Source organism: Syzygium oleosum, unplaced genomic scaffold, assembly GCF_021117445.2.
Source record: "Syzygium oleosum isolate NSW1041296 unplaced genomic scaffold, Sole_v2.1 Sole_v2.38, whole genome shotgun sequence".
Classification (NCBI taxonomy): Eukaryota; Viridiplantae; Streptophyta; class Magnoliopsida; order Myrtales; family Myrtaceae; genus Syzygium; species Syzygium oleosum.
The window spans coordinates 1,628,931-1,739,567 of record NW_026607522.1 but is presented as its reverse complement, the minus strand read 5'-3'; the positions used below and the strand labels follow the sequence as shown (position 1 = coordinate 1,739,567).

At 39.3% G+C, this 110,637-nt stretch overlaps 8 protein-coding genes and 2 pseudogenes across 8 annotated transcripts; 7 read left to right on the top strand and 3 right to left on the bottom strand.

The window, feature by feature from the left end:
* The first annotated feature begins 14,055 nt into the window (after positions 1–14,055).
* Positions 14,056–18,865, top strand: LOC130135888 (uncharacterized protein At5g19025-like). Its single transcript, XM_056305713.1, has 2 exons — positions 14,056–14,774; positions 18,362–18,865. Exons 1-2 carry the CDS (start codon positions 14,095–14,097, stop codon positions 18,405–18,407), a joined length of 726 nt encoding a protein of 241 aa, XP_056161688.1. The 5' UTR covers positions 14,056–14,094; the 3' UTR covers positions 18,408–18,865.
* A 6,452-nt stretch (positions 18,866–25,317) lies between these two features.
* Positions 25,318–28,591, top strand: LOC130135885 (pentatricopeptide repeat-containing protein At5g19020, mitochondrial-like). The gene has a single exon (XM_056305711.1). The coding sequence runs from the start codon at positions 25,351–25,353 to the stop codon at positions 27,454–27,456; it is 2,106 nt and encodes a 701-aa protein (XP_056161686.1). The 5' UTR covers positions 25,318–25,350; the 3' UTR covers positions 27,457–28,591.
* Positions 28,592–30,326: 1,735 nt separating this feature from the next.
* On the top strand, positions 30,327–31,414 carry LOC130135891 (uncharacterized). The gene has a single exon (XM_056305715.1). It carries the CDS (start codon positions 30,408–30,410, stop codon positions 31,050–31,052), a length of 645 nt encoding a protein of 214 aa, XP_056161690.1. The 5' UTR covers positions 30,327–30,407; the 3' UTR covers positions 31,053–31,414.
* A 207-nt stretch (positions 31,415–31,621) lies between these two features.
* LOC115693437 (uncharacterized protein At4g13200, chloroplastic-like) lies at positions 31,622–32,982 on the top strand (annotated as a pseudogene).
* A 1,196-nt stretch (positions 32,983–34,178) lies between these two features.
* LOC130135886 (ribonucleoside-diphosphate reductase small chain A-like) lies at positions 34,179–38,276 on the bottom strand. Its single transcript, XM_056305712.1, has 9 exons — positions 37,882–38,276; positions 36,708–36,868; positions 36,274–36,322; positions 36,059–36,185; positions 35,803–35,868; positions 35,548–35,664; positions 35,277–35,439; positions 35,112–35,182; positions 34,179–34,500 (listed from the first exon to the last, which is right to left on the bottom strand). Exons 1-9 carry the CDS (start codon positions 38,036–38,038, stop codon positions 34,386–34,388), a joined length of 1,026 nt encoding a protein of 341 aa, XP_056161687.1. The 5' UTR covers positions 38,039–38,276; the 3' UTR covers positions 34,179–34,385.
* A 2,275-nt stretch (positions 38,277–40,551) lies between these two features.
* On the top strand, positions 40,552–49,668 carry LOC115693434 (endo-1,3;1,4-beta-D-glucanase-like). The gene is made up of 7 exons (XM_030620426.2): positions 40,552–40,780; positions 41,271–41,292; positions 41,466–41,592; positions 47,988–48,078; positions 48,208–48,297; positions 48,715–48,815; positions 49,378–49,668. Exons 1-7 carry the CDS (start codon positions 40,633–40,635, stop codon positions 49,507–49,509), a joined length of 711 nt encoding a protein of 236 aa, XP_030476286.1. The 5' UTR covers positions 40,552–40,632; the 3' UTR covers positions 49,510–49,668.
* Positions 49,669–56,584: 6,916 nt separating this feature from the next.
* LOC130135841 (endo-1,3;1,4-beta-D-glucanase-like) lies at positions 56,585–61,493 on the top strand. Its single transcript, XM_056305642.1, has 7 exons — positions 56,585–56,753; positions 57,235–57,255; positions 57,401–57,528; positions 59,894–59,984; positions 60,119–60,208; positions 60,643–60,743; positions 61,338–61,493. Exons 1-7 carry the CDS (start codon positions 56,606–56,608, stop codon positions 61,491–61,493), a joined length of 735 nt encoding a protein of 244 aa, XP_056161617.1. The 5' UTR covers positions 56,585–56,605.
* Positions 61,494–73,235: 11,742 nt separating this feature from the next.
* On the bottom strand, positions 73,236–76,106 carry LOC130135887 (glutamine synthetase leaf isozyme, chloroplastic-like; annotated as a pseudogene).
* Positions 76,106–83,924, bottom strand: LOC130135892 (putative disease resistance protein RGA4). The gene is made up of 5 exons (XM_056305716.1): positions 83,837–83,924; positions 78,746–81,280; positions 78,390–78,529; positions 77,533–77,993; positions 76,106–76,303 (listed from the first exon to the last, which is right to left on the bottom strand). The coding sequence occupies exons 2-4, from the start codon at positions 81,159–81,161 to the stop codon at positions 77,535–77,537; spliced, it is 3,015 nt and encodes a 1,004-aa protein (XP_056161691.1). The 5' UTR covers positions 81,162–81,280; positions 83,837–83,924; the 3' UTR covers positions 76,106–76,303; positions 77,533–77,534.
* Positions 83,925–91,625: 7,701 nt separating this feature from the next.
* On the top strand, positions 91,626–96,242 carry LOC115693436 (endo-1,3;1,4-beta-D-glucanase-like). Its single transcript, XM_030620428.2, has 7 exons — positions 91,626–91,892; positions 92,387–92,408; positions 92,593–92,719; positions 94,554–94,644; positions 94,774–94,863; positions 95,302–95,402; positions 95,945–96,242. The coding sequence occupies exons 1-7, from the start codon at positions 91,745–91,747 to the stop codon at positions 96,083–96,085; spliced, it is 720 nt and encodes a 239-aa protein (XP_030476288.1). The 5' UTR covers positions 91,626–91,744; the 3' UTR covers positions 96,086–96,242.
* The last annotated feature ends 14,395 nt before the right edge of the window (positions 96,243–110,637 follow it).

Sequence of the window (110,637 nt, the reverse complement as noted above, 5' to 3'; positions counted from 1 at the left end):
GGGTAAAACATAAAACTGGCACATCAGTCAACTGCCACGTGTCATTTCAAAGCAATTTAACAGTAAAATTTAACGGAAACAAATAAAGGGTAAAATTGTTACCGGTATATCAGTTTGGGGCTTTTGGCGGTCAAAAAATTAGTTTGGGATAAAATTTATCACACGTGTACCGGTTTGAGGTTTTTCATGGTGTTAACCCTTAAAAATTATCACAAAATTTAAATTTGATCATCACCTCTTTCTCTGAACCGAAGATCCATGGTTGGTAAAAATAGGCACTCTTCATATGAATGATTTGACAATAGAGAAAATTCTATATATAAAAGATACCGGTGACAAAAATTATACGAAAAAATGAAATCTGTGTAATCGTAAATAATTATTTTTTAAACATTTGATACCAAAATATGCGCACCTGGAATTTAAAATTGTTATCATTCATTAATGCCCCTAATTAAACATTAACGTAATTGTTAAGTCTGGATTGTTATGTCGCCAGTTGCTATTGCTTTAGAAATTCCATTCCATCTGTTCTTGCATATATACTTTGCTTGACATGAGAGCAAGAGATGAGAATCAATTGCTGGGGAAGCAAGTGTTAGCTTGGCCAGCTTTGGCTTTACGCATCGCATTTTCAAGACATAAATTAGGGGGAGAGCAAACAGAATATATATATGAAAGAGCTTTGCATCTTTATGAGTACACCACTGCTTCTGTCTCGCTTTTCATTCTTGGTTGAGGCAGACTTCTACTGTCCCTCCCGTGCCCTTAAATGCTGAAAGATTTTCGTGTTGGTAAAAGTTTTACTGTTGCTGGTAATTTTCGAATACTGTTGGTTAAAAAAATATCAGCGTTTAATTGCCTGTCACTTGTCGGTTCACCCCTTAATAAATTACCGATATTATCAAGATTTTACCAATGCCCAAACAAAGTAGTGAATCATCTGACTCCTCTGAAATTCTACAAGTATCATTAGTAATTTACCGACATTATAGTAAATCTACTAATGTTCCACAAAATTAGTAACTCGCCATATTTTTCTTGTAGCCCTTGCCTCCTCTCTCTCTCTCTCTCTCTCTCTCTCTCTCTCTCTCTCTCTCTCTCTCTCTTTTGTGTCTCCTATTGACCTTATTTTTTTTTTTAGTTTTAAAAAAATTGTATTAAAATCGGATTTGACCAAAAAGACGTCATTTTAGCTTTATGTTTCACGTGATCAGCACGTAGGAAATAAAAAAATATTTTAAAAAATTACGTCACCATTTTCCATTAGCCAAAAACGACTGAGTTAATTGAAGGACTTGATTGCACCAATTTGACAAGTTTTAGGACTTGCTTGCACTTTTGTAAGTTTTATAACTCAATTGTACTTTCAGTGTACTTATCCCAAATTAGTAAGCCATCAACTTCTTCAAATTTTACAAACGTGGTTCATAATATACTAAAAATGTAAGGAATTTGTTAGAAAATTCAATCTAAAAGTTTAAGTGGATAAGTGAAAGGAACTCACATGTATATAAATAACACATAAGACTCATTGTCAAGTAATGTGAGATAATATTTTAACGGAATTAACCTATAATTTAGTGAATTACCACCTTCATCGAAATTTCACAACGACCTACTCGGGAGAGCCAAAACCTGAATAGAGCCTGAAACCAGAAGCATCAGAAGTAGAGAGGAGGTTCCGCTCCTCGACGGTGAGTTCAGCGACCAGTGTTGAATTGATGACCGGATTTTGCATGTACTGGACCATCTCCTCGTACCACGACCTACTCGGCAAAAGTTTGTGAGACCACTACCGCAGCTGTTTTAAACTTAAGCTATGAGATGAACGCATAGTTTAATAGTTAGATATATTAACACTAAACCGCACGTGTGGAATGGACTTTGACCTAAAATTAAAGCGTGCAAATATATAATTAAAGAGGCAAATAGAGACTTGAAATATCATAACTCAGGAACACCTGCTCTAAAATCACGTGAGTTGGGATCGTGATTTTGTTGCCATGATCAAAACACATAATTATATAGAAAATTTCACAATTCTTTTTTCTGCTTTATTCTTATCTTACTATAAAGTGCACATACATGTACTGGTCCAGAGTAAGCGTGTGTCCTCAGCCGAGCGTTTGTGAGTTGTGTGAGGGAGAGAGCCCCCTCTTCGGTTCAAATGAGGTGGCCGGGCTATGGGCTTTGATGGGCCGGGTCCAACTCTCAAACTTCATGGGCTTCATGAATTGGATTTAATGAATCGAAGTTTGATTGGGCCTGATTTTAATCTATTATTTTTTATTTGTGATCAATTTTTTTCATTTTTTATTTTATTTTTTATAAATGCATACTAGACTTGCCAGCAAAATTCAAGTGTCAACATACATAACTTAGCATTAGTGTTATTGCTAATTATCTGTTCTGTTGTTGAACAAAACAGTTAAATTAGTGTGAGGAGGGGATGAATAGAAAAGCACCCGAGTAACTTTCCATTCTGCAGAAGCAAAATAGTGATCAATAGTATTGCCGAATTGCTGTTTTTGTGTTTGTACTGCACTTTGCATGTTAATGAGAATATTTCTTTGCCTCACAAAGAAAATAGAATTGCCAAGTTCCACGGAACAACTCGCGCGACCCCGAGGATTGCGGTCTATTTTATAATTCCCAAAGTTCTCTTAATAAGACATTGGAAGATATGAAACTAACCGGTGGATATCATGTTTTACTGAATTAGAAGTCAAACTGCCTTTTATTCAAACCAAAGTTGAACATGCCAAATGGAATGTGTTCAGCATATGAGGACACTGAATGTTTGGATGATTTGTGCTGAAATACCAAAGTAACTGATAATTCAAATACAAGAAGATGTCCATGATGCTAAAGGGTAAAGGTGAACTCAAGTGGCCACAACATTGAGACTACTTGTGAATGCAGGATGAAACCAATGTAAAGGAGACAAGGTCAAAGCTTGGACACCTAATTTTCTCTCCCTCTGGGAAAAGGGATTCATAGTCTCTCCGCTTATAGGACCTCACCAATTTGATTAATGCAGTTGGCCTTTCTTAACCAGCAGCTCAATTTTAGATCTTCAATGCTAGCTTCTGAGTAGCAAGAGCTTCAGCCTCAAGGGTGGGGCTCCCATAAAATTGTAGTTTTAGCAAGTAATGAGGTCATGACGTGTGGGTCCATGTTTGAGGCGGGACGCCTATCTTCCAAGTAACATGTGTATCATTTTAAGCCATTAACTGACTGAGTAATGAAGATGAACTTTCTATGTTTTATCAATATTAAGAAATAATGAAGCATTCCAGAAAGCTTTTTGAGGCACATAAAGAACTGAGATGTCCAAGTCTTAACTTCAATATAAGTTCCATAAATATTGGATTAGTAAGGACTGATATGAAGATTTACATTTGTTTAGGAAGCAAAACTAAGGGAATGCTTTATGGGTGTTAACAGTTAAAATTTATTTCATAGTAACGATCATAGAATCAATTGAGCCCTAAAAGAACAATAAGTACTTTCTATGTACTATTTTTTATGGTAGCATTTCTTGAATTATCCACGAAAGTTAAGGGTCTCCGATTGATACTCAGATAGAGCACAAAAGGGAAAACATATGGCCATTGTTATATTACCTTTTCCTTTCTTCTTAGTGTCACGGCCCACGCGGATTAAGCAACCGCGATTGGCAACTACCTGCACAATGGAATTCAAGTAATTCAGGCATCACAAAAAAAAAATGAGCTCAATTTTAATGGGAAAATATCGAATTTGACTAGCAGCTGGTATGCTTCTTCTGAGCATTACCAAGGAAATGTGTCGATGTTGGCTGTTTCATGCTTTCCTGCTAGCCTTCTCTCATTTCCTTCTCCATAGGAGCTAATGTGCTTCTAGTGGTGAAAATTTTTAAAAATAAATTATTCATTTTTCACGAAACAAACGGAACCTAAATTCATGTATATTTTCCCAAGATAACCGGGACCAATTGCACCGAAGTGGGACCCATAAATAATGTGAATACTTCAAGAGTTATCTTAGTTTTAGGATTTTGAGAGTTGTTTTCTTATGTTTAGCAGCATCACTCCATAAATAGAGGTGCAATCTCATTTGTACGACCTAGTCTTGCATTTGAATATACAGGAAAAATTCCAAATAAAGATCCGAAGTGCTCTCATTTTCTCAAATAGGGGCCTGAAGTGAACCATGTGTCAAACAAGGACCCGAAGTGCCATCATTTTCTCAAATAATGGCCTAAAGTGAACTTTATCTCAAATAAGGATCTGAAGTGGCTATCTCAGTTTCAAAAAAGGGCATCACCTCACTAGAGTCAAGGGCTTTTTCGTCTTTTAATTTTTTTTCTTTTTTTTTTCCTTTACAGTTTTTTTCCATAAAAAATAAACTCAAAAATGAAAAAAAGAGTTAAAGTTTCAAAAAAAAAAAAAAAACAAGGAGGAGGCTAGCCCCGCCGGTGGCCATCGATCCATCGTTGGCGACGATGGCCGGCGGAATCGTCGAAGCCTCAACGAGGGTCGGTGACCCTCGCCAGCCAGAGGCGAGGGCCAGCAGGCCCTCACCAGCCAGAGTTGGGAGAGGGTCGCCGCCCTCTCCTGGCTCTGTGAGGGCCAATAGCCCTCACCTCTGGTCGGCGAGGGTCACTGACCCTCACTGAGGCACTAGTGACCCCATCGACCATCGCTGCCGCCCCACTGGCGATGGGACGCTGGCCACAGGCGAGGAGGGCTGGCTGCCAACCTTGCCCCCTGTTTTTCTTTTTTCTTTTTTACTTTTTTTTAAATTTTAAATCTAATTTAACTAAATTTTATGTTAAAATTATTTTTGGACGAAAATGCCCTTGGTCGGCCTAAAAATTTGGCCGGTCGACGAGGTGAGGCCTCTATTTGAAAATGTTATAGCCACATCAGGTTCTTATTTGAAAACATAAGTCCACTTCATACCATTATTTGACACAAAATCCACTTCATGCCCTTATTTGAGAAAATGAGAGCACTTCGGATTCTTATTTAAAATTTTTCCGAATATAAGTGAGAGTTTCCTTAAGTGAGCAAATTTCTTACTTTTTTTCTTTAACGAATAAGTCATTTGTCCTTGGCCGGTGGATTTCCTTTAGGCCTTGGCAGTGAACTTTTCCTATCTCGAAATTCTTTATCCTTGGCCGGTGGTGTTCCCTTAAGCTTTGGTGGTGATCATTATCTATAAGAAAATCCTATTGTCACTCAAGACACATTCCCCACCGGGTACACGTTACCACAAGTGTTTTTAACTAAAGAAATAGGATTTACTAATCGGTATTTGGAACATTTTTGTAAAGCAATTTGAAATAAACTAAATTTTGAGAGAGAGAGAGAGAGAGTAGCGAAGGCACGGCAAGGCTAAGCACTTCGAGGCGGGCCGTGCCATGACCAGATTTCTGTTAGTGGTCTGCCCTAAGAATCAATCAAGGTTGATACTCTAATATTAGTTGTGGATTAGGTTGTGTCGGAAAACCGATCTTCACTATACTTAGGTAGTCATAATGTATTGCTAGAGACCGCTTATGACTTGTGGGCCAAAAGAGTTTTGGGCACACTTGCTAATGTTTAGTGAACCTACTGGTGGTCGCACACAATAGCGAACGGACTTAATATTGTCTATGCGCCTTGATCTACTTAAGAAGTAGATTTTAATTTATTCTCCTATTTAAATTATCTATGCGGTCGTACGCGTTATGAGATAACGATTAAACGTACGATTGAATGGTGGACGGTTTGGCGGGCCCAAATAGCCCGGCCCACTCCTTTTAATTCCGCTAGATAATGAGGCTGTATAAATAGATAGAGAATCGTTTCCTGCTAGGGTTTTTCGATAGAGTATCGAAAATCAAAAGGCGTTCAAGAAGAGGAACTTCAAGATCTTTTGCTAGCACGTGGATCGTTGGAGAATTCCGTTCGTGTGTGTGGATACCGGTAGAGGCGCAACGCTTGGGGCGCTCATCCAGACACAATCAGTTGCTGATTTATCTTCGATCTGCAAAAGGTACATACCGAAATTCCTTTTTGATTTCAATATACACATGGATCCTGTCTAGGGTTCTATATTCCGCTGCGTTGTTTTTCGTTGTTGAACCCTACAATTTCTGCATACGCTAATCATTCCAAATTTCTCCATACACTGATCCCAACAAATTACAGAATGGTTAACTTGGTTTTGAACTACCAACATCGGGTTGTAGTTTGTTTTCTAGCAGGATTACAACGGACCAAAAGTAGCCAACTTGACCAAAATTGTTCTTGGCAGGCCGCGTGGTTCACAAAGGCCCAAATCAGAGAATATTTCAGCCCAAATCAGGCAATGGAGACTTTCTTTCCTTATTCTTCTTGAGACAAACTATTTAATTATTCCTAGACTATGACATTTTTGTCCATTTAAGTCAATCACAACATATCAACTATCCCATTATTATGCATCGCACGTGGGTTTACTTGGACAAACAAGAACACCGTGCTCCATCAATAATTTAAGTTTCCCTTCTTCAGGAAAGTTGAAGTGTTTCAAATACAGAATTTTCTCTTTGCCCAAAAGATGCAAAACTTGACTCGAAATGACACAATTTGTATAACTGTCTCAGAATTACCATATCGAGTTACTTGAGTTTCAAATTTCCAACCCCTTTCAAATTTTTCACCCCAATACGGAGAAAATTTATTATATGACCAATATACGGCATAATAGTGAGGTTGTAATGTAATCAACCAATTACCATTATCCAAGTGATTTAAATCATATCCTATATGATGCCATATATGTATGCATATCACTTTTAATAAGTTGGTTGCATCTCATGTCTCTATCACGTGGCGCATCCGTTGTATAAAATGCTATAAAATGTTCGATCTGAGGCGTAATTATATCATCCATCCGTAGCAGCAATAGATGAAACCTAATCTTTTGATTTCATGCTACGAAAATGTTCGATTTAAGTCATCACTATTCAATCCACCCACGACGGTAACAAATGGAACTTTATTCCTTCGATTTCACCTCATCCACGATTCCCAGTCGAGCAAGTGTCGTTCAAATTTACAAAATCTTTCTGTTTTTACCAAATTTTCTCCAAGACGTTTTCCTTGGTCAACTGAAAAATAATAAGCCAACACCCACAGAAAGCCTGACCAATTGGCTGTGATGGGCTTAATATAATATATGGTCCCATAGGGTGACGGAGGACGACCATGACATTCGAATCTTTTGACTTCAGATGTTTTCATATAGAGGCTTGCGTGACCTTTTCAATCTGTAAAAGCCAAGGGACGACTCTTTGCCTCTCTCTTTTGGGGAGGCGAAGCAAAACGGCTGCGATGACAAACATAGGCATTTACATGGTAGAAGCGTTGGCATTAGAAGTGGAAGGGTTGCGATAATGTAAAGAAAAGTGTTGAGTAAGCACATATTATCATCTAGTATAATTTATGTAATTCAATAGTTAACATATCGAAATCAAAATGCGGATATAATGGAATTTTGTAATTGAATCGCATGTCATTATATTGCAAATCTCCAATGCCAGCATCTTACATTAACTAGTCAACTCGCTCCCTTTGCAAGAATTACGACAACAACCAAATTCATTTAATTGGCATAACTTTTTAAGTAATTTGATTAACCAAAAACTACTATAGTAGTCATTAGACTATTAGGCTGCGTTTGGTCGTCCGGATTTCTAAACAGGATAGAACTGGATAGGATAGGATAAGAAATCTTGGGATTTCTTCATATCCTATCCACTGTTTGGTGGACTACAGATTTAAAGTCGGATAGGATAAATTTTTTTTTTTTTTTTGCTATTCACGGGTCCGGAGGAGTAGGTGAAGGAAAAAAAGCAGAGAAATTTTTTTGGTGAAAGCGCACAAGGTGTGGGGATGAAGATGACGGCGAGTGGAGCGTAGGGTTTCTCGAAAAATAGACATTAGAAATCCTATCCAGGTCTATCCCACCCCCCCGGTCGGATTTTTTTATCCGGGCTATATCCGGTCTATATCCGACCTTATCCTATCCTGGACCACCACCAAACACAGGATAGGATAAAACATATCCTATCCTGGCTTTTATCCGGTCGACCAAACGCAGCCTTATAGTAGTCTGTCCAGCTGCTCTTGCTGAAATCATTACTGTTCATTCTCCCGTGCTACGTCTACCAATACCTTTAACTTGACCTAATCTTGGATCCAGAAACCTGTTAGACCCGCCCGAGCCCGCCGGCCCAAAGCACATTCTCGACCAACTTGGGTAAGAGTGTTCTCTCTTTGGCCTAGGTCCGCCCACATAAGCCTGGTTAAGCCTGCCTCAATCTAAACATTTTATGAAGAAATATAGTATCTTATTATATCATGAGTGATCTGAACAGGATTTTTAGACTCAACATGAGAGTCGATCATCTATAGATCGGCTATACTTTTAACACCATACGGTATTATATATAGAAGCAATTCGAGGTCCAAGGACATACAATTGCAAATGTCTAATCTTAATTTCTGCGGTTAGCTAGGCAAAACGTAAAAGGTAAAAGCAACTCCAAATAGACTGTTAAATATTTATTCTCGATTGAAGTAGTAAGATAAGGTGTGATGTTTATGAATGGAGATAGGACAAGGCGATCGCAATGTTTTGCGGAATAAGTGCACTGGAAGTTTTAAAACTTATCATGAAAGTGCAATTGAGTAATAAAACTTTCAAAAATTGCATTTAAGTCCTAAAACTTGCCAAATTGGTGTAATCAAGTTCTTCCTAAACTCCATCCAACTTAGCTAATGGAAAATGCTGACGTGGCTTTTTTATTATTATTTTCTCTATCCTATGTGGTGACAACTTGGCTAAAACATGAAACATGAGGCTAAGACAATGTCGTTTTGGTCAAAATCTAATTTTCTAATACAAATTTTATTTAAATTAAATTAAAAAAATAAGCTAAATTTAAAAAATACAAAAAAAAAGAAAAAGAAAAGGAAAGAAGAAGCAGAAGCCCTTGTTGCCGCCGCCGCCGCTCCACCATCGTCAGGAAGGGCCGGCAAAGGTGGGGGAATGGTCGGCGAGGGTCGCTAGCCCGGCGAGGGTCGCTAGCCCGATAAGGGCATCAGCAGCGAGGGCCCTCACTTGCTTCTTCCTTTTTTTTCTTTCTTTTTTTAATTTTTTAAAATTTTGCCTATTTTCGATATAATTTATATAAAATTTGTAATAAAAAATCAGATTTTGATCAAAACGACATCGTTTTATCCACGTCAGCTCCACGTCGGATAGAGAAAAAAAAAAAGCCACGTCGGCATTTTCTATTAGCCAAATTAGATGGGGTGGAATGACTTGATTGCATCAATTTTATAAGTTTTAGGATTTTTATACTTTTGGAAAATTTTATGACTTAATTATACTTTCGTGATAAGTTTTAGTCCTTTCAATACGTTTATCCCGTGCTTTATTTAGATGTCATATACGACTCTAAATTGCAAATTGATTCAAGTAGCAAAACTTTTGGCATTTGGGGACACGTCCTCTTGGGATGCGGAATCGGGGATTCGAAACTAACCTCTAGAAATTGGGATTAAGTCTGTTGGGGAAAATCGGTACAAAAGTAAAAAACCTTTTCACATACATATGACTTTTTACCCTCTTTTATAAAAAAAATTAATACCACGAAAAATTCCAAATCGGTATACTTATGACATGTTCATCTCAAATTTAATTTTTTATCATGAAAAACTCTAAATTGATAAATCTGTGACAATTTTACCCTCCGTTAGTTTCCGTCAAATTTTACTGTCACACGTGGCAGTTGACGGATGTACCAGTTTGGGGTTTTACCCTTCATTTGTCACTAGTGTATCAGTTTATGATTTTTTGTGATATTATTTTAATTTAACAGAGGGTAAATTTATCACAACTATACCAATTTAGGTTTTTTTGTAGTTAAAAAATTAGTTTAGGGTAAAATTGTCACATATATACCAGTTTACGGTTTGGGGTTTTTCGCGGTATTAACCATTTATAATATCACTAGTTTACACACATAATTTGATTTTACACACCAATTCACTAGTGAAGGACAATAATGATTACAGTTACGAGGGGTGATCAATATTAGGGTAAGTCAATTCCCATCCTGGTATCAAAATTCGGACAAAACAGGGTCGATTCCTAACTCTACAACCGCTAATACTCCCATCATCTCGTCATGAAGGCTTATAGCCTGTTTGATACAGCAGCAACTGTGCTGGAACTATGCTGTAGCTGTGTTTTGTCGAAACACGTGTGTCCGGTATGACGTATTTTAAAAGTGTTGTGTTATGGTTATAAATACTTAATGAGTTTGACAAAAATCGATGCAAGATTGTTGTGGCTATCGAAATGATGAAAAAACACCAATGACATTATTGGACTAGAATTAATGTGCCATTCTTAATTTACTTTTATAATACCAGAATTATAATGATGGCTATAACATATATATCCATATAATTACAATAATAACATGAAAGTGTCATTATCATTACTGCAACTAATATTATTGTTATTATTTTTGTCATTATCATTTTATATGCCATTATTATCATGATTTTTATTTTTTTATTGCAAAAACTAATCATAGAAATGTTATTATTTATTACACTTCAAAGCTACTAAAAGTAATTTTGTGGAAACTGTTGCGAAAATACTAGAACTGCGAAAAACCTGTAGTGGTAAGTTTTTTGGCCAAATGCCTTAAAAACCGAAGTACTCTCTATTTCACAGTCCTAAATTTTTGTAGATGTCTGCAATTCCATTCCCCTCTCTCCCTCCATACCCATTTAAATTTTTTTTTTGGGAAAATACATCAAACCTTTCTCAAGTTTTACAATTTTACCACTTTGAATCCTCTATTTTAAGAAAAACTTCTTCATATTTTTTTGGGCAAAATATCATTTTTAAAAAGACCAAACTACCCTCATGTGCAAAGCTAACCTCCAAAACCTTCCCCAAAATCCTAACTCCCAATCACCAACAGAACCCTAATTTTCTCTACCACTAGGGGTGTCAAACGAGTGGGTCAGGTTGAGTTTGGGTGGGGTCGAATATGGAAACCGACCCATTTGGACCCATATTTATGTAGTACAAATATAGCGATCCAAACCCAACCCGTATTGCTAAAAGACTTTAATATTAAATCCAATTTAGAAAAACTTGTTTCTTATAATTTTTTAAAAATATATATTGCTAAAACACTGTGAATAATTTTTATAATTTAAAAAAATCTGATTTTTATTTTATTTTATATGTTATATGTTATATTTTTTATTTTTCTATTTTTAATACTGCGTCCAGCGACAACCAACAACCAGCGACGAGGGACAACCGACAACCGATCGGAGATCGAAGACCTGTGACCGGGCGGCAACCCTTGTTGGATTTCCTAGAAAAAAAAAGGAAAAGAAAGAAAAAAGAAAAAATTTATGAAAAATCAGAAAATTAAAAAGAATTAAAAAAAATGACTTGTCCATTTATGACTCACTCACACTTATTAAATAACTAACCCATTTATGATTCATTTAAGTTATTAATTGATTCATTTATGACCCACTTAAACTTGTCATTAAAACTTAAGACAAGTTTTTGGCCGCCGTAGTTAGTCACCCTGGCCTGCAGTTAGTCGCTTCTGACTGCCGTACACAGCTCAATGAAGCAAAAGGTGATTGTTATGAAATTAGAATATTATTTAGATGACATACAAAGGTTTACGACTAACAATCATAAATTCGTAGATACAAGTAACATATTGTAAAATCGATTTTTTTTTACTAATGACTATATACGAAGGTTTAAAACGATTTACTGTAATCAAAAACCGAATGTCGTAATATTAATTTTACTTTTTTCGGACTTCGGCTGTCTAACACATAGCATGTCGGATACCCGAAATAGCTATGGAAGGGTACATTTTTATGGACGTGCATCACTTCATGACTATGAATGTCCGAAGCCTACCTTAGCATGTCGTGTTTTAATTACAGAAATTTCAATAAAATTTCTATGACATCGTGTCTCACCTAAAATAATTGTGTCATAAATTTTATGAAAAATATATATTGTAACTCAATGTTCATGCCAACTGCCACAAGTAGGTATATTTAAACACGTTAATATATACACATTAACAAATTGGTGAATACATTTACGTAAGATTTTTTTTATTTAAATATGATTAATTTTTCGTACAATGTAAAATAAATTTTTATGCTAAAATAAGACTTCAATTTGAAATAACATAATTATGAGACAAAAAGTTTTACAACATTTTTTATAATGTTATTTCATACTAAAATACTTTGTGATATGATCGCAAAAATGATTAAAAGAAGAAAATGCCAGTTGCGTCAATGGCGGAAACGGTACGTTATTGAACCATAGAAACTCCCGCTCCTTTCTCCCCCTTCCCCTCCCATTTTAGAGGGCTGATGCTAACGCGGCATTGATGTGACACTATTTCAATGCTACATCGGCGCCACTTGTCTTTTCTTTTCTTTCGTCAGATGAGCGGAGCATGTCGGCGGTTCCTCGGCAAATGAGAAAAACGGTTACAGCGACCTCAATCGAGAGTAAATCAGACTTCGATGCACGCGGCGACTAAAGGCGAAACGACAAAATGAAATGGAAAAAAAGGAGGTTCACAAAAGGTTGTGAAATCTCCGAAACACAAACCAAACGAAAAACGATGCTACTAAGCCCTTGAAGAAAGGAATATTTCCACCCTAGTCCTTTACTCTCCTCCAACTCCACCTCATTAAAACCATCATTAACTACAAATTAACCCATAACAAAAAGGGAAGAATGCCCAAAGGACAAGCAAAATAAATAATTGTAAACGAGCCCCTAGAAAAAAGCAAAATACTAAGTCCGTCTCCCCGCCCGCCCCGCGGCGATGCTACTCAGTCCTTGAAGAAAGAGATATTTGCACTCTAGTCCCTAACTCCCCCTCCAACTCCATCTTATTAAAGACATCATTAAGTACTCATTCATTAACCCATGAGAAAAAAACAAGGAGAGAAAGCCCAAAGGACAAGCAAACAAAGAATTTATAAAACAGGCCCCTAAAAAAGGCAAAATGCTAACTCCTTCCCCCACGCTCCCCCCGCGGCGCGTGGCCCTCACGCACCGGTCCTTTTGCGCTTTTTTTTCTTCCCCAGATTCCACTCCAACGCCCCCCACAAGAAAGGCCCAGTGCTGCACTAACACCTCAATAATAAATAAATACATAAGTAAATAAATCGGCGAAGGGATAATGATATAAATGGTCCTGATCTTTAGTCTATTATGTAATGCGATTCATGAACTTTAACCTAATGTGCAATGTGATTCCTGAACTTTTGAAACATGTTAAAAAATGTTCGATGTTATTCTCGAACTTAAATTAATGGAAAGACAACATTAAATATTTTCATATAGTTCATGGACCAGTTTGAATATGTACCTAAATTTCATAGACCATATTAAACAAATTAGAAATTCAGATTTTAATGTTAATTGTTATCCTTGAACTTAAATTAATAGAAGAACAACATTGTAGTTTGAACATGTACCTAAAATTCATAGGTCAATAGTCATGCGGCCTTGCTGGTAGGGAGTGAGGATGCTAGTATCACAAGTGCGAGGTTCGACTCCCGCCTACAAGAGGTAGAGCAAAAGTTAGAAAAGTGAGGAGAGTTAGAGATAGGATTGATTAAAAAAGGACTAGTTTTTTTTTTGGTTGAAAGACTAGTTTGAACGTGTACTTAAAGTTCAATAATCATGTTAAATAAATTAAAAGCATACTGGACATTTGGCTAAAGTTTAGGATCATATTGAAAGTTGAACAAAAGTTTATAGATCATATTGAACAAATTAAAAGTTCAGGGATCGCATTACATATTAAATCAAAATTCGAAGACCATCCGGATCATTTTTCCGTCAAAGAAAATTAATTTAAAAAAGGAAAAAAAAAACAAAAGCAAAAACAAAATATTGCCTTCTGTGTCTCTCTTAAACATGCACCATCTCCTCCTCTCCTCCGCTTCTCCTCTTTCTTCACAAGCACCCACTGCCATGCCTTCACTCAACCCCTCCAAGCCCAACCACCACCACCACCACCACAAATCGCCGAGCCCCGGCGGCGGCGGCGGCGGCGGCCTCTCCGGCGGCGGCGGCCACCACCACCACCAGCAGCACAACGCCTCCTCCTCCTCCCTCTGCACCCACTCCCCCTCAGCCACCCTCGACCTCCTCATCCTCGTCCTGGTCCTCTTCTCCGGCGCCTTCCTCGTCTCCTCCTACTTCTCCTACATCTTCAACTCCCTCTCCCTCCTCCTCGCCCACCCCGCCGCCGCCACCGCCACCATCCACCTCCGCCTCGATCTCCCCGTCGTCCCCTACGCCCTCGGCTTCGCCGCCTTCTTCGTCGCCGCCGTCGCCCTCCTCGAGTGCTTCTGCGGCGCCCGGTCCCGCCGCTGCGACCGCCAAGGCTGCAAGGGCCTCAAGAAGGCCATGGAGTTCGATTTGCAGCTCCAGACGGAGGAGTGCGTGAGATCGGGCTCCTCCAAGGAGATCGACCGCCTCCCTTGGAAGGGCGTTACCCAGTCGAACCCTGATTACGAGTGCCTCCGCGCCGAGCTCCGCAAGATGGCCCCTCCCAACGGCCGCGCCGTCCTGCTCTTCCGGGCACGCTGCGGCTGCCCCGTCGCCAAGCTCGAGGGCTGGGGGCCCAAGAAGGGCCGGCGGCACAAGAAGTGAGTACCCTTCTGGGGATAATTGTTTTCAATTTGCTGCCAATTGGAATGCTCGATTACTGATCGGTGGGAGTGGGAGTGGATGTTTGGGTATTGATTGGTTGTTCGATTTGTTTGGGTTGCAATTTAGGGTTCTTCACAGCGATTCAATTTGTGCAAAAACTGGGTTTCTAGGTCAATGCCACGCTTGGCATCTCCATGACCTTTGAACCAGTGGCTCATCTATTCATCGTCCTCTTCAAATGCGTGCTTTGTCAAGTTTTGTTTTTTCATTTGTTTGATCATTTTCTGCGTAGCTGCTTATGATTCTGATTGCTTTTTTTTTTCGTTTGTGATACGAGTGGAGTTGGAAGAGAGATGATAATCCCTGTTTGGCTGGGTCTTTGCTCATTCATTAGGCATTCGTGCCGTTTATCAGTAAAATATTGATATGGGTGATTTTCAGTGAAAGTTTGCTGTTGAGCGTTTGCACCGTTGCCTAGAGTGTCAATTGGGTAAATTCTAGGTAGTAGATTGATTCTACTGGTCTGCTCTGTTCTGCAGAGGCAACTGCTGATTTGTTGCCAAATATTGTGAATTCGTACATCAATAAGCTGCTTCTTGTTCAAGGATTGCCCAGTAACTCATCTGCAATTTTAGGGCGCATATATTAATGTTTAGCGCCCATGCCCTTGGTTGCTTGTGCTCTTGGTTACCTTTGATAATTAAAGCAAACCCATTTTTTTTTTTCAATTGAATTCTCTGTGTTGATATCTTACGTCTCCCAATATATATGCAGCTTCTTGTGAGTTTAGTGGAACTTTTGAGTAGTTGAAAGTATTCATAGTAACTAAGTATTTAGAAACCTTTTATGTGGGAACAATGTTATGCCAAATTAGAAGGTTGTGTAATTTTCACATGAGGAGTGCTCTTGCTTAGGAGTTATGGTGCATTCATATCTGGGTCTATTGATACCATGATGCGATCTAATCAGTAGTTGGTTTGGTTGAATAAACCATCTCTCGTATGACACGACAAGAACTCATTATTCTTGTGCAATTGTGTTCTGACTTGCTCTTCCATATTTCATTTGTTCTGTTTGGTGGTGGTGGTTATATATATTTTTTTTTGTTGGGATTGATTTATACTTCTCTTTAGCTATTCACTATCTCTTGCATGTCTCTTCAGAGACGTGATCAAAAAACATATCTCCCTTGTATAGTTTAGAATCTCAATTTCTTGAACCACTTTCTTTGATCCTAGAAGGGGCAAACAAGCCTAGATATTTAACTTCCCTAGAGGCCACCAGCCAAGGCCAAAAGAAAAAAATCATAATGACCCAAAGGTGCATGTTTCTTTCAAGACAAAAAAAAAGGGGTTCGTCTCCTTAGATGGTATTTTGAATGTGTCTTTGTTAAAGCAGTTGGAAGGAGACTCCTGAGGCATATACAATGCACTAAGAAGATGGGTAGTTGATTTTTCTGTAAGTTTGAGAGGATTTTTATTTCTTTTGTCCCCTGGACAACTTAAGATACCCATATGGCTTGATGCTATAGCTTGTTTGGGTACAAACTATAGGCTAATTTCAAGACATAGAGGATGCTGTATGGTGGGGGTGTTTCCTTTTGATCGAGGAGTCTTGACTGATAAATGGAATATGTATTTAGAGGTATCTGCAATTTTAAGAAATGTCTGCTGGATGAAGGATACCTGGACCCTGGATTTCTGGGACAAATAGGTTGAGCTTGGGAACGTTGGACGTCTTATGTTTAAATTATTGTAGGGTTAGGCAATATTAAACAGGTTTCTTGAAATCAAATGTCATCTTTTAGTTATTTTTAGGACAATAACATACTAATGAGCTTGATTCACGACTGAAAGATCACATTACATACTAAAAACAGTATAAGACGTCTACATACTTATCTATAGTTTAGACTGATTTTAGTATTCCAAAAGGCCGATCTTCCATTGAGTACAATTTTCAAAATGGCAGATTGCCTGGGAAAGATTGCACCCATTTTAACTTGGAACTTCTTCTACTTTCTTTTTTGGAGCTTGTCCATATGAAGTAGCGTCTCTAAGTATTATTGTGATTTTCCTTAAAAGCAGTTGGTATGTGGAGGTCTCCATGAACTGCCAAAACTGGCTTCTCACACCATTTGAGATCTCTCTGGCCTCTTGTCTTCTTTTCATCAAATCTCACTCCCCCAAGAGCCCCTGGTCTTGGGGAAAGAAGGGAGTTGGACAGATAAAAGAGTACTTTCTTTCGATGAAGGAAGCATCGAATTGCATGTAAAAAGTGTGATTAGACTTAGGGAAGGAAGAATAAAGAGAAAATGTGGCTGCTTGAAAAGCTGTTGGGAGCTAGGAGGAATGCCTCTAAAAGAAAAGCCCGCCTTTCTTCTTAAAAGCCTCATCTTTGTATTGTCCTAAATAAGGGAAGGTCCCTTGAGGTGGGGTCCACAGGCAGTCGCTCGAGGTGGAGTCCACGGGCAGATTTCTTAGGATGTCTTTGCTCCTGTCTTGGTTCCTTTTGAAGACCCATGACAGCTGCACAGCACCCCTATTCTGCATGCAAAAAGCGTCTACCGTATACCTGTATAGATGCCTCGATAGCACTGTTCTGGACCTTGACTCTCAAGTAATAGTCTGATTCTGGTTAATGCAATCTATGTATGTGGCATAGGTCCGAATAAGCTACTTGTTTTCGCTCTTAAAATGAGTGCAGTGTTGTTGGACAATATCCAATTTGTTTGCATACAAGAGTTGTGGCCTTGCAAACTTGTTCTTTGTTCAGGCAGAAAGGCAAAGCACCTATAAGGTTGCTCACAGGGGTATTTATATGCAAAAGAATGTGATCGTAAAAATAGCTGCCGCAAGCAAAAACTTTGCAGTAGTTTCCTTTGAGGCATCTTAATTGAGAGAACTTCTAGGAATTCTTTACTTTTCCGGCACCAATGAAGCTTTGGATGCTCCTTCCATTTAGGCGGATAGTAGTCACCTTAAGCATCTATGTGAGTTTTATCTTGCGACTCTTATAAATGCACAACGAATTGCTGAGGTGAACCCTCAGATTGGAACTTACCTGGATGGGTTCAATGAGAGATCAGGAAGGTCCATTTCCTAGTTTAGCAGCCTCCATCGCCCTTGCCAGGGGCGCCGCCTAAGGTTGGCCCAAGTGGCTGAGCATATGTTGTAATTCGTGGCAGCAACGCTCAAATTGGAGAAAGAACATTTAGAACTTTAGAAGTTAGGGGCAATGTATATTATTAGATTATAATTCATAGAAAGTTCTGTTGTTTGCTGAGTGTTATCATTTCTATAAGACAACCAGTTAAGATTTTCAAAACTTGCATGCTATGAGACCAATTTGCAGCTTCTGTTGACACTGGAATACTCATTCAAGTTGTTTTTGTTAGTTCGCTCAATATTTATTCTATTGTATCAGCAAGGTTGCATGCCATTGTGTTGAATGAGGTAGCTGCCACGACATTGATGATTAAAATTGCTTGTAGTAAAGAGTCGGACTTAAAGTTTGAAGTTGTGGTACACAATATATATTTCAAAATGCCTGTATCGTCAGTCATAAATGATGATTTTTGCAGGGCCCTGGCCGGTGTTGCTCACAATGGGAAAGGAGATAAGGGTTGATTATGGCGATCGCTCTGAGGTGGGCTACATTTCCTCTGTCCGACATTTCTACCATCATGTCCACCACTCAGATTTCAGTGCCCTTCCTTCTTTCTGGAAGACTTTACCATTGATCAGACAGAACTACTTTAATCTTATAGGTCATATCTTCTTCAATTATGTCTGGGAAAAAAACCTTCCATGTACTGCACATTTCCAAATTATTTTGGAAGGACATACCTCAATATGATGCGAATAAGTTCATAAATAACAGCTCAGAATATCGAAATTGGATAGACCTGGATCAACCTGGATCAATAGAGGGTTTCTCGAACTCATTAAGCTTAGATTCAAGTTCGCAGGTCAAAGTGTCGCGGCGGGGATCTGAGTGCTTCGTGTCTGAGTCACTGCATTTGTCAGAAATAGTTATGCACTGAACTTCATGCTTAGATTTGTGTTGCACTAATCTTTATTCTTGATGTTGTTGTTAATCACTTTCAACCCAGAAAGCAGAACCATTTCACAAAATGCTGAAAACAGCAAAAAGAAGATAGGAAGACTTCATGTCACAGAAAGACAAATGCCACATCTAGTAACTGGGGAAGCTGTCTGAGATTGTGATATGGGCATAAGCCTCTTTGGTTGGGTGGTCACTGCTAACATTGGAGGAAAAATATGAACTGAGATTGAACTAATTGAACCGGTTGCTTCAATTCGAATTGCTCGATTTGCTCGGCTTGGTCTCTTTTAATTGCCTTTTTTCCTCCCATGTTTTAATTGCACGTTTTATCGTTATAGTATTTTTCCTATTTGACTAGATTTGCGCGTGCATGAACAAATTCAATTCTCGCACATACTCATAATAAGACAGACGTAAGATTTTATTCAATTACCAGTCTGTAAACAGAGGAAATTTCAATGGCAAGGAGTGGCAAAAGTGGGCAAATTTATGGATGTAAAGTATAATTTTACAGAGGATTTTTAAATAGAGTGATAGTATAATAATAAAAAGATTGAATATAATGTAGATTGACACTTCATACAAACGTATGATTTGTTTGTTCATTAAATCATATACCATTGGTAATTGACGACTAGTTAGCAAAAATAAAAGTTTCGTTTTCACACATATAGTATTGCTCTTCCTTAGTGAATCTTTTTCATCGATTTATGATGACATCTGAAAGAAGAAATTACAAGTTTTTTTTTTTGTTGTGATCAATTTTTCTTTCTTTTTTTTCCATCGAGAGTACAAGCCAAAGGTCCAAATTTTTAAAAATGAATGTTTTTGTAACAAGATTTAAGAAACTTATTTTGGTATAACTACTATTATACAAGTTGTCTAAGGTGATATCTACACCGCATATGTTACCAGAATAAGTTCGCATGAAAATTGTGCCAAAGCTTATCCTCTTTGCTTTTCTGTCCTTATCCCCTCGCCTTTCCCCTCGTCAAAATCCATTGTTGTCATCGATTGAAAACGACAACAACGACGAAGGAAGAAGAAGAAGAAAATATATAAAAATAAAAATAATATTAAGAAGAATTCCATTGTTGTTATTGGTAAAGAAAAAACAATTCGCGACCTCGTGATCAAAAGTAATTCCAATGTGCCTCTAGTGTTCAGTAGAACCATTGAATATGTGATGGGAGCGTTGTATCCGTTTGACTGTGATTGCTGAATGGACTGTGAAATCGACTGCCGCCACCGCGGTGCCCCCTCCCCCACCCTCTCCGGAATTGATCGGGCAAGGGGTCGGCGACGGCCCTCGATGCTTGCCCTTTGCCGACCCATCTGGACCTCAGGCCCAACCAAGGCGCCATATATGAGATCCAACGCAAGGCCGGGATCGCATCGAGCCCCCCGAGCTGAGTTTTGGACCCAAGATGACACGAGAGAGAGAGAGAGAGAGAGAGAGAGAGAGAGAGAGAGAGAGAGAGAGAGAGAGAGAGAGAGAGAGAGAGAGAGAGAGAGAGAGAGAGAGAGAGAGAGAGAGAGAGAGAGGTCGGTGCCGGAAGAGATCGATGGTCAACCGAGTGTGGATGAGTGAGCCATAGTATTTACCCTCGAATTTTCACTATTACTCTATCTCAATATATTTTTATTTTGTTACTACTGTTAACTTTCGTTATTTTTTCCGTTAGCATGTATAATACATATGACTTTTAAGGAGCAAAAGAATATTTTTCATGTCATCTTTTTTTAAGAAATCCCTGTTTTATCCTTAACTCTTGAAAAAAAAAATGAAAACATAGAAAATTGGCAAAAACTAAATAATTGACATACTAATAACTGAAAAAAAGATAAATATGAATAATAGTATTAGACAATAAAAAATTGTTTTAAATTTGATAAATATGGCCACTTTGATAAAACTAAATAAAATATTTTAAGAAAAAGAATAAACACAAAGTAAATAAAGGGAAAATGCCTCAATAACAAAAAAGGTCAAATGACAAAAATTGATATTGATTATGTTCAAAGGGTTAATTAATGTAAGAAATGATTGATAGAAAAAAATGTTGTGCAAAAATTATGCAAGTAAATGAAATCCTCAACTCACGAAAGAAAATGATTTACCAAAATCCAGGGTGATCTTTTTAAGTAGCTTTAACTAATCAATCTATTTTTTCATTTAATTAACCATTTAAAAATATTTATGAGGAGTGTCCAATTTTTGTTATTCGACTTTTATGCTATTGAAGCCTTTTTCCTTTTTACTTAATTGTGTTTCCCTCCCTTTCAATATCTAATTGCTTCTATTAATATTTTCATAAAATAAATTTATAAATTTTGTTTTTGATATATTTTTATAGTAATATTTTAGTTAATTTATTTTTCCCATTTTCTTTATTTTTTTTATTTTCATTTTACAGAAGCCAAGTGTAAAAGAGAAAATTAATAATAAAAAAAAAGTGAGATGGAATCCCCCATTAGGTAAAATGCTTACGGAAGATAGAAGAGATAGTTGAGGATGGTAACAAAATGAAAGTTCGGAGGGGTAATGTGCAGTAGTTGAAAGTTTCAAGAGAAACATGTACAATATTCAAAGTTCAGGAGTTTTGTATAATTTTCTCAATTTTCTTTTCTACATAAAAATGGCCCTAAATTGTGACCCGTGTTCATTTCCATTTGCCACCACGAGGCATAGGTGTTTTGATCTTAAATTCGCATGTTTTAAGAAAAAACCCACCGGTCAGTACTCAGTTTTTTTTTTAAACTGACGGTGGAAAAAAAAATAAATATCCATGCAAAGTTTAGACAACGCGACATAAGTTTTTTTTCAAGTTAAAAATTGAAATTATATCATAAGTAGGTTGATATTACAATTCTGATATTTTAAAAGATATTTATATAAAGTAAAAATTACCTCATACTTTTAAGGAATCTCATTCATAACCCCCCCCCCCCCCTCCCCCAAAAAACAAATCCTTAATTGCGTATCTTATAAATATGTGTCCATGGAAAATCGTAAATTAATGATTCTATTTGATCTTTTGGGCCTAATACCCTAAAAAACCTCCAACTTTAGCTTTTGTCTCAATTTTAACCTAAACTCTTTTTTGGGGAAAAGTGCCAAAAAAGTCCTAAACCTTTTGCATTAGTGCCAATTCAGTCCTAAACCTTTTTTTGGTGCCAATTCAGTCCTAAACCTTTTGCATTGGTGCCAATTTAGTCCTAAACCTTTTTTTGGTGCCAATTAAGTCCTAAACCTTTTAAATTGGTGTCAATTCAGTCCTAAACCTTTTGTTTTTGTGTCAATTTAGTCCTTCCGGCCAATTTTGACCGGAATTTGCCGACGTGGACACCTGGCGGCCGGTCACCGGCGCCGACGTGGTGCCAACGTGGACAACTTTAATAATATTTTAATATTTTTTTGAATTTTTATTTTTTTTCGTTTTTTTTCATTTTGTTTTTTTTTTTTGTCTCTCCCTCCTTCCTCTGGCCGATCGCCAATCCGGCGACCGGCCAGAGGCTAGAGGCCGGCGAGCTCGACCTCGCCGGCCACTAGTGAGGGCGAGCCTCGCCGGATCTAGCGACGCCCGACCTCGCCGGATCTTGTGAGGTCGCTGGGTGAGGCTTGAACCCTCGCCGAAGGCCGCGGCGAGGGCGAGCCTCACCATGGTAGGGCGAGGCCCGACCTTGCCGGATCTGGCAAGGTTGCTGGGCGAGGCTCGACCTCGCTAGATCTGGCGAGGTCGGGCCTCGCCTGACCATGGTGAGGCTCGCCCTCGCCATGGCCGGGCGAGGTCGGGCCTCGCCCAACCAAGGCGAGGCTCGCCCTCGCTAGTGGCCAGCGAGGTCGAGTTCGCCGGCCTCTAGCCTCTGGCCGGTCGCCGGAAAAAAATATTTAAAAAATATTAAAATATTATTAAAGTTGTCCACGTTGGCGCCACGTCGGCGCCGGTGACCGGCCGCCGGCCGGCAGGCGTCCACGTCGGCGAATTCCGGTCAAAATTGACTGGAAGGACTAAATTGGCACAAAAACAAAAGGTTTAGGACTGAATTGGCACCAATTTAAAAGGTTTAGGATTGAATTGGCACCAAAAAAAGGTTTAGGACTGAATTGGCACAAATGCAAAAGGTTTAAGACTAAATTGGCACCAAAAAAAGGTTTAGGACTAAATTGGCACTAATGCAAAAGGTTTATGGCTTTTTTGGCACTTTTCCCCTCTTTTTTGTCCTATAAAAAACGTAAAACTTTAGGTCCAGTCCCAATTATACCATAAACTTTTGCTGTCTCATAAAAATCCCTCAACTTTAGGTCTAGTATCAATTATACCATAAACTAGAAAATCCCAGCTTTAGGTCCAATTTCAATTTCGTTATAATTTTTTTCGTTTAAAAAAAGATCATCAACTGTTACTTGAATCTCAAATCTGCTTTTCATTAACCCTCTGTCAAAATCGCCTTATGGATTTTGCGGTCGTCAATCTCTTATGCTTGAGAATGTTCAATCTCTCGCGGTTAGAGAGTTTGTGACTTCATGTGATGTAGGGGTAACCACATATAAGCCTCAACCAATTTTAGAAAACTGCTTGAGAGTTTTGTTATCTCTCGGTTGTCAATGAGAAATTTTGGATGGAAGGTTAATGGAGGTAGATTTATGACTCAAGTAAAAGTTTATGGTTTTTTATGAGACCGTATAATTTTTAGGGTAAAATTGGGACAATACCTAAAGTTTTGGGTTTTTCATAGGACAAAAAAAAAGTTTATGGTTGAATTGGGACATAATGTAAAATTGAGGGTTTTTTATGGGATAAAAAAAAAGTTGAGGGTAGGATTGGGACAAGACCTAAAATTGGAGATTTTTTATGAGACAAAAAGTAAAATTTGGACAAAAGCTAAAGTTGAAGGGTTTTTAAGGTATTAGGTCGATCTCTTGCGTGCTCAAATATTAAAAGTTAGATATATTCTATCCTACAACAACCGTCCTAAAATAATTAATTATAAAAATATTCTTCTCTTTCTATATATATTCAGACAATTTATTAGTAGTCTCAGAAAAAATTCAAATTATAAATTACTCCTCTCTCAATCGCTCTCTCTGTATATGCATGTTTGTACAATTTATAAGTATTGTGTATTATTATCAAAGGGCTTCTCCATTATATAATGATTCAAATATTACGTAATAAAGTAATTTTGCTCAATATTTCAGATCTCAATAATTTGCATACACCACAACACTTGTTCATATTTGCTCGTATATATATAAAAATAGAAAATTTGGTCTTTCTAATATAAATAAAAAGGAAAAAAAAAGAAACTCGTGTTTGGTAGACTAGGCTCCATTTTTTTCATGGAAAATATATTTCGGAAAAACATTTTCCAGCTTTTGGTTAACTTAAGAAAATGAGTTAACGGAAAAGGTTTTCCCGGTCAATAGAAAGCCTGTGCTTAAATTTAGGAAAATAATTTCATTTATGAAAAAGTCGGAAAATATTTTCCAAATATATGACTAGGTATCGGCGCTTGGACTCGAAACTCTACACTTGGTTACAAGAACCCCAATGTTGATTCCGGGTCCCCAGCATTCAAGACTAGGTCTCCGTCGCTTGGCCTTGCGAGGTTGGGCTCGGGCCCCTAGTGACCACGTTTGGGTCCATCTAGGATGAGCTTAAAGCCTTGGTGTTTTGTGCCTAATGACCTGGCACCTGAGCCTGGGTGCATAAAGGCCGTGTTAGGGTCTCAACACTCAAGCTTGAGTCCATAGAGGTCGTGCTCAGGTTCTCAACGCTGGAGATCGGGTCCTTAGTTAATGAAACATTTGTTCTAATAAAAATATTTTTTAAAAAATAAAATTTTTATTTTTATTTTTTGTTTCTTTTATTTTCTTTCGTTTTTTTTTCTTTTTTATTCTTCCTCAGCCGATCGCCGGCCACGGCAATCGTTGGCACCAGCTACAAGCGAGGGACAAGCTCACCCTAGACTGGCAAGTCTCCACCACGCTATAGCCAGCGAGGTGGAGCTTGCCTAAGGTTGCCAGAATCTTGCGAGATCAAGCCTCGCTGGCCTAGGGCGAGCTCATCCCTCGCCTGCGGTCGGTCGGCGGCAACCGGCTGAGTAAGAAAGAAAAAGAAAAAGAAGGAAAAAATTTAAAAAGGAAAATAAATTTAAAAATAATTAAAACATTCAAATATTTTGCTAATTTTTTTTAAGGAAAATCAAATCAGATATCGAACAGCGAAAAATATATTCTAATTTATTTTCAAGTTTCAGCTGAATACCTGAAAATATTATCATTTTCTTTTCCTGAATAATAACTTTCTGAAAAATGTTTTTTAGAATTATCCCAATTTTTGCTAAACAAAATTCAACATATCTAGTGAAAGAACCTTCGTTGATATTGCCTCCAAAACCTGTCCACATCGCGTGCCTGGAAAACCATTCCAGCCTTCATGTCTGTTGAAACTCAGGCAAGCAACAGCTCCACCATATTCATGCTCTCTCAAGCCTCTCATGACCATTTCACTCAGACCCAAATTCCGTCATCTCCTTCGGATCGCTTCTCCATCTCCACCGAATCCGAGATGGGTCTCCTCTGCTACGGCCACCGAACCGCCTCCCCATCTGCGAGACCACGTCCTCACATTCTTCAACGCCAGAGGCACCCACGAGCAAGGCTACGACCGCGAGCTGGCCCTCGTGTCGGCCCTCAAGTCCTGCGCCTCTGTTTCGGCCGTTCCTCAGGGTCGCCAGCTCCACTCCCTCGTCGTCAAAACAGGGCTCCTCGCCAACTCCTTCGTGCGCAACAGCTTGACCAATGTGTACGCGAAGTGCGGCTTGATGGATGAGGCTGGGGTTCTGTTTGGTTCCTGCGGCGGCTCTGGTGTGGTTTGCTGGAATATAATGATTGCTGGGTACGTGAGGTCTGGCCGGTTGTGGGATGCTTTCCAAGTGTTTGAGAAAATGACGACGAAAGAGTGTGTTTCGTATACGACTATGATAATGGGGTTCGCGCAAAATAAGTTTTGGGGGGAGGCGATCGAGGTCTTCAAGGATATGCGGGTTGCTGGCGTCATCCCTAACGAGGCGACTTTGGCGAGTGTCATCCCGGCTTGCTCGCATTCTGGGGAGCCATGGAACTGTAGAATGCTTCATGCTTTGGCGATTAAATTGCTACTTGACAGTAGTGTTATTGTATCGACAAATTTGTTGCACATGTATTGTATTTGTTCGAGCATAGAGGAAGCGAGCAGGTTATTCGAGGAGATGCCCAAGAAGAATGTAGTTTCGTGGAACGTGATGTTGAACGGATATTCAAAGGCAGGACTCGTTGATTTGGCTGGACAATTGTTTGAGAAGATTCCTAGTAGAGATGTGGTTTCGTGGGGTACATTGATCGATAGTTATTTGCGAGTGCAGAGGTTAAGTGAAGCATTGATCATGTGCCGTGAAATGCTTCGGTCTGGATTGAGGCCGAATGATGTGATGCTAGTTGATTTGGTTTCAGCTTGTGCTAGATCGGTGCTAGCCGTGGAGGGGCAGCAACTTCATAATTTGATAGTGAGATGTGGTTTTGACTGTTCTGACTTTGTCCAGGCAACTATAATCCATTTCTATGCAGCTTGTGGCAGGATCGACCTTGCTCATCTGCAATTCGAGACTGGATCGAAGGACCACCTTGCATCTCTGAATGCCCTCATTGCAGGATTTGTAAGAAATGGAATGATTGACCAGGCTAGGCAGATGTTCAACCAGATGTCAGAAAGGGATGTCTTCTCATGGACCACCATGATTTCTTGTTATGCACAGCAGGAGCAGCCAAATATGGCTCTTGAACTCTTTCACAAGATGGTCGCAAGTGGGCTCTGCCCTAATGAAGTAACAATGGCGAGCGTCTTCTCCGCTATTGCTGCTTTGGGTTCCCTGAAAGAAGGATCATGGGCTCATGAATATGTACAGAAGAACTCCATCCCTCTCAATGACAATTTGAGTGCATCAATAATTGACATGTATGCAAAGTGCGGTAGCATCACTTCTGCCCTGGAAGTGTTTCATCAAGTTCGAGACAATGGTCGGGACGTGTCACCATGGAATGCAATTATATGTGGGTTGGCGATGCATGGACATGCAAATCTGTCTCTTGCAATATTCTCCAACTTGCAGAAGCGAAACATCAGGCTTAATTCAATTACATTTATTGGAGCCCTAACTGCATGTTGCCACGCGGGCCTAGTTGAGGAAGGGAAAAAAATCTTTAGAAGCATGAAGGTTTTGTATGATGTGGATCCAGATGTTAAGCACTATGGTTGTATGGTGGACATATTAGGTAGAGCTGGGAGAATGCAAGAAGCTACAGAATTGATTAGGACCATGCCCTTGGAAGCAGATGCTGCAGTATGGGGTGCGCTTTTGTCAGCGTGCAGAACACATGGGAATGTGGAGATAGGAGAGTGGGCTGCGCAGAGCTTGGAAAATTTGCAGCCAACTCATGGGCCTTGTAGGGTTCTTCTGTCAAACATATATGCAGACGTAGGGAGGTGGCATGATGCCTTTTCAGCGAGAAGAGTTATTCACAGTCAAGGACTGAAGAGATTGCCTGGTTGTAGCGGTGTTGGGTGATTCAGCGGCTGCTTCTACCTGTTGAGATACAGTCGGATCCATGGGTTTGTTCTGCCCCCAAAAGTAACAGTCGTTACTGACTATGTCCAGTAAACTGATGCCACATGGCCATAACCTCATGCAGGACCCACAGTTTTTGCTGCCCTGTATTGACTTCATATATGGCTTCAGGCAAGTGTTTCTCGGAATAGTGGGTCTTGAGATGGGAGAGGCATCACAGGTTCACAGCTCAATTGGAAACATTCGCTCAAGATTTCAACGTTCACAGACCCGCCATGCTTACATTTCCACGGTCGATGCGCTGAAGAAAAGCATCAGATGTGCATTGCTCGTCCTGTTATGGGATTTCAAAGATGTGCAAAGGCAATCCATCTCAGCTACTAATTGCCTTCTCGAATTGTTATCTTGTCAGCATAATTCACATAGAGTGCATTCTGCTGGCGACCTGCGCATTCCATAGTCCTTGCGATTCCAGCATGATCACTCTCATGAACTGGCTCAGTTCCAGACGCCAAAGAGCTTGAGGATCTCTCCTTGTCCGAGACCATTACTGCAATGGCACATGTTTTTTCTTGCTGGTCACTATGGCACGGTGTTCTTCTTCCTTGCTTTGGTGGTCGAACCCCCGGCCTCCCTCTCTAGCACTTTATTCCCTAACCCGCTAGCCAACTTGCTGAACACCTAATGGTTTCGGCTATGCCAAAGTTAAAGCTGTTGGAAACAGTCATCTCGCGAGTATAGAAGCCCAAATATACTACCTCAATACACCTGTGCCGGAAGGGCTGATCTTTTGAGTGAGGGAAAGCTGGAGTACTGCCAAGAGAGAAGAGAAAGAAGAGGAACCACTACCTAATGCCACCTAGCCTGACTTAATGTAAATGAAAACCTGGGTTGGCATCTTCAGGATTGGGTTATTTCAGCTAGTTATTATGATTATTTATTTGGCTAATTTGATAAGAATTTCATACGATTTTGTGGAGCATGTCTGGACATGAACTGCACGGAATATCTGATCATAGGAGAATCTTGGAAAACCCATGACCAAGTCTGTCTGATCAAGTTTAGACCACATGAAGTGAACTTTTGTTTCCGAAATTTCTGGGATGAGATGTCTTGGCATGTTTCTTTCTCTTTACCGTCCTCCATGTATTTCTTGTTTTTGCCTTAAGTGAACTGTGCATTAAATTAAATAATCTCAAAAGATACATATTCTCTATATGGGCACCAGTGACCAGTATACTTCACAAACATCATCGCTTTTCTAGGAGTCGGAACGAAAGTATGTACCTTTTTCGTACTCAAACTGCGCTATTTGTTTTTCTAATCTGTTATTAGACATTCGGATATCAACAACGGATACCGACAAGAACTTTTTTTTTTTAATCTATTATTAGATACTTAGATATCGACAACGATGACGGCCAAAAATAGAGTGATTATGGTCTCATTGGGGAGGTTTAGAGCCACCCCCAAAGATTTTTTTTTTTACTTTTTTACAAAAATAAACCAAATCTTTATTGTTAGAATATCAATGGTAAAAGTCTTACGGAATTTCAAAAGTTAATTTGCGTATATTTGATCTTTTGAATTAATTATACTAAACAATACTTAAAAAAATAAAATTTAAATACTAAAATTACAGAAGATCAAAAATTGTATTTCTCTGTATACTTCTACATTAGTTAAGCTAGCCCAAGTAATTGATGATCCGTAGACGTAGTCCTCATTCAAACAAAGGGAGAATCCATGTATGCCATGAGATGAAGAATGTATATTACAAAATAAGGAGCAAAAAATCAATTTAGAAAAGATTTAAAAGTCGAACGCTCTTCCTATTTTCACCATCTCTTATGTTTATTAATTTAAATTATAATATTTATCATATTACTACATGAATACCATTTTTCACACTTTTCTACTTTATTATGATTACACAAACTAAAAAAAATTATGAAAGTAGGATTTGATTTAGACTGTCATTACATAGAAACTATAATTCGCCTTTTTTTAATTTTAATTTAATCCCTCTATTTCTAAACTATCTTTTCTTTTCTTTTTTTTTCTCTTTTTTTTCCCTCATATTCCCTTTTTATATAGCCTTTTATGGTGCGATTTTTCCCTCTTCTTTACTTTGAAGAGCAGACCTAAAGCTTGGCCTCCGCACCCGCCGGTCAAGCAAACGCGCCGCCGCACCACCGCCAGCCAGGGCGGCGCAAAACCGGACGCGCAGCCGCCGCCTCCTGCTTCTCATGGATCCCGGTCGATTCTGCTAGAGTTTCACGAGGTCAGTGCCCCGAATCCGCCGTTCGCCGTTGAGTTCTGTTTGGTGAAAATGCGTTTCTGTTCGCTTCTTGTTGCGTATGAAGCTCGAGCGAAAGACGAAATCATCGCGAATAGCGCTTTGGCGGGCAAAGCCCGTCTTTGGGGATGCTTTGAGGATGTTTCGGCTACTACCCACCAAAGAAAAAAGCAGAAATTTCGAAGAGAACTTGAGCGTTTGCAAGTTTGCGCCGACGACATATGGCTTCTTTGCGGCTTGTTTCGATTTTTCTAGGTGGTTTTAGTATCTGGGTCGTTGGTTTTAATCAGTAAATCTCTGCACCTTTTATTGGAAACTTCGCGCCACGAAGGGTAGCTAGTAAGTTGAGGTTAAGGAATGAAATTTATGATTGAGAGAAAGAAGACTGGTCGAGAAGTTGTTGAACTAAAAGTATTGAATTCAGTTGTTTGCCTTGTGCTTGCGCATATATATATCCGAAACCCCAGTTAGGGTGAGTGCTGGGATGGACTCTAGGCGAGATCATGTGTATTTCTTTAGTTTTGCTAGCTCCGGACTCAGCATTTAGTTCTTGATTTTCTCACCTTGCAGGTTCAACGGGCAGTCCAGTGTTGGACTGTTGAATTGGAGGCAACATCATTTGAGGATAAGGCTACTTTTGGACCGTGTTAGAATGAAGACACTTGCGGGCCGTGTTATTTCCTCCAAGCCGATATCTCTCCCTAAAGCTGCTAAGATCCTCTCCAAGTTTGTGACGGTCGAGAACGGTGCTTCCCATGCTATCAGCGCTTATCTTCAGCGTGCTTCCACCGCCTTTGATGAGCTGGCTCATTTGCACAAGGAACTAAAGGCCCCTAAATCTGAATGCAAAAGCAACCACCGCAAGTTAGATTGTGCTGAAGAGCCACCTCAAGAGACTGAGCCGAGTGTGGAACCGAGACAGACTGTAACGGTTGAACTCAGTGAAGAGCCGAGTCATGGGGATCACGAGGGTTTGGGTGGCAATAGGAAAAAGCAAAAGAAGTCGAAGAAGAAGAAGGTGGATGCAGATCATACTGGTAATCTTGGGGAAAATGGGATGGAGGCTGGAGTGAGGAATGAAGGCAGAGTAATGGCTGTTGACGAGGCAAAGAAGAAGGCAGGTGAGAGCACTGAAGGGGAAGAGAAAGGTGGAGAGGATTTCTCGGAGCAGTCGAGTAAGAAGAAGAAAAAGAAAAAGGGAGGAGATGACAGTAGTTTACTGGATAATGGGGTTGTAGTTAAAGAGCGAGAGAGTTCTAAGAAAAAGAGAGGGCGTGAGGAGATTCAAGAGGGGTGAGAAGAAGATGGTTTGATGGAGCGTCCGAATAAGAAGACAAAGAAGAGGAAAAACTCAGATGAACATTAGTTGGGAAATAAGAGCAATTCATTTTTGCAGTTTTGTCGTCCTGTATTAGCTTTGTAGAATTTTGATCTGTGATGCCGAAGAGGCACTTCTGTTGTCGGTTAGGATGTTAAAGAATACAAGGCGGAGGATTTTTTTCTTTTTAGACAAGCTCATATTTCGTTGGTTCATGTTCTGTAAGATTTGCTATAGGCGTGAATTCCTGCCTAATTGTAGTAATGGAAACTGTATTGAGTTATCATACTGCCAACGGCTCTTGTTTAGCTGAGTTTAATCCTCGATCTCTTATTATTTCTTGCACTGTTGTCCAATAATTAATGCATCTTTGCTAATTTCATGATTAAGGACCAAAAATCACACTTGCAATGTTAATATTTTCGTTTGCTTTCTTATTGTGGGTTCCCCTGTTGTTAGTTTCTTTTCAGAGTTTTCTCTATATTGTTAATGCCTGTTCTTCTCTAGACCGTCTCGTGTCCTTTTCAAAGTGCTGTGCACATTCTCTAATGGTAAAAAGTCTAGGATACGAGAAGGGGGAAGGGGGTTGTCAAATTTATTGTTATTGGGTCACCTGGCATTTTATTTCAATTGTGACACAGATTGTCCTTATCGTGCACTTGTTGCATTGTTTAGAGCCCGTTTGCTGAAATTGTATAGGTGAAAATGACAGCATGGCCGTGTTTGACGCTTTTTACTTGGGGAAGGCTCTGGCTAAGCGCTAAACGAGCGTATTGAGTCCACGGTTGGGGAGTTCTTGAGCACAATCAGGAGGTTGCAAGCTGAACAACAGAAGCAAGTGCAAGAATTCCAGGTAATTAGCATGTGCCTGTTTGATCTCATGATTCTTCCCTTGATGCAATCTAATTATGAAGCTCATTGATCTGAAGTCATCAGGGAGGTTTGTTCCCTACATAAAGAGCCCAATTTGATGATGAAAAAAAGGTGCTATCTGGGAACATTTTCATAAGAAGCTGTATCATCATTGAGAATAAGAAGGATGTCATTGGATGAAAACTACCATGATCCTTTTAGTGGCTGTACTCAATATTTATTAGGATGTAGAATAGATATTATCTGTAGGAGTCAGAACTGAAACAGTCTTGCGAATTGAAAACCTTATACAAGTAATTAAAGAACTTCTCTATTTTTTAGCACAAAGAATACAAGGGCTGGTAATTCTCTGATCCTATGAAAATGCAATTGTAATCACTCATTCTACTAGATTTTTGTAGATTGCTATATCTTGCATTAGACGGTTTCGACTTCTCTTGTCATCCTTCAAGCTGGTCTTTACGACTTCAGCAGATAACTACAGATTAATCAGTTGAAAAAGCCTTGTAACATTATACTGTAAGTGGTAAGAGTCCATTGCTTTATTGATTTGTATGCATAAACGTCAATATCAATTTTTTCACAGGAAGAGGTGTTTGAAAGAGCCCAAAGGGCCAAGGAAATAGCAGCCCGTGAAGCAGCGAAGCTCAGGGGCTGATTCTAACATCTGCTGCAGCAAATACCGGTAACGGGGTGTCATTTCACCCACCTGATCCTCGATTACCAGTTCAGTTTCACCTTTGGTTGACTTGAATGCAGATTCTGATAGCAATGACCCTGCTGTAGGTGCATCAAATGATGGATGATGACTCTGCTTTATGTAGAAGTATATATTGCAATTTATGTTTGGTAAAGTCGATAACAGAATGGATCATCTCATTCTCTTCGCCAGTTTACCTCCTGCGTTTTGTTTGTTGAGCTGAACTATTTGAGCTTGTGATTTACTGTGATTGGATGCTGTATTCTTAGTGCACCAGCTCTTTTTTGGGGTTGAGACAGAGAGAGGCGTGTGTCGCTGCAAATGCAGTTTCATTCATTGAACATCCGCTTGCTTCGTAAATACAGTCATGACTTGGTGTGGATGATTGCTTTTTAGAATCATGAACTGGATCAATGTCAAATAGTTATGTCTTGCCACGAACATCAAGGAGAACGACCCTCTGAAGTGCACCTGGTCGACTATTGTGCAAATATGGTTACTAACTGGATAATACTTGCCCTGCACATGTCACTTTTTCCCCCTTCATTGGTAGAAGAATGTCACTCTCTCATGCGGATTCAAAATGCGCATTTAAGTGCAATATTTTGAGGTTTCGAAGGCGATTCGGATGACGGTCAATTGGACCGCTTGCAGGTGAAAAATATATCTCCACCATGACATAATTGCAGATGCTATGTTATGTTCGGGTCGTTCATTTTGGGTCACCGTCTTCTTCTCATTGACAGTAGTGAATGATATTATCCATGGTTTAATATGAGGCTATGTATCCTCAATTAGCTTAGGATCCATCTGTGTGGTGCCAGTGCCGCTCAAACATTTGCCGGTGGGGCGAGTGCTGCTTGTCTATTTCATGTGTGGCTTCAAATTTTCGCTTGTGAGTTTCGTGGGGAGCTTGCATCGACTGAGATTTGTTTTCTTCTCGAGGAAGAAACCTCCCAAGTGGTTTGCACGGCACAGCTTCGCTCTTTGCGAGTAAGTTGGACTGCAGACGTGCGTGTTGGAACTGTCGCAAAATGATTCTTGGGTCATCTCTTTTCTATATAACATGCTTCTTTGAACCGTGAGCACATGACCATCAGAACCGCGATCTATGGACAATGGTCATATGTGAGGATGATTAATTGAAGCACGTGAACATATCCTTCGATTAATGTATGTTGAAACCGGATAACATAATGTCTAGCGGCCCATTTGGTTGCAGTAATGGAATAATGCTACAATGTAATACTTATTACGCTGTAATAATTATAATAACAATGTATTTAGATTATAGTTCAAAATTGAGCACATAACATGACATTATATTGCAATAAATATAATATTTTGGTAATTATCACTTTAACTACGTCGGCAAGATATTACAAGTTTATATATAAATATTCATCTACTTGAAATATGATTTAGTTCTTCCTTGGGATGCTTCAGCAGCTCAAGAAAACCTTGGAGAACTTAGACCAACATACGATAAAAACATCCAAAGGTCCACACCTAAATTGACAACAACTTGAAGCCAAAATGACGATTCATTTGAAAGGAACTTCAGAAGGCCAAAATCAATCTAGGAATCGACAATTCACACAATGAACCGATACCTAAAGGCTACTTCTTAATGGGATATACTATAAACAAAGTTCCGTGCTGTGATGACAACAAAAAATTTACGATGCCCGCTTTCAGCATCTCTATGCTAAATGAAACCCTAGCAATTTTCCAACTGTTTAGAAGTCCTCGTCAAGCTTGAAGACAAAGTTCTTGCCACCATCTTGAAGGCTCGACATAACAGATGCCTTCTGATAATCGCCCACCCGTCTCTCGAAGAAATTGGCCTTTCCTCTGCACAGCAGAAACAAAAAGGATTAACAAACTCGAACTCAGGCTGAATTCAAGGAGTTCAAACTATAAGGCTCAATCTGCAAACCGCAACAGTGGTCAGGAACAAAAAGCCTCACATTAAACAACTCCCAGATAAACAAAACTTCACAAAGAAGCAAGTGATTCAAAACAAAGGGAAAAAGGCTATCAGACACGAACAAACAGGACCCTATAAAAAATATCAAAATCTTTCCTTCACTCAATCCATATTCCTTGAAGACATCATTGATCGCTATGTTAGCTTTAAACTGAAAATGACTGCTATCCACCCCATAAGACTATGACATTTAGTCTTCCTAATATTTAAAATCCTTCCACCAGAATGACTATGAAATGATTAATTCAATAGCATGCTTAAATGATTGCTATCTACCCTATAGTCGGGCAAACAAGTTTTGTTCCTAATTAAGTGCTTTTCATTATTTTATAGGATATCCATGCTAAAGACGAGAAGTATTATAGATGAGGTTAAAATCTTAAAAGCAGAATTAGTCTGATCAAATGATCAATCACTGAGATTATAAATCCAGGTTGACAATAAAGAAGCCAAAACATCTGATTTCAATACTCACTGCAAGGATATGAACTCCATCCACTCAAACGGGTTCTCCACGTTATATTTTCTCTGGTATCCTAAAGCAACCTGAAATTTTTTGTAAGTATGAATCAATAAGTTACAGAAAATGCAACCACCCTAGAAGTGATGGAAAAAGCATTTAAGAGGAAAGGAAATATACCAAAAGCCGGTCGGCGACGAACTTTATGTACTGGCTCATTAGAGTTGAATTCATGCCGATTAACGCGCATGGGAGTGCCTCACAGACAAAATGGATCTCTATTTCAACTGCTTCTTGAACAATTTTATGAACCTTTTCTTGATGTAGTTGCTTCTGCAACAAACTAACATGAAGGAAACCCATTTAAAAACTTACCTATTGAAAAACAATGACGGACCATCAACTCATTGACAATAGCTAATTTTAACTAACTCTGGAAAAGAAAAATCACCTGTACAAAAGGCAAGCGAAGTCACAGTGGAGGCCCTCATCTCTAGAAATGAGCTCATTCGAAAATGTCAGACCTGGCATCAATGCCCTCTTTTTAAGCCAGAAAATAGCGCAGAAGCTGAATAAAAAAGCAACCAATAAACAAAGGGGAAAATATCACAATCCCCAATAAAACCATGTTATTCAAAAAGTTAAGCATTGAAATCTATCTAACTTAAATATCAAGTGGAGCCAGTGAAGATTATCAAGAAAGTACCTCCCAGAGAAAAAAATTCCTTCCACACAAGAGAAAGCGACTAGTCTTTCCGCAAAAGAAGAGGAACTGCAAATCAGAAACTTAAGAATGAAAAGGGACATTCGACTACTGAAATGACCTCTGAGAATAATGTTAAATCACAAGTTAAGAATGAAAATGAACATTCAACTACTGCAGAACATTATTATCACATCCATTGTGAACTCAATACGTAAGAAATGCCAAGATCAAATTTGCCAAAATAAATGAGCATCACCTTTGTATCCAATTAAATGACCATTTAGCCTTATCAGCCACAGATGGGATGTTTTCAATTGCATTGAACAATCTGTGCTTCTCTCTTGAATCCTTTATATAAGTCTCCAGAAGTAAGCTGTACATCTCTGTAAGATGCCATAATAATATCCATAACAACGAGCATACATTGCATAACACTGAATAATAATAAATAACCAGTCTGATATGCAATACCGGAATGAATATTCTCCATTGCAATTTGAAATCCATAAAAGGCTCGAGCCTGAAAGTGTATTGAGAGGAATTACTCTTCCAGACATTTGAAGAAGATAAAAGCAATGACCAATCTAATAATGGGTGTTTCACCAACCATTGAAGAACAACAAAAAACATGAGATAGGAACAAGATATAGAAAATGAAGAAAAATGAGATAGATACTTGCATCAAGAAAGAGACAATAGCAGAGCATAAGCGGAGAACTTATCCCATACGGTCAACCTCACTATTTTAGAGCACAGTGATAATTCATCATATGTGTATTCCTCCTTTTCGTGTCACATTTCCCAACTTAACATCGAAGCTATAACAGAATAGCACATTCAATCCCCAATACGATCTAGTCGAAATATATTAACAAATAACAGATTCTTCATCTGATGAGGGTTACCTCTGGAGCTTGAACGTCATTTAAAAATCTTGCAGCCAAGTTCTCCAACACAATACCATCAGATGCAGCGAAAAATGCAAGCACGTGGCTTACGAAGTGCTTCTCTGAGCCTGTCAAAGCTTCCCAGTGCTGCAAATCCTGAGACAGATCAACTTCTTCAGCTGCAAACCCAATAAAAGAGGATTAAATATTAGAAAATTAACTGGTACTTGCCATCTGATGCAATAAATATTTAACCATCAGTGTCTGCACATGGAATTGCAAATACTCTCATATGAAGCTGCTTGCATCTTAGCAAGCAAAATGCCGTGCAAGACTGAAATAAGAGGTGTTCTGAATTATTACCTTAAGATTGTGGATATGCGATACACTGAACCAAGATGTATGCTCCAGAACTACTTTGAAAATGACCACAGGTTTCACGTGTTCTTCAAAGCATTTAAATTTCTTCATTTAAGATCTCAACATGTGCACCAACACAATGGAGAATGGCTAGAACAAAAGGATTTGACTCAGAATTTGAAAATCTTTGTACAATTGTCATCCAAATTCATTTACAACCATCGCTCATTCTAATTGTGCTGCAACCCTTCGTCTCTAATCATATTTTCTCCACGACAAAAAATACTCCACTGCATTATTCGATCATTCTCCATTTCTCACAGAAAAGTATATGCGAAGTCTTTGATACTGAATTAGGACACATACATGATCAGATAACGAAACCAATCCCTAAATAGTCCATGGTAATCTTACTTGATAAATTAAAAACATAGGCCAAATTACACGTTTGCTGATCGGTTGACACCCCCCGACTACCGACTTCCTTAAAAATGGGCAAAACTTAGAGTCCCCTTTACAGAGAAACCAAGAGAGCCCAAAAGTACAGAGCAACAAGTCAGTGGAATCCTTATAAAGCACAGAATAAAATATCCGAAACACCAAGCACATATCGTTCAAATAAATCAAGGGATGAACACAAGTAATGAAACAGAAGGCAATTCTCGAAAATTTTAATGAGATCGAAATATTTCCGAGAATAATACTGCATATAAGTATATCACTCCAATATAATGGGAAAGAAGGAATCACACATGATGAAACAGAGAAACCAACTCAAAAACACATTCACAAACGCAATTACAAGAAAAAAAGGAGAATTGCAGGGCAGTACCAGTCCAGAAACTGGCCTCAGCCTTCTTGTACATCTCCCAGAGTGGCTTGTACCGAATGGGGAACATGCAGAACCTCTGGTTTTGCTTCTTCAGAATTGGCTCTTCTTCCTCTTCCCCGGCCTCTTCTCTCTCTGCTCCATTTCTCAGAGTACCCATTTCCCTCTCTCCCTCTCTCTCTCTCTCTCTCTGCCTCTCTCGTATAACTCGATAGAATTCAGTTATATATGGTCAAGGGGATGTGGAGAAACCCCACAAAAACCCTACTGCAGAAGAATCCAACACGGTGGATGTTGGTGGATTATGGGGAACCCACGAGAGACCCCGGGGGACTGATGAATGAAAACGATGGCTACCCACAAAAAGTTTTCTGATTTTTGTCAGTTTCCAGGTTTCTTGCATGGAAAGTTCGGTCGGTACGGCAAATGCTTCAGAAAAAAGAGAACTACTGGGCTGAGATGGGCCAGCTTATGTGGGCCGACTGTTGGCAATCTTCTCATTTGATACCTGGTCCAACAAGAGGTTAACCAGATTTCGTGTTTTTTCCGGTGAGAACCAGAATTACATCAAAGGAACCAAGTCAAGTCACATTCTCTGCTATACAAGCAAGTACCACCGGTGGAGTCACTAAAGAAAAGGTCTTTAATAACAGTTATTTCTTTCTATCCAAAGGCACCAAAACCCCGCATGGAAGAGCATTCTCCACATGGGATTTTTGGCCTCTGATACTGAACCTTACTCCAGTTGTCTTCGCGAATCCAATCCTGCATATTCTTTTCTTAAGGTGGTAGGAATTCCTAAGTAATTCAAAAATTTCCTAGCTATCGGGCAAGCTCGGAAAAGATGGTTGATGGTCTCAGCTCAGAGCTTCTTGACCACATCTGAGTCAGGTTGTTTGGACATTAAAAGTTCTCTAGATGCGATGACATCATTGACAGCTATGCCATCGTGCAAATTTAGCCAAATCTGATCCTGGGAAGATTCTTCGTTTTTCAAAATCCAGAACCATCTTGGATTCATCAAGCGTTCTTCCTTCACTGATCTCATAAGCAGGCTTCAAGCAAAAGTCTTCCACCAGACATCACTCTCCGGATTATTAGCAAGAGTCTCCTTAGGCCCAACACGATGGTCCAGACAGAAGCACTATGTTTTCGCCTGGACAAAACAGGGACTCAAGACTGGGCGGTAACTGTGAGCACAAGCCAACACTGACAATCCACTCTTATCAATTAATGTAAGAAAAGAAACTGTCATATCTAGAATCCGTTCACAAAAGCACATGATATAATCAAATGCCAAAATTCTGTGATCAAAGCAATCAATCACTTTAGCAGACCAGCCATTCCAAGCACGACCTACGGCATGCCGTGTTGGGGCCATGAATCGCGCAGCCTAACGTAACTGTCATCTCTATTTCTCGACCGAGTAATTGGACCATGCAAACTAGACATGCTCAGAATCTACCAACAGAGGTCGTGCACAGTCACCGTAGTCTTAACTCTACTTCTAAACCCTTTTTGGTCACATTCTCATCGCCCTCAAAACCCTTAACCAAGAAAAAAAGAACATATGTCTGACCTTGAAGGCAAGAACTCTCCATGGGTATTTTCTCGATTGTTTGCCTACACCTTGCACTTCCCAATGAAAGAGTTTTTAGAGTCTCAGTCTGTATACTTGCTTTCTGATGCTAGTTTAAGTCCCTGGTCGGGGTTTGTGAAACCACCCCTATATTTTTAGGGTTACGATAGGGTTTGCGCTCGATATTACAATTTTCCTGAGAGGGTAAGGTCGGGCTTATACTAGCTCCGCTTGAAGAAAACATCAGCAAAGTTGTTGAGATTCCTAACCCATATTAGCAAAAATCCGCGTGGCATGAAAATTCTCAGTTTTTTTTTTCTTGATATAGCGGGTCAGGTAGTGTCTAGGCTAGATTTCGTGCATCTTGATTGATCCACCACTTTAGAGGATTGTAAGGGCGCAGTCCCCCGCATCGGCATGATACATTCGGGATCTTAACCAAGAGAAGAGCAAACTCTCTTGCCATCTAGGCCGACACTTTATTGGTAAAATTGTGAATTATCGTTTGTTTATCAACAATCTCTAATTAACATGGTAATTAGATATTTCAAATGATCACGAAAATAATTCATTTATTGCTCTATTTTCTCCACAAACTAAAATGTTTTCATTTTGTGCTCCAATCTGGAATCTGTACTTTCACTAGAACCACCACGTTCTCGTTCGATGGCAGATGGACATGCACTCCAAACAACTATTCTGTTGTCAAACGAAATCAGAAACCGAAAACTAAGATCTCTTCAAAGACTGTCCGATAAAATTGTAACACATAGAGAAGAAACAAATAAATTTAGACGTCCGATAAAAGAATGATTAATGTTTCTATGATTACCATGAATTTCGTTTTCCATTCCGATCGGACCTACGCGTGTCACGCAGCACCCAGCCGCCTCAGGATATTCGTCTTTCTGTAAATAAAATATTGTTAAAGTTGCAAGCACCTATATAAATTATTTGTCGGACAATATGATTGACGTCCATAGTGATGCAAAATAAGAGACGAATAGTCCAAACTTACGTGAGCGTGCCTTTTGCTGCTTCACTCACTCACTCACTCACTCACTCACTCACTCAGTACTCTTCTTCTTCTTATAAGTCCACGTCTCCTTCACCTTCTCCCCTCGTCAGTCGTCGATCATCGGAGGGAGGGAAGACGGAAGTTGTTATTCATAGCAATGTCTGGTCCACAGTGCTGCGAAAACCCTCCGACCCTCGATCCGAGTAGCGGGCCGGGACACGTGGAGCAACTGGGTGGCCTCGACGCCTACATCGTCGGCTCGCAGGACTCCAAGCTCGCGATCGTTCTCCTCTCCGACATCTTCGGTGCGTAATATCGCACTTGTGAAAGTTTTGCTCATTTTCTTTCCCCTCCGTTTTTTGTTCTAGCTCTTGGCTTCACTATATGGAGTGGCTTTATTTACTGCCGTCTGATAGGATTTTATTGGTGAGTTTTTGTGAAGAATGGTTTCCAGGTTCTGTTTAAAGGTTGTGAATGATGAGACTTGAGCTTAGTTTTGATTGGGGAAGGTCGACTTTGCGGTGGAAAATGACTATTTACAATTGCTGGTTGCCTTCAATTTAGTATTCTGTTTTCCTTCTTCTGTGAAGTGCGTGTGTACTCAGACATTTACAATCTTTTTCTTGAAACTTTCCTCCTTTTGCTGCGGTCCCGAGTAACGATGGTAAGTTCTTGAAGTCGTAATGTGGAAACATAATGGATTTAATCCACTTTATTGTTGGCCAAATTATGTGTTCTGCTTCCTGTCATGTACATATGGTATTCTAATTTGAATTGTGTGTCTTGATGGTGCAGGGTATGAAGCTCCGAATTTTAGGTATGGACTATCGCAGATTAGCTGAATTCCTTAAAGTGCGCTCCCCTGGAGAAGTGTGATTGATGCTATTCTGATGTTTGCATCAAACGGAAGTACCATGTGAAGTAACAGTTTTGTATTTATGCGTGACTTCTTCCGAAAAATTAACTGTCACAATGCTTCCGAATTTGCAGGAAACTTGCGGACAAAGTTGCGGCTGCTGGTTTCTACGTGGTTGCTCCTGACTATTTCTATGGAGATTCCTATGATCCTGAGAATGCTGAGAGGCCCATACCAGTTTGGGTAAAAGATCATGGAGTTGTATGTTCTGATCCCTCATACATTATCTTAAAGAGCTTGTGGTTCTCATCTGTTGGTAGTTGGGATGTTCAGTGAGTATAGCGGCTAGGACATGATTGACCTTGACCATACCAATGTGACTATTTTCTTTGTTTCTGCTGACAACTCATTCATTTGACACAGTTCCATCTTTGGGTCTATTGTATAGTTAATGGATTCAACTCAGTTCTTTTCAAACTTAGTGTCTGTTTCTCATCAATTCCTAATTGTTGGAACTACTGGTCTGTAAGTCCTTAGCCTTCTTTTAGCTTTCACTAATGCAAGGTCCTGCTTAATAGTATGGGTAAACTTTGAGAGTGTTGAAATTATTAGGTTGTTTGTTGATGTGTAGTCAGACCGATTCGTGCGTTGTTGCCTGTGGCCATGTTTCGTGTCAATTACTAGAAGAGTTTCTTGCCATTGGAAGTCTTAAACTTCGAAGACAATGCACATTGTACACCCGAGAGAGAAGAGTTAAACCATGGGTCGGGATTTTTTATACAATGGAGGTAATATTATTTCTATAGTTGTTCATTTACTTTCTTCTTTGACATGGTGCTATGTTACACTTAGATCTGTTTCACGTAGACCGAACCCCTAAAAGGAATGTTTGAGTAACAAAATAACCAAGTGACCATTTAGGGTTAGTGTTTACTTAAGAATCACTTAAGAAAGACCCCTCCCATCTGATGTGGGACTTGAGGTGTCACAAACTCCTTCACACCTTATCTGAGCCCTCTCACCCTGGCAATCGTTCCCTGCCTTCATCTATCGGCTATGGGGCTACTCCATCCTAAAACAAAGCATCAACTGGAGGGGATCTCACTCTGATATGATTTGGGTGAACCCACCTGAATTCATGTCTGTCAAGCCCTCAAAAGAGTACTCAAGTAACCAAAGAAAGTTGACCTTTTGTGGGGTAGGTTTTAATTATGAATCACTCGAGAAGATCTGTGAAGTAGATATGTGATTTGAGGATAGACTATGCAGTTGATCTGACAAACGCGGGGAGTGATTGCAGAGACGAGACGACTCAAACAAGGTACAGCTTCTTACAGACTTATAGGATGGTGGAGGGGCGAGAATGCATCGAATCACATCTCAAATAGGATTATCGCTGCAAGTCATGGGCCGATATTGACGAGAATGTCAATCCTTTAAGTGGAGAAGTTTGTTGAGTGTCAGAGGCGCGGCAACAATATTGATTTGATGAAAGGAATTTTTGAAGGTGAAACAATCGCAGTTCGCGTATTTCTATTGCATGTCTCAATTACAAGAGAAATAGACTATATATAGACCATAGTTTGATTCGAAATAGAAAATCTCTTTCTAGGAAACCTATTCTAATTAGGAAATCTAATTGACTTAAGCAACTTTCCTAAAATACAACTAGTAACAATATCTCACAATATCTATGAAAATATGGAAATACGAACAGACTCAAAAAGGAAACAAGTACTTTGGTTTAATTTCTAACACTCCCCCCTAAACCAAATTCTCTTCCATCGATCATTCCAAGCAGGCTTTTGAACTTTCGAAAAGCATCGATCTTGAGAGGTTTAGTAAAAATATCTGCTACTTGATCTCCGGTCTTCACATGTAATACTTCAACTTCATTCTCTTTAACCTGTTCTCGGATGAAGTGATATCGAACATCGATATGTTTACTTCGTTAATGAAAAACTGGATTTTTCGCCAAAGCAATAGCAGAAACATTATCAACAAAAATCTCCGTTGCTTTTTTCTGCTCCATAAGAATATCTTTGAGTAGTCTTCTCAACCATATTGCATGACAAACGCATGAAGATGCAGTTACATATTCAGCTTCACATATCGACAGAGTAACACTTGATTGCTTCTTTGATGACCACGTGAAAGCAGTGTCGCACAAGAAAAATACAAATCCCGTGGTGCTTTTTCGATCGTCGATATCTCCACCATAATCACTATCCGAATAAGCTCTAAGTTTGAAAGATTCAGAGCAATAATAGTGTAAACCATGAGAAATAGTACCTTTGATGTACCGAAGTATTCTTTTTGCAGCTTTAAGATGAGATGATTTCGGCTTCTCCATGTATCGACTAACAATTCCAACACTATACATAATATCCGGTCTCGTGCATGTCAAGTATCTCAAACTCCCAATCAAGCTTCTATAATATGTCGAATCAACATCGGCACCATCATCAAACTTTGAAAGCTTGGTTCCACACTCCATTGGTGTATTGACCGGCATACAGTTCTTCATGTTGAATTTTTCAAGGATATTTTCTGCATATCCTTTTTCGGAAATAAAAATCCCATCGGCACTTTGCTTCACTTCGATACCAAGGAAATAATTTATGAGACCATTATCGGTTATCTCAAATTCTTTCACCATCGATGCCTTAAAAGCATCAATCATCGCCGAATTATTTCCTGTAAAAACAAGATCATCAACATATAAACAGGCGAGTAGCATATCACCTTTTTCTTGATTCAAATAGAATGCATGCTCGTATGGACATTGAGAGAATCCATTCGCCTTGAAATATGCATCAATTCTGGAATTCCATGCTCTCGGTGCTTGTTTAAGCCCATATAGAGCTTTCTTCAACCTTAGCACTTTGTCTTCATAACCTTTCACAACAAACCTCTCGGGTTGTTCGACATAAATTTCTTCTTCAAGGATGCCATTCAAGAATGCTGATTTGACATCCATTTGATAAATCCGCCAATTATTTTGAGCAGCAATGGAAATAATCAATTTAATCGTTTCCATGCGGATGACAGGGGCAAAAACTTCATCATAGTCAATTCCGGCTTTTTGCTTGTACCCCTTCGCTACTAATCTAGCTTTGTACCTTGTTGCTTCACCTTTCTCATTCTTCTTGGCCTTGTACACCCATTTAACACCAATTGATTTCTTGTCCTTCGGAAGATTAGCAAGCTCCCATGTTTGATTTTTCTCGGTGGCTTCAATTTCTTCGTTCACGGCTTTCCTCCACTTTTCTTCTTTGGCCGCATCATCATAAGCAAGTGGTTCATAATTTGCAAGAAGAAATATAAGATGAAGCTCTTCGGTAGCTTCATAAATTTCAGACAATCTTCTTGATCTTGACACTAGCGGTTCATCGACACTATTTAAAGAGGATGGTGTTGATGAACTTGAATAAGATGTTGGAGAAGAAGGTGAAGGTTGATCTTTCAACTCTGTTTGATCGGAATCATCACGAACATTCGCTTCTTCTTTTAGATTTTCTTCCCACATTCCATCTTCATCGAACTTGACATCTCTATTTACATACACTTTCAAAGTGTTAGGGTCAAATAATCGATAGGCTTTGGATGATGAGTCATACCCGATAAAGATGAGCTTTTTGCTCTTGTCTTCAAGTTTCGATCTTTTTTGATCCGGGACATGAGCATATGCAATACTCCCAAAAATTCTCAAGTGCGAAACACTTGGTGTTCTCCCGGTCCATGCCTCTTGTGGAGTTACGCCTTCAAGTCCATATGTTGGACATCTATTTTGAAGATAGACGGCACACGAAACAGCTTCTGCCCAAAGTTCCTTGGACAAATTTTTGCTCTTCAACATGCTTCGAACCATATCAAGAATGGTTCTATTTTTCCGTTCAGCCACACCGTTTTGTTGAGGAGAATACGGGGCCGTCAAGAAACGCCGAATACCATGATTTTCACAGAATTTGTTGAATATGGCTGAGGTGAATTCTCCACCACGATCAGTCCTCAAAGCCTTGATAAAATAGCCGCTTTCCTTTTCAGTCAGGTTCTTGAATTGTTTGAAAATATCAAACACTTTTGTCTTTTCTTTCAAAAAATACACCCAAGTTTTCCGAGTAAAATCATCAATAAAAGTAACAAAATATCGATGATTACCATATGAGTGAGGATTGATCGGGCCACACAAATCAGAATGAATCAACTCAAGCGGCTTCTTCGCTCGATAAGTCGCCTCCTTCGGAAAGCTAGTTCTGGAATGTTTGCCGATAACACACCCTTCACATAATTGATCGGGATGATCAATATGTGGTAAGCCATAAACCATCTTCTTGCGAGAAAGCAAATTGAGTCCGCCAAAATTGAGATGGCCAAACCTCAAATGCCACAACCATGAAGGATCATCTACGCACGTCTTTAGACATCGAGACATCGAGACATCTCGCTCTTTATATTAAGAATAAACATCATGTTCTTCGACATCTTCACATTTGCAATCAATTTATTATTCCGATCTCTCAACATAAGATTAAGATCTCTCATATGAACAGTATAACCTTTCTCCAGAAGTTGTCCCAAACTCAAGATATTGCTTGACATTTTTGGAACATAATAAACATTAGTAATAAACTGACGTGCACCATTCTTTAAACGAATCAAAATTGTACCTTTCCCTTCAACAAGAATTTTAGAGTTATCACCGAATGAGACATTCCCTTTAATTGTCTCATCTAACTCGGCAAACATCTCCTTTCTCCCACACATGTGATTACTTGTGCCGATATCCAAATACCACGTATCGCTTTGACCTTCTTCATCTTCTTTGAATGCCAATAAGACAACTTGATCAGCATCATTCACCAAGTTCGCCTTTTCGTCTGCTCTGCTACTTTCTTTGTTCCAGCAGTTAGAAGCATAATGGCCAAGTTTATTGCAATGATAACATCGGATTTTAGATTTATCATACCATTGACTTATCGAGTTCTTTCCTCTTCCACGAACACCTCTTTGGTACTGGTATCTTCCATCACTTCGAGCAGGATCTCCTCTGCTTCGTCCACGACCTCTTCCTCGAAAGTGACCTCGGCCACGACCTCGATCACGATCTTGATTTGTCCCGCCATTTTGTACGGAATCTCTTCTTTGCTCCTTTTCATCTCGTATGGTCAACTGCGTTTGGAGAACTTCCTCCATCGGTTCAATCTTTTTCTTTCTAAACCTTTCTTCATGGGCTTGTAATGAACCCATAAGTTCATCGACCGTCATGGCATCCAAGTCTTTGGATTCTTCGATTGCAACCGCAATATAATCATACTTCTTGTCTAAGGACCGAAGTATTTTCTCAACAACACGAACATCGGAAACTTCTTCTCCGTTTCTTTTCATCTGATTAACAATTGCCAAAATTCTCGTGAAATAATCAGCAATCGATTCAGATTTTTTCATGCGAATTACCTCGAATTCGCCTCTCAAGGTTTGAAGGCGAATCTTCTGAACTTTTTGAACTCCTTGGTGTGTGTTTTGAAGAATCTCCCATGCCTCTTTAGCGGTAGTGGCGTTTGAAACTTTTTTCGAACATGGAATCATCTAACGCTTGATAGATGATCGACAGGGCATATTGATCTTTCGTTCGAACCTTCTCCAAGGCATTCCTCTGGTTCTGGTTCAACGTGGCTTCATCCTCTGGCTCATCATAGCCAGTGTTAACAAGTTCCCACACACCGTAGGCGCCGAGTAGAGCTTTCATTCTAACAGCTCAGTTACCATAATTTTCTTTGGTAAGACGAGGGTATTGAAGAGGAAGCTGATTGTTCGTTGAGGCCATGATCACGAACCGTAAGCTCTGATACCAATTTGTGAGCGTCAGAGGCGCGGCAACAATATTCATTTGATGAAAGGAATTTTTGAAGGTGAAACAATCGCAATTCGCGTCTTTCTATTGCATGTCTCAATTACAAGAGAAATAGACTATATATAGACCATAGTTTGATTCGAAATAGGAAATCTCTTTCTAGGAAACCTATTCTAATTAGGAAATCTAATTGACTTAGGAAACTTTCCTAAAATATAACTAGAAACAATATCTCACAATATCTATTAAAATATGGAAATACGAACAGACTCAAAAAGGAAACAAGTACTTTGGTTTAATTTCTAACAAAGTTTACGATACTCGAATTTTCACATGAGATAGGAGAGACATTTTTTATTGATTCATAAGATAGACCAACTCCCAACTCGGCTCCACTTTGTAGAGTTATTTGAGTACTCCTTTCTACGGCTTGGCTCACGCAGATTTGCACATGCTTTGCAGTTTGGAGCTTGTAGTCTTAAGATTGTGGACAGTAATTTTGTAATTTGGAGCCTGTGATCATGTAGCTTGTAGAAAGAAGTTTACGTCATTAAATGTTTCTGTGTTGAAGACCTCCTGTACTCTTGATTATTCACTGATTAGTGAATTCCGTTACCCCATGGTGCTTGTCCCATTTAAAGGGTTTTTCATGTATTCTTGTTGTGTTAGTTTGGTCTGCATTGAGTTATTCTCGTTGCTAGTGTTTGGTTTTGTTGAATTTCATTTAAATTCTTCTAGGTGTGGAAGGTGCATGCTCCCTGTAGATATCTCTTTTGCCTAAAGCTAAACACCAATTTTACAGGAATCGGGATTTGATGATACGTTACCAGTTATCCAAGCTCTGAAAAGTAAAGGCATATCTAAAATTGGGGCAGCAGGCTTCTGCTGGGGTGGTATGTGAAGCATATATTCAGACCACGGACCAACATATCAGACAAAAGAAATATCTCTGCATAACATTTTATATGTTTCGTATGATATTGTTTTTTATGCTGGCTTATCTTAAAATGTTTTCTGTTCAGGTAAGGGTGTGGTTGAGTTAGGCAAGCGTGAGCTCATCCAAGCTGGTGTGCTATTACACCCTCCACTTGTCACTCCTGATGATATCGAAGGTATGTCTACACCATTTTGCAACCATATGCAGACTTCGCAGCTTCTTGATTTACATAACAAGTTGAAGTATTACCAAAAATAAGTCTGGACATCAAGTTGCATTTCTTCATACAGGAGAGTGCTGGAAAATGAAGGCAATATATATTATCTGCCTCTTTGAATGAAAACTCTTGTTCTTGATGTTCTACAATCTAGGGTAGTTGTACTTTCGCTCTTACCATCGTCTGAATCCATGAGTGCATGAGCACAGTGGTCCAAAACGAGCATTGTAAAATCACTTTATTCCAGCCGCCAGATGTGTATAGATGTTAGTGGGCTAATTGAAGTCTGTTTGGTATGGCCCAAAGAAGGTCAATTTAGCATTTTGTTGGTGCACTTACATAACTAGTTTATTCAGCTGATTGGTCTGTCGGCAGGGGTTAAGGTTCCTATTGCTGTGCTAGGAGCTGAGATTGATGAAACGGCTCCACCTGAACTCCTCAAACAGTTTGAAGAGGTGCTCACTGCTAAGCCCGAGGTAAGAAAGCCTGTTGCTTTTGATCTGCATATGAGAATGCTTTCTGATGAATCTGCGATTGTTCCGGATGCTAAATTATTCGAAAAGTTGATGGTGCTTTACATGTTCAACAAACGGAACATAGGTCCTGAAAAGATAAAGTTCTTTCTTGTAAGCTGATACTTGACGATCTCCATTGTCCAACACGAAAGCCGAGCATGTCCGACTCTGATTTCCATTTAAAGACAAGATGAGACAGGGCAAGTTTTTGATCAGATGCAAATTTTCTCAATTCCTTAATTGTTTTTAGGCCTGTGCAAATGTTGTTACTAAACCTGTCAGTTTCGAACAACATCATGGATGAATTATCTTCTGTTATTGAGGTTCTTGCCCTTGTTCACTAGACAGTCTTTTCCCTTTCAAAACGATGATCAATATCATTAATCACTGTGATTTGTGGGGGTCCCAATGGCTCTTCCATACCAGGATCTTCAGATTCTTGAATCGAATCCAACTCTCTTCTGTTTTGTAGCCTCTCGTATGAGAAGCTTGGAAATGATTCTCTTTCAATCTCGTCGTGCAGGTTGACGGATTCGTGAAGGTCTTTCCCAAAACAAATCATGGATGGACGGTGAGATACAAGGATGAAGACGAAGCTGCTGCGATGGAGGCTCATTCAGACATGATACAATGGTTTGTGAAGTATGTCAAGTAACAAACCGCATCAAACCTTCAATAAAGTGGAAGTAGGACGTGATTCCCTAGTGTGATATACGAGTTGTCAGATGCTATATTTCTCGTTTCTCAGTTTATCTGGACTCTACGTGGTGTAATGTGTAAGAGCTGGAAAGAATAATGTTATTTGGAGTTCCTACATTCTTTGCTTCTGTGTAAGTGCTTTAATATAAGCATCTGGCCGTCATAGTCCCAGTTCCAATACCTCGATTCATTTCATAAATCATTTTGCATGCATAATCTCTACTCTTTTATGAAAAATCTATCACACAGCTATATTTTGCTTAAATCTCAATATACTTTTAATGGTCGATACTAGACAAGTTAGTTGTGACCTGAGTTCGATTGTCAGTGATTGGATAGGGCCATCGAAGTCCTAGGGTATGGCCAACTGTGACCATGGTATGCCACCGACTATTGGAGGCTCGGTCGTTACTAAGGGATCGGTTGATGGCTATGGTGGAGTTGTAAGTGAATTTTAAAAAAAAATATTTATGATTTTATAAAAGTATAGATTATTTTTTGGAATAAAGCATCGATCTTTGTCTAGAAATGGAAACATCTTTCGAAAATTAATTCTCCAATACGGCACAAAACTGCAGAAAATGAGGATATATATTCAATTTGGGGAAGCTTTTAAGTGAGGGACTAAAGTGGGGCTCTTTTCTTTTCTTTTTTCTTGATATGAAAAAGGGCTAAAGCCGAATACAAAAATTCAACGTCGTAAAACTACTATCCCTATTTTGTTACTTAATAGAACATGAAGTAACTCTATAGGAGGTAATGAAAAAAAATTAATATCCAAGCGCTTATCGATTCTAAGATTAGTAAGTCGATCAGCAGAGCGATTTCCTTCCCCAAAGTTATGTTGCACTTTAAACTTAGAGTGAGACCGCATCAGTCTTCTGATATCTTTAAGCAAAGCAGGATTAGCCTTTTCAATCATAAGCTCTAGACTAACAAGATTGGTGATGGCTTTAGAGTCAATCTCAATGACGATTTCTATGAAAATCTAGTTATTTTGCAAAGTTGATTCCCAACCACGAAGCCTAAAGTTCTGCTTGTGTCGATGAACATATTCCTACGAATGCAGCAAAACCACCAAACCGGTCACCCCCTTCATTTCTAAATAAATCCCCTGCACAACAAGTCTTGGGTTGCCTTTAGAGGCCTCATCAATATTTAGTTTAATCCACCTAGAAGGTGGAAGATCCCATTTGATCAAAATCGAAGAAGTGCATGATCCACTTAACGTCGAGTGTATCGCAGATGAAGCTTTAATGATTTCCTTTGCGTATGACTGAATTACCTGTACCGGATTCGAAGGGAAAACAAAGTTGTCCTGAAAAAGTGATTTGTTCCTCCATTGCCGAAAAAACCACACACCTACTCCAAAAATTATGCTTCAATTATGATGAAAACTCGATCGCCCTTTACCAGCGAGATTTGAATTCAACAATTGCGACAAATTCATTGAGAAGAATTCTCACAAATATTGTTGTGGAACAAACTCAAACCATACCCTGCGGACAATTGGATAATCCCTTAGAATATGTAAAGTTGTTTCCACGTGAGACTCACATCTCAAGTAATATCTATTTAGAGGTAAAAAGTGATTTGACTAAAAAAATCAATAAGAGTTACCATTTTTTGCCCTTGAAAAATCACATGATACACAAGCACAAACGGAAAAATAGAGGAGGATTGAATGTTGTAACAAAATGAAAGTTTAAGTGGTTTTACGTAAGGTTGAAAGTTCATAGCAAGCTTGTACAACTCTGAAATTTTATGGGGTTCTTGTGCAACTTCACTAAATTTAATTAGCTTGCATGAGAGGAGGAAATTATTGCAAGACAACCATTGCTAGCAGTAACTGAAATCACGGAAGTGGTGAAGATCGTGGAAACGAGGACGAGTTAAAGAGGGGATTGCACGTGAACAGCAATAAATGTCGAAGGGAATCCTAGGAAGATAAAAGAAAAGAGCACTAAGGAAGATGACAAGCTGAGGCAATGCCAAAACCCTGCCAAATTTTCTTCTGAAGCATTTTCCTTTCGAAGTAATGTCTTTCAGTTGCAGTTTTAGCTTTAGTATTAAATTTGTTGTTTCTAATGCACATTGTGAATGGCAATGTCGTGTTCCTTTCAATATTCCCATTTGAGCGTCAATACATAAATTTTCAGTCATTTCAATTCCATTGAAATGCATTTCCATTTTCAAGTGCTTCCCCTTCGATTTCCTTTAGATTTAAGCGTTTGCAGCTTCAATTTCCTTTGTTTCCAGTGTTATCATTTCATTTTCCTCGAGATTTCTCGCACTTCACTCTAGTTTAACTTGATTCCCTATTAGCCAAATTTCCAGTTTTTCACGCTTCAACTTTCAAGCATTTTAATTTCCTTGTCATTTAGATTGAAGAAGTAGCTTCTACTTTTTTTTTTGCTCTTAGGAGCTAGCACGCCTTTCTCACACATATTCACACGCCATCAATCCTTGAAAAGACTTGCTTTGTGGAAGTTTGATCACTTTGTGATTGACCTAAAATCAAAGAACAAGCTTAAGTTTATTTTTCTAATTACTTGTTTGTCAGATTTGCTTTTGATCGATTTAGATCCAACACAACTGTAGCAACTTCTTATATCCTATGTGAGAGAATCTCATAAATTTTCTCATTGTCATATGGTCTCTTTGTCATGGAAATACAAATGACTATTGTTGGGAAAGTCCCTTATATTGTTTGGAAGATGACAAAATAATAAAAAGTTGCTATTGTGTATATTGGTTGAGTAGAACAAGTGATCGATGCACAAGCCAAAATGCAGATGGTGTCTTAACCAGATGAAATGATACGAGGAGTGCTCTGACTCTATCAATGGTGAGTAGTGTGGATAGACTCACTGAATTGCTAGCAAGAGCAGCTTCCTTCATTAGACAAGGTGGAAGACGTGTGACGTGCTTCTACCACTTGGATAAGAAGGCCTAGACATTGTAAGGTTGACGTAAGGAACGTTTTGTCACCATTAGCTTTGGAAGTATATAGTGGAAAGACGATTAGAAGCTGGCTAGACCATGATACAAAGTGACAAGTTAGAAAGAACATGATGTTCGTGAGGACTTGGAGGTACCATGACAAGGTGAGCAATTGAGTGAAGTCTAGATCACTAATATACTCAGGAAGACCAAAGGATAGCAGTTGCAGGCAACTTGCGTAGACTCACTGGGTTGCTAATAAAGCATATCCCTATATCAACTAAGTTGGAGTCCTGTATCATGCCTCTATCACTGGCCATGAAGGTGTTGGTCGCTTGTTCATGTCATATGAACATTAAAGGACAGGAAGACATTTGTCAACAAGGCTTGGGATTCGTGGCAAGAGGACTGGATTTGAGTTAGAGTAGTTCTACCATATATGGGCAAGAAAACAAAGGAGACATACTTTGGATAAAAGCAAAAGCGATTGTTTTAGAACTACTGGTAGAAACAACAGCTACTTGAGGGATTTGAGTTTCAAATGGTCATATGAGGTTTAATGGTTATAAATTCAATTCGAGAGAAGTAGTAAGGTTGGTGGAAACGAACAAAATCAGTCTAATGCTTTGAGTGTTCATCTTTGCTCTGTTGTTGTTGATAGAAGATGCGTATTTCTGATTATATTCTCTATGAGGTTGCTTCTATATGTAATATGTGATTTGAGAAGTATACAAGTCTAAAAGTGGTGCTTGTGTATTCATAGTGGGATTTGGCAATTTCGGGTTAACGCGACATTTGCTACTTTGTAATGTCTCTTGATATTACTAATGAATTCCGGCCTTGTTGGTGGCTATTAGTTTGAAAAGTGAATGTAGGCTTAGTTAAAAGCCAAACCAGTATATATCTACTAGTATATCTTCTATCTCATTATCTGTTTGATAGAAGCATTTGCATGTGACTATATCTTATTTGTTTTTGCATCTATCAAAACATTAACTTGTTACATTCCACGAAAACTTGTTTAAGTTTTGAAACAACCTCTTCACCCCTCTCGAGGTTTTGTGACTAACCTCAGCACCTATCGAACCAGTTTGGACCGAAAGAGATTGAGAAGAAAACATGCAATTGTTCTATGATATTACACCATCAATAGACTAGTTTGGAATAGGGTCTGCCTAGTTCCACACCATATATGACTTAAATTGTTCCATTTTCACTAGATAGACAAAATTGCCTTTGATCATTTTTTTTGTCTGTCAGGTAACCCTGGACTTTGGAGCTCCTAGGTGAGAGGCAAGTGGCGGGCCCCTACTGGGCCCACCAGGGAACCCCATAAGAAACCGCGTACCTAGAGGAGGGAAGCTTCGAACTCCTTACCTCACCATTCCCAATTATAAATGGTGCCACTAGAAAGAGATTGCTCATGATATACACCAAAAAAATAAAAAAATTACTATTATTTGGCTGTGTTAAAAAGTTGTTCATGTTCAAAGAATCCCCAATTCTAATTGACAATTTATTCATAAATTTACTCAAAAATGTAGAGAAGAACTATATTTTTCTGAAAATTCTCTCTTCTAGAAAGATTGTATTTGCAATGGGTAAATCTAAAAATAAAAATAGAAAAACTAGTGCTTTTCACATGCATAGTAACAACCCGCTTAGAACAAAGAAAAGAAAAGGAAAACATATGATATTCTTAATTATGGCAACTACATATAATATAAAAATGCAAAAACTAAAATTATGAGGAGAAATGAATAAATTTGGGGTTTACTGCTTTAATTTCAGTTGGATAATTAAGGACAAATTTGACTTTTTAGTAAAAATAGGATAGAAAATGACTATTCACACTCAATGGTTGACTTGACTTTAGTTTAGTTTTCTCTTCACTTTTTTTGTTGTTGTGAAGTGCATGTGTATCTAGTCATGGCCACGGTTCGGAACCGGCGGTTCCGGTTCGTGGCCAAGCATGAACCGGAACCGGAACCTCCCCTGGCGGTTCCGGTTCCGGTTTCGGTTCAGGTTCGGAACCGGTTCCGGGCCGGTTCATATTTTTTTTTTCTTTTCTTCCTCCGTCGGCCATAGCAGGGGCCGGCGGAGGTCGCCGGCGTCGGGCGAGGTCGACCTCGCCGGCGTCGGCCGAGGCCGGCCTCGCCAGTTGCAGGCGAGGTCGAGCCTCGCCGGCGCTCCGGTCGAGGCCGGCCTCTCCAGTTGCAGGCGAGGTCGGCCTCGCCCGACGCCGGCGAGGTCGAGCCTCGCCAGATCTGGCTAGGCTCGCCGGCCGAGGTCGGCCTCGCCCGACGCCGGCCTCGATAGTTGCAGGCGAGGTCGAGCCTCGCTGGCGTCGGGTGAGGCCGGCCTCGCCAGTTGCAGGAGAGGTCGGCCTCGCCCGACGCCGGCGAGGTCGAGCCCTCGCCCGATCTGGTGAGGCCCGCAGAGTGCAGCAGTTTTTTTTTTTTTTCGGAACCGGGCCCGGAACCGGCGGTTCCGGGCCGGTTTTCTGGAACTGGAACTGGGCCCGTAGGGCACTGGCCGGTTCCAGTTCCAAACCGCCGGCCCGGTCAACGGGCCGGGCCCGAGTTTGACTGGTTCGGTTTCGGGCCGAACCGGCCCGTGGCCACCACTATGTGTATCCATACTTTTCCAATCTTGTTCTTGAAACTTTAATCCTTGTTATTTGTGATAAATTGTGAGTATTGGCTAAGTGTTTAAAAATCTAATTAATATGGTGCTTAGATTTTTTAAAGGGTTAATCCATGAAAAGCCTCAAACTGGTACATTTATGATAAATTTACTCCAAACTAATTTTTTGACCACCAAAAACCTCAAACTGGTACGCCTGTGACAAATTTACCCTCCGTTAATTTCCGTTAGATTTTACCGTCAAATTACTGAATTGGATAACACATAGCAGTTGACGGATATACCAGTTTGAGGTTTTATCCTCCGTTTGACACAGGTATATCAGTTTGTGATTGTTCGTGGTATTAATCAAATTTAACGGAAATAACGGAAACTAAAGGAGGGTAAATTTGTCACAAGTGTACCAGCTTGGGATTTTTTGTGGTCAAAAAATTAATTTGGGATATATTTGTTACAGGTGTACCAATTTGGAGTTTTTCGTGATATTAACATTTTTTTAAATGAATAGCAAGAAATTCGTTTATTGCTCTATTTTCACCAAACTTTACGGAAAGGCTTCCACATATGCTTTTTAAGGTACAAAAGAATAAAAAAATAAAAAAGCTACTCCACGAAGGAAGCGCAAGCCCCTTGTGTGATAATAGACACCCATGTATGATAATAGACACACACATGGACGCCAAACAATTATTCTATTTTTAATGAAACAAAAACTGAAAATTTAGATCTCTTCGAAAACATCCGATAAAGTTGGAGAGATACGGAGAAACAGAAAATAAAAAAAAAATCATAGTTACATCAATTGTTCCCTTTTTGAGAAGGTTAATTACATATGAAGGTGCAAGATTCAACAACATATGAGAAATGCAAATTGGACTACACATCTGCCTACGAGTATCGTAATTGACAACTACTATTCACCTCCCTTTAGGTGATATCGTTAGTCTATTTCAGATTATGCATTATGTAAATTTTTGTGCGACCACTGCCAATTAACATAGGCATTTGAATGGATTGATAAATGTATAGTCTCACAAATTTTTAAGCTAATAACAATCAAATTTTAAATTTTCTTTTAACATCATGTAAAATCTTGTAAGATCGGTTAGTAACCCGCTGTGCCCGGGATTGACAGAAGACAGAGGCGAATTTGAGTTAAAATGCTTTACTTTATCAATCATGCAATTAATTAATATTATAATGCTACTTTTTAGATTTTCAAAAGATTTGTCGGACAATTTGCTGTCAAAAGAAAAATCGGACACATTAACTTTATTTTTCGCTGGTGATGCAATATAAAAAAATGAACCGTTAAACTAACGCGGACGTTCTTCTTGCTGCTTCCCTCGCTCGCTCCCTCTCTCTTCTTCTTCTTCTTCTTCTTCTTCTAAATCCACGTCTCCTTCGCCTTCTCGCAGCATTGATCGCCGATCTTGGAGGGAAGAAAGTTCTTATTCATAGCAATGTCTGGTCCACAGTGCAGCGAAAACCCTCCGACCCTCACTCCAAGTAGCGGAGGGAGACACATGGAGCAACTTGGTGGCCTCAATGCCTACGTCGTCGGCTCGCAGGACTCCAAGCTCGCGATCCTTCTTCTCTCTGACATCTTCGGTGCGTTAATCTCACGCTAGTCAAAGTTTTGCTCTTTTCTTTTCCTTCCTTTTTTGTTCTTCTTCTTGGCTTCACTATGTGAAGTGGCTTCATAATTGCCGTCTGTTAGGATTTTATTAGTGAGTTTTTGTGATGAATGGTTTCCAGGTTCTGTTTTAAGGTTGTGAGTAAAGAGACATGAGCTTAGTTTTGATCAGCAAAGGTCGACTTTGTGGTGAAAAATGACTATTTATAATCAATGGTCGACTTCAGTATAGTTTTCTCTTTTCCTTCTTTTTTGAAGTGCCTGCACATTCACACTTTTCAATCTTTTTCTTGAAAGTTTCTTTCTTTTGCCACGGTCTTGAGTCTCGATGGTAAGTTCTGGAACTCGTAATGTGGAAAGAGAATGGATTTAATCTACTTTATCGTTGGCCAAATGTGTTCGGCTCCTTGTCATGTATATATGGTATTCTAATTGATTGTGTTCTCTATGGTGCAGGGTATGAAGCTCCGAATTTTAGGTATGCATTCCATTGGAGAAGTGAGGTTGATGCTATTCTGTCATGTCTGTATCACATGGAAGTACAATGTCGAACAACAGTCTCTGGTATTTATTTATGACTTCTTCCAAAAACTCGACCATCGGCAATGCTTCCGGATATGCGGGAAACTTGCGGACAAAGTTGCAGCTGCTGGTTTCTATGCGGTTGTTCCTGACTATTTCAACGGAGATCCCTTTGCACCTGGGAATCCCGATAGGCCTTTTATGGTTTGGCTAAAAGATCATGGAACTGTATGTTTTGTTTTCTCATACATATCTGAAAGTGCTTCCGAACCTCATCTGTTGTTAGTTGGAATATAAGTGAGATATACGGATTAAATATGAATGACCTTGACCATACCAACGTGATTGTTTGGGACTATGGAATAGTTAATACATTCAACTCGGTTTTCAAACTTGGTGTCTGTTACTCATCAACACGTTAGGAACTGGTCTGTAAGTCCTTAGCCTTCTTAAGCACGCGGTAATGCAAAATCCTGCTTGATAGTACGTGTGGCCCATGGCCTTTTTTCATGTCAATTACTAGAAGAGAATGCATTGGAAGTCTTTAACTTCTATGATAATGCACATAATACACCCAAGAGACACGCAAGAGAGAAACCATGGATTAGGATTTTGCATACAAGGGAGGTAATATTGTTTTGATGGTCCTTTGTTTACTATTTTACAACCAGATTTGTTTCACGTAAGCCAATCCTCTAAGAGTAATGTCTTAATAACCAGATAAGCTAGTGACAATCTAGGTTGTTTTTTACTTATGAACAATTTAAAATGGACCCCGTCTATCAGATGTGGGACTTGAGGTGTCGTAAATTCCTTCCCTGTAACGTATTTACTTCCTTATTGGTGTTGGATCATATCCCAAATCGAATTTCCCCTATTCAATGTGGGATTCGGCCCATCTTGCCCTTGTCATAACATAAGTCTATTAGGAGCCGCACCTTATATGAGCCTCTCTCCCCAATGATCACTCCCCACTTTCATCTAATCAGCCAGGGGCCTAGTCCATCGGGGAACCACATGTATACCAGAGGAGGTCCTTGCTTTGATACCAATTTGAGAACCCACCCAAATCCACACGTGTCAAGCCTTCACAAGAGTACTCAAGTAACTAAAAAAAGTGGTGACCATTTGTGGGTTAGGTCTTACATACGAATCACTTAAGGAGACCTCTCAAGTAGATGTACGATTCGAGGATAGACTATGCTGCTGATTTGACAAAGGCAGGGAGCGACAGCTGAGATTATTGGACTCAAAATAGATGCAGCTTCTTACAAGCTTATAAAATGGGAAAATTGTCCAAACAATCATAAATCTATTGCACTTTTATCAATTCAATCTTAAATCTTTCAAGTTTGCTAATTGAGTCCTAAATCTTTACACTTCTTGCCAATTGAGTCCTAAACCTTTACACTTCTTGCCAATTGAGTCCATCTGGCTAATTTTGGCTAGAAATCACTAACATGGACGCTGGTCGGCCATGTGGCTCTAACATGGACATTTTAAAATAATATTTTAATAATTTTCTAAATTTTTTATGGTTTTTTCTTCTTTTTTCCTTCTCTTTGTTTTTTTTTTTTAGGTTTTAGAGTTGGCCGACGAGGGTGGCTAGCCGACCCTCGTCGGCTATAGACGAGGGCTGGCCGACCCTCGCCGGCTCTGGGCGAGGGCGTTGCGGCCTTCACCGGCCAAAACGAGGGCGCGCATGCCCTCTCCTTGGGCCGGTGAGGGCCGCCAAGCCCTTGCTTAGCCAGATCTTGTGAGGGCGTCGCGGCCCTCGCTGGTTCTGGGCGATGGCTTGCGCGTCCTCGCTTTGGCCGGCAAGGGCCGCGACGCCCTTGCCTAGAGCCGGTGAGGGTCGGCTGGCCCTCGCCTGTGGTGCTAGCCCTTGCCTGTGGCCAACGAGGGTCGGCCAGCCACCCTCGCCGGCCAACTCTAAAACCTAAAAGAAAAAAACAAAGAAAAGAAAAAAGAAGAAGAAAAAACCATAAAAAATTCAGAAAATTATTAAAATATTATTTAAAAATGTTTATGTTAGTGCCACATGGCTGGCCGGCATCCACGTCAGTGATTTCCGCTCAAAATTGGCTAGATGGAATTGACAAGAAGTGTAAAGGTTTATGACTCAATTGGCAAGAAGTGTAAAAGTTTAGGACTCAATTGGCAAACTTAAAAAGTTTAGGACTGAATTGGCAAAAGTGCAATATATTTAGGACTTTTTGGACAATTTTCCCCTCATAAAATGGTCTGCAAAAATGGGTCAAACCACTTTTCAAATAAAACTAACGCTGCCTGTCACAAGCCAATATGGACGAGGATGTCGATACTTTTAAGTGGAAATTTTATGACCCCCCAATTTACACATGAGATGAGAGAGACATTTTGATCGATTCATAGGATAGACCCACTCCCAAATGGGCTCCATTTTGTTTGGTTGTCAGAATTCTCCTTTTAGCGGCTTGGCTTACGCCGCTTGTTACATGGTAACTAACTTTTTTTTGGTTTGGCTGAATTTCATTTGAACTCATCAAGGTTTGGAAGGTGCGTGCTCCCTGTAGATATCTCTTTTGCCTAAAGCTTAACACCAATTTTACAGGATAAGGGATTTGAAGATACAAAACCTATAATTCAAGCTCTGGAAAGTAAAGGCATATCTAAGATAGGGGCAGCAGGCTTCTGCTGGGGTGGTACGTGAAGCTAATCTTCAGACCACGGACCAACATATCAGACAAAAGAAATATCTCTGCATAACATTTCATCTTTTTTATCTCATAGTATTGTTCTTTATGGTGGCTTATCTTAAATTGTCTTCTCTCTTCAGCTAAGGTTGTGGTTGAGTTAGCCAAGTGTGAGCTCATCCAAGCTGCCGTGCTAGTACACCCTGCGTTTGTCACTCCTGATGATATCAAAGGTATGTCTGCCATTTTGCATCCATAGAGACTTCACAGCTTCTTGATATACATAACATGTTAAAGTATTGCAGGAAATAAGTATGTACATCAAGTTGTATTTCTTCAAGCATGAATATGCTGGAAAATGAAGGCAATAAATATTATCTGCCTATGAATAAAAGCTCTTCTTCTTGATGTTTTACGATCTAGGGCAGTCACACTTTCTCTGCATATGTAGCCTTCCTTCTTATGATCATCCGAATCCATGAATGCACGAGCTCAGTGGTCCGAAACGAGCATTGTAAAACCATTTTATTCCAGTTGCCCAGAAAAAATGTCTATAGACCTTAATTGGCTAATTCAAGCCTGTTTAGTGTGGTCTAAAAAAGGTCTATCTAGCATTTTGTTTGTGCACTTTCATGACTAGTTTATTCATCTGACTGGTCTGTGGCAGGGGTTAAGGTTCCTATTGCTGTGCTAGGAGCTGAGATAGATCGTATGTCTCCACCTGAACTCCTCAAACAGTTTGAAGAGGTGCTCGCTGCTAAGTCCGAGGTAACAAAGCCCATTCCTTTAAATCTATGTATAAGCATGCCTTTCGATAAATCCGATATTGTTCCAGATGCTAAACTATTCGAAAAGCTGATGGTGCTATACATGTTCAACAAACGGAAGACTAGTCTAAGAAAGATAAAAGTTATTTCATTTAAGCTGGTACATCATCGAGAAATAAGTAGCATAGTCCTATCTCTCCATTATCCAACATGAAAGCCGAACATGTTAGACTCTGATTGCCATTTAAAGAGAAGATAAGACTGGGCAAAGTTTTTTGATCAGATGCAAATATCCTCCATTACTTCATTGAATTCAGGCCAGTGCAAATGTTGTAACTAAAGCTGTCGGTTTCCAACAACATCATGAAGTAATATCTTGTCTGTTAATGAGCTTTATGCCCTTGTTCGCTAGATAGTCTGTTGCCTCTCCAAATGATGCTCAATATCATCAATCACTGTGATTTGTGGGGTCTCAATGGGCTCTTTCATACCAGGATTTTCAGATTCTAGAATTGAATCCGACTTCCTTCTGTATAGTTGGTAGTCTCCTGCATGACAAGTTTAGAAATGATTCTCTTTCATTCTTGTCATTCAGGTTGACGGATTGGTGAAGATATATCCCAAAACTTCTCATGGATGGACGATAAGATACAAGGTTGAAGACGAAGCTGCTGCGATGGAGGCTCATTCAGACATGAAACAATGGTTTGTGAAGTTTGTCAAGCATGAAACCACATCGCACCTACAGTAAATTGGAAGTAGGATGTGATTTTATAGTATGATATACGAGTTGTCTGGACTATATTTCTCGTGTCTCAGATTATCTGGACTTTTATGTGGTGTAATATGTAAGAGCTGTAAAGAATAATGTCAACAGCTCTAATAATCTGTTCAATGTCAGATAATGTCAAAATTCAGTGTTTATGCACATCTTCACTTTTTCACGAAAAATCTAAGTTTTCATGCATATGTCCACTTTTTCACAAAAAATCTATTACAAAGCTATATCGCTTGAATCTCAATATACTTTCAAGTGACTGATATGAAACGAGTTGCCCCGAGTTCGATTGTTAGTGAATGAATAGAAAGCTATATTGCTTGAATCTCAATGTACTTTTAAGTATTAGATACGAGGTGAATCAGCTCGAGTGTGATTGTCGGTGATTGGATTAGACCGTCGAAGTCCTTGGGTATGACCAACTATAACCATGGTATACAGCCAAGTGCTGGAGGTTCGGTCGTTACTAATGGATCGATTGATGGCTATGAGATGTAAGTAAATTTTAAAATTTATATATATGATTTTTTTACGGCATGGATTGTATTTTGGAATGAAGTATTGACTTTGGAAACATCCTTCGATAATTAATTCCCCAATATGGCGCAAAACTGCGGACAACGAGAATATATATTCAATTTAGGGACAAATTTTTAGATAATGACCTAAAGTGGATTCTTTTCTCAAAAGAAAGCCTAGAATAGACCTTGCTTGACATAAGGGCCTGAATGGCTAATTTTGGATAAGCACCTGAACTCGTTGGCTAGCGAGCATGTGCCTCTCACATGTCATAATGGGGTATTTTTGTCTAATTTTTTTCTTTCTTGTTCTTTTTTTTAGCAAATACCATAAAAAAAGCTCAAATTATGCCTACTATGATAAATATACGCGAACTTTTTTGTGTCACCAAAAACCCTAAACTTGCCCACACAATTGCCCCAAACTTTTTTGTGTCATGAAAAATCCAAACTTATACATGTTTGACATATACACCATCTATTTCAGTTCCATTCAAGGTATATTTGTCACGCTGATTTAAGTTCGGAATTTTTTATGACACAAAAAAAAAAGTTTGGGGTGTTTGTGTCACAATTGACAAGTTTAGGATATTTTAGTGACATAAAAAAAGTTTGAAGTATTTGTGTCATGGTAGGCATAATTTGTGGTTTTTGTGGTGTTAACCCTTTTTTTTTCTTTTTGATTTAATACCATGAAAAACCCCAAATTGGTATACATGTAACAAATTTACTCCAAATTAATTTTTTGACAATCAAAAACCTTAAACTAGTACACTTGTGACAAATTTACCCTCCGTTAGTTTTTGTTAAATTTACCTTCAAATTGCTGAGTTAGATGACACATGGCAGTTGACGAATGTACCAATTTGGGTTTTACCCCTCCATTTGTCACAGATTTACTAATTTGTGATTTTTTATGTGTTAATCCAATTTAACGGAAGGTAAATTTGTTATAAGTGTATCAGTTTGGGGTTTTTTGGTGATCAAAAAATTAATTCGAAATAAATTTGTTATAAGTGTACCATTTTGGGGTTTTTCATAGTATTAATCCTTTCTTTTTTCTTACCTGTTCATCATCTTCCTCCTCCTCTTTGTTTTTTTTCGTTCGGCACCAGTGCAGAACCATATGAGCTCCGTTTTCGCTTATTTCACGAGGACAAACCTCGATCTCCAGGATCTTGCATTTCATGGCAAATTAAAAGGGGTATCTAGAAGATATTTGAGGAAGAGATTCGGAAACTTGGAGAAAAAAATCTGAAAATTTTGCGAAAGATCTTCTCCACCGCTTGACAGGGTTAAAAAGGAAAAGGAACGAAAGAACAGGGAGAGAATTTTCAGAGGCGGCCGAACTTCTCTCATGCGCCTCTTCCCCTCCCTGCTCTTCACGCCGAACCCACAGGGCACGAGCCTAGATACTTTTCTTTTTGGGCAGATTTGCCAAGCGGGGCCTCCTTGCCTCTTGGTCCTCCGTGCATTGGGCGAGGCCGGTCGGCGGCTACAACGAGTCCTGTTCAACAGCGGCGCCATCGACAGCAGTTCGCTCTCCGGTACGAATACGGTTTCCAAATCATTGGCATCATTCGCCCCATGGAAGACATCTATTGCTAAGATTTTGTGGAGAACAGGATCTTATTAGATTCATTCTTAACCCTCTTTTAAAAAAAGAACTCCACGCTAGGCTCATATTAACGGTTGAAAGTTTAGGATAAACATCCAACATTGCGTTTGGTGGTCTGGATTTGAGTCTAGATATAATAACAAATTATCCTATTTAGTGTTTGGCAATGTCCTCTAGACCGAATAAACCCAGATATATTTGGATAAAATGGCAGATAAGAAATCCGAGGCGGGAGCAGGGATAAGCCCGGATTGAATAAAAAATTTCAAATAATCTAACCAAAAACCTGTTATCTTCCAACATTGAGTGATAAGAGACACATCAGGTTTCGTTAGGAGACGATCGTCATCACTTCCAATCACCGTGCGATTGTCATTGCCTCCGACTACCGCCAATCATCATTGCCTCGGACCCCCACCGATCATGTTCCAAGGGTAAAAAAGAGTATGAAGACGATGGTCTTGGCCTCCGATCACAGGGTCGTCTCAACAAATCGTCTTTCCTTCTTGCTCGCATGTCTTCTGATGCCTTTTCTTTCTGCTCCTCTTTTTCTTTTTCCTATTAATTTATCTATTGATACTCTAGGCTCTTCTATCCAGGTGGCGTGGCTTCGATACTGCATTGTGATGAGTTCGGGAATCTTTTGTCCAGTAACACATGATCGAGCCAAGTGGATGAGTGACGTTAAGTAGAGTTATGCTCACGGACCTCGCAAACTTAAAAAGCCAGAGAGAATTGTCTGTGCTACGTAAATAGAACCTGAGATAGTCGAGGAAACAGGTGTGATTGTTACCTTTTCCTGAAATTCGGAACTTGCTGCTGAAGTATCATATGGCTATGATTTGTATTCATACGTAGTCTAAAAATCAGGTTTCCAACCAAAAGGCAACCTAGATCAACCCCTTCAAGTTCTACCTCTCCGTCTCTATTATGTAGATAGGGGTCGTGAACCTCATGTGAGGTTTGCATAGACAATGGCAACATGAGGAAGCCGACCAAAGGACAACGGATGGGACAGCATACTTGGGGCACTATGGGGAGTGTTGGCAATGGTAGGTGGAAGTCGAAGCAACTGGATACGACAAAGAACTTTTAATATTTTCAGTCCTATCTTAATTCCACCAAATATACGATAGGATTTTCTTTAATCCGGAGGATATTTAGAAAATTTCTTATCCCACGTTATTGAGTCAATCCAATCAATTTTAGTCGAAAATCGCTAACGTGGACAACGACCGTCTTAGATGGCACGGTTGAGACTGATATGGATAATTTTCAATAATATTTTAATACTTTTTAAATTTTTTAAAATTTTTATTTTCTTTCTTTCTTTCTTTCTTTCTTTTTTATTTTTTTCATCCAAGCCCAGCGAGAGCCGTTGGTCGACCCACGCCAATATAGGCAAGGGTCGGCCAATCGGCAACCCTCGCTGACTTGATAGAAAAAATAGGAAAAGAAAAAATAAAAAAAATTCAATTTTAAAAAAAATTTATAAAAAAAATGTCAACATCAGTGCTGCCCGTTCCACGTGACACTAACGGTGTCCACGTCAGCGATTTCTAGTTAAAATTGGTCATATGCACTGTCAATTAGCAAAACATAAAAATGTTTAGAAATCAATTGACAAAATTGAAAGGTTTGTGACTGAATTAGCAAAAATGCCATAGGTTTAGAACTTTTTGGATAATTTTTCCACCGAATTTTCTTCTAATTTTCGTTTGGAAGTAATGTCTTTCAATTGCAATTTCAGCTTTGGCATTAAGTTTGTTTTTTCTTCTTATTTTCCTCTTGAAGTATTGTCTTTTAATTGCAGTTTCAGCTTCGGCATTAAGTTTGTTGTTCATAATGCGCAGTGTAAATACCTACCCATGTTGTCTTCGTTGCAATGTTTCCGTTTGAGCATCAACGCGTAACTATCCAATTATTTCAATTCCAATGAAGGGTGGCTATGTTTTGCGAAAAATGAATAATTTGGAAAAAAAATTTCAAAAAAATAATCGCTTGAATCACTTATAAAAATGAATGAACGAAAAAAAAAATTCATCTTCCACCAAAATTTTTAAGCATAAATTGTTATCAATAATGAAAATATTTTTTATTAATTAATTATTTCAAAATATATAAGCGATCAATTTTAGGAAAATATTTTCAAAATTATTCATTTTCCGCGAAACATTCATTTTCAAGTGCTTGCCCTTCGATTTCCTTCAGATTTTAAGTGTGTGTAGCTTTAATTTCCTTTGTTTCGAGCATTGTCATTTCATTTTCCTTGAGATTTCTCGCCGATCAAAACTCAATTCCATTAATTTAGTCAAATATCCAGTTTTCTGCAATTTAACTTTAAAGCGCTTTTGATTTCCTTGTCATTTAAATCAACGAAGCAGTTTCTGCGTGCGAGGTAGTTTCTACAGGCAGCTCTCGCCTTTCTCACAGATATTCACTCCCCATCAATCTTTGAAGAAACTTGCTTTGTGGAAGCTTGATCACTTTGTGGTTGACCTAGAACCGGAGAACAAGCTTAAGTTAATTTTCCTAAAAATGATCGGTCAAATTTACCTTAGATCGATTTAGATCCAACATGACCATGGCAACTTCTTTTTCCCTATGTGAGAGAATATCATTGATCTTGTAATTTTCATATGGTCTCTTTGTCCTGGAAATACAGATAACTATCAAATGAGTTTTGACCCGAAGAGATTAAGACATCGCGCAATTATTAAGTGATTTATCCCATCATCAAAACTTGTTTAGAATAGGGCATTGCTATTTTAACACCATATATGACTAAAATTAATCCCTTTTCACTAAATAGACAAAATCGCCCTTCATTGTTTCATATTTGCATGGTTTCCTTAAATTCAGGTACTACCCTTTTATGGGTTTCCTTCAAGGCTTCAAATATGGATATATTACTATTTTGAAAATAAAAGTTAGCTCTTTTTCATCATTACTCTTGTCGCGACTCATCCATTCTTCATCACTTCTACCTAAAGGCTGACTCTTTTTTTTTTACCGAGACACTTATACGTAGAACACATAAGGAATTAAGTATCTAAAAAAGACACTAAAAGCAATGACGTGAAAATGTTATGCACATTATCTTGATCTTATTTTCGTGAGCACCCCATAAATGAAATTGATTTTTGTTAATCTAAAATGAAATGAAATTTAACTCATTTTATATTGTTTTCTTTTAAGCATAACTTGATTTAATTATTTTCAACTTCTAAATTTCCATATTGGGAAATGTGATGGTATTATGCAATTATCTTATCGGTGTAGGGCGTGGCGTCCAAGTTGAGAAAACTCTCGAGCCTATTAATAGTGATGTTCTCGGACTTCAAAGCACACACCTTGAACTTAGAAAAGCTCTTGGTGCTCCCACTCTTCTTCTATTTTAGCAAGAGAGAACTCCATGTTTTTGCTGTCATGGGATTGGTAGTCACTAAGTTTTTTGTGATCCTCATCGGGCATTGTGTCATCGGTGCCAAAATCAGAGTTGTTTCTGCCTAGTCTGGAAAACAAAGCAGTGTGAGTAATAGACATGTCAACCGAAAACAAAACACCTGCGAGCTTAATCTCACGGAAGATAGTTTAGAGGACGAGCTCTATTTGTCTGATTTGGCCTTCTGGCATGCATAAGAATTTAGTTAAAAGATTGGACTGAGTACTTCAAAGAAAAGGTCTTTTTAGCCGTGCCAGCGCCAAAAACAGAAAACCGCTTTTTGATACACTTAGAGAATTGAAAAACTGCAGAGTGCAATTGTTCAAAGATGAGTGAAGTTCCAACTTACCAAGGATCAATCGACAAGCATGTTATTCTGATATGTTATTAGTTATAATGAATGATCAACTCCTGAATCTTGATAGTGCACCTAATTCTTTCCTCTCGCAATCAAAAGGCAATCACATTGAAGTATTTTCTTTGTTCACAAAGTTGGCATAATTGTAAATTACTCTTGCGAACTGCTTTGGCAAAAAATATCCATAAGATATCGCCAAGGCCGAGCAAGACTACCAAACACAGCAATAATTAGTATGACCAATTGAAGTAATAAAACATGAAAAATCGGAGACGAGAGTGGACACGAGAAATCGAGTCTACATGAGGTCCACAGCATAGACTTACAATTGGTAATGATTGATTTAGTCATCGAAAGAAACGACAACAAAGATTACTGCTTCAATCATTCATTCTGCCTCACACAAACGCATTTCTTTTGCAGACATTGTTGTCACAAAGAGATGAAGAACACGTCAATTGTCAACCAAACAAAATGTGCAGGACAATTTTGTAGTGATCAAAATGGAGAAGTAATAGATTAGACTCCCAGTCCAACTGTTATAAGACCTCCTTTAACTCAGTTGCTTAAGATGGTGCTCAAAATTGGCAAAAGGCTTTACTTGAGAACCTCTGCAGAATGGCTGAACAGCAAACCAAGAAAGTGTGTGTGTGTGTGTGTGTGTGTGTGTGTGTGTGTGCGTGCGTGTATGAGAGAGAGAGAGAGAGAGAGAGAGAGAGAGATGTAATTTGTTGGAGGTGCAACTTCTTGTATAGACTACAGAGTGATTTGAAGGGCACAAAAATGTTGTTGGTTTTTCCTTAGTAGATAGGGCTATGGATTGTGTGGAGGAAAATAGTTAATGGTGTTAGCTCCAAAAGAAAGTGTAGGTCACCTTCACCATGACGTTAAGATAAGGTCATTGCATTTCCCTTCAAACTCTTCCCAGAGAGACTTTAGAAACTCTACTATAATACAAAACAATTTGTAGCTTTTAGTTTACACATGGTTTGCTGTAAAATGCCAACAATAAGTCACTTCTCTATCCTCCGCTGGAGCTTGACCGATACTTGATCCATAGTAATTCCACTTTGGAAGTTCAGATGGGTGCTCAACAGGTCGAGGAATCGCCTGATTTCCGAAATTAATAGTCAGCAGCATGAAGCATGTGAAAAGAAAAACACTACGTTATTTTATTGTCGACATTGATACCCTTGATTTGCTGCGCAAATCTATGCTAGAACCTCCGATTCTATGGGAACACATTGAGATAAAAGTTATTTTTTAGGGAAGCAAACCAGAAGCCATTCTCCAGAGAAACATTTCCTCACTTCGACTTCCTTCGTTTCGTGAAAAATGTTACGATTCTAGAAAATGTTTTCTAGGAAGCCATTTTCCTAGAAAATGGCACAATTTTCCGGTATTCAATTGAAATCTGAAAAAGTCTCATAAAATATTTTCCATTGTTCGGTATGGAAAATATTTTCCTCATCGCACTACTTTTAATAATTTTTTAATTTTATTTTTTAAAAATATTTTTAATTTTCTTTTTTTTTTTACCTTCTTTTTCTTCTTTGGCCAGTTGCCGACCATAGCGGCGGCTGGCCACAGGCTAGCTTAAGCCTCGCTTGCCCGAGACAAGGCCGAGCTTGCCCGAGGTTGACGAGTTGCCCGAGGCTCTGGCGACCTCGGGCGAGCTTGGCCTCGCCACAGGCCGACAAGGCTATGCCCTGTGGCAAGGCTCGAGCTCGCCAGTGGCCGGTCACCGTTCGCCGCCATGACCGGCGACCGGCAGGAGAAGAAGATAGAAAAGAGAAAGAAAAAGATAATAAAAGATAATAAAAAATTATAATTTTAAAAAAAGAAAATAAAAATAATTATAATGAATCATGAAAGAAGGAGGAGGGAAAACGTTTTCCTCTTTTGAAAAGTGAAAAATATTTTCTTCACTTTCGAAGGTGTTTTTTCCATTGAGGGAAAATATTTTCCATGACTAGTTTATTTTCCATGAAACGAATACCAGAAAAACTCATGGAAATTGTTTTCCGTGAAACGAACAGAGACACCATGAGAGTTTTTCTAGAATCATCGGACCATGCAAGACATTTTGCTCCTTGGGAAATCAAATAAGCAAATTGCACACCATATCTACAACATAAATTGCGAGCCAGATTCAAGGAGCTGGGAGTTGGATGAGAAGAAGTACGAATTTTCATCATTTTTTTCTCGCACGTTTGAGAGTAAAGCGACGTTTCCACGCCCCATAAATACCTACATCCAAGGATATGTCCAAAACCTTTCACCGATATGTCCATGTCCCCCAATCGAATCAAGTGAAAATCTGGGAAAGACAGCTCGAGAATTATGATTCATGTAAAAAATCTGGGAAAGAAGGTCTCACATACCTTCGGAAAGGAATATAGGGATCGTGAGTTATGCGGGGGGATATGAGCAAATCTTGTACCAGTCCTCGCCTGCATCTCTTTTGCACCTCTCCTCCAATTCTGGGCAAAATGAGATGTGTAGGTGAGTAAGGGATGTAAGCCTTGGCATTCCTTCTGGTAATGATGTCAACGAGGGGCAATAGTAGATGTCAAGCCTTCACAAATTGACGTAACGGTGAATTACGAGACGCTTGAGATTGCAAGATGGGGAGAGCCAGAGACGAACGACGGAGGGCAAAATCGACAGGCTCCACAACCTGATCACGATGCTCCGGCGAACGCGACTCTCCTCTCTCTCTCTCTCTCTCTCTCTAGGTGGAACCGAACACTCCTCCCTCCTGATTCAATTTTTGGCAGAGGTTCAGCCGACGCACCAGAGGCTCTGTTTTCGGATCCTTGATTCCCGGTGCTCAGGAGCTATCTCTCCTCGTTCCAATCTTTGTCCATCCGTTCCTGAAGCTCCAGACGTTCGTTCTGCACTGCGGCGATGATCGTAGAAGCTCCAGTTTAGCCTAAAACTAATGCCGTTCGCTTATTCGTCGCTAAACCTGAACTGGAGTTGGACCGGAATCAGCTCGGTGGAGTTTCAATTTGCACGGTTTTGGATTCTGAACCCTTGGCCACACCCACCGCCACATTTACCAGGTCGTTTCTTCCCCGATTAAACTCTAAATGTGATCCCGATTCATTCTAGAGTTGCCTCTTGATCTATGCTCTGTTTTGCCGTCTTTTCATCGTACTGCCTCACCGCATCATCACTGAGCCATCGCCGCAAACGAGATTCACCATTTCTTCGGTCCATAACGTTGTATTCTAAAAATTGGTTGGAGAGTGATGTGTTGTGTGCAATACGGTGGTGTCAAAGTATGGAATGGTGCCATTGGTTAGCCGATGCGCGGAAGGTGTTCGATGAATTGTCCGAAAGAGGGATCTGTAATGTTGCCTCGCTGAATTCGATTAGGCTCAGGCAAGGATTGTTGGAATGTGCTTACCTCGTTTATAGGATTTTATCTCCAAAGAATGAGCGAAGTCAAGCATCTTTCCGTTCAATTGCCTGCTATTACACTTTTTGGGCTCATTTTCGTGTATTCCGGTTTCTATCAACCTTTTATGTTTCTCGTCCAGATTATGTTTGTCACTGATCTCTTCAATCGCTGGGGCTGGAATCTTGCCGTTTTGTCGGAGATAGTCGGTGCCATGTCTTCGGGCACGATTTTTCTCAACTTCTAAATTCAGATCTAAGCGTTAGCGTCATGTTAAACCCAAACAATATATGTGGGTAATTACCCTTCTGATTCTTGAAGTGGATGGTGCTGGAATTTCGCGGTGAAGAGAAGAATAAGAATCTGGATGAGAAATCGATATCGACTCGTTGATCTTACTTAATGCCTTATTGGTTCAAGTGTGCTTCATGCCTTGACATGCTTCCCGAGACATTGGAAGTTCATTTTTTGAACAGATATGTTGGTTATAATTTGAAAATTAACGAGACTATTTCCTCGCGTAAGATTCTCTTAAGTTTTCTTTCCTAGTCACATACCCTTTCTCAAGTACTTGCGTTTTCTGCTTTGTTTGCTCCTTAATTTCCAAGCAGTAACATCGAGTCCAAATCGTACTTCGTTGCTGCAATCTGCAATCTGTGTTTGAATGGCCATCTCAATCAATGATGCTTGGTTCATTTTTGCTCCGTTTCATACGTCGACTCTATTGCAATGTTTTCCTGTGTCGTATTCTCATTTTGACTTAGTTACACGATTATTCTTATTTTGAATACATGTGCTGAAGCTGGCGTGTCTATTGTAAGTCGAAAATAGGAGAATCGGTATACTTATGACTTGATTCATCGGGCTTGGTGTGATTGTATGAGATTTCCAGGCTTTGGTACAATGCGTTACTTGATTTCTTTTGAAGGAGAAAATGTCAGTCTTCTTCCTCGGATGTCCATGAGATTCATTCTTGGCTTTTTCTTAGTGTCCGTCCATGTGGCTTTGACTGGATGAGTCTCTAGATCGAATCTTTTTTATTTGTATCTTGATGGATTACAGGAGGATTATGGGTTTATGGTTGTGGGCCGCCCATGTACAAATGGCGGTTACTTAAGAATTCAAAAACAAAAGATAAAATATTGTAATAAAAAAGAGATAGCGGTTATCAAAAGGAATGATTAAAAGAGATTCACGATCTTTTTTTGAGTTAACTTCTTCTCTTAAGTAACGAAAAAAAAAAAAACGCCGTACAATGACTCCCATAGAAAAGAAGAACTCTCTCTCAAGGCTACTGCAAGAGCGTATTTAATCTGTGGACATTAAAGGTATGTTTATAATTGTAATATACCCGTTTTGATCGGTGATACAAGTATTTCCTGGGCATGTTTCTCATAAGTAGAATGCGAAATTTTGTTTCCAATATTGAGTAGAATACGTTTGTTCAAGTTTCGGTTTATGAGATTAGGAATTCGTCTTTCGTAATGTCTCTTCGGGTAGCTCTTCGTTCTACAGCTCCTATAGTATTTGAGTGTTCTTTCACTAAATCACTCTCCTTTTTAATATCTTTTTGTTTATGTCTATCCATCTCTAGGTATGTGGTATGTTCATCCACCAAAAAATAGATAAAAAGATATGAAAAAATGAGAAATAAAAAATCTCATAATTGCATTTATGGATCTCTTCAATATATGTCTTTGTTTCAAGTATAGTTTAGAGGATATCTTTCAGTAGAGAATTCTTTATTGTCAGAGTTAGCCTTAGATTTAATTATAGCTCACCAGGCTCATGTCCCAAGGCTCAGTAATAAGACCATGCATATTCTTTACCCGATTTGTGTCGGGTTTACTTTCCACACATTGTTCTTATTTATCTTTGTTGCCTTTTTAATGATTTATGTTGATCTCTTTATATTGCCTTCATGTTTTGATTAGTATATCTTCATTTCAATTAGCTGAGTGCACCATGGGATCAAAATCAATATAAACATCACGTGGACACTTAGCCGACTGGTACTTTAGGACTCATAAAGTACTATAGAAGCAAAAGCGAGGAGATGAAAAGAAAAAGGACCTTGAGAGTAACATTCAGTTCTATAGAAGCAAAATGGTAGGTGCTGCCAAATTGCCATTTCTATGCTTGTACTGTACTTTCCATCTCACTGAGAACATTTCTTTGCCTCGCAAACAAAAATAACTTGCCAAGCTGCACGAGCAAACTTGCGTTACTCCCAAGGATTGTGGTCTGTTTATACTTCCCAAAGCTCTCTCAATAAGACATTGGAAGAGATGAAACTAACTCGTGCATCTCATGTTTATTGAATCAAAAGTCAAACTGCCTTTCAGTCAAAAGAAAGTTGGAAATGCCAAATTGAATGAGTTCAGCATACGAGGACATTGAAAATTTGGATGGATAATGCTGAAATGTCGAAGTAACTGAAAATACAAAGACAGGAAGATGTCCATGACACTAAAGGGTAATGGCAAACTCAAATGCCCAAAACAGTGAGACTACTTGCAAATGCAATGCAGAATGAAACCAATGTAAAGGAGACAGGGTCTGAGCTTGGACATCTAATTTTCTCTCCCTCTGGGAATCTTTATTTACATGAGGATCTTCACTCAGTGACCTAAATCTGACGGAAAAAGGGTTCATAGTATCTCAGCTTGGAGGTCTCCATTGATTTATTAATGCATTTGGCCTTTTTTAACTAGCAGCGTTAGACCTTCAATGCTAGCTTCTGAGCAGCAAGAGCTTCAGCCTTGATGGGGGGCGCCCATAAATTAGTTTCAGTAAGTAACAAGGTCACAACATATGGGTCCACGTTTGAGGCAGGATGCCTGTCTTCCAAGCAACCTGTATATCATTTTATGCCATTAACTAACTGAGCAAGGAAGGTGAACTTTGTATTTTCTATCGATATTCAGAAATAGTGAAGCATTGCAGAAAGTTTTTTGAGGCACTAAAAGAACTAAGATATCCAAGCCTTAACTTCGGTTTTGGAAGCAAAACCGTGGGAATGCTTTATGATTGCAAAAAGTCAAAATTCCTTGTATAGTAGCAATCATAGAATCGGCTGACACCGAAAAGATAAAGAATACTTATATATATTATTTTCTTATGATATTGTTTCTGGAATCATCTATTAAAGTTGAGCATCTGTGATTGATATTCAGACAGAGCACAAAAGGGAACTGGGATGGTCATTGTTATAGTACCTTTTCCTTGCTTCTCAATGCCACGGCCCACATGGATTGAGCAACCACGATTGGCAACTCCCTGCATAACAATTCAAGTAATTCAGGCATCACAAAAAAATTTGAGTTCATTAACAAGGCAATCTTCAAATTTGACTAGCAACTGGTATGTTTCTTCTGAGCAATACCGAAAAAAATGTGTCAATGTTGGCTGTTTCATGCTTTCCAGTCAACCTTCTGTTATTTCCTTCTCCAAAGGCGCTAATATGCTCCTCGCGGCATAATGAGAGATTCAAGATTGCCTTCTTTATCACTTCAAAGCCTCCCTCTTCTCTCATGCTTTTTGTACTGCAGAAAAGATGGGAGCACACTCTTAAAGTCCTTCAATGATCAAAAATACTTAACCAAGTCCATGTTATTTCTATGGTGTGAACCTGTAGTTAGTGTGGCATCCTGCACCATTTAGTCACCCTGAGAAGGAAGAGAGTGTTTTATCAACTTTGGGGTAATAGATTGCGTAAATGGTGATAGTGAAGTCAAATACCTCCTTTGGCTTAGGATCTAACATGAGGACGACACCAGCTCGCTCAGTTATTCTGTGTTATATAGGCAACAAAAACAATCAAGTATTTGAATACCAAAGAACATGTCTATATGCACTTATTCCATTTGCCGTTAATGGCATTCCATTATTTTCTTGAGCAAGTAATTGAAATTTCACCTTAAGAAGGTATCTTGAACACCACAGATGATCTCCCGCTTCAATTCCCACGCTTGGTCCTACTTGGTATTCTCACTGCACAATTGAAGCTAGTGTTGATGGCAACAGTTTTGTGCTTCTTTTTTTATTTTTTTCCCTTTTGAAAAAACAGACAAGATGGAGGTCAGATATTACCTGGCCCGGCATCACCTCTCCATTGATACCACTAAATTTGATACCGGCATATAAGCAACCCTTATAGTGAACATCGGATATGTCTTAAGTCCAAAAAAATAAAACATCGGATATGTCTCGGCCAAATGACTTATCAGGCCCAACACCACAGTAATAAGGCCCCTAAATGAACATAAAAGATCACATCACAATACAAATTTTCTCATCAGCTTAGCCTATAATCCATCAATATATAGGGAAATTCATTTGGAAACAATTTCTCACTTGGGGACCTAGATATCCTCTAACAGGCCAACCTAATGACCATCGAATATTTGTCTGCAGTAGGGTGCTTCCTTGCTCAATCCCATACCTAATGTGAACATTTAGCAAAAGTCATGAGCTCGTCCATTTCAAAACTTTATAATTCAAGATAAAAAGAAACTCATGTTTTTGGATATCCTACCATGAAACGTCATAGATAGCCTTTGGGTTACTGGAAATTTCAGCAACCCTGGCATGTTTGTTCGCTGGAATCGGCCTGCTAGCTGGTATGTATAAATTGCAAATAACCTGCAGATGAACAATAATTCTCCGTAAACCAATTGAAAGGTCCTTTCTTGTTTGATCAACCTTTTCAGATGATCTGATGGATGAACAATTTATGACAACATAATACTTATTTCGTGGATGATTACCAAGATAATGTTGCCACCTCGGAAAGGATCCTTGAAAATTGCTTGAGGGCTGTTAAAAAGTCAAGAACTTGATGGAATGATGTGAAAGTAAATATAGTACGACAGTTTTGGGTTTATGTCATCTTACGGTAAGATCACTTCGCTATCCTCCCCCCAAAGCTTGACCAGTACTTGATCCATCCTAGTTCCACATGGGAAGTTCAGGCAGGTGCTCAACAGGTCTAAGGATCATCTGATTATTCACGAATTAATAGATCAGTAGCATGTAGCATGTAAAAAGAAAAGGTGTCAGTTGTTGAATGTGCATATAACATATGACATACTTATTCTGATGGTAGATCGAAGAGAAATGCGAACTTATAATTTCAATACAGAATAGTTCTAGTAGTGTTCATCTTTTTGTGGACCGCACTTAATGGTTTTAGGCATTAAAACATACCAAATGTATTCTGCAATCATCGTATGGGAGAAGACTCTCAAGCCTGTAATAGAATTGTTCTCGGACTTCAAAGCATACACCCTGAACTTAGAAAAGCTCTTGCTGTTTACACTCTTCTTTTACTTCAGCAAGAGAAAAATCCATGCGTTTGCTATGGTAGTCTGTGAATTCTGTCATCCTCATATGGCATTGTGTCGTCGGTGCCAAAATCTGCGCCATTTCTGCCTAGTCTGAAAAATAAAGCAGTGTGAGTAAATAGACATATCTACTAAAACAAAAAACCTGGGAGCTTAATCTCATGGAAGATAGTTCAAACATCGAGCATTATTTGTATGACTTGGCCTTCTGGTATGCATGATAGTTTACTTTTGAAATGATAAAAAAGAATGGACTGGGTACTTCAAAGACAGCACCTTCCGCCCTAAGCTTAATCTCATGAAACCACTTTTTGAAGACTTGTTTCAAGTGGGAAAAACTTACATTTTGAAGCATAAACAGCGAGGCTCAAATACAATTGCCATGAACAATTTTACACACGCAGGTTTCGACGGAGGTATAAGCTTAGAGATCGAGTGGCGTAGTCTTAGACCACTTGAAATTGATTCTAGCCCAAAAATAGAGGGATAAACTGAGAGTAGATTTATAAAATCTTACTTATTTTGCAAGCATGATTTCTAGAAAACGAAAGCGGTAGAAATCAAGAAGATGGAATGGTTAAAACAACTTAGTAGTACAACAGCAAGAGCAGTGAAATGCGGTGCGACATCTCTTCCGTGTAGATGACAAACTATACCACTCATGAAATACAGAGCATGATGATCCAAACCAAAATGCTTTTGAGATAGCAGTCACTGACCGCACATCATAACAGTTTTCGAGCTGCAAGTCCAGTTCGAGAAGCCAAGTCAGCAAACTCGGCTCATCTTCACCACCAGATCAAGCAATGAACCCAATCAAAAGATACAAAAACAAATTCGTATGACGTCGAACTGAAGTAGTCAACTTTGATCAGGAGCCGGAACAAAGTGAGAAATTCTCAAGAGGCACCAATAATTCAAAAAATATATAAAAAAAAACCGCAAAAAGCATTAACGATGATGCTGAACTCGGTGGCAATTGTCCTCTCTCCATTACCAAATCAATGTCGCAAACCCTTGCGCTCCTAGCGAGAACGAATGTGTTGTACTCGTTCAATGCGATGCCTTAATAATCCGAATTAGGCCTCGCGAGAGAGAGCTCAAGCAACGGCTATGACAAGATTCTCTGAACATCAGAATGCAACCCATCGTCGACCTTCTCTCTCTCTGTCCAGAAGCAGCGAAAGCGAAGGGGTGTTTGCAAAATCGTGCTGGTATTCCTCTAGGGTTAATTCATGTCCCCAAATCGAATCTAGTATCGAAACACAATTCGAAAATTATACATGTAAAAATCTGGGTAAACAAACAAGGTCCCCACGTACCTTCATATTTCAAAATCGATGCGGGGGATATGAGCGATCTTGTCCCAGTCCTCGCCTGCATCTCTCTTGCACCTCCTCTCCAATTCTGGGCAATTGTAGATTGTTAGGTGAGTAAGGGATGAAAGCCTTCGTATTCCTTCGGGTAATGACGTCAGCAAGGGGCAAGTGCCAATTTCAAGCCGTTGAAGTGATTGAAGGGCCTCGATCTGCTCTGGTAATGCCTTCAAATTGGAGCAATTCTCAATTTTGAGACGCTCGAGATTGCTGGCCTGTAGAAGCCACTGTGGGAGATATGCTAGTTTGGGAAGGCCGTTGATCCACAGGGACCGAAGACTGTGATGGAGTCCTCCATGGAAATCCAAGATGAGGTTGTTGTTGCCGCCGCTTTCGTCTTTGGATAAATCCAGCTCTTCACAACCCCAAATATGGAGATCCTCGAGATTGCTGGCCTGTAGAAGCCACTGTGGGAGAGATGCTAGTTTTGGAAGGCGGTGGATCCACAGGGACCGAAGACTGTGATGGAGTCCTCCATGGAAATCCAAGATGAGGTTGTTGTTGCCGCTTTCGTCTTTGCATAAATCCAGCTCCTTACAATCCCGAATAACGAGATGCTCGAGATTACTGAGCTGGAGAAGCCACTGTGGGAGAGATGCTAGTTTGGGAAGGCCGTTGATCCACAGGGACCGAAGACTGCGATGGAGTCCTCCATGGAGTCCTCCATGGGAATCCAAGATGAGGTGGTTGTTGTTGGCGCCGCTGGTTTCGCCATAATTGGATAAATCCAGCTCTTCAGAATCCGAAGATTCGAGATCCACCGGGTTGGATTGATGTCGCGTACCCTGTGGTGGTGGTAGTGCTTTTGAGAGGGAAGTTAACCCAGGACAATTCCAAATGCTAAGATATTTGAGGGAGGTGAGGCTTTTCCAGCACTCTCCGGGCACACACTCTAGAGACTCCATGTCCTCGATTAGCAGGCTCTTCAACTTGTCAAGGCCAAAAATGTTATTTATTAATGCTGGGTGGGCCCTAATCAGCCATAACTCCTCCAGATGCGGAGTTGGTGGGACAGCTTTCAATTTTTCACAACTGTCGATATCTAATTTCAATAGACTAGGAAATGATATTGTTGAAGTGGATGAATGATCCGATACGATGTATTCCAATTCACTCAGTTCCGAAATCTCTAAAATCTTGAGGCCAAGTAGTTGGCCCAGTGGAGGGAGACGTTTACATCTTCCGCAACCGTTGAAGCGTACCTCGACTAATTTTGGCAAGAAAAATACAAGGCTATCCATCATCCACCTTGGAAAGCTCTCGCCTTCATATCCTTCGATCCTCAACTTTTGCAAATTTGAGTGTGGCCTTAGTCCATCTAATAGTGTTTCATCCCTATTCCCAATTACTGAATCATTAGTATTGAAATCGCCCCATTTAAGTTCCAAAGATTCCAGAGAATGCTTCCCTATCAAGTTCGCAGCCTTGGATTCTGCTACTGCATCCATCACGCTTCCTAAATTCTCAATGCGAAGGCTTTCCCGAATGTTATTAAGCTCTTTTAGCTCCCCAAGTTCGCAACAATCCTTAGCAAGAGCTTTATCTTTAGGCAAAATGAAGCGCGTTAGCCTATGCAGAGAACGCAATTGCCCTAGCCCGCATGGCACATAACCAAGTTTCCAACAATAATCTATGTATAGATTTCGAAGGCTGACTAACTTCCTTATACCCCTTGGCAATTCTTCAAGGCTAAAACAGCTATTGAGATTAAGAGTTTGCAAATTCTGCAATCTCGTAATGGAGTTAGGAAGCCTTTTTAGATTAACATTGCCAGAAAGGTCGAGATACGTGAGATACTTCAACTTATAAATGGACCTTGGCACCTTCTCTACATATGTGGTATGCAGATCCAAGACGCGCAACCTCTTAAAACTTTGAATGAGTTGGCGTAAATCTGCTTCACTCATTGATTCCATTTCCCTATCACTAGCAGCACACAGAAATGTTCTTAGCGCACTTGCTTTTGAGCACGAGATTAGAAATTCACCCGTCAAATTGAAAGTTGAACCATATGATACATGACGAGTTCTCTCATGTATGGATTTTGTGCGATCCCATGCCACCCGACACTCGGTCCCGGCAACCAAGCATGCTAGATCATGCATCAAATCATGCATCTTGCAAGTCTCCTTGTCTTCTTGAAAATCTTGGAAGAAGTTGCTCCAAAGTAGATCCATGAAATATCCATGAGCAATGTCTTCTAAATGTTGACTTCTATTTGATGGCTGGATAAAACCTTCAGCCACCCAAAGATTGACTAAAGTCTGCTTCTGTATCTCATAATCTTTCGGAAACAGTGAACAGAACGTGAAACATTGTTTCAAATGTGAAGGAAGATAGTCATAACTTAGCCTCAAAACAGATATTATGTTGTCTTCCCTTTGAGACACATCTGGGAGCTCATAATCTTTGAAAGTTAACCATTCGAGTTTAGTTTTCTTAAAGAATAGTAAACTTCCAACAGTTCGAACAACCAATGGGACCCCGAAGCACTTTCTAACTATCTCTTTGGCGATAGCTACCATTTCAGGATCTTGTATCTCCTCTTCTTTTCGATAAGCCATTTGCATTAATAAATCAAGAGATACACTTTCAGATAAGCCCCCAAGAAGATGAGGTGGAGCAGTGCCAGTGATCTTTGCAACTGAAGGAAGGCGTGTAGTTATGAGGATCTTGCTTCCTCTAGCACCTCCCACCAGTAATTTTTTCAAGCTCAACCATTTTTCTGGTTCTTCATTCCACAAGTCATCTAAAACTAAAAGATATCTCTTTCCATCAATTTCTGCCCTTAGTTCACTTTGCAACTGTTCCATTGCATCCTCACTGTGCCCTTTCTTCTTTGCACAAGCTATGATATTTGCAACTATTCTTTTCTCGTCAAAGTCATTGGAGACACAGACCCACATTTTCAAGTGAAAGTGTTTACTTACCATCTCATCATTATATATAAATTGAGCAAGTGCCGTTTTTCCAAGCCCACCAATACCAACTATTGGAAGGATGGAGACATTCTCTTTCACATTTGAATCCAATAAAAATTTTCTAACAATCGTTTTGTCATCATCTCTGCCTTTAATATCTCCCTCACTTACAAATGAATGCGTCTCTTCTCTTTTCCTCCATTGTCTCTCTACTAGTGAATCCACGGAGCGCTCATCCAAGTGGAATTTCCTATCAGCCTTAATGGCTTCTATTTTCTCCCTCACTGCTCTTACTTTGTAACTCATCTTCAGTTTAAAAGCAAGCTGGTTTGAACTTGAGAAAAATGTCCTTACCTCCTTGCTTATTTCACTGTGACCTCTCAGTTCTCGTCGCAAAGCTTCTATATTGACTTCTTCAAGCACGTCTTGCGCATCATAGAAAGCATCTTTTAGTTTCTCAAGCCAACCTTGGATTTGGCGACTCTGGTAGTATTGCTTCTCTGCATCATCCAGTACGGCCTGAATCGTGGAGATCGTGTCCCCGAGTGCCTTGAGTTCTTGCTTGATGCCCCATAACTTTCCAACCGTTTCTATTGCTTGAGGAACCAGATAAGCAACGATCTTTTCGGCAATGCCAACAACAGTTATCGCCATTTTTGTCCTTTGTAGCTGTCTTTGTCTCTCTGTGGATCAGAAGATATAAGTGTAGTCGGTCCAAGCCTAGAGACTTCTCACGACATGTATAAACAGTTAATGTTGATGCTCACCTGACACTGGCAAATCAAAAGCCTTACAAATCTAATTATCAACTTCTATGACGGACTTGAGCTGTTATAGATGGGAATTCTAATCATCCACACAAGCCTCAACCAAAAGTACGGACCCACCTGGGTCGTGTCCCATGCCCGCAAGAACACCTTTCTTTTTTTTTCAAAGGGTTCATTCTTCACTTTTTTGCGAAAAGATGACGGATCATTTTTTATATTCTTTGGATGGATTTAATGTATGACAAAGTTGTTAACAAAACGTTACAGTTTGATTAAGGAAGTTCAGTCTCCTTGCTTATCTCTCAAAATTATTTGCTTCCTGTGATCAATGCTCCTACATTTTTTTTCTTCCTTTATTTTTTCCTATTATCCAAATAAACAAAAAAAAAACTGCCTTAAAGCTCTTCCCATCCCATACTAGACAATTCCAAAACTTGCACATTTATGCAAAGTAAAAATCTATATCTTTACACAATCTTTTACTATTTCAGTTTTCTATTGTAATCGTATCAATTAATTTGGAATTCTTTAAATACTTGAAATTCATAGCTGTTCTTTAACAATTACCATGAGACAAGTCATCTCTTTTGTCTTTTAAGTCCGGCTCTTATTTCTATCCCCTAATATATTCTTCTTCTAATTTAACTCGATCTATTCAATATACATAATCAAATCTTTGTCGAATTTCCTATATGATCATACTATCAGCTTGCCTCTATCTTTTAATCTAAAGTTAGCTTTTCTTATTTACTTTATTTAAATTCAAATTCGAGATATTGCAACAACTTGTATCATTCTTTTTACACCTCAAACAAGCAACAATAATTATATTATTATGATAATAATCATTTCTTTTTATACGAAGTACAGCTAGTCTTCTTCATAATAATGTGTTATGCATGTCACACATCTATTGTTGTTAAATTGCAACATTCTTGTCGTCCCAACAATAATAGGAATGGTCTTAATCATTATTTTTTATGTGTTTTCTCTATGCATGACAATCCTTTTTGCATACTTCAATGAACTCTCATGTATGGTTTGTTTCATATTTAATAAATAAATTATTCCTATATAAAATTACCTAAATTTACTAACAAATGCCTTTATTAGGGACTTGTTATAGGTTATTTCACATTAGCATTGCTTTATGCAAGAGCAACTTAAGATAGGTGGCATGATCCTAAGTTGTTCTTATTTGTTTGATATGTTTTGGAGACTTTTGACTTAGTGAGCTCAGAGTATGGCTCTTTAAAGATGACCCGGCCTATTCCCTATGCCTTTCTATTGGGCTTGGTGTCGGCCCGTGTCCTATTGACACATGGTTGTATATAATTGGATTGAGACCCCCTTGGCTCGTAGTAGCCTATCCATGTGACATAATCCTATTAAGCAATTATTTTGATCCTAAATAGCCACATCAATTCACTCGTTAAGGTAGGATATAATCTTTTACATATACAGTGGATTGTGAGAGCTGAGGTTGGAGTTAGGACAACAATTAAATTCGGAAGAAAGTGACACAAATCCACTAGATATGTAAAAGATCACATCCAATTTATTAAGTAAGGCAAGTCGATGATGTTGTGCTTGTATGTTAAAGATTAAATGGGACGATTAAGTTCTTTCCCACTTTATTGTAAAGTATGTATATACGTTGGAGTTTTGCAATCAAAATTTGTCATTTAAATATTTTCTTTTACCTATAGTTGTTGTATACTTATATAATCAAATTTAATAAGTAAGGCAAGTAAATGTTGATATATTGTTCTAGAAAAATTATATTAGATTAAATTAGACGATTGAGTTTTTTTCTACCTTATTGTATAATAATATGTCTCATGGATGTTAAGGAAAATGGGAAGGATGGAGCTTTGCGATGATGTGGGTAACCATTTAACTCCATTTTATCAAAGTTTTTTATTATTGATTGATTATATATATATATATACTTAGTTTGGTTTCAAAAATGACACATAATAAAATAAAATGAAAGAAAGTAATCGTGATGATAAGAGTTAGCTGAGGTTTCTTAGGACTTGTTCGTTTGTGCTTTTTTAAAAGCAAAAGTAGTTTTTTGCTCTCTATAAAAATTTAAAATATCATTGATGTATTAAAAAAATTATGAAAAGATTATATGTAATTTATGTGAAAATTACATATGTTTCAGACCAAAAAAAAAATGTTAACATGCATCTGAAATGAGATTGGATTAAAAAAATAAAAACAAGCCTTTAGTTGTTTTGCCGATGCTTGTGAAATCATAGAGCTTGAAATCCACCATAAGAGGTGGACAAACTTGAATTGTTGAAAATAGGAAATCCCATCATCCATGCACATTACAAGATGAGGCCTAAATCAATATGCATATGGGACTCACCAAGGTCGGGACCGAGGTCCATGATTGGTTTGTCTAAAATCTTTCGTGCTTCTAGTGTTTACTCGTTTAACATGTTTGCAAAAGCAATGGAGATTCTGACGAAAACAAATCACTGATCTAATAGTTTATAAAACAATAATCCGATGCTTGCATGGTGAAAATAACTCAGAGAGCGAAATTACCAGGAGTATTGGTGATATTGAAGGACCGAATTTGACAGCAGTGAGCCTGAATGAAATGCAAGCGGCAAGATAAGAAGCAGGGAAGGAATGGTTCTCGAGTGCTGCTTGCGTTAATCCTCGTCGCACATCATATAGAGAAAGAAAATGAAAACATTCCTTTCTTATGTCGACACAACAAGGAAACTTGGGAATTGATCCCTTTCTTTGCCTCTTCAGTTACCCTTAACGCAAGAAGGGCCACACATCTGATTACTTTCTTTTATTCAACGGAAAGGTTCTTCCATAAGCAATAATCGTATTTTAGCAGGAGCAGCTTTAGAGCTAAAAGTGAAATGTTCAAGTTTGCAACCCAATATATCGGCAAAGTATTTGATCCCATTCTCGCAACGGTTAAGTTCGTCTTAAACGGGTTGAAACAATTATATCGTTTATATTGGATGGTCTCCCCAATTATTTTTTACTTTTAACACTATCGAAATATTATCTAATCGAAGTTTTTTTCCTTTTGCTTTTCTATATTACAAACATAGATATATTGATTTTAATAATTAGATACTCTTTATAGTATAATTTTTTTTTTTGCTTACAATTCGATTGAGTATTACTTATATATTCTTTTTCCTTATTTTGTTAATGCATTTCCTAAATTCATGAAATTAGACATTCCCTTTGTTTTTCCTTTGGTTATGTATACTTATGCGGTAGTCTCAATGCCCGCTGGCAGGCAAAGGCTATACCTTATTGTTCATTGGGGTATTAAGTCTTTTGCTGAACATTGCAGGATTATAATTTTAGCAAATAATATGACTATAATTTCAAACATAATGTTAAATATGCATCTCAATTAACAATTTGTTTTAGGTGACGTGGCTAGAGCATTCCAGTCATCAAGATTTTTTCTGTTAACTATTGGAGTCTTGCTTATCTTTCTGGAGATGATTGTGTTAGAATTTTAGTACACTCCGGTTTGTTAACCTCATGAATTTTGAGTATCGTGGTTCTATGTCAGTAAATGCACTTTTTTTTCTTTCTCTCTTCTATATTAATTGCGTAACTGCAATATTATGCCAAGATTTTACTTTCATTTTCGTTGATTATACGTCTCTCTAATTGAATTTACATTTGCATTAAACTATCTAGATTTAAGATTAGTGAAACTTTTCATTGTACTTGTATATTTTACTTAGAATTATTACTATAAGAGAAAGAAAAGAGGAACATTCCTTTCATATGTCGACACAACAAGGAAACTTGGGAATCGATCCCTTTCTTTGCCTCCTCAATTACCTTTAACACAAGAAAGGTATTTCTTTGCATTTCTTTCTTGCAAAAGGGGTCATGTCGGATTACCTTCTTTTGTTCCACGAAATGGTTCTTTCATATTCGATAATCATATTTTAGCAGGATCAACCCAAAACATCGGCAAGCATTTGATCTTCCAAGGCATCTTGCAACAGTTAAGTTCGTTTTGAAAGGGTTGAAATAGTTATATCTTTCATATGGGATGGTCTCCCCCAATCCTTTTTTCTTAAACCGCCATGAAAATATTATCTAATCGAAGTTTTGTCCTTTTGCTTTTCTATATTATAAACATAGATATTGATTTTAATAATTAAGTACTCTTTATAGTATTAATTCTTTGCTTACGATTCGCTTGAGTATTAGTTATATATTCTTTTTCGTATTTTGTTAATGCATTTCCTAAATTCATGAAATCAGACATTGGTCCTTTTTCCTTTGGTTAGATATACCTAGGCGCTAGTCTCAATGCCCATTGGCAGGCATAGGCTATGCCAATGGGCATAAAATTTTTTACTGAACATTGCGAGATTCTAATTTTAACAAATAATACGACTATAATTTCGAACATTATGTTGTTTATGGATCTCAATTACAAATTTGTTTTGGGTGATGTGGCTGGAGCATTCTAGCCATCAAGATTTTTTCTGTTGACTATTGGAGTCTTGCTTATCTTTCTGGAGATGATAGTGTTAGAATTTTAGTATACTCTAGGTTGTTGACCTCATGAATTTTGAGCATCGTGGTTCTATGTCACTAAATGCACTTTTTTTTTCTCTTCTATATTAGTTGCATAACTGCAAAGTTATGCCAGAATTTTACTAGATTTTAGTTGATTATGCATTTCTAATTGAATTTTCATTTGCCTTAAACTATCTAGATTTAAAATTATTGAAACTTTTCATTGCACTTGTAGAATTTACTTAAGTTATTTTCTTTTTGGTAATAATCGTACATTATCAAATTGTATAGTTGATTACATCCTTTTGATTCAATGGTATCTTTAGCATTACCATAGAGGTTTCATTCATGGTCTCATCTTTAAAATCATAAAGGCTACGTGGAATATTAGTATATGTGACGACTTATGAATAGATAATTAATTGCATTTTTTATTCATATAGTCAGACAACTATATTTCAAAGTTGAAGATAAGTTTCAATCTAATCCATCATGATCTTGTGGATATCGATCCATTTCCTAGACTTTCCTAAGATCAATCGACAGATTCATGCCCTAGACGAAGAAGAACGAGTGGCTGAAAGATACGCGAAGGAGGTAGCTTAAACTCGTGATTGTTTGAACTAGTGGGTTGTAGATTGTCCAGCACGTATGATAGAAGCAAACACCTCTTCCTTGTGTTGTGTCGGAAATAATTTGCTGAGAGAGTATGTGGTGGATGAAGGCTATAAAGGGCCCAGCCTTCTAACATTGGTGTATACGGCCTACGAGGTAGAAGAAGACGACCTACAAATCAACTGCCCCCCAACATCCGTCCGTACACACGACAACGAACAAAACTCTTTTGTAACGCAACTATTTAATAAAACAAAAGCTTCCCTTCCTTTGTGCTTTTGTTATCCCTTGGTGAGCCTTGTCCCGCGCTCTTAGGCACCGGGCACGTTACAAAAAAAATACCATAAAAGCCTTAAACCTATTATTTCTATACCAATTCAGTCATAAACATATTTAATTGTGCCAATTGAATACTAAATGTGACATTCCGAATTTCGGCCCATTTTTGGGATTTATAAAACGTGTAATTCGTCGAGGTGTGCTTATAGTAAAATCTCGCCCGGGAACTGATCACTCTCGGTTATTTTTTTTTTTAAATTGAGATTTCGCTAGAATCGCACTCGATCGAATTTGGCCGTTATTTAGAGCCCAAACGTTGGTATCAAATTTCTCGGAGTTCCGGGACGAATTTAATTGGACGGTGTCGATATTATTGTGGCCAGCCTCGATATTGCCCGGAATATGCGAAAAGTGAAATTTTTGACCGGATGCGGATTTGGACTAGTAGACCTCTCTCGTAGTGTGTTTTAGTTATTATCTTTTAGCCTTTTTCCTAATTTATAATTAGGATTTTTCGTAGGCCGTTGGATCATTTTCGGATTTGAACGATGATCGTCGGATTGCACTCAAATGCATTTGACTTTCTCTCTCTTCTCTCTCTCTCCTCCCCCACGTCGCCGCTGCCCCCCACGCCGCTGACTTCCTCTCTTCCTTCACGCCCGCTGACTCCCCCACGTTGTTTCTGCCACCACTCTGCTGCAGCTTCTGCTTCACGCTGCTGCTCCCCCCATGCTGCTGCTGCTGATTACTTCTGCTTGCTAACCGCTGACACCCCTTCTTCTGCTGACTTGTTGACCTCTCCTCCTTGCTGACTTCCTCTGCTGACCTGCCGCTGCCCACGCCTTTGCTGCTGCTGCCCATGATGAACTTCACATGCTGCTTCTGTTCTGCCCTTTTACCGCTGCTTCTTCACTTCTGTTGCTGCTGTTTTCTTCTTCATTTTGCTTCGTTGCTTCTTGCTTTTTCTTGCTGCTGCTCACCAGACCTTCGTCCATCTCCACCAGCCAACCACCTCAGCCGTCCGGCGACCGCTCGCCGCCGTCCAGGTCGCCGGAAATCGCTTAGCCACCCGTCTGACCGCCGGAGCAACTGCTGCTTGCTTGGCTTGGCTTTGTTAGGCTCCCTAGCTTGAAAATCTTGCTTAGGCCTTGGGTAAGTGGCTTCCTAACCCTTGACTAGGCTAAGGGGTGACTAATGGACATGTTACGGATGGTTTAAGGGCTGTGGATAGTTGGTTTAGTGGCTGGTTGTGCTTGGTTTGCTTGGTGGTGCTTGTTGGTTAATTTCCGGTAAGGTTGCTGCTGCGTTGCTGGATTTTTCTATTTTTACTGTGACTTGTGTAGGCCGAATTTGAGGAAGTGTTCTTCATGAAAGTTGTTCATAACATCTTGAAGTTTGACATATATTAAATCTGGAATTTTTGGAGATCATTTAGTTCCATTCGTAAGTCCATTTTTGGACCGAATTCAGTCCGCCGGATTTACTGTTCATCCGACCATCTGGTCTCTCCGATTTTCTACAAATTTTTCCAGACCTCTTTTCAACAAATTTCCTTCACAAAAATTGTTAAGAACATTTTTTTCTATGACATATAAAAATTTCAAGACTTTCCAAAATGATTTGGGTACTGGATGAGATGCATTTTGATGGTCAGGCGGCCTGACTGGACGAGTTGAATTTTGTCTGACTTCAAGTGACAAAAAGTGGTGTTTACATTAGGAACTGGGTTTCGAGTTCTTCACGGAAAATGTTTATCAAGATGTTTTACACGACATATCCAAATTTCATAATTTTTGAAGTTGATTTACTATTTATTTTAAACGAAATTCGGTGACTATGTTACTGCCCAGTTTGGCCCCGATTCTGTGCATACTTGGTTTTTCTCTCTCTCGAGAACTTATCGGTGTTACCATGACATTTTGGTGGATTTAGTTGACATTGGGCTAATTTACAAAGATAAGAATTGGTAATGATTGTTGAGGTGTGTGCATGGTCACGACACGTTCCGTCTAGGCGGGAGTTCTAGACGATGCCCGGCGGGAGTTCGGATGCCATCTAGGCGGGGGTTCTAGACGTTGCCGATCGCGGTAGAGGCCGGATCGATGCTCCTTTGTGGAATGCCGTCTGGGCGGGGGTTCCGGACGTTGCCGTCGCCGAAGTAGCGGGACAATGCCTGGTTATGCCAGAAGACCGGCGGGAGTTCGGTGGCCCAAGGGGTCGTTAATAATCTGGACTTAATGAGTGCGATTTGCATTGGGGAATGCTTTGCCTGAGTTAATTGATGAGCACGTCTGGATTATTAACCATGTTATGCTTGATCATGCCATGAATCGCTTTGCGCGTGCTTGATGGGCAATTGACCATGTTATGGCGATATTCTAACGTGCAGGGCTTGTGTATGCACCAAGGCGAGGTAAGGACGCCTGTGATTGTTTATGGCACATCTATTGTTTGAATCGCATGTTTAGAATTGTTCGGAAGTACGCTTTGGCCTAAGCGAGGCTTAGGTAGTTGCTTATTGAGAAGTGTTCTCATGGTTGTATAACCAAACCATTTCAGACCCGCGACCGTGATTAATCCGGAGATGCTACCAGGATACTATGGGGATTGAGGATAGGTCGAGTTACCCCGTCTTTTGAGTGCACCTTTTTGTAGAGGAGTTAAGCTTACCAACCACCCGATTCATGTTATTGTGCGTGGTTCGTAGATAGTGGCCTCGTAGAAGGCTAGTAAATGTATGTGTTGTAAGCGATGTTATGTTTATAAAAGTGTCTTGTTGATGTGTATTCTTTGTCTCTCTACTATCCCGTTGTTTATATATTGTACGGAGAGTTCGAGGTTACTTCCGCATGCGTTACTCGTTAGTGTTTCGATTGGGTCGGCGACAAGTCCTAGGATGTCGTGTACATTACGACCACGAAGGGATGATCGCGCGCTCGTAGGGTTCGGGGTGTGACACTAAACCTGTTGCAAAATTTGTCAATTTAGTCGTTCTATCCAATTTTGGCTATAAATCGCTGACGTGGACGCCGGCCAACGCTAATGTGGGTAATTTTACAATCTTTTAAGAAAATTTTCAATTTTTTATAATTTTTTTCAAGTTTTTCTCTTTCTTTTTTTTTCTTTCTTTTTATTTTTTTTTCTTCCTCCGCTGGTTGGCGAGCCTTGACGAATAGGTTTAATTGAATTAGCGCAATTGAAAAATTTAGGACTAAAATGGACAAGTGCAATAAGTTTAAAACCTTTTAAATATTGTTTGTGCACATTACATCTCCAAAAGTTAACAACACCGAGTCCATTCAACTCAGGAGCTAAATTGAATTGGTCTAGACTGAACTGATTTAAGATCGATTTTAGAGAGAACCGATTCGATTCCCAATTCCGCTAACCTAAAATCGGCCTAAGAAACTGGTTCGGTTCCAATTGATTTTACCTAGGAACTGGTTTTGAAGCATCTTTAAAAGAAGAAAAATCGCACCCATCAAGAATCGTACCATGGTATCTAATATGAACAAACAAGATAACCTCTTAACTAATATACGTTTTTGCAGTGAAATTATGTGACTTAATTTGATTTTTTTAACAAAGTAAAAAGTGGTTCGGTTCCCCAGTACACTATGGTTTCGGTTCCTAAAAATAAAAATCTTTTGGAAACCGGAAGCCACAAGATCCATTTCGACTTAGGGTGCGCATGAATACCATTATGTGCCCGGGAACTATTTCTGAACAGAAATGATTTTTTTTATTCTCGTGCCCGGAAACAATTTCGAGTATTTGAAGGCGTTTGATAAACCGACCAAAATTTCTATTCCTAGAGTAGAAAAGAACAGAAATGCGTTTGGTAACTACACAAAATTTCTGTTCCCAAATAATATTTTAATAATATTTTGAATTGTTTAATTTTTTCTTTCTTTCTACCCATTTTCTTCTTTGGCCATGGCCGGTCGCCGGCGACCGGCCACGCCCCAGGCCGGCCCGGGCGTCACGGCCCTCGCCCGGCCCGCCCGGCGGAGGCGGGTCGCCCTCGCCCGCAGGCGAGGCCGAGCCTCGCCGTCGGTCGCGACGGCGAGGTCGGCCTCCTGAGACGCGAGGCTCGGCCCGCGCCAGATCTGGCGAGGCCGGGCCTCAGCCGTCGCGACCCACGGTGAGGTCGGCCGCGGTGGGTCGCGACGCAGGCGAGGCTCGGCCTCGCCAGGATCTGGCGAGGCCGAGCCTCGCCGTCTGGGCGAGGCCGACCTCGCCGTCGCGACCGACCTGCGAGGCTCGGCTCGCCCAGGCGGTGAGGGTCCGACCTTCGCCCTCGCCGGCGAGGGCGACCTCGCCTCCGCCGGCGGCGGCGAGGGCGACCCTCGCCTCTCGCCGGCGGCCGCGAGGGCCGTGACGCCGCCGGGCCGGCCTGGCAGTGGCGCGTAGCTGGCCGGCTGGCGGCCCACCGGGGAAGAACAACACAAAAATAAAAAAGAAAAAAAGAATAAGAAGAAAAAAACTGATTCTCAAAATTGTGCAAACAAAGCAGAACTTTTTTTACTTCTTGTTTCTCTTCCAAAATCGTTTCTCGGCACAAATTTTTGCAAAAATGTGCCCAGAACAAAAAGTTTATCGAACGCATTTCTGTTCCCAAACTATTTCTGGGAACAAAAGAACAGAAATTTTCACTGTTTGGCACGTTGCCAAACAGGCCCTTAGAACCGAAAAGAAAACGGATCACCCCTGCTCGACACCACTTTCGAGATTTCTTTTCCCTTCAAATTATTTGCGGTCCAAAGCCCGGTCAAAAACAAAAAACAAAAGCAAAAAAGCAAAACCCTAATTTTTCCACACGGCGAGCCCTGACGTTACCGGTGACGCAAAAAATGAGAGGAGAAATCGAATGTCGGCGGTCACTGGAGCCTTCCTTCTTCTTCTCCTGCTGCTTCGCTCGCTCACCGCTCACTCTTCGTCTTCTTCTTCAATGCTATAAGCACACGTCTCCTTCACCATCGTCCCTCGTTAGTCGCCGATCATCGGAGCGAAGAAAGTTTCTTCTCCACAGCAATGTCTGGTCCACAGTGCTGCGAGAACCCTCCCGCCCTCAGCCCGGGCAGCGGAGCGGGACACGTGGAGCAGCTGGGTGGCCTCAAAGCCTACGCCGTCGGCTCGCCGGAGTCCAAGCTCGCGGTCCTTCTCGTCTCCGACGTCTACGGTGCGTGACCTCGCGCTTTGTGGGAAGGTCTTGGTTCTCTTCTTTGCCTCCGTTTCTTGTTCTTGTTCTTGGCTTCGCTTGGTGAAGTGGGCTTCCTTTCTTGCCGTCTGATGGGATTTTGTTGTGGGGTTTTGTGATGGGTGGTGTCCCAAGATCTTGTTTTGGGGTTGTGGGTGATGAGGCTTGAGCTTAATTTTGATTGGGGAAGGTCGGCTTTGTGGTGGAAAATGAATATTTACAAGCAATAGTTAACTTCAGTTTAGTTTTCTATTCTCCATTTTTTGTGAAGTGCGTGTGCGCTAGCGCTTCTCCAACCCTTTTGTTGAAACTTTCATCCTTTTGCTGCGATCTCGAGTCTTGGTGGTAAGTTCTTGAAGTCGTAATGTAGAAACAGAATGGATTTCATTCACTTCATCGTTGGCCAAATATTTTGTATTGCTCCTTCTCATGTCGATATGGTACTCTAATTTGAATTGTGTGTCTTGATGGTGCAGGGTATGAAGCTCCGAATTTGAGGTATGGACCATTAGCTATTGCAGATTAGCTGAATTCCTGAATATGCACTCCCTTGGAGAAGTGTGGTTGATGCTATTCTACCATGTTTGCATCAAATGGGAGTACAATGTCAAATAACAGTCTCTAATAGTTGTTCATGACTTCTTCCGAAAACTTAACTGTCACAATGCTTCCGAATTTGCAGGAAACTTGCGGACAAAGTTGCAGCTGCTGGTTTTTATGTGGTCGTTCCCGACTATTTCAAAGGAGATCCCTATGCACCTGAGAATGCTGAGAGGCCTATAGGAATTTGGATAAAAGACCATGGAGCTGTATGTTCTGTTTCTCATACATATCTTAGTGTGCTTGTGGACCACATCTGTTGGTAGTTGGAAATTGGAATGCTCATTGAGACTAACGGATTGGATATGATTGACTTTGACCATACCAATGCGATTTTTTTTTTTGTTTCTGCTGACAACTCATTTATATGCCACAGCCGCATCTTTGGGTCATTCGACTCAGTTCTTTTCAAACTTAGTGTCTGTTACTCATCTATTCCTATTTGTTAGAAGTACTGTTCTGTGATACCTTAGCCTTCTTTTAGCTTATAGTAATGCAAGGACCTTAGTAGGTGAAGAAATTGAGATTGTTGAAATTGTGAGGTTGTTGATATTGTAAATTTGCTAGTTAGACCGATTAGTGCGCTGTGGCATATGGCCTTGTTTCGTGTCAGTTAATAGAATAGCTTCTTGTCATTGGAAGTTTCAAACTTCTAAGAGGATGCACATAATAGACCCAAGAGAGAAAAGAGTAAAACCATGGGTTAGGATTTTCAATACAGCGGAGGTAATATTATTTCAATAGTTGTTAGATTACTTTCTTATTTGACAAGGTAGTATGTTACGACCAGATCTGTTTCACATAGGCCAAGCTCCTAAAAGGAATGTTCAATAACGCTGGTAACTCTTTAAGGTGAGTCCTTACTTATGAATCACTTAAGAAGGTTCCCCTCTAATCTTTTGTGAGACTTGAGGTGGATATATTCCTCCACTTAAAGCACTGACTTCCTTGTCAGTGTCAAATTATACCCGAGCGAATTTCTCCTATCCAATTCGGGATTCAGTCCATCCCGCTTGCAGTCATAGAAGCTTGCTAGGAGCCACACCTTATTTGAGCCCTCTTCCCCTGAAGAACACTTCCCGCCTTCATTCGATGTGCTAGGGGTCTAGTTCATCCTAGAACCACACGTGTACGGGACGGTATTGCTCTAATACCATCTATTCTAACCACCCAAATAAAGAATACTCAAGTAACCAAAGAAAGTGCTGATCATTTGTGGGGTTGATCTTACTTATGAATCACTCAAGAAATTCTCTCAAGTAGATATGCGATTTGAGGATAGAGTATGCCTTTGATCTGACAAGAGCAGGGAGCGATCGCTGGACAAGAGGGCTTGAATAAGGTGCAGCTCCTTACAAGCTTATAAGATGGTGAAGTGACGAGAATGGATCGAATCACATCTCGATTAGCATTATTGCTACGGGGCATAAGCCGATATTGAAGAGGATGTCTATGCTTTAAGTGGAGAAGTTATTACACCCCAATTTGTGCATGAGATGGGAGAGACCTTTAATTGATTCATAAGATAAGCCCACTTCCAAATGGGCTTCACTTTGTATGATTATTTGAATACTCCTTTATGTGACTCGACTCATGTGGATTAGCTCAGGTGGATTAGGTTGGCTTTGTTACATAGTAACTAACTTTTGTGAGTTGTGATAGCTCCTGGAAAGTGGTTTTACACTTGTTTTTGGATTTGGAGCTTGTAGTCTTGTAGATTGTGGACAGTAGTTTTGTAATTTGGAGCATATGGTCTTATAGCTTGTAGAAAGGAGCTTCTGTCGGTAAATGTTTTTGATGTTGTAGACCACCTGTACTCTTGATTGTTCACCAACTAGTGAATTCAGTTACTTTGCCGTGCTTCCTTGTCCCATTTAAAGGGTTTTTCAAGTATGCTTGGTGTGTTAGTCTTGGTCTGTGTTGAGTTATTCTCATTGCTAGTGTTTGGTTTGGTTGAATTTCATTTAAACTCATCTAGGTGTGGAAGGTGCATGCTTTCCTATAAGTATCTCTTTTGCCTAAAGCTAAACAACAATTTTACAGGATAAGGGATTTGAAGATACAAAACCAATTATTCAAGCTCTGAAAAGTAAAGGCATATCTAAGATAGGGGCAGCGGGCTTCTGCTGGGGTGGTATGTAAAGCATTCTTCAGACCACGGACCAACATGTTGGACAAAATAATTTCTCTGGATAACATTTTTTTTTTATCTCATAGTATTGTTCTTTATGCTGGTTTATTTTGAAATGTCTTCTCTCTTCAGCTAAGGTTGTGGTTGAGTTAGCCAAGTGTGAGCTTATCCAAGCTGCTGTACTGTTACACCCTTCATTTGTCACTCTTGATGATATCAAAGGTATGTGTATGCCATTTTGCAGCCATTCACAGACTTCACAGCTTCTTGATATACATAACAAGTTGAAGCGTTACGCAAAATAAGTATGTGCATCAAGTTGCATTTCGTCAAACATGAGTGTTGTAAAATGAAGGCAACTAATATTGTCTACCTCTTTGAGTAAAACCTCTTCTTCTTGACGTTTTATAATCTAGGGTAGTCGTACTTTCTCTGGCTATTTAACATTCCATTTGACCATCGTATGAATCCACAGGTGCATGTGCACAGTGCTCCGAAACGAGCATTGTAAAACCGTTTCATTCCAGTCACCTGGAAAAAATGTGTATAGATGTTAGTGGGCTAATTGAAGTCTGTTTAGTATGGCCCAAAAAAGGTCTAGTTAGCATGTTGTTGGTGCACTTTCATAACTAGTTTATTCTCTGGTTGTTCTGTCCGCAGGGGTTAAGGTTCCTATTGCTGTGCTAGGAGCTGAGATTGATCATATGTCTCCACCGGCACTCCTCAAACAGTTTGAAGAGGTGCTCGCGGCTAAGTCCGAGGTAATAAATCTGCTATTGTTCTGGATGCTAAACTATTTGAAAAGTTGATGGTGCTATACATGTTCAACAAACAGCAAATTGGTCTTGAAAAGATGTTGTTTCTTGTAAGCTGACACTTGACAGGGAATAAGTAGCTTAGCCCCATCTCTCCAGTGTCCAACATGAAAGCCGAACGTGTTAGACTTTGATTGCCATTTGAAGAAGACAAGACAAGACAGGATAAAGCTTTTTAATGAGATGGAAATATCCTCAATTCCTTTATTTACTTTGGTCCCGTGCTAATGCTGTTACTAAACCTGTCGGTTTCCAACAACATCATGAATGAATTATATTTTCTGTTAATAAGGTTTTTGCCCTTGTTCATTAGATTGGCTGTTTCCCTCTCCAATTGATGTTTTATATCATTGATCACTGTGATTTGTGGGGTCTCAATGGCTCTTCCATACCAGGATTTTCATATTCTCGAATTGAATCTCACACTCTTCCGTGTCTTAGTCTCCGTATGTAAAGTTTGGAAATAATACTCCTTTATTCTCGTGCAGGTTGATGGATTCGTGAAGATCTTTCCCAAAGTTTCTCATGGATGGACGGTGAGATATAAGGTTGAAGATGAAGCTGCTGTGAAGTCTGCGGAGGAGGCTCATTTAGACATGACAAAATGGTTTGTGAAGTTTGTCAAGTAAGAAACCACATCAGACCTTTGATAAATTCGTAGTAGGACGTGATTATCTAGTATGATGTACGAGTTGTCGGGTGCTATTTTTATCGTGTCTCAGTTTATCTGGACTCATGTGGTGTGTAAGACCTGGAAAGAATAATGTTAAGTCCCGAGTTCCTACATTGTTTGCTTTGAGTGTAAGAGCTTTAGTATAAGCATCCGGCCGCTAAAAGTCCCTGATCAAATCGACTATCTTCTTCCAATTGTTAGGCCCCCATAACAATAGTAAAAGATAAGAAAGATATTGTTAGGCCCCCGTAACTATCAAATGTAGTTCTGAGCGAAGTTACAGATAGTTGTGAATCGCATGATTTATGACGGTACTCGTCTCCTTATTTTTTAGTCAAGTTATAAAGGAGGCCAAAATGTGAAAGCTAGACATGAAGCAATCTGGCTTGGTGGGGCAGCTTCACATAGAATGCTGTGGATCCTCCGTTGGCGCTCTTCCTCGGGTCTTATGGCATCTATATTGTTGGAGAACTAATATGCGAATGCTCGTTTCGCTGTCATCTTCAGCATCTTTCTCTTCATGCTTAAAACTTCTGAAGTACAAAAATTGGCATCGTTTCTTTCTTCCTGTTATAAGGTACGATGATATTTGATCTAGGCCTGTTTGAAGGACTTAAACTATGTTTCATTTAAACCGGAGATTGGGTACTTAGAGAGGTAGGTCGATCTTTGCGTCCATTTCAGGTGCATTGATGAGAGAATCGCTAAGGGTTAGCTTCTGGTTTCCGAAGAATCCTGATGCGAGCTTGTTTGGTTCACTTTGGAATTTGAGTGGCAAAGGGATGGCATTAATTCCTTGAATTAGTATTCTCATGCTTATTGAGAAGCAAACTAGGAATTGGATTAGAGGGAAAGAGATTTATACGCCGTCTCAGTCACTGGACCACCCCCATAGTTGCTGCCCCCACCTCATCCTTTAGTGGCTCTCCCTCCCTCCACCACCACTATGACAAGCCACCACATCCACATTGCCACCCCCACCACCATAGCTAAAGCCAACCGGTCCGCCCTAGACAAGCGGACGTCAAATGCGTGAAAAGAATCAAAAAAATGGAAGTTTACAAAGTGCAAGAAAAGAGATGCGTTTGAAGATTTGCTATCACCAAAGGCGGCCTTTCAAACCGCGCCCGCTAAACCAGATCACCGACATAGGATTGTTGGCTGTCGTTTTATGATGATCATCGGCCCTCGGATCGTCGATCGGTTTTTGCGTGCTATCAGATTGGGCGTGACACTTTCGTCGAGCCAAAGGCCATGGCACGGTAGATGTACCCCAGGCCCGCATTGAAAGAAGGATCAGAAGAGTTTTTTAACTTAAAATGTTGGTGTGGCTATCTAATTCTTGACCACATCTAGATTATATGTTCAGTATGTGATTGGATTTCACGGTACAGATGGGACATTCACGAGACATCATTGACTGCAAAAAAACAAAGAGCTCCATTTTCTTTTAACATATAGACTTGGGTACTTTCTTGGCATGATAAGGCCGGACGAAGATCATTTGATACCGTGTCTGAAGAATGATGGTGACTGCATTTAAGGGGCGTTGAAAATAAGCCTGATTCATATTCCGAATGAGGCCAAATAATCTTTGACAATTCTCTCTTCTTGTCCGCAAGCGCAAGCGAGAAATGGCTACTATCGAAGTTCCAAGATAATATTCATCATGTGGACAAGATGACTATTCAGACAGTGAAAAGCTCTAGCTCCCTCAAAACTCGATCACAGCCGAAATTTCAGACAGATTCTTCGTTAGATTGCATTTCCTCATATGAATGAGCTATATCCTTCATTGTCGGATGATGCCATAATTCAGTTTTCATGCATGATCTCTACTTTTTCATGAAAATCGATTATAAAGTTATATGTTGCGCGAATCTTGATAATATGTCAAGTGATTGATAGAAAACGAGTCAATTGTGATCCGAGTTTAATCGTCGGTTATTGGATCAGGCTACGGAGGCCAACTGTGACCATGGTTTGCCTCCGAGCACCTGAGGTTCCGTCGGTACTATTGGATCGACGGGTGGCTACAGTGGAGGTGTAAATGAATTTTCAAAAAAAAGATTTATGATTTCTTTTTTGAAAGCGTAGATGATCTTTTAGAAATTGAGCAGAACTTTCTGTCAAGATCAAAAAGCATCTTTTCGACAATTAATTCTCCAATACGGAACAAATATATCGACAGAAGGGTCACCTTTTTCTTTGCTCCCAATCATGGAGTGAATTCCCTAATACAAAAATAAATACAAAAATACAAAAAAGGGTACCTTGATAAGTACTTAGTGTCCATTCAAGTCAAGATCAAACCTTGCAAAAAGTTGTGAGATGTGGGGTTTTAAGATATCTTTTGGGGAGTATGTGGACTCCCATTGCCTCTCTGCCTTTCAACAAGTCACAATCTCCATTCATTGTGCTCACTAACTGTACCATTATGGTGATGGGCCCTTCTTTTATTCTTTATTAATCAAAGGGAAAAGGATAAATCCTTGTGCACAGCTTAACCAGAGAGGGCGAAATTTGTGCTCATGATTGAAGAGACCAAGGTGGTCGTGAGCCTGTCCAGGCATCGCCCTGATGGTGGTACGGCTCGAATGTAAGGATATATTATAGGTCGAGGAAAAGAGTATATAAGATATAAAAGTCAAGTTATGTCACATTCCATTTTGATTTGGCGTTCATCCAATTTGACTTTAATCTGATAAGTGTAGTGATTGATATCGACCGTGTTGAAGTAAGGAAAGGGCACCTCGATCTACTCGAGGTAAGAGCATGAACGGTCACAAAATTTGCAGGGAGGATGTTACACAAAATCTTCCTCAGCTTTAAAGTGGTGCGTTATAACCCCCTGAATTTTCATTTTGTACGACTGTCAACCTTCATCGGTTTTTCCGTTTGCATTTGCCTAATATGTGATTATTCACGGGTGAAATTGCAATTCTTCTTGATTTTTTTAGTCAAATTGCTGTTTTGCCCCCAGCGTACACTGAAAATCGTAAAAGGAATGCAGAAAAATTTTTAAAAAAAAGAATGTAATGATCTTTAAAAAGAATATTGGCACAAAAATTAATGCTTATAGTATATGTTTTCTTTTGATTCTTTGATTTGATTTTAAGTATCTTTTTTTTTAATTCTAATATATATGTTCACTCCCAGCAAAGTTGGCGTGCCTCGCCAAAGTCATTAAAGCTGTTTCATTAAACCTGAGGTTTGAGATTCCAAAAAATGATAAACTTATTCTCATGGGTGGGTTTTAAGTAGAACCTGTACAGAACATGAAACCGTTTACCCCTAGTATCGATTCACACAATGACTTCTCATTTTAATTATATTTATTTAAACCGTAATGCCAAGAAAATTAGTATTTTGTATTCTCTTTGGTAAATGACAAGTTTGTTCAGTATTATTGCGTTCATTTTCGTTTTGTTTAACTAAAAATGAAATGAAATAATAATAAAAAAAAAAAAGAACCTGCTAGACCCTGGAGCCTACCCTAGAACCCGTGATAGGGTAAGTTCCAGGTTTCAACGAGTAGGTTCCAAGTTTAAAAAAATGAGAAAACTATACCTGAGGGCAGGTTCCAGTGAAACCTGTAAAAAACTTGGAACCGCTCACCCCTAGCGGCCAATTTAGCCCTAAACCTTTCAATTATGCCAATTTAGTTCTAAATCTTTAGATGATTTGCCAACATCTCAAGTCCCGTACCGGATGGAAGATGTCCAATCGAGTTGATTCATAAGTAAACATCCATCCCAAATATTCATCACCTCGTATAGTTACTCTATAAACTCTTTTTGGGGACCGACATGGATCGCGTCAAGTCATTACAACACCAAGTTAACTTTTGTTTCGAAATTTTGTGGCACTTGGAATGCCAAGTTCAAGGTTGTTAAATTAGGTTGGACTATTCCAAAGGGGACGACCGTAATGACCGAATACACCAATCTTGCCAAGCGGATCTGGCTTTCTCTTGTAAGTCATTCATTGATTACATAAGCAGGTTTTAGAGAATTTAAAAGTAGGAGAGAAATAAAAAAAATTTTGGTCTTCGTGCCCTTTCGAATTTTGGGACATTCACATCCATGCATTTGCTAAGACAGTTTGGTTTTTTTACTCGCATTCCTATCCATTAGATTTTTTTTTATCTTTTAATAACCAATCAATACTTATAATGGCCGGTATCATTAACTAGACCTTTTTAAAAGATTTTCTTTTGAACTATTGATAAACACTTATAATTAGTGCACCTCATTTAATAATTGGACACAAGTTTATATATTAGGTCGGAAAGTCGGGGCGCAGATTTCCCTTGTTAAATAAATAATTAAAAGTTTAACAAAAAGTAGGATCAGGTAAAAAGAATGAAATAAATTGAAAAGGAATCCTAGATTGAATACGCGATCAAATTTGGGAGTACTTTCGCAACGACGATCACAACGTGGATTTGCAACCACCACGGTAGGGGTCACCTCCATCATGGTGGTCACTCGAGATCATCGTAACCCGGGGTTGCACCGAGCCGTGCAGTGTGCCGAAGCCATTTCTTTAATTAAATGGCAAAATTAACTTATAAAAAAGATCCAAATGTAAATTGAGTTTATAAATTGCGATATTAAAGAAAAATTGCAGGAAATTGAAACATGATTTTTAGTATCAATGACAGTACACCATACATTAAAATCATGACGTACTAGTATATTTGTAATATCTGAAATATGGAAGTACAGAGCTACACTTGGTCAGTTGACCCAAGCCTACCACATGCCCCTATTGATGGCAATTGCGCTCTTTATACCACCACGAATGTCCCGTGAGGTCGCTCGGATCATAGGCAAAAGTTTTTTAAACAATTTGCACGTAAAAAGACGGCTCGAAGTTTGGGATTTTTTAGTCTCGAGCAATTCTCTTGTACCAGTGCCTCTTCATCTCGGTCCATTACCCGACTCGGGTACATTGACGTGCAAATCGGCCATCTATTGTGCCGTTACATTGCGTAATGTGTAGAGTGTAAGAGTTTCGAGACTTGTGAATGTCGTTTCGTGAGATAGTTTTTGAACCGTGACATGTGAATGTCTTCTTTGGTTGGCACGCTCTGCATAGGCAGACTGAGATGTGTGGTTTTTTTCAATCTAAAGTGGCCAACGGCTACATTTTTTAATTATTAAAGTTTATTTAAAATTAATTATGGACATTTAACGAAAAAATACTTCTCAAAATAAGTATAAATGAAATACAAGTAAATCTTTAATTTAAAAACATTGCACAAATTACATCGAAGGGAATGTCAAATTAATTAACCGGCTTTGGCGCCATGACTCTTGCCGTGCAATCGATTTCATTCTTTCAATTAGCCTTGCACGGATGGGAGAAAATATTTAAACCTTCCCAGCCCGGATAAGTTAAGCGAGACAACATTTGAACTTATTAGGGTGATTAGAGTTCGGAGTGCATGCAACAAACACCAGATAGGATAATTGGGGTGCACTTGTTAATGTTTCTATTTTTCTGTTTTTCTGTTCATTTGTTCCATGGAATAGAAAAGGAACATAAATCTGTTTGTGTATGTCAATTAATTTTCTATAATTATCTAGAATAGAAAAGAGGCCAGAAAATAGATTTGGAACTGAAACAAGAAAGTTAAAAAAATCTACTTTTTTTTCCCGAAAACAATTTCTGAAACAAGGTTATTATTTCTTTTTTTCCTTCCTTCTTCTTCCTCCTCTAGCTAGTAGCCGAGCCCCGGCGAGGCTCCACCTCACAGTGACTAGGCGAGGTCGAGCCTCGCCATGGCTAGGCGAGGTCGACCTTGCCGGCCCTCGTCTCTAGCCGGTCGTCAGCCATCGCCAAGGCCCGGCGACCGGCTAGAGAAAGAAGGAGGAGGAGGAAAAAAAGAAAAGAAAAAATTCAAAAAAATTAGAATCTCAAAAAATTATTAAAAAAATAAAAACAATCCCACATCACAAAAATATTTTAGGTTCCTACCAAACATTTTTCTATTCTTTTTGCATTCCGGGAATAAAAATTTTGTACAGCTACCAAACGCAGTCTTCAGCTTAAAAACTCGTCCGGAGAATCGAAATGGAAAAAATTATTTCTAAAAATTTATTTTTCCTGAAAATAGAAATGTTACCGTACGCACCCTTATACTCTCGTGATGCAATAATCTGTCAAAATATAGATTAAAGTCATTTATTATTTCGTTTACGTGGAGATGCCGCCTAATTCTCGGCGGATTATGTCTCCACCGCGTAAGATCAAGCTGGTGACGCGTTTTGGCTCACGTGGCTGACACGCGTCCTGGGCCCCACGAAGACTACATATCCGTCCGTTGCGGGTCTTCACAAAGGCGCGTGGAGAAGACCCGTCCACTAATTCTTCTCTTTTTCTTTTTTCTTCCCTCTGAAATATATTCTGGGTTTTTTTTTTATTTTTCTCTTTTTCTCCACTTTCCTTACGCCACCACCCTTCTGTTCCCAGCGTTATTACGAAACTGCCATTATGCTTCTATGCTCGTTTCTTCCGAAATGAATTTAAACATGGGCAACCTCCGAGCTTTTTAAAGTTTTACCAACCAAGGATAATAAAAATAAGAGAAAATTCCTAATAAAAACTCGAAGTGCCCTCATTTTCTCAAATAAGGGCATGAAGTGACTATAACAGTTTCAAATTAGGGCCTAACCCCGCCGGCCGGCCAAATTTTTCAGCAGGTCAAAGGGCATTTTCGTCCAAAAATAATTTTAACTTAAATTTTAGTTAAATTAGATTAAAAATAAAAAAAATAAAAGTTTTTTTTTGAAAGGGGAAAAACAAGCGGGCCGCTGCCCCATCGCCAGTGGGGTGGCAGCGATGTCCGGCTGGGTAGTCGGGGCCTCAGCGAGGGTCGATGACCCTAATCGGCCAGAGGTGAGGGCTTGGCCTTCACTTTTGGTCGGCAAGGTCGCTAGCCCTCACTGAGGCACCGTTTCCTCACCGGCGATGGGGCGGCGACCAGCCCTCCTGCTTGTTTTTTTTTTCCATTTTTTAGTTTGTTTTTCATGGAAAGAAAAAAACAAAAAAGGAAAAAAGGAAAGAAAAAATTAAAAGACGAAAATGCCCTTGACTCCAGTAAGGTCAGGTCCTTTTTTGAGATTGACATAGTCACTTTAGACCCTTATTTAAAATAATGTTCACTTCAGACCCTTATTTGAGAAAATGAGAGTACTTCGAGCCATTATTTGGAATTTTCCCTATAAATAAAAATCGGCCTACGACTGAAGTATTAAATTAATTATCTCTCTTAGTTCACGCCCCTTAATAAAATGAAGTATAATCATATTCAATAAGGAAAAATAGGTAAAGCCGTAATTAAATTGGTCGAAATAATCATTAACTAATTCTATGAATGTTTCGCATTCGATACTTGAACTTCAATCTACCTCATCACTTAAATTTGTTTTATAAACTATTAAATCTTTTGAGAGTTCTTTTCTTTGCAAATTAATAAGATCTTTTTGAAAGTGGGAAAGAGGTCAATAAGAATATAGTATGTGCATGTCACGGGCTTTCAAGTGCGTTTGGCAACACTTTGCCAAAGCCCTTTAGGACCCTAAAGGCCCTTGGCCAAGAGGTACTGTTTGGTAATTTTTTTGGAAAGCTTTGAGAAAATATAAATGCATTTTCAAAGCTCTCCAAAGTCCCTTGGCCCGAGGTAGGTCCCCACCTTCGACTTTCAGTATTTGCATAATGTTAAAGTCCTCAATAAATGAAATTTGTTTGTTCCATTTTTCACCTCATCAATTTTTTGTATTTCTCTTTTGCCCCTTGATTTTGAACTATTGAAGTCCCTAATAAATGAATTTTTCTTGTTCCATTTTTGTCCTCATCAATTTTTTTCATATTCCGCTTTTGCCCCTTGATTTTAAAATGTTCACCGTCTTCCTCGCCTGAAGTCATGACATGGTGACTCACCGAGGTTGAGATCTGATGTCGAAGTGACGAAGTCGAGATCTGAAGTCAAGGTCTTTCCTCTCAACGATTCGTCGCCTGGCCTAAGGTCGAAGTCGAACATGATCAGCAACTTTTCGATCATGGATAATCTCCCTGTCAATATAAAGCGATACCTTGGATCAGCTTTTCTCTCAACTTTGATGATTATGTGGGGATGATGCTTTCTCAGCTTTTTAGTTTTCCTTTTACGGATAATCATACACCATGTGAGCCTAACCCTACGAGTAATTGGCAGGACAAAGCTTATGATTTAGGGGTTAATCCTCTTTAATTAATAATCAGCCATCATTGCTTGGATACCCCCGTGAACATGCATGAATTTTCCTATTTCATGGAACTTTTCTTTGTCGTGCACCATCTCTTCCCATTTCCAAGAAAAGGAAAAATTTAAGAAATGTGTTTGCCAACATGTTGAGACTCGTTTGGCTTTCACTTGTTAGATAAATCTTTTTATCTCTTGAAACATAGAGCAGAGAATCTTTCTTATCTTCCACATAGCCCATGTGAAGCACATGGATATGGGATTCAGCACGCACGATAAAAAAAAAGGGGGACAATTTTATGCACTATATCCAAGTTTTGTACCCACGTCAAGTGATGAAGTTTGAAGTATTATCGACCAAAAAAAAAAAAGTGACATTCTTACTTTTGGAAATTTGCAATTTGCATTTTCAAACAAAAACATCCCACCAAAAAAAATCAAAAGTTCACACACACATAACTCTCTCCCCTCTTCACTCAACCGATGTCCTTGATCACCGATCGATTGGAGCCGTTGCTCCCTCGATTGTCTGATTAACACCATCACTGCCTTTCACAGGTAAGTCTTCCCGTCTGTATCATCCACTCCGCCTCGTTTGTCTTCGATTCTCCATGGGTTGGCCATAGCCGACGCCCTATTGGCGTCGAGCTCCATGCGATCTAAGGTCAAGCTCGACACTAGATTTAATCAAGATCGAGCTCGGTCGATGCAAGTTTGACCGGATTGGGGGTTGAGTCGAGGCCGTGACGGAGTTCGAACATGAGAGAGAGATGATCTAAGGTCAAGCTCAGCGCTAGATTTAGTTTGGGTCAAGCTCAGCCGATGTCACAGCCGAGCTCGATCAAATTGTGGGTTGAGTTGAGGCTGTTACGGAGTTCAAACACGAGGAGAGAGAGAGAGAGAGAGAGAGAGAGAGAGAGAGAGAGAGAGAGAGAGAGAGAGAGAGAGAGAGAGGTGACATGGATTTTAAAGTCATAAGCACATATTATGTAGTGTGTCACAAAAAAAAAAAGCGCCCGTCATGCCTTATATTATGAATAACACCTTGCCTTGGTAGAAATGAGGATAACACAATCACAACTCACAAAAAAAAAAAACACGTAGAAATCACAAAATTTGGAGAGAAACTCTCAAGATTCGATTAATTCTCAAAAGAGAAGTAAAACTTGTTTTTTTTTTTATTTGAACATTCAAGAATAAATAATATGAAAATCCCGACAAAACTCTAAATCAAATATAATTATATTATATTCAAAAGTAACCAAAATCATATATAACGAAAAGATCATGAAGATAAAGAAAGCAAAACAAAATCGCAAGGTCCGCGATTATCTTCTAGCGCATCAAGCTTCTGTTTAATTTTTTGAACAAGCAATAACATAACGATCCAACTGAAAACCAATTGAAATGACCGTTTACTTAATTGAAATTCCGAAGTATTTGATACATACATATATACACGTATAATAACAAATCAAATTCGAAATCAAATGGCTCAAGCGGGAGGAAATCGATCCAAATTGTATGAATTTTCAAGAGGGTGCTCGGAATTTCGCAATGTGAATACACAAACGCAATTCGATTTCATGTTATGTACATTCGTTCAACCAATATATCCTTTTCTTAACAACTAAAGTTGGAGTTTAGTGGGACGGTTGACTGATTTAACGTTGTTTGCTTAACGGATCGCAGTTGGGAGACACTCGGAATCCATGGCATCCAGCAGCATCCATGTGGAGCTGGTAAGCTGTCCCCTCGCTCTCGGCCAACCACAACGTGCCACGTGGTCAGCAGTTGCACGAAGATGGCAACAGCAAACCGCCAGCAGAGTTTAATATTCCCCCAACAGAAAATATTTATAAAAAAAAAACAGGCCACTCTCTGTAGCTTACTCTTTGTCTCATTTTTGTCCCTTAATTTCTTTTTTTTATAATCACTTTTATGCGCTGATCAATTGAGCTCTAAGTCTGTAAATTTTAATAATTTGAGTCGCGGAGGTTTAATTAATGTGCAATCGGGACCTTAACTCATTACGGGCATGATGTGGCATCTGTCGATGGATGTGTTAAAAACTTAGTTGTATATTTTAAAAAACGTTTGAGACTAAATTAACAAAGGGGTTGAAACATATAGAGCTTCCATCGTACTTATCCCGTGGATGTACTTTTGAAATGTACTTCACTTCGTCCTAATGACACCCGCCAAGGGTTCAATATGCTTGATCAAACAATTTTTCAAGCACAAAGGATGAAAATATTACTAAATTTTTTCTTATTTTAGCCCCATTAGGTTAATGTTTTTTTTTGGTAAGGTTAGCCCCATTAGGTTAATGTTGGTATTTCATGAATTCAAGAATTATTAATTCAAGTGAGCTCCTCGTTGTAAGAAGAGTATCAAATAAGAAGCACACGCTAGGATTTATGATGTGACTATAATCTATTTAGGAAAATAAAGATATGAACATTTTGACTTTAGTAATGCATTTGACACAATTACTATCTTAACATTAGAGCACCCATCCTTGGTAGGCGTACGGTGCGTTTAGGAGAGCTTTTGGCCAATAACTTTACATCTAGACAAAAAATTCGAAAAATGTTTTATAAAAAGCAAAGGATGGCGATTTTTCCACTCCTCCTTTGATATAGACACTTCATTTTTGTATTTTGACTATACTATTACTTGTGGGCCCACCATTTCAAGTAAAATTCTACAAAAGTGATCATTTTTTATTATTTGGTCAACTCTTTTTTCTTATTTCTTCTTTCTTTACCATGCAGGCCTCACTTTCATTCTTCTTCTTTCTCTCTTTCCACGCTTTGACGTTTCAGTTCTCTGTTCTTGCAAATCGTATCATTGTTTTCTCTCTTGCAGGCCATTTCGCTTATTTCTCTGCCTCTCACTCCTTTTTCTTCTTCTTCCACCACAAATCTCTCCTATATATGCAATCCCTAAAAGAACTACTTACTTTAATAATCCGTACCCTTCTTATTCGCTATCGAAGGTACTGTTTCGGCAAAAGCTTATATTTTTTCCTTTTTTATTTTCTTGGTCTCGAATCATGCTCATTCCGATCGATATTAAGTGTTTTTGGATATCTTTTGTTAAAAGTGAATTTGAGTTTTGGGTTGTGGAAATGCTTGATCTTGTGTTTCAATAACATGCTTAGAGTGTAGACTGCATCAAAATAGTGTTTTATGAATTAATTGTGTAGTTGCTTTATAGTCTGTAGCATACTCGCGTCCTATAGACTTTTGCTCCCTCTAGGTTCAGTATCTTACTATGGTTTCCATAAATTCTTCATCATCAATTTTGGGATGCTATTGTTACTTATTATTAATTGACTTGTTGAAATAATGATGTAGGATATGCTTAATTTGGTTGTTTGATCTCAAGAACAAATGTGGTCTACTATACCAGAATCGACAACAATGTGGTCTACTGTTCCGCTGAGCGCGACGGAGAACAAGGGCTTATTGGGGGGTCACTAGTGAGACCAATGTGTGGAGGACGATGGAGTTGACATCATAGATAGAAAATAGAGGACAATGGGTTTGAAAAAGAAGAAGAAGAAGAAGCAAAAGTGGGAGACGTAGAAAGAAGAGAATGGCTTGCAATAGAGAAAACAAAGAGACGATTTGCAAGAGTGGAGAATTGAGACGTCAAAGGTGTGAAAAGAAAGAAAGAAAGAAAGAAAGAAAGAAGAAGGAAAGTAGGACCCACAATGAAAAAAAAAAGAAGCAAAACAAAAGGATTTTTTTTTTGGTCGAAAAAATAAAAAAAAAGTTGACTAAATAATAGAAAAATGGATCACTTTTATAGAGTTATACCAGAAGTGGGTTACCCTAGTGACCACTCTTCCCACATGAGAAGAGGAAGGTTGGGAGTTCGAATCCCCACCTTCTCAGGGGAGTTGGGGTGCACATGTGTGGGTTTCGACTTTCACGTTCTGCAAAGAGGTAAGACAAAAGTTCGAGAGTGAGTTGAAAGTTAAAATAAGACAAAAAAAAAATGCCAAAAGTGGTGGGCCCTGCAAGATAGTATAGTAAAAAACACAAGAAAAGAAGGTCTCTAAGCCAAATGAGAAGTGGAAAAAGCACAACCTTTTAGTACATTAGTTGACCAAAGGCCATGACACCTCGACAAGGATTGTTGCGGTTATGTGACCCTAGCCAAGGCAAAGCAGAGGTCACTGACCCAAGGGGTGGATCTCACCTACACGAAGCTTGCCGGCATCGACTGACCCTCGGCGAAGCTTATAGCATCGTGCGAGATCCGGAGGCCTAAAGCTCTTTGAAAATGTTGCACCAAACGCAACTAGCTTTAAACCTTAAAATGTAAATCATATAAAAGCTCTCACAGATCCGAGTGAATCGATTTCTCCAATTTTCGATTAAGAAAACCTAAGGCCTTATTTAAGATAACTCTAGATTATCTATGTCCGTCTTGGTACGATAATTAAGACAACTCAAATGTACTCAAGACTCATTTTGAAATAGTTTCCTTCCAACAAAAATAAGGGAATACTGCTTTGGATATCAATCGTTTATCTTCCCTGTTAAGGCTTTTACGAAATAGCGTTTGTTACATTTGGGGGTTAGGATAATTTGGGAATTAGGGGTGGTGTCGTTTAAGAGAGTAATTTGTTCTCCTTGGTCACGAGATTTCGTGGGCAGATGCAAAATGGTACTTTTGAGAAGACAAAAGGTCACGATTGATGAACAAGCGAGATTCAGCCCAAACTCATAGTGAGCTAATGATCTAATTATGATCCGCGATGACTAGACTGCAAAAACTTAGAGGATTCAATAGAAATCTCCCAAATTCTCCGTGATCATAAATTGCATCTGACATCTTATGCATTTTTCTCTCTCTCTCTCTCTCTTTCCTCTAGAAAGAAGAGATAATTAAAAGGCAGTTGGAAACTCTTTTCGAGCTTAGCAAACATACCGTTTCTTTTAAATAAGGTGTCGTATATCTAAATTCGATCCTATCAATGATGCAAGAAAGTAATAGAAATTCACACAACACAAGAATTTATGTAGTTCAGCAAGGGAGATGTTCCGCCTACCTACGTCCATGGGGAGAAGAGATCCGTTTCACTAATAACGTAGAAAAGTGTACAGCCACTCTTTTTCACCCCCTACCTCTGTTTTAGAGACCTGTTTTGCTCTAAATATATATAGCCCACAAAGCCTAAAATATTTAGTTTTCCCATATAAATCATTCTATGACTGAACATAAAACGTCTTTGGCGGCCCGGGGGCGCTGCCCCCGCGACCCCCGCCCGCACCCCAATGCTGTCCAGTCGTCAGGGGGTCTTTCGGAACCGCCTCATAATCTCTTGAATAACAAAATACAAGACATCAACCTCAACATAAGATGGTACAAAATTTTTTGTAAATACGGGACGTGATAGGGGAAACCGTGCAAAAATGAACTTCTGTTAGAAGACCCCTGTTGAAATTTAGTGTTTTGAGGTTGTCCGGAAGCCGTTTGGCCTCTCATTATTGTTCGAATGAAATAAAATAAACTGAGAAATCATAAGAAATGCGAACAGCTGGTAGAAGGTGATCGAGGCACACCACGCCAGGGTGAATATCACTTTTTGAAGAGGGTAAATAGGACGAAATGTATTTTAAGAAAAGCTTGAGCTCTTGTAGCAATTAACATTGGCAAACTAGCTTTTCTAGGATGAAATACAAAAAGGAAATACAATTGGAGGAAAAAAAAATGTAAGACGATATATATTTATAACTTTTGTTTGGTGGTGATAGAGGAAAGACTGGCCTAATTCCTTAGACAAAATACAAACTTATGGGTGTAGCCCAACTTTGTCGCGAATTTTCATTTGTCTAAAAATGATATAAACGTAGCCCAAGTCCGGCGCACGGTAATTTGCCTTCCAAATCAAAGGTGAAAAGGGCGGCGGACGTGGACTGTCCACCTCAGGTCTTTGCTGACATGGCGTCCAAATCGAAGAAACAATGCCATCTTCTCAAGCCTTCATCAAAACCGACGGTAAGAACCCTAAGTTTTTTTTAACTCGAGACCCCAATTTTGCCCTGTAATTGACAACCCACGTTGCAAGTGATAAACCCTGTAATTGGCATTGTTTCTTCGATTTGGAAGCGGAGTAAAAAAAAACGCTAGACTCGCACGGTCCACATTAGTCACTATGTCAACTTTTTATCTTTGATTTAAATGATAGTCCAACGGACGGTATATTGGACACCAATAAGAAGTTTGTGCATTTTTTA

Excerpts from the sequence above, each read along its gene's own strand:
- LOC130135886 (XM_056305712.1), bottom strand. The coding sequence starts at position 38,038 with ATGGGTACTCTGAGAAATGGAGCAGAGAGAGAAGAGGCCGGGGAAGAG. Across the intron at positions 36,869-37,881 it reads TGAGGCCAGTTTCTGGACTG|CTGAAGAAGTTGATCTGTCT; the intron begins GTACTGCCCTGC and ends TTGGGTTTGCAG. Across the intron at positions 35,665-35,802 it reads GGAATTTTTTTCTCTGGGAG|CTTCTGCGCTATTTTCTGGC; the intron begins GTACTTTCTTGA and ends TTTTTTATTCAG.
- LOC130135892 (XM_056305716.1), bottom strand. The coding sequence starts at position 81,161 with ATGGCGATAACTGTTGTTGGCATTGCCGAAAAGATCGTTGCTTATCTG. Across the intron at positions 78,530-78,745 it reads ATGTAAACGTCTCCCTCCAC|TTGGCCTTGACAAGTTGAAG; the intron begins TGGGCCAACTAC and ends TAAATAACATTT. Across the intron at positions 77,994-78,389 it reads GGTTAACTTCCCTCTCAAAA|TGGCTTCTACAGGCCAGCAA; the intron begins GCACTACCACCA and ends TCTCTCCCACAG.
- LOC115693436 (XM_030620428.2), top strand. The coding sequence starts at position 91,745 with ATGTCTGGTCCACAGTGCTGCGAGAACCCTCCCGCCCTCAGCCCGGGC. Across the intron at positions 94,864-95,301 it reads CACTCTTGATGATATCAAAG|GGGTTAAGGTTCCTATTGCT; the intron begins GTATGTGTATGC and ends TTCTGTCCGCAG. Across the intron at positions 95,403-95,944 it reads TGCTCGCGGCTAAGTCCGAG|GTTGATGGATTCGTGAAGAT; the intron begins GTAATAAATCTG and ends ATTCTCGTGCAG.
- LOC115693434 (XM_030620426.2), top strand. The coding sequence starts at position 40,633 with ATGTCTGGTCCACAGTGCTGCGAAAACCCTCCGACCCTCGATCCGAGT. Across the intron at positions 41,293-41,465 it reads TATGAAGCTCCGAATTTTAG|GAAACTTGCGGACAAAGTTG; the intron begins GTATGGACTATC and ends CCGAATTTGCAG. Across the intron at positions 48,816-49,377 it reads TGCTCACTGCTAAGCCCGAG|GTTGACGGATTCGTGAAGGT; the intron begins GTAAGAAAGCCT and ends CTCGTCGTGCAG.
- LOC130135885 (XM_056305711.1), top strand. The coding sequence starts at position 25,351 with ATGACCATTTCACTCAGACCCAAATTCCGTCATCTCCTTCGGATCGCT.
- LOC130135891 (XM_056305715.1), top strand. The coding sequence starts at position 30,408 with ATGAAGACACTTGCGGGCCGTGTTATTTCCTCCAAGCCGATATCTCTC.
- LOC130135888 (XM_056305713.1), top strand. The coding sequence starts at position 14,095 with ATGCCTTCACTCAACCCCTCCAAGCCCAACCACCACCACCACCACCAC. Across the intron at positions 14,775-18,361 it reads AAGGGCCGGCGGCACAAGAA|GGCCCTGGCCGGTGTTGCTC; the intron begins GTGAGTACCCTT and ends TGATTTTTGCAG.
- LOC130135841 (XM_056305642.1), top strand. The coding sequence starts at position 56,606 with ATGTCTGGTCCACAGTGCAGCGAAAACCCTCCGACCCTCACTCCAAGT. Across the intron at positions 56,754-57,234 it reads TCTTCTCTCTGACATCTTCG|GGTATGAAGCTCCGAATTTT; the intron begins GTGCGTTAATCT and ends TCTATGGTGCAG. Across the intron at positions 59,985-60,118 it reads AGCAGGCTTCTGCTGGGGTG|CTAAGGTTGTGGTTGAGTTA; the intron begins GTACGTGAAGCT and ends TTCTCTCTTCAG.